The 119,801-nt window shown below is 37.0% G+C and overlaps 8 protein-coding genes across 15 annotated transcripts; 4 read left to right on the forward strand and 4 right to left on the reverse strand.

The window, feature by feature from the left end:
* Window positions 1–2,505: 2,505 nt before the first annotated feature.
* On the forward strand, window positions 2,506–20,470 carry LOC134674917 (glucose dehydrogenase [FAD, quinone]-like). 3 transcript variants are annotated; one of them, XR_010099662.1, is made up of 15 exons: window positions 2,506–2,544; window positions 5,694–5,939; window positions 8,995–9,166; window positions 11,346–11,545; window positions 12,082–12,206; window positions 12,826–13,006; window positions 13,503–13,763; window positions 14,158–14,309; window positions 14,712–14,877; window positions 15,190–15,391; window positions 15,470–15,514; window positions 17,211–17,379; window positions 17,972–18,076; window positions 19,356–19,700; window positions 19,845–20,470. XR_010099662.1 is itself a non-coding variant. In XM_063533077.1 (14 exons), exons 1-14 carry the CDS (start codon window positions 2,527–2,529, stop codon window positions 19,570–19,572), a joined length of 2,259 nt encoding a protein of 752 aa, XP_063389147.1. In that variant the 5' UTR covers window positions 2,506–2,526; the 3' UTR covers window positions 19,573–20,470. The 3 variants fall into 3 exon arrangements, 2 of the variants coding, with proteins under 2 accessions (XP_063389147.1, XP_063389148.1); XM_063533077.1 differs by having other exon boundaries at window positions 19,356–20,470; XM_063533078.1 differs by lacking the exon at window positions 17,972–18,076 and having other exon boundaries at window positions 19,356–20,470.
* Window positions 20,288–53,034, reverse strand: LOC134674915 (condensin complex subunit 3). 2 transcript variants are annotated; one of them, XM_063533071.1, is made up of 29 exons: window positions 52,766–53,034; window positions 51,481–51,651; window positions 51,153–51,278; window positions 48,180–48,328; window positions 46,454–46,613; window positions 45,476–45,657; window positions 42,085–42,279; window positions 40,840–40,997; window positions 39,930–40,120; window positions 39,102–39,200; window positions 38,223–38,294; window positions 37,496–37,624; window positions 36,861–36,974; window positions 35,328–35,493; window positions 34,374–34,456; window positions 33,265–33,382; window positions 32,701–32,786; window positions 31,998–32,117; window positions 30,677–30,844; window positions 28,846–28,942; window positions 28,152–28,226; window positions 27,748–27,861; window positions 26,085–26,225; window positions 24,390–24,462; window positions 24,166–24,287; window positions 22,935–23,192; window positions 21,920–22,050; window positions 20,920–21,017; window positions 20,288–20,543 (listed from the first exon to the last, which is right to left on the reverse strand). In XM_063533071.1, exons 1-29 carry the CDS (start codon window positions 52,925–52,927, stop codon window positions 20,489–20,491), a joined length of 3,813 nt encoding a protein of 1,270 aa, XP_063389141.1. In that variant the 5' UTR covers window positions 52,928–53,034; the 3' UTR covers window positions 20,288–20,488. The 2 variants fall into 2 exon arrangements, with proteins under 2 accessions (XP_063389141.1, XP_063389142.1); XM_063533072.1 differs by lacking the exons at window positions 24,166–24,287; window positions 24,390–24,462 and adding an exon at window positions 36,164–36,235.
* Window positions 53,035–56,315: 3,281 nt separating this feature from the next.
* Window positions 56,316–61,954, reverse strand: LOC134674867 (uncharacterized). The gene is made up of 2 exons (XM_063533021.1): window positions 60,691–61,954; window positions 56,316–60,619 (listed from the first exon to the last, which is right to left on the reverse strand). The coding sequence occupies exons 1-2, from the start codon at window positions 61,952–61,954 to the stop codon at window positions 56,316–56,318; spliced, it is 5,568 nt and encodes a 1,855-aa protein (XP_063389091.1).
* Window positions 61,955–66,524: 4,570 nt separating this feature from the next.
* LOC134674921 (peptidoglycan-recognition protein LB-like) lies at window positions 66,525–103,872 on the forward strand. Its single transcript, XM_063533082.1, has 5 exons — window positions 66,525–66,876; window positions 101,193–101,298; window positions 101,391–101,604; window positions 103,022–103,140; window positions 103,646–103,872. The coding sequence occupies exons 2-5, from the start codon at window positions 101,199–101,201 to the stop codon at window positions 103,840–103,842; spliced, it is 630 nt and encodes a 209-aa protein (XP_063389152.1). The 5' UTR covers window positions 66,525–66,876; window positions 101,193–101,198; the 3' UTR covers window positions 103,843–103,872.
* LOC134674916 (nucleolar protein dao-5-like) lies at window positions 67,695–89,865 on the reverse strand. Of its 3 annotated transcripts, none has more exons than XM_063533075.1 (12): window positions 89,736–89,865; window positions 86,514–86,718; window positions 82,344–82,846; window positions 81,566–81,725; window positions 71,839–72,049; window positions 71,469–71,751; window positions 71,277–71,377; window positions 70,737–71,049; window positions 70,252–70,362; window positions 69,890–70,041; window positions 69,297–69,498; window positions 67,695–69,078 (listed from the first exon to the last, which is right to left on the reverse strand). In XM_063533075.1, exons 2-12 carry the CDS (start codon window positions 86,710–86,712, stop codon window positions 68,881–68,883), a joined length of 2,433 nt encoding a protein of 810 aa, XP_063389145.1. In that variant the 5' UTR covers window positions 86,713–86,718; window positions 89,736–89,865; the 3' UTR covers window positions 67,695–68,880. The 3 variants fall into 3 exon arrangements, with proteins under 3 accessions (XP_063389145.1, XP_063389144.1, XP_063389146.1); XM_063533074.1 differs by having other exon boundaries at window positions 89,694–89,856; XM_063533076.1 differs by lacking the exons at window positions 67,695–69,078; window positions 69,297–69,498; window positions 69,890–70,041; window positions 70,252–70,362 and adding an exon at window positions 70,380–70,644 and having other exon boundaries at window positions 89,694–89,859.
* On the reverse strand, window positions 93,290–94,144 carry LOC134674868 (uncharacterized). The gene has a single exon (XM_063533023.1). The coding sequence runs from the start codon at window positions 94,142–94,144 to the stop codon at window positions 93,290–93,292; it is 855 nt and encodes a 284-aa protein (XP_063389093.1).
* A 536-nt stretch (window positions 103,873–104,408) lies between the features above and the next one.
* On the forward strand, window positions 104,409–107,871 carry LOC134674919 (peptidoglycan-recognition protein LB-like). Its single transcript, XM_063533081.1, has 4 exons — window positions 104,409–104,544; window positions 105,064–105,265; window positions 106,898–107,016; window positions 107,555–107,871. The coding sequence occupies exons 1-4, from the start codon at window positions 104,466–104,468 to the stop codon at window positions 107,788–107,790; spliced, it is 636 nt and encodes a 211-aa protein (XP_063389151.1). The 5' UTR covers window positions 104,409–104,465; the 3' UTR covers window positions 107,791–107,871.
* Window positions 107,872–110,985: 3,114 nt separating this feature from the next.
* Window positions 110,986–118,033, forward strand: LOC134674421 (peptidoglycan-recognition protein LB-like). 3 transcript variants are annotated; one of them, XM_063532485.1, is made up of 5 exons: window positions 110,986–111,032; window positions 112,037–112,183; window positions 115,954–116,203; window positions 116,653–116,771; window positions 117,317–118,033. In XM_063532485.1, the coding sequence occupies exons 2-5, from the start codon at window positions 112,039–112,041 to the stop codon at window positions 117,592–117,594; spliced, it is 792 nt and encodes a 263-aa protein (XP_063388555.1). In that variant the 5' UTR covers window positions 110,986–111,032; window positions 112,037–112,038; the 3' UTR covers window positions 117,595–118,033. The 3 variants fall into 3 exon arrangements, with proteins under 3 accessions (XP_063388555.1, XP_063388556.1, XP_063388554.1); XM_063532486.1 differs by having other exon boundaries at window positions 111,011–111,126; XM_063532484.1 differs by lacking the exon at window positions 110,986–111,032 and having other exon boundaries at window positions 111,980–112,183.
* Window positions 118,034–119,801: the final 1,768 nt, after the last annotated feature.

Raw genomic sequence — 119,801 nt, forward strand, 5'->3', positions numbered from 1 at the left:
TTTGCAATCCTTGTGATATTTTTTCCTACAAATGTATTATATTTGTAGGAAAAAATAACACAGTTGAAACCTTAATGACGACGAAGCGTTAGCGGTAATGTGGTTAGATTAAAATAAAAACACGTCGTTAAAAGTTAATTAGTGAATAAAGTTGTGCTGTAGTTAAATTTAAATACTATTAAATTTGAATGCACGCCGAGATAAGATCTTGTTCAAATCGGGCAGTTTTATTTAACTTTACAATAAAAAAATAATGATAATAGGTAGGTAAAAGTTTAAGTTCCACCTTGCTCTAAATTTAATATCTTTACCTTTTAGTTTTATTAAAAATATTAATTAGTGAATCTAAATATCTAAGCGAACTAAGTAGGTACCTAAACATAAAGTTGATTTTAACCCTTTCGCCGCCATTGACTTAATATGAAGTCCGAACATTTCGTGGCCCACACACTACGACTTGATATCAAGTCGTAGTTTTGGTCAGGTTTGTATACTAGCAATTTCTGACATGGCGCTGATGACACTTTATTACTTCATTGACGTGGCGGCGAAAATGTTAAACTTTATATTTACTTACTTTTTACGTACTTCAATTAACTGAGAACTACCTAATTTTAAACCCGTGGATACCTGAAATCGTGTAACAAAAACCATATCAAACGCGACATTTCCTCAATGGGAATGAATAGACACTTAGTCAAAGTAGAATACAATTGCATGCTATCTTTAAATCTACATCATTGCCGGATCTTATGATAATTGTCAACCTTTTGCTTAGGACGGTAAATTAGAACTAATTACGAGTACGTAATCCTCATCTTAGTAAGATAATGTATAATTAGTAAGTATTTTATTTAAATAAAAACCCATGCACAAAAAAATCAATTTAATGGCAAAAATGTTTTACATCATTTTGGAAAGGAGCTGATACTCTTCAAACTGCTGGATCGATTTTTCTCAAACATAGCTTAGAACCACCGCAATGAAACTCGCTTTCACGTAAAGAAAACCGCATCGAAATCATGTTCATTCGTTGGAGGCTACGATGCCACAGACATACAGACATTGGCGTCTAATATTCACCCTTCTTTTTGCGTCGGGGGTTAAAAACGGTAGGTATTAGATCGGCCCTTTGTTCCTCGTTTTTTTCCAAATAACAAATATTTAAATATATATACCGTCTTTGGCAGACCGTGTAATAATAGGCCAGGACAAAACCACCGTTACGGAAACGGTGAGTCGATGCGAAGTGAATCGGTAACATAAAGCGACTCCGTTACTTTCCAGCGACACAGCCCATCAGCTTCTGCGCTTTACAATAAAATTTGCATTTATGCAAATGTCTGGGTTAGAAATTTACGCACAATACTGGATTGGAGTGTTATGAAGATTTTATAGCTTGTTATGAAGGTTAACGGTTACGATCTTGCGAATTGCCTAGGTACCTATATAAGGGTTTGTTCAATCCAGCCTCGTGCATTAGGTATTTTCACTGTATGTTCATAATCATAATCATAAAAATTCATTTTCAATGAATAAGTAGACCAATAAAGAGATTTTTACGTCACATCGACTAACTTGATTAAAAACAATTACGACTAAAAAATAATTTTACATTAGTTCAAGTTTAAACACTTTACAATGAATGTCTGATCAAATTAAAATTAACAATGTCTATTGTTAACTGTCTATAGGCTCAATTTTTAAACATTGTACGAATTAATTTTATCTGGATACTCGGCGAAAGCAAAACATGTTCTGAACCAGTTTTTCGAAACGGACATCAAGATAAAAATGAGGATAACTAAGGTTAGCCGTGGCTGGGAAAGTGACAACTACCATTTCCACCTGGATTAGGTTCGTTAGGTAGGTTCCCTTTGTCCCTTAGAGCAGAAAATAGAAGCCCCGTGAAGTGAATTACATATTACAAAAAACGTCAACAAAATCGGAACTTACAAATTTATCGAAGTCAATTATAGACCCACTTTTTCCAAATAAACTTCCGTTTTTATTGAAAGGATGTAAGTGCCTCGAATGTACTCCCTTTTTGAAGTGAAAACTTCTTTAGAGGCGCTGTGCACTTTTTGTGATGGGGAAAAAATTTATGGCTCCTCTACACGATGGCCCAGCGCCGGCCACTCCAAGGGACGCAGCCATGCGGTAGAATGAGATAGCAATATCACTTGCTCCCTCTAACGCATAAATGCGTCCCTTGGAGTGGCCGGCGCTGGGCCATCGTGTAGAGGAGCCATTTAACTCGCGACAGGTGTCACGTTACCGAAAGATTCGTAAGACGGACACGTGACCTGATCGAAAAACTGTTACAATTGAGTTTTCACTTCTACCGGCACTCCCGGAGTGCAACCCGTTGTTTTTTTCCTTGGATGGCTTTATGCGAGGCCCCACACGCACTTGGCCAGATTTAAAATCCGCTTCCTAATGCTCCCTACTGACTAGTTCTCTCGAAACTTACATTTGTCGTAACTGACTAATATTCCGTATTGTTTCAGTTGAATATCGGTGAAAATGATACGATCGGCAGAGGTAAGTCCCTAATCAATTTTATTTCACTTATAGGTAATCAGTTCAACCATAAAAGTATTTAAATAGGTATTGCTTAATTTGTATAACATAAATTTATATTCCGTTTCCGCTTTTAACGTCGAAATGAGTTTACATTATCTGTATCTCGTTACAACATGCTTATTAAGTTATAAGAGCATTATATTATAGGAAGACGATTAACTACCGATATTAAGCGTTATGATGAAAGCCAGAAAATGTACTGTCGGTAGCAATAAGCGAAGATTGAAAAAGTATTAAATTTCTTGAGCTACTTGGTGTTCTATTCGTTAAACATTTCTCATCCGTTGTAGTTACAAAACCGACTTGAGGTGGATAAGGCTAATTTGAGGTATTTTCGATTAAATTTTCACTAATTCGTCTGGACTAGCGACATATCTGGTGACACGATTACATAACAGGGGTCCGATTTTTGAATTTCGAGCACTCTAGCTACTGGGCATTTACTCATAGAATCGAAAACGAGTGGCCAATCCCACTAGATTCCCAAATCCCAATATCTATCGCTTGTATTAAAAAAAAAACATTTCGCCGTCTTGCACAAATTTTCAAGTGATGAAATCGAGCGGTCGAATTTCAGAAATCGGCCCCCAGGTCGCTAAACAGCAAATTAAATTAAACATACTACATATATTAATCAGCCTCGGTCTATCTTACTTTAATCCCAAACCTTAATGTAGATCTCTAGTATCTCTACCTAGAGACCAGAGACGCATTAAATTTATTAAATTAGTTTTTGTGGTCATACGATAATTACTCGCTTATAACTTCTGTATCCGTGACTAATTGTTTTATGCTTGCCCATTTACCGTGACCACGTTAGCGATTTTATGTAATTTAGGGGTATGTCAGTAACTGCAGTACAGTGGATACTATATGTATATAGTATAGTGGTGGATGAACTAATGCTGTTCTCCTGGAATTATTTTTATTAGAGATATATCTGTACAGTTCGCTTTCTAAAGTACCTACCTGCCACAGTCTAATTGTTCTACATATATTTTTTGTTAAGCTATTGGAAAATGGTAGACACTTGACGCGTAGTCTGAACCGTTACTTTTGAAGTTGACTGTGCTGTGATGAGCTGATGAGAGATCAGTGGGAAATCGAAAGACATGTAATAAGTAACTATTTGAAAGACATGTACTTAGTAATATTTTAGAGCGTCACGCTAACCGTGAAAATTGAAATATGTACATACATACATATATTGAAACAGCTAAAAAGCGCCCAGATATTTGGAAGTCAGTGGTAAGGTTATTATTAGGTTGAATATTAATAAAATAAGTATTTATATTAAACATATGTCATTATGTTGCCACGCAAACCCTGACCGTTACCGACCGGATATTCAAGGTCATGGTCAGACTGCTGAATTGAGATTAATTTTGGTTAATGTAGTTCTTTAAATTTTGCATTATTTAAGAAATTGCCTTATCTATTCATGGTTTGTTTTTGTAGCAAACAAATGAATTGCGTATAAGATAGCAGCCAGCTTATAAATGCAAAAAATAATATATTTTAATACTCTTCAACAAAATGGACAGATTAACAAAAAAACAGATTTTTATCATTTGATATACCACTGATATACTAAATACGGGATTTAAGAGCGATATACATTTTGAATGTCGATGTGTTTGTTTTTTATTTTATTTTGCATGTTATGCTCAACTAGACAATACTTATATAGGTAAATAGGAATACTGAATAGGTATATATTTTAAAATTTTGAATACGCCATAGTCACGATGAATTGTAGATCCCGCATCTACAACATACCTACGAGAATCAATGGAAAATCCAAGTTTTTACTTTACATAATCATGTGAAGCCTTGTTATCTTTGATTAATCGTGTACATGTTTAATTTAAAATGCCGTGTGTATACCACAATTGTAGTATACTTAAGTCATTCTACAACATTGTATGACGATCATGAATGACGGCTAGTTGCCAACGCACGACAAAAACAGTCTTTGTATCCTCAATCATTGGAATTGGTACATGATCTCGTAGTTATAACAATTAGATGAACTGTATTGATGAAATCGTGGAGGAAAAAATAATAACAATCGTAGATATAATTGTAGAACGTGAGTCCCGCGGAATCATTATTGAATTATGTCTTTATCTGATGATTAGAGGAACTGATTTAGCAATGACAATGAATTGATTTGTTGACATGATGGATGAGGCAGCAAAAAACTAAGACATACCAGTGTTGTGTTAAGAACATTTAAGAATGATGACTACACAAAAAATATGATTTGTAAAAATTAGCATGCCAGTGTTAGTTAAAATTACTTTAAATGTTTTTTTGTTTCTTTCCGTTCGCACTTTAATATTAAAGGAACTAATACCAACTAATAACATTTAACAACTTTGATAATAAAAATTTGATATAATAACTTTGATATCGGAATGTAAGTAGGGGAAATATTTATTACAACACTATTAAATAAATATAAACATTAAACTATGCTACTGATTACAAATTTATTTGCACGCGTGAACATATAAGTAATAAAAACTGCCAATACGAGTATAATGATGTACTTAGACCGGTACACTACCTAGGTACGTTACTTAGGTTATGTTAGCTACTAGGTATAGATAGAGAGTAGACCTTTATATTAACTTGTTATATACACGATGAAATTTAATCGGTGATCAGGAAATATTTTTTTTGTAATTCAGTCATCCGATGGCGATCACATTTTAACTATGGGACCAAACCCGAATCCGCGAAAAAAAATTGAGTCTTTCATAGAAAATATCAACATCGGATCAGCCGAAATGTACGAAACAGCCAATATTTATTGTTATTTCGGGTTTGGTCCATAGTTAAAATGTGATCGCCATCGATGACTGAGTTAGAAAAATTGGGCCCTGATCACCGATTAAATTATATAGGCGAGTGTAAGGACTTGTTTTGTCTTAAAGTTATCTATAGGCATTATTATTGGCGCAATCGCACTAGGTCGTTCAGGGAATATTAAAAGATAAGACCGCCAGGCAACCGGTGCGATTGCACCATACATTGTTGGTGCTTATCTTATGAAATTATTACTTTTTTAACTCAATATCCTGTTATCCTTGTTTTTTTAGCCATGCTCCTGCCCCATTCAGGAGGTCGGGCCATCCATGGCCGCCTCCTGCGGGGGGCAGTTCATGCTCTTCATGACCGTCCTGGAGGCCTTCATCAACGGCCGCTGCGACCTCGCGGACCCCTGCAACAGGGTCACCAGTGAAACCCCCGACAGTCTGTTGGACAGCTACGACTTTATAGTCGTGGGTGGCGGGACTGCGGGCCCGGTGGTTGCTGCGAGGTTGTCGGAGAATCCACAGTGGAAGGTATGTTTTAAATTAACTGCCGGCCTAGCCAAGGTTACCATCGCTACCGCTTCGACAACGAAAACTTTGTCTCTCTATCACTCTTCCGTATTAGTGCGACAGTGACATTTGCGTTTCGACCGCTACGGAGCGTAAGCGATTGTCATCTTGGCTACGCGGCCAGAACCTTTACTTTACCACATTATTTGTCTATATCTTCATACAACCCATAATACGTATGGTTAACGTACGAATATAGAGATTAGAGCGTGACATATTTTCGTTCATGGGTAGAAATACATTCGTTCAAGCATTCTCACTACTGTACTCCTTCTCCAAGCGCCCCAATGACGTTAGAGTTATAAGTAATGTCTTCATACAGATTTTTCACTATAAGGATTCAACAAACATCATTTCATTAAACATCGAGACGTGGAAGCATAGCCAAAGTGCTTCATTCACTAATTGATACATCTTCAGCGGCCTCCCATTCACAATGTCTGTCCATCCGTGTCTCATTAACGTGAAAATCCGTGCATTGTCCATGTCTGCAGAATACAAGATTCTAAGTACATTGTTTTGTTAATTGATGCACTATGGGTAAATACAGCAGCAATGATTTGTTATTGAACACGTTTAGCCATTTTTCGACAAAAAGGGTTAGGGTGATAATTATAGAATGTTAAAATAACGCTTGTGTGTCTACATTATGTTTTAACGATCCTTTGTTACACATGGTCCGACACTAACTATTTCTACAGTGTTATTTTTTAATTCAATCTTAAAGGAATGTAAATGGATATAAAAAAACTAACTTAGACATGATATAAAAAATAAGATAGACATACCTACCTGCCTCTGCTGCAGTCGAATTCATAATTTCATTTATATTGATATCAGGCTAAAAGAACCTGATTAAACGCAGGTATTCGGATAAATTAAGAATAAATAAATAAACATTTAACGGTCCGCCAAACGAGTTTAAAAACCTTACGCCCTGTCACCTCATGGATGTTTGATGCAAAATGTTGAACCAAATAAGACACGTGATATTTTGTCACATATCGCTTCGGTTAGCTTGCTAGTTCGATTTATAATCTATATAGTTATAAAATAAAGAAATGCACATGACAAATTATAAAATTACTTATACTTTTTAATTATCATTTGATTAAGACAAATAAACAATCTAATAAAGCAATTGGAATGGCAATTAATAGAACAATACTTACCTGAACTACTTATTACAAAAAAAGAGAAAAAAAATATAGAAATATTGTAAACAAAGAAACAATCATGAAAAAATTGTATAAATAGGAATATTTATTATTCATTTGTTTTGCTGTAGCTCTTTAGAAACTACTTTGACTGTTACCTACAAAATTATATATGTATGTCTTTTATTACATTTTCAAACGTAACAAAAAATAACACTCGTATTAGAGGATCTCAAAATAGCTCGCTAATATCATGCTTTAGTTTATAAAACAGGTATGTTTTGTACTAGTTCGTTTTTTATCATTAGAAAATGACTACGCCATCTTGAGATGTCTTTTAATTAAAAAATGCTTTTTATAAATCACTAACTATTAGCAGGCGTGGCTCACTCCGCGATTTCGTCGCTTTGCTACAGGTAGCTAAAAGTAAATCCGTTCGACCCCAATTTTGGGGTTTGCCATAAGCCGCGCGTGGCGCTGTCGCCACCTAGCGGCCATATCTGTGCTGATCGTGACAGACGCGTTTTGTTAGAGAGTGAGTCTTCTCTACCTAGTACTATTATTTATTTTGTGTTATTAGGTTAAAAATCAGTAACTATTTAACTACTTATGAAAGCAAAAGAATGTAAATAATCGTATATGATACATAATTGTTACTTAATTGCCGTGACTTATTTATTATTCAATAAAAAGATTCGTTCAACACGTCAAGTTTGATTACCTCTTTTCTAATACTAAAAAGAGAACTATAAATTCGCATTCAATTAGTTCCTACCGAGTCTAAATTATGACATTAAATGTTTTCTCAATCTATGTAAACACGTGAAGATACTCTAAATCTAATGACATCATCATACATCAAGAATATTAGATAAAAAGGTACAAAACTAGTTTTTAATCAAGTTAATCGTTTAGCCTTTTTATACATATTTTTTATATGAAAACCGCAATCACGATGTGTGACTATTAAAAGCAAAAAGTTGCGTGTTACGAGTAGGTAATATCATTAATATTATTATTTTAGGGATTCTTATGTAACGTGCAAAACGTTCGGTATCTATATATAATGGGTACTTGATTTTATTAGTGTAAAAATATTGAATAGCTGCCTTAATATTTTAAATATAATCTGCAATTTAGTGTGTTAAATAGGAATTAAAAATATAACAATAGGTTAGAGCCGCAAAAATAGGGATTATAGTATAGATAGACGAATTATTATGACATATACGTACTCGTAAATAACAGTTGCACTGCGAATTCATGCTATCGAGATCGTTGTACACTTTTCTTGGTCTAATTCTACTTGTAGTATACCACTAATACATACATGTATAGTATATAGTGGTGATAAAAGCATTTCTATAAGGAATCTGACATAACGAATCCTTGCCATCACCTAAATAGGTAATAAAAAATATACACACAGCTAAAAACTCCTTTGGAAACATACAAAAAATAATTATGAAGAACCTCCACGTGGGTCGCGGTTTTTGTATTGCATTTTATGGCACTAAATCATGTTGTGTGTTTATTTCAAATATGCATTTTAGACCATTACATATTTTCGGCGCTTGCAGTCGAAACCTTTGGGCCATGGTCATTAGACACCAGACGAGTTGTGAAAGAAATTTCACATAAACTTGTCTGGGTGTCTGGTCACTTTCGAGCGGGCGAATATTTTGCTCAGCGGATAAGTGTGGCAATACAGCGGGGAAACGCAGCAAGCGTCCTGGGGACGATGCCCCAGGCAACTTTAGATTTTTAATCTTTTTGCTTGTCATCTTGTAAATTTACTTTTGTACGTAATAAAAATATCCTAATACCTTACTCAGTTCCTTAAACCTATTTTATTTCAGGTACTTTTAATAGAGGCGGGTGGGGACGAACCGACACAATCTTCAGTGCCAGCATGGGTGACCGCTTACTGGGGTCGACCGGACACGGATTGGCTGTACAAGACAGAAGCTCAAGAGAAAGCTTGCCTATCTGAAGGCTCGTATTGCAGTTGGCCCAGGGCCAAGATGTTGGGTAAGTCTGGCTTAGTGTCCCTTTAGTTCTTAAATCTCAAGACGGAGTTTGCTCCGCAGGAAAGGAGAAATTAACGATTAAGTATGTAAATGTAGACATTGACGTCTATCGTGCTATTCAACTAGATACATTTTAGCCCGCATTAGTTTACAACATTCTAGCCGAGACAGGGGTAATTGCCCACCTCAATGGCTTCATAACTTACCAATTCATTATTATCATAATCATAATATTTATAAAGTTTGTAAGGATGAACGTCGATACAGCCCACGCTAGTCTACTACGGAAAATATTTTATATATAGTATCATTACGAGCAGTGGAAGCGTGCTGGGCCCCTAACCTGTTAGATCTAGGCGTAAAAGGAAATTATGAGAAGTTCATACGAAGATATATATTGTCTAGGGAATAAAAACTGATACAAATTTAGTCTATTCAGCAGTAAGGTCAAAATAATGTGACGGCATCACGCACGCGAACTAAAGCTGTATATTATTCAAACATTTAAATTTGTTCTAAGGTTGCCTCCAGAAACTCGCGAACTAAATTGACAGGTCAATGTGCACAAATGATACCACAGTTTGGCCAGTGCTGTTCATATCGATATTTTCAAAAAAGTTTGGATTAGAGAATATCGCGAGAATTCACCGCTAGCGGAGCTACTGTTGCGCGGTCAGTTAAAAAGTATCTTTAAGTAATTTAAAAAAATATTTTACAAATATTACTTGGTATTTCGATAATTGTGCAATTTTATAGTAATAGATACAAGGATATTGGATAAACATATATATTTTAGTTAATTATATAAATATTTTATTATATTTATTTTATTTTATTTGTTAGGAAAACTTACAGCTAGAGTAACAAAGTTGTAGGTGATAACATAAAAACCGTGATCTTGGCTCAAAATACAAATAGCCTTATTTACATATTCGCCCAGACGGCGAAATAAGATAAGATTTCTCATTTATTTTGTGTGGTGTGGACGTAAAAATTAAAACGTTAGGGACGTTGGAAACTGGACATTCATGTTGACAATTAGGTCAGAATTTAAATACAATTAGACCAAAAAAAGTCTGCAGCGATTTTAATAGCCCACGCAGTGCAAGTATTATTTTAAACGTCAAAATTCTATGAAATTATGAGGTATAAATAACAGTTGCACTGCGTGGGCTATCAAAATCGCTGCAGACTTTTCTTGGTCTAACTTTAATTATCGTTCAATCTCATCTACCGGTCACATTGTATAAAATTAAATCACCAATTTTAGATTTATGGCGACAACCGCGAGCTCTTGATATAAACAACTTGCCCCCAAACCTGCATATTAAGAGCCAACAGGAGTGGTCATATCTCCATACAAACGTACTTGACTGTTTTCTCCGTGGGTTTTGATGCTAGAGCAATGATTTTTTCAACAGATTAATATTGTCAATATCTATCGGACCGTTTTGCTTTTTTGATATTTTTGTTTTTTTAAAGGCGCTAGAGCCTTTCAAAAATGGCCAAAATGGGCTCATTGACTATGCCGCAATGAGAGACGTAGTATTCAAAACTGATATCAATTAGCCAAAAAAGCAAAACGGTCCGGCACAGATAATTTCATAATCATTTAGATTTCCAAATTTGGTTATGACTGGTTAAGTTTTGGAGGAAACAGTCGAGTACGAAACCTCGATTTTTGAGATTTTTACGCAGGATTTTTCGCCTTGTCCTTATCGCACTAGTTTAGGAGCCGCTTCCGTTAGCGAGATGGGTATATTTACCTAAAATATTTAAAACTCAGGTCCTGTTTCGTCTTAACATTGAAATTTGTTAGTTTCACATCCGCACCTCTTGATTTGATTGGTAACGTCACAATCCTACAATCGAATCAACCACTTTTCTCGTCACATTCATACAAATCGAAATCGTTTGTGACCCCTTTATAATTATCACATGGGTAGTAGGTGCATCTTACTTATCGATATCATTTTATCGACAAATACCCCTGACTATTTTTTCTTTGCTATTCCTGGTATCATTTTATTTGTCAAACTCATGTCAATTTAGTTCGCGAGTTTCTGGAGGCAACTGTACGCGCGTTTATGCAGTTACCTATAAAACAAGATTCTTTCAGTTTACGGAGACACCCGCGACACTTTCCAACAGTTATTACAATATTTATTCCTTTACTCCAGGCGGATGTTCAGTAATCAACGGCATGATGTACATGCGAGGGCACGCGGCAGACTATGACGGGTGGGCAATAGAGGGCGCGACCGGCTGGTCCTGGTACGACGTGCTACCTTTCTTCCTGAAGAGCGAGGACAATAGGGAGATCGGAGACGGGGTGTCCAGCCAGTATCACAATACTGGTGGGCCGTTGCCGGTTCAGAAGGTGAGAATACATGAGTGTCAAGTCTTAAATTTAGCAATTTTAACCAGAAAATTGAGGCTCGCGTGCGATTCTATGTGCGATGTAAAGAGGATGAGCAAATCATGTACCAATTAGCAATGCCAGTCTATCATGGTAAGAGCTAAGATGTGCTAAGAATTTACTTGATATTCATAAAATAACGAAAAAAAATCAGGCCGGTATTTGTTGCCTCCTACACAAGGACCTATTAATTATTTGTTAACACGGAAGTATTAAATTTGGTAGGTGAAAAGAGATCTCTGCTGAAAACAATTGAAGAGAAGGGGAAACATGTTAGGGCACCTGATACGTCACGATTCTTACATAATGTCTATATAATTGAAGACAGAATAGAAAAACAGAGAAGAGGAAGACCGAGACGTGCGTATTTGGACCAGGCCAAAGAGAAAATTAACGTAATGACGTATCAGGAGCTCAAAACAGTGGCAAAGAGAACGGAATGGCGATTACTCCACCAACAAGGCTCTTAAGAATTATGATGATGTATTTGTTAACAGTTCCGACACGCACCAAAGTTCGCGCACGACGTGGTGTCCGCGGCGATCGAGCTGGGCTATCCACCCACCAGCGACCTCAATGGGGAGACGATCACTGGCTTCACTATCGCACAAACCCTCAACGAGTTAGTATACCACTTACTTTTTTCTACAGATTGTATTACAATAAATGCACGACTAGAATAACTTGTGCCACTCACTGTAAAACACCCCACCTGATGGAACCTCACAGTTTTATCGCTCGAGTTAAGTTAATGCCTACAATACAGAACTATTCAATTCATATTTCAAACCTGGGCTTTTATCATTCTAAATTTTAGACTTCAAGGCCGATTTTTGGCTGAGCTAATATGGAGCCTAATTATTTCATACTACTACCTAGTATTCATCATCAAATCATCATCAACATCATCATCATATCAGCCTTTTATCGCCCACTGCTGAGCATAGGCCTCTCTTCCGGTCCTGAGCCAGTCTCATCCAGAACTGACCCGCAATCTTCCGAATGTCGTCCACCCAACGAGCCAACGGACGTCAGGCTCTCCTAGTATTTGAATACGTTATATTGATGATTAAATTATGAATCTGCTAACAATCGTTGAATACACAGGTGCTCGTCCCAAACTGAACACCAGGAGTGAGTAGTGTAGGTACCTAATACCGAATTCAGCAGTCTTTTATCATCGGGGTATAATATCGGCTTCATAATGTCTGTACAATATACCTTTAAACATTTCTTTGCAGCAACGGCTCCCGGTTCAGCACCGCCCGCGCCTTCCTCAGACCCGCGTCCAAACGCGAGAACCTTCATGTCCTGCTCAATGCCCACGTTGCCAAAGTACGCATAGACCCCAACACGAAGAAGGTCATGGGAGTCGAGTACATCAAGGACAAGCAGACGAATTTTGTCAAAGCCAGCAAGGAGGTATTAATAATAATGTTTATAGGCTAAGAGACCGTTCTTGGCCAAGTAAAGGGGCTCACTGATTAACAGTTCGCCGGACGATATCGGCCTGTCAGTTGTTCGGAACTGTCAAAATTTTGTTCTAACTAGCAGGCCGATATCGTCCGGCGGACTGTTCATCAGTGGGCCCCTTAACTTTCATGTTGAATTATTCATGATCTATCCAGCATAATTAAGTAATGTTTCCTCAGTCCTAGGAATGGACATGTTAATATTGGTTATCATTACTTGATCGGAACAACTACGAGACTCTTTTGAAGATCTAAAATATTTCGAGTGATTCACCTGCTTTTGACTACTCCGAAGGATAGATACGATGTTAATATTTTTTTTTTTAGTTACGGAGTACCTATCGATAAATAAACAAAGAATTTGTATCGTATTGTAACTCTAAAATTCACCATATTGCATGCCCTAACAGAACTAGTACTCAAAAAATAAACCGTCCTTGTTTTAGGTGGTCCTATCAGCCGGCACTCTGAACTCCCCCCAAATCCTCATGCTCTCCGGCGTGGGTCCCAAAGAGATGCTCCAGAAAGTCAACATCCCCGTGGTCAAGGACCTGCCTGGCGTAGGCCAGAACCTTCACAACCACGTGGGCGTGGGTCTCGATTTTACCTTAACCAAGGAGCCTCAGATTGCCGACGTGGACTGGGCCAGCGCAACTCAGTATCTGTTGAATAGAGATGGGCCCTTGTCTTCTACTGGTTTGTCTCAGGTAAATAAATTATTAGTTTAGGCAGGCGTGGGTCACTCCGCGATTTCGTCGCGTCGCTACAAGTACGAGTACATGCGTCCACACCAGTTTTGGTGTCTAGCAATAGTAGTTGCCGCGTACCGTTACGGAACGAACGCCTGCTCGCGGTTGAGCCATTTAATCCAAAACAATTGTAAGATGAGGAATTTTATGCCCTTTCCAAAATATTCATTTTTGTTTTCGAATCATTTTATCACGTACTTATAAATATGTTTACTCGTAATGTCTATCTGTAGATTGCTTTAGTTAGGATGGACGAACTTTAGCGGGGGATTTTTTAATTGAAATATTTTTTATGATAGTTCTTAGCTAGCTTTGGTTTTGAATTTTGATTAATGTTTTATATATTGTGTAGCTCACAGGCATAGTGAACTCGAAGTACGCAGCGAGAGGCGGCCGTCACCCCGACATACAGTTCTTCTTCGGTGGCTACTACGCGTCCTGTAGTGATGGCGTCGCGACTGATCCCGAGAAAGTAAAGGACATCGACGAGAGAAGAAGTGTATCGTAAGTTTTCAAAGAATAGGAGGTACTTAAGTATTACGAAGAGGCGGAAATGACGATATAAGTATTACGTATATTGTATTACGGGCAGTAAAACAAAGCAGTTTCAAAGATCTTATACTTAGGTCAGTCGGGGCAACTTCAGAAAAAACGCAGCTGCCTATGGGCCGCCCTGACCTGTCTAACATAAGTCCAAATTTCCGTATTCAGAATCTTAGGTATCATTTAAGTGTTAAATTAGATAAATTACGAAATAGTTTCTCTATAGTACTTTCGTTCTCTATACTTTACAGCATGTACTTCCTAGTCTTGTCGACACTACCTTCATGTCTGTGACCCTTTTCGTCTTACTGGTTATCTCCTCACTTCATTTATCAGTTCTAAACACAATCCCTTTATTTCCAGCATATCGGCCATAGCCTTGCAGCCACGCAGCCGAGGTTACCTCGCCCTGCGTTCAGCCGACCCGCTACAGCCACCGCTCATGCAGCCCAACTATTTCTTCCATGAACATGAGTTGGATGTCTTGGTTGATGCAGCTTGGATCGCTCATAGGCTGGCTAATACTACCGTGAGTTTTTTTATTTGTTGTTTTTATCCGACCTTGGTTATTTTTAGCATACTTCAAAATTTCGAAGTAGGTTCTCAATTCGTAGGTATTTTTTCACCGATTTTTCGAATACCGATTTTAGAAAATAGTTTTTTTTGTTTGAAAGGTATTCCCACCACATCAGAATCTAATATTGGGATCCTGGAGAAATCAATCACGTACTAATAGTAAATCGTGCATTTTCATTCGGATAAAAAACAGGGTTCACTTCACTTTATTTACTAATTCATGTCGGGCCTACATAAAACAACTAAGAACTTTTAACGTTATTAGATTATGCGAGAAAAATACGGCATGGAGCCGTCAAAACGCGAAGACTGCCAGGAATTCGAGCAACCTTCTGACGAGTACTTCAGATGCCTAGCCAAGCACTACACGGCGCCCGAGAACCACCAAGTAGGCACGTGCAAGATTGGGGCCAAGACTGACCTGATGGCTGTTGTGGATCCGGAGCTTAAGGTGTATGGAATTCAAGGTAGGAATTGTGAATTTATGTGCGAAAAAGTACATGCTAGGATTTAATCAATTGCTAAGTTATTTGTTTGCTTTCCAGGTCTGCGCGTTGCTGACGCGTCTGTGATGCCTGTGGTGCCATCGGGTAAGTGAATGAAGCATATCATCATATAAAAGATATATTAAACCGAACAGAATCGGACAACACGACTTCGGTAACCGAAGACACCTATCAAAATAATGAAACGTTTGCGATGATGACAGTGACATGTACATATACTTACAGTGTGGAAAGATAAGTTGGGCCCTGGAGGGAAACTACCTTAAATCCTTAAGCTGGCCACAAAACAGATAGGTACAGAAATCAACCTACATACAAAGCGCGCTCGAGCAACGCACACATAGACACTGCTCACGGACACGATATCTCGGACCAGTTGGGACCAGTGCGAGCTCGAGTGCCATCCGCTTGAGACACGCGTCTGTGAATTTTTTTGTGCAATAATGGAGAAACAAAACAAAAAGTTATTATAACTGTACAGTGGACGGTTGTTTAAATTCAACATTAAACGGTGAATTGTCGTTTTTTAAGCTACCAGTGGTTTCAGAGAGAATGCGTATGCGAATTTATTACATTGTACATGAGAATGCGAGTTTATTACACTTAAAAATATAATAATCGTGTATTTCGCCAATCTCGGAATCATCGCAAGATATTTTCTGTGGCAAATTTGTAATATAAAAATGACATTAAAATTAAAATACCTATTTGAGTTATTAATGTTATTATTAATTTATATTTCCATTCTTCCCGTTTCATCCTCAACAATAAATCGAACACCTAAATACGAGATACGATATGATAGATAGTGCCACTACCACGATAGTTTTTTGTGCATAAGTCATAGTTCGCAACAATCGCAACCCTAGAGCGACCGCCGAGCGTAGGTATGAAAAGTAAAGTACTTACATGTGATTGACTTCTGTACTTATCTATTTTGTGAGCTGGCTCATTTTACTTAAAGGAGACATTCCTTTATTTTTTAAAAGAAACAAAACTGCATTCAAAGAATTTTTCTTTTTTTCTTCAATTTGGCTTGTCTAAAAAATCTTGAGTACTAAATTTTAGATTTTATGGATATTTTGTACGACAGACGAGTGTAAGACCTAATGTTTCTTGGAGAAATGTTATCATTAACATTAACTGTATTATCATGCCGCGATCAGAAAGGGATTAGAAATAACAGATTTCCATACACTTACGTCAAAATCAATATGGATTGACAGCTATCTCAATCCCTTTCTAATCGCGATTCAGTAATATCGACTAGCAGGATAAAATTGCGAGTTTTTATTTTTTGGAATTTTTAGTCGTTTCGAGTCCCGGGCGAGGCAAGCGAGTTTTATAAAATCTTTGAATGCAGTTCTGTTGCTTTTTAAAAATAAAGGAATGTCTCCTTTAAGTAAAATAAGCCAGCTTAAGGATTTAAGGTAGTTTCCCTCCAGGGCCCGACTTATCTTTCCACACTGTATACATCATTAGTTTAATACGTTCCATCTAACTGTATGTCATGACAAGGCAAGCAAATAACATCACACCCATATTATTTCAGTCAAAGATCGAGAGGTAAAACCTAAGAAAAAACGAAATCCTAATAGTTTGACAGCCGAAACATAGCGCTGTACTGCACCATATGTCTTTTGGTCACTGAATTTTCAAACTTTCGGCAAAGTTACCGCATAATTTACGTAGCCAGCGCCATCTCGTTTACCTGTCAAATTCGAAGAACGAATACGTCTTAGATTTTCCACATCTTACACTATCAACTAACTTATTTCAGGTAACACAGCAGCCCCTACCATCATGATAGCCGAGCGAGCGGCCCAGTTCATAATGTCGCGGTACTCCCGCCTCAAGAACAAATTCGGCAACGCTGCCACCACTGACAGCCTCAACAACCGGTTCGGCAGCGATGCTAGCTCTACTGATAGGGCGACCACTGATAAAAGGTATTTATTTATTTTATTTATATGAGCCTAGAGTGTCCCACTGCTGGGCAAAGGCCTCCCTCCTCCCTTTCCACGTATCCCTGTCTTGACCCGTCTCCCACCAGTTCCTATCAAAGGCGTCAAGGTCAGCATGAGCATTAACATGAACACGTCACCAGCCTTTCTTAACTTCGTTCCAACCGAGTGTTCCACGACACTCACCATTTTTTGGTAAAGGAAGAACGATAACGTTGGTACATTTTGAATCGTTTTACTTGCAGCGTCGCGTCGTGGAGCTAAAGATCGTTATAGGGAAATTAAATTTAAGTGGGCGAGATGATCAAGTCAATAAATGCTGGTTTCTGAACCAAATTCTATAAGTAAATACTATGTTATGGATATTTTCTATGTATCTAAGTATGTATTTATCTATTTACGTACTCTTGTACTACTAAAAAATAGATTGGTAATGAATTACAAAAAAAAAATTGAATTGAATGAATTGAGGGAAGACTGTACTTTAGTTAAATCTGTTAAATTCAAAATTAACGGTAAAGGTCGACCCACATCGACCACTATTGGCTTCGAGTTCAGATTGGACTGTGTATTTCAGCTTTGGAGAGTCGTCCAAAACGGCGCAGTCGATTTATTTCCAACCCAAATGGAGGTACAATCCCAATGAGAAATACGATTACGATAATCACTATAATCCGGACAGGTAAGGTCTTAAAGTGTAGGTAGCTGGTATAGTTCGTAGGTTCGTAACTGAGCCCGAGCTAATCCTATTGTCTATTGTTAAGTAAAACCGCTCGTGCCACGTGCCACCACCACATGCATAAAAACCTGCGTACTTCGGTTACTGAGTGCCGGCGAGTCGAACGCTACAGAACCAGTCTAAAATGTGTCATCGAGATGCGTAACAAAGGCGCGTTATCGGAGAGCGCAACTACACTGGTTTTTTGAGCGTTGGACTAGCCTGCGCTCAGGTGCCAAATAGAATAAGGATGACCCTTTTTTGCAGGTAAGTAGTACGTGCGGTTTTACTGAACAATAGACAATAGGATTAGCCGCCGGACTCAGTTACGAATCTACGAACTATAGAAGCACTGAATTGTAGAGTAGTATTTGCACTATTGCCTCGCACCACGCCCTCACGATCACATTTCTTTTTCTTCACCTTCGCCATCGAATCGCTTTGTGTCTCTCTATCACTCTTCCATATTAGTGCACAGACAAAACATGCTCCAGACTGAGCATGCCCTCAGCCACGCATACGGTAATTTTACTCCATGTTCGAGTCGAAAGTGTCTTTGTGTGACGACCGTGTCTTTGAACGGACCAATCACGGCACAGAACTTCACTCACCTCGTCCCGCGCACCCCTGCATTTTTGGCAGCATCGGTTGCATGAAATAATTGCTCTAAACTTGGTCTAGAGGATTCCTAGTCTATGTATTAGTGTGACAGTACCATTTGCGTTTCGTACGCCACGTAGCGTTAGCAATTGGCATGTTCATCATCAGATATATAATTTTTTGCAACTAAACATAGTGTCAGTAAACATAGATTATAACACCTTAAGTTGAGGTGACCAGTCGAGCCCACAGCGCCAGCACAGCATATACTCGCATTGCTGCGACTAGCGAGACTCCATCCATATGGCAATCTCGATGTATGAAGCGCGCGACTTTTGTCAAGATAAGCCATAACTGCCATAAGTGACGATATCCTTCAGCTATCACATCGAGGCACGAATTTTTTATCACATGAAACTTACGACCGTCTTGTTTCGCTGATAAAAATCCGATCTATGCTAGTCATGCTTCCTTTGGCGGTATTTAACAACCACTAAAGCCCACTTGCATTATTACTAACCCGGGGTTAAGCGGTTAAAGCTGGAGTTACCATGGTTACCAGTACACTTTGATACCGCTTAACCCCGGGTTAGTGCATGGTAAGTAGCGCTAACAGGTCCTAATAAGAATGTTCTGTTCCCAGATGGTACGGTCACAAAGACTGGAAGATACCCTCCTGGCAGGACGCCGACTGGAAGCAAGGCTACCACGGCTACCACGACGAGCAGAAATATAAGGAGAAGTTTGTGGACGGCAGCTACAGGGACAAGTATGATGATCACTACCCTGACAAGTACACGGGATCCAATCTAGATTGGACCACGGTTGGATATCCAAACGATTATACGCACGGCCATTAAAAGTAACTTTTGAGGTCCCTTTGACATAATTATTGAAAGTCATAATGTAATGATTGTCAGATTATCATTAGTCTTAATTCTGAAACCGTTAACTTTTCAGGATTTTCGTAAGGTTATCTTATAGATAGGTCATCTGGCGTATTATGGCTAGCTTTATCCATCTTTATCCACGTGATAACTGTCACTGTTTAACACCGTGGGATAGAAAGTGACGGACACAGTTTTATCACGCTGTCACATAGACAAGAACGACCATCATATCCGTACATTAGGTTAGGTTTGTTTTATGGCAATCCTGAAAAGTTACGCGTTTCTGAGAAAAAACAAATTATGATTAACGAAAATGTGGAGAAACAATACATTATCAATAGAGACCCGTAACGTTTATTTAGTAACTAATTAAATTAGCCAAGACTTCGTAGAAAAACATAGATTCAATCCTCCAGTCCAGTCTATGAATTTTTATAACAGAAAACTTTTGTTAATGATTTTGAATGACCCCGTAAGGTATTTTTTTAACTTTTTCCGTTTATAATTATTATAGTTCATACTACAAAAAAAAAATGGCCAAAACAGCAGAATAGTAAATATCAAATTGAAACTCAATTTTGAGTTTCTAAAGGTATTTGTGTATTTTTCGATGGCTTACACAGTATAAGTATGTGTGTGTAACTGTGTGTATGTGTGGTTCATAAAAAAAAGAGTGTACCCATGTTTGTGTAAAGGCATTTAATTATAGTACAAACTTACAAATTAAGCGTAAATTCATGAACACTACTGAATATGCTAGAAAAAAGATCTTAGTTATTTCTTCATTTCTATTACCCGTTTTTTCTAGCCCATTCGTACTGTATCTAGTTAATTACTGTAGAAACAATTAATAAATTGTTAATTCATTTTGACTTGTTTTGATTGCCTACTTCCGTTTGCCTTTTGGTTTTGTTATCACTTCTTCTGGTTCGGAATCAGACCTGCAAAAATATGTTTTTGTTGGATTTTTTTATAACCAATTTAATAAGAATAAGAATAATAAGAATAAGATTTATTTCAAATAACCTTGTTGACAATATTTATATATCCTGTGGCCCCACACTAGGCTACGCCTGTGATGTGGCAGCCGGAGGAACACAGTTAAAGAAGCATGAAGAAAACCGTTACCGTTAAATTTTTTTTATATTGAGAATAAGCGGTGTTATTTTTAAATTATTTGCATGTGTGTGTTAGTTTTTCAAAAGGTATTTAACGAAGTTAGTTTTAAAGTTTTTAAGCCAACTGTTTTAGTAATACTCATGAGTTAGTAGCGTGACTTATACTAAAAAGTATAGACATAAAGAAGTAGGTACTTACATATCGCTTCCTTCAGGCGTCTCAGGGATGGTGACGTTTCCCTTGGAATCGCGTCTGCTATCGGCCAGTTCGCTGCTGTCGTTCAGAAGAGATTGTTGCTAAAGAAGGAATAAAAATATTATTAATAAAGTTATATATATTATTATACAGGGTCATTTTTGGACCGTTAGCCATATTGTGCGAGGTCATACTGAACAACTTTTTCTATGGGACCAACCCCGAGTTGGTCCCATAGAAAAAGTTGTTCAGTATGGCCTGCCTAATCACCTAGCACAATATGGCTAACGGTCCAAAAATGACTCTGTATGATTGCTGCTAGGTTGCGCCTGCCATGGACACAAGGTTAAAGCCTGACCAGGAATATACGATCACGCGCCGTGTTGCGGAATTTCACCGGAACTAATTATTTCATACTATACTGAACTGTCTATAGATGAGAATAACAGCGCCCTCTTGACAATGATCATATTTACGAGTATATTACTGGTCAGGCATTATGTAGTTTAGTGAAGTAACAAAAAAAAACCAGATCAATGGACAGTAACATCAATTCAGAGCACACTAATATCATTATGAAATTGCACAACGGCACTTAATTGCGTATTTAAGTTTTAAGATTTACCTCCGACGTTTCGAGGACGGCGTTGTCCCCGTGGTTTAATAATCGTGAATGTTTAAATCAACACTAATCAGTAAACAAATTATATTAAAAAAAATCCCTTAGTTGCCTTCAGGGTATGGCTAAGGCAACAAGCCTTTCATGATCGCTCGGGAAATGACCCTTGAGAAACTGGCCTAGGCAATGCCGCATAGAACGCGAGGTGATCGCCAGGAAATTGTCGCGCGAAGCAACTCGTTTTGGAAAGACATGACTCACATGGCTGAGCATAACGCAGGCGCGGCCTAGGAACGTCTTCACAAAGCGATCTGCTTCGCGCCGAAATTTCCTCGCAAAGCGGCTCGCCGTGTGGACCCGGCTATTAGGTTAACTTTAACTTACAAGTTCATTGTCGTAGACGATAGTGTGTAGTTCAGTCTCGTCGGCGGAGTCGTCGTCGGGCGGGAAGCTGCCCGCGCTGCTGCGAGAGCTCGTGGAAGCTCGAGTTTGACGGCTGCTGGTGGTTTTGGTTACTGTCGACAAGGAAACAATAGTTTGAACGTGTACTGTGTTGGAAGTGGGAAGGGATGTGTTACATTGGTACGAGTTAATTTAGTAGAGTAGATTAAGAACCCGTCAATAAACAGTAAGCTGTCATATGTTTTGCGCGCTTCGTTGTGCAAGATATTATAGCCAATGAACTAGAATAATGATAGAAGTGACTAGAGCTCAAAAAATGACGTGTATTGATTCGCGAGCGAGCGACTCAACTGTACAGCGCGCAGTTTGACAACGTCAAATCTGTAATGCCACATTGACATAAAGTTTTATTTTAGCTAATAATTTTTTTTTATTGAAAATTAAATCTTTTTTGAATAGCGGGAAATTGTGTATTGGGTATTAAGCAAAGCATATTTACAGAGAAGGAATAACTTGCAATGATATGGGTCAGATAAGGCGCACCCCACATCTAGCGTCCCTCGAACGTCGGCGTCAAGTCGGCGTCTACAACTCTATGGCCGCTGCTCGACACAACCTGCGCAGCGACGTCATTTTCCATAGCGCTGACCAGACGTCGACGCTCGAGGGGCGCTAGATGTGGGGTGGCCCTAAGAGTCAGTCACGTGAAGTCAAAATGTGCCGAGGGTTTCGTCTACGTATTTCATCGCTGATTATTGCAGATAAGTGTATCATTTAAACCGCGTTTACTCACCTGCTTTCTTCCCCTTCCCCTTAACCTCCTTTTTGTCCTTCCCTCTCCCCTTGGCCGGTACATTCTCACTGCTCTTCCTACTGGCAACTTTAGAATCAGAGTCCGTGCTGGAACTGGACTGGAGGCCTCTGGACTCGCGGATGGTAATGTTGGAGGTGTCGATGTCTTCAACTGTATACTTCAATAATCGACTAGTTTACTAACCTGCTTTCTTCTCCTTCGCCTTCCCCTTAATTTCCTTCTTGCCCTTCCGTCTCCCCTTGGCCGGTACATTCTCACTGCTCTTCCTACTGGCAACTTTAGAATCCGAGTCCGTGCTGGAACTAGACTGGAGGCCTCTGGACTTGCGGACGGTAATGTTGGAGGTGTCGATGTCTTTGAGAGGCGGGGTTGGGGACTTCGGCGGAGGTGAGGAAGATTTAGGAGGCGCCTTCTTCGATTTGGTTGCTTTGGCTTTTTGTGCTGCAAATAAGAATTTTGGTTATTTATATTAACAAAATCACGAGCGATTACGAGCATAGCCGATAACGTGTTTTCCGCTTTGTAACCAAAGTGAGTATAAGAAGTTTGATAGTGTAATTAGGTCACTCTAAATGAGTTTATAATGCCTGAATGACAAAATATATTGACTTAACTTGCATCGATCGAATCGATTTCCGCTTTCTTTTCGTCGACCACAACTAGAGCGAGGCAAATATCACAATTGTTTTTTCACCTCAGCAGCTCGAACAAGGGTACTTTGCTTCTTAAAAACAGTGAGCAAAATGCGATTTTGCTCACTGAGTCATTTTGTCTCACTGAGTGAGGCAAAATGTCATTCAAGTGACCTTTAAAGTCAAATGTCATTTCAACATGCGGGGTCTAATACAAGTTCGATATACTTGGGTTCTATTATCTCTGTCCCTCTAGGTATGTTCTCACTGCTTAGGGTGAAAAATTTTGTGTACTACACGAGATCAAAGTTATTTACATCTCGTGCGCTTTTGAATCCCTTACTATGCTCAAGATTCTAAATTAGATTCACTCGCTACGCTCGTGAATCTATTATAGAATCTTTCGCTTCCACGGGACTCAAAATAAGCACTCGAAGAAATATCAAACTTTGATCTCTTGTTGTACAAATAACTATTATTAAATAGATATTGGCCTTCAGAAGGTAACAACGATTCTCACTCCAAAGATAACCGCGCGGTAACCATATTTATCGCACCCATAAATCATCAGAGATCAGCTCTAAAGCTGATCTCTGATGGAGCATATTATATTTGATCTTAATAATATTCCACCTGTCTAATTTCTTTGTCCAATGTGTCTTTTGTCTCAAATTTTGCTTAATGAGAGAGTGAGATGCAATGACATTGGGCCAAGATATTTGGACATATCGAATACCACCCTAAAGCACTCCTGCTAAGGCTCATTTTGGGAACACACTTACCTCTATCAACATCCACTACTGATCTCTGAGACCTGCTTCTCTTAATGCCACCCTTTTCGGTTTCTTCTGAAGTCTCCTTACTTTTCTTGCCTTTGCCTTTTACGTTTTCTGTTTCTTCCGAACTCTCCTTATTCTTCTTGCCCTTGCCCTTTACTCTTTCTGTTTCTTCCGAACTCTCCATGCTCTGCTTGCCTTTGCCTTTTCTGTTTTCTGTGTCGTCCGACACTTCCTTGGTTTTCTTGTTTGCTTTGTTACTATCTGAGCCCTGTCTAGTAATAGAAAGTTTCTTCTTTTTGCCTAAATAGAAAATACAACTAACGTAATTTACACTAGCTAATTGCAATAATATACCTGTTCAGTCAAAAGAAAAGATGCGACTATCGGAATACACAGCAGCTGTAATAAACATCTGAAAGGATGATGATGATGACGATACCTATATACATATACCTCTATTTATCGCTATATTACCTTCAATAACTAGTGAAAATTCTATTTAAATGCAAAAACTACTAAACTATAAAGGCAGTACCTACATCTTAAGTTGCCAATACTTAAAAAAAATACTATTGAGGATTTCAAAGGTAATTTATACTAGTGTCCGACCGAAGGTTCGGTTTCGGTTTCGGTTTCGGCCAGTTTCGGCCAAAAAATCATGTTTCGGCTGTAGTTTCGGTTTCGGCCAAAAAACGGCCGAACCTTTCGGCCGGGCCGAAACTTACGAAATGGTACTTCGGAATAAGACCAAAAGTTGGGGAATAAGTAGGACAACAATATTAATACCTACATATTATACTGATTCATGTATAGGTAGAGAAATTAACTGGTTTATTTATTATAAAACACAATTCCACTAATGAGGGCGCCACTGGACGGTCGACGCAGTCTTAAGAGGCTGTCAATACCTATAACGCACACACTGTCTAATTGTTTCGGAGTGAATTTTACCTCAATTTACTATTGGTTTGTGTTCCACATGTCCTCTACTTCAGCTTAGCCTTTGGCCTCGCTGCGCCATGCTCGGCCTCCGGTCTCGTTTTTTAATACAATGGACATTGGTTGGAGTCTGTGCTCAACTACTTATCCTGAAGCACGGCTTTGACTTCGCATGAAAGTTCGCCTCACTGGGGCACTTCGGACTTTTAGGCCCAGGTGAAGATTGGTACCCGGCCTTGCGAAATTGTCAACAAAAAATTTCGCGCTCGCGTTTTTGGTTGGTTTTTTGGTTGACCCTGTGTCTACATGTTAACTTGACTGGTGAATGAATAGAGTTAGACCAAGAAAATTCTGCAATGATTTTGATAGCATACGCAGTGCAACTAGTGCAAATGTTATTTATACGTCATAATTTCATAGAAGTTTTGACGTTTAAAATAACACTTGGACTGCGTGTGCGTGTGTTATCAAAATCTTTGCAGAATTATCTTGGTCTTAAAAAACTGCTGGAAAAGGTCTCAAGGATATTGGGTGTTGACAGCCCCATAATATGAGTATAAAAGGGGTTTTATGACATTTTTTCAACGATTTTAACAAGTCTACAAAAGTTTCGGTTTCGGTTTCGGTTTCGGCCGAAACTAGAGCCAAAGCCGAACATTCGGTTTCGGTTTCGGTTTCGGCAAAAAAACATGTTTCGGTCGGATACTAATTTATACATAACCTCTGCAAAGCTTAAGGCCGAGCCACACCGGCTTACGTGTGCGTGAGGTGCGCGTGTGTGTGCGCTAAAATGTTGGACCCGCACACGTCACGCAAGCGGTGTGCCATCTCTCATAAGGATCTGTATACTACAACGCCGCACGCGCACGTGCACGTCACGCACACACAGCCGGTGTGCACAGGCCTTTAATCTACAAAAATCGACTCAATACCATTAAATACAAAGTTGAATATTAAATAACAGAATTTCAGAATCACAATACCTTTAGTAACCTTGGCCTTCTTGATTGGCGAGACTCCGCTGCTGTCGCTGTCCCCGCCGCCTGGTGTGGGCTGCGAGTCGGGAACGGAATCCGGGGAGTTGTCTTCAGCCATGGGAGTGCGTTCCGTAGTTTCCGTATTTTCTGTATCAAATATGAAGAGTGTGGTTAGTCTTATCTAAATTAACCTTTTCGACGCCATGTCAAACAGAAAAGCAGTCACTCGGCCGCCACGTCACCGAAGCACAAAATAGATAAGTACAGAAGTCAATCACATGTATGTACTTTACTTTTCATACCTACGCTCGGCGGTCGCTCTAGGGTTGCGATTGTTGCGAACTATGACTTATGCACAAAAAACTATCGTGGTAGTGGCACTCGTATCTATCGTATCGTATCTCGTATTTAGTTGTTTGATTTATTGTTGAGGATGAAACGGGAAGAATGGAAATATAAATTAATAATAACATTAATAACTCAAATAGGTATTTTAATTTTAATGTCATTTTTATATTACAAATTTGCCACAGAAAATATCTTGCGATGATTCCGAGATTGGCGAAATACACGATTATTATATTTTTAAGTGTAATAAATTCGCATTCTCATGTACAATGTAATAAAATCGCATACGCATTCTCTCTGAAACCACTGGTAGCTTAAAAAACGACAATTCACCGTTTAATGTTGAATTTAAACAACCGTCCACTGTACAGTTATAATAACTTTTTGTTTTGTTTCTCCATTATTGCACAAAAAAGTTCACAGACGCGTGTCTCAAGCGGATGGCACTCGCGCTCGCACTGGTCCCAACTGGTCCGAGATATCGTGTCCGTGAGCAGTGTCTATGTGTGCGTTGCTCGAGCGCGCTTTGTATGTAGGTTGATTTCTGTACCTATCTGTTTTGTGACCGAAGTGTCAAAACTGAAATTGAACTTTATGCATATGCACGTAGGTCTATGTTGCTCTGTGGTCTGTGACCGATTAATCCGTCTTTGGCGTTGGACCCGCGGTGCGGATATATCGGTCATTGGCGTCCAAAAGGTAAAAAAAAAACAAAAATAAAATTGTTGGCTTGGTCGGTAAAATCTGACTTTCCGAATCGAATTATGTTCGTTTTCTGACGGCGTTGACATGTCGCTATATACGCATAATTATACGATCCTACTCATATTCATATTGACTTTATCTCTTCTCTTCTTACCTATACTGCAGAACACAACTACACGAATATTTAGGCAAAGACCCTGAAAGTTGAAGACCCTAATAACAAAATAACATTCCTTTACCAAGCTGAGGGATATATATTTCCCACATACGGTACTTCAAACATGTGTTCTATTTTCGATGAGTAAGACTGACATTCGGTTGTCATTCTTGAAGTGCAAGCCTGATAAAGGGTTAAACATAGATCAGGAGTAAAGGCACAAGGCACAAGTTATTCACGTAGACGTACAGTCGCCATCAGATATATCGGAGCAGTCAAGACGCTCAAAAATATCTGAACACGCCTCTAATGTCAGGACGCTAGAGTGCATGTTCAGATATTGTGAACACCTTGGCCGCTCCGATATATCTGATGGCGACTGTACCCACAATAAATGTTATCACAATGTTCAGCACCTGCTAATCGAGTTCCCTTGGTACTGGTGTTAAGAAAACTCACCTTCAGTTATTTTTGAAACGACTTCGGTTGGAGAAGTCTCGTCTATTTCCACCTCTTCTTCGACTGTGTCGTTAACGACAACGTGGGTGCTCCTGGCCAAAGGTTGGGTTGTTGCTGTCAAAATATTGAAATGCATTAAATTGTTTTATTTATTACTAGCGACCCGCCGCGACTTTGCACGGGTTAACAAATTATACACCTAAACCTTCCCTAAGAATCGCTCTATTGATAGATGAAAACCGTATGAAAATCCGTTCAGTAGTTTTTGAGTTTATCGCGGTCAAACACACAAACAGACGCGGCTGAAGACTTTGTTTTATAAGGTGTAGTGATTTTTTTATAAAAGCAGACAACTCTGAATAAATCACTTTTTATCTAGTTTCGCACGAGTTTTCAGTACTTACGTAAAGAGGTAGTTATTCGGCCTCCTATGTTTGCAAATGTGGTGTCATCTGCTTGCATAGTTCCTTCTGTAACACCTGAAAAGGATAAATATAAAACAAAAAACCGGGCAAGTGCGAGTCGGACTCGCGCACGAAGGGTTCCGTACAATAATGAAAAAAAAAAACAAAAAAAAGCAAAAAAAAACGGTCACCCATCCAAGTACTGACCACTCCCGACGTTGCTTAACTTTGGTCAAAAATCACGTTTGTTGTATGAGAGCCCCATTTAAATCTTTATTTTATTCTGTTTTTAGTATTTGTTGTTGCCTGGTGACAGACGGACGAACGGACGGACGGATGGACAGCGAAGTCTTAGTAATAGGGTCCCGTTTTACCCTTTGGGTACGGAACCCTAAAAAGATACGGCGAAAAAATTACAACTATCATAATTTTCTAGCCTTACCGGGCGTTATGTAATATAATACATGATGTCTTTTATGTTTCATCATCATCATCATCATCTCAGCCATAAGATGTCCACTGCTGAACATAGGCCTCCCCCTTTTATGGGGGGTGAATGCCGTAATCGCCACGCTTGGCAGGCGGGTTGGCGATCGCAGTCGAGTACACCGAATTTGAGGGACGCTGCTGCCCGTCCACCGGTGGTCTTGGACGTAGTTTAAGGACATACCCGGGTACATTTATGTTTACCCACCTGTGTTAGACATTTTGTTCATCGTAAGACGTTCAGAGGCCTCTATTGCCCCGAGGTAACGGGTGAGGTTGCGAGTCGACTGTTTGTCTGGCAGTTTCTGGAAAAAGTGAAATTTAAATCATTGTTCCAATGTCTAGTCGCAAAACTGCAGAAACAGTGGAATATTAATATATTCACTGCCAGCGACCCGCCAGGCGGGTTCTCTGTTCGTAGGCGCTTTTCGCTACATACGGTTTTTCGTGTTATCGGCTACGCTCGTAGCGCGTAGCTGGCGCTGGCCCTGAATGTGTTAAAGCAGATGTTTTGTCGTCATAAAAGTATGGCCATATCGCAGGGAATATAGCTACCCAGACTTTTCGGAAGATATATGGAAGGTGTTCCGTGTTCGTGACCACAATAATTGGCCAAAGTACTTGTCATATTAATTTAAATATGTGGGTAGACTCTTTTATTACTTTCTATGATAAAAAGTAAATTAAGGTACTTCACTTATATTCCTATGTAAGTCGTCTCAATATATGTGCTCCCTAGCATATTAATAGTACATTACTACAGAGGCCGGGACGAAAGGGGTTGCCGGCCGAAGACATATAGACGGCCGAGCGAAGCGAGGCCGGATAGGTCTGAGCGCGGGCAACCCCATTTCCCGCCGAGGTATGTATAGTGCTTTTCTCAAACATGCAATGAAATAAATAAAATAAAAAATCCACGAAACCCAAGTTTTATTTATAGAAAAAACTAAAAGTAAACTACACCCAAAATATAACCAACATGTACCTATATCATTATCACGCGTATGTTTTACACGAGTCGTGTATTTTTACTACCCGTATATTTTCATGTATCTTTGATTTTTTCGCCTTGTATCCGTCTGACTGTCGTTTTCGTCACATAAGTTTACATAGTCTTTCATGTTGATATCATGTTTCACATACATCATTGCTTTATGCATGGAGTAAATAAGTATAATTTCCACAGTGTTGACGAATTTGTAGTTACATTCATTTAAAATATGTCACAAAACTGTTTCTAATAAACTGTAAGTCATTTTTCTTAGTTTCTCAAATAATAAAATTTCCATAAGCAACCATCTTCTGCTTACGCTGCCAATTCCAACACCTACGATTACAATTTATATTAATTTCATTATTTCGTCGGAACTCATATTAAAGTAAAAAAATCAACAACGCACCACAAATCCAATAAAACAGAATGAAAATTTTTCAACTTTACCTCCATAACAATTTAAAAAAAATAACTACGCGTGTTTGAGTAGACCTTTTTACCGCTAACGTTTAGATGAAATATTTTAAATGTTATTGTTTGTGTAGTTAAATTTATAATTTAAAATTATAGAATTTGATTAATAATGTATTATTTATTAAGTTCATGTTGATTTTATACAAATAAAACTGCAAATTTTAGCAAACATTGTTTTTTTTTTATAGGCGTGGTGGCAGAGTGTCATTACGAACCATAAAGCAAATACTGCCTCTAGTTTTTTTTTTAATGGATGAATGCCAAGATGCTGTGTCACAAATATCTGTGAAATGAAAATTAAAAAAGAGGACTTTGCCGGCCTAGGCCTGCAAGATTTGTATGAAATTCCATTAACTACCTTTTGTCCTAGCCGCACCTGAAACGTCATACTTCGCAGCCTATTATAAGGAACATAACATCAATATTTCATTGCATGTTTGAGAAAAAGTTATTTCCAATAGTGTTTTATCGGATATAATAGGACTCTTTCCAGCCATTTAGTCCTATCTAATGCACATGCCCGCTACAACTTTTCATAATATGAAAATTACATTATAGAATAAATACTTACGAGACAGAGTTCCTTCAGCATATTAGCCAGCACAGAAGCCTGATGAGCCTCTCTGGGAGGCGATAGTAAAGCTAGCATACGGCACGCTAGGCCCACTTCGGAGGAGGACGGACGCCGGACCAAGTAGCTGCAGAGTAACATCGCCATGGATCCTTGACTGTCAGTCAACTGAAAAAATATTGGGTACGATTAGCCAGCGAAAAAATATAGAAGTTTTATGCATTGACGTAAGGGATGTTGAAGATCTTTTGTTACTAAGGCCCTCTTGCACCATTCCACTAAACCGGGGTTAATCGGTTAAACCTGGAGTTACCATGGTTACCAGTACAATTTGACACTGGGTTGACGGTTAAACCGCTTAACCCCGGATTAGTGGGATGGTGCAAGTGGGCCTAAGTTAATCTACGTATTTTCGAATTATGAAAGCATAAATGCCAACTGAAATAATTCTATATACCAATAGCACCTAAAAAGCTGGTTAAATTCCAACAACCCGGATGATCGAAAGAGTAAACTAAATTTGATTTATGGTCCTTTAAACCAGTGACAGTGACTTTTCACAAACCATTGAAAATTCAGTTTTAATTTGGAATTTATTTCGCGAGAACTGAATTTTCCAATCGTTGTAACGCTTGCTATGCTTAGAGCATTTAATAACTCGAGTCGCCTTTAAGAGCTTACCCTTCTGCAGAAAAACTTGCACAATTGTACAAACTTTTGTGTGGACTGACATGGTTATTTGTACGTTACGTACAAATCATGTAGAAATAGCAATACATTGACGTCCCCTCCCCCGCAAAAATCGGCAGACTGTTTCGTACAGAAAATGACAGCCATGTCGTCTCCAGTTACTAAATGCTCTAAGCTGCTATGCGTTTTTGGGCAGTATGTCTCGACTACCAACGCATCAATAATAAACATGTTTCGCTAAATTAAACATTAATTTTTAGGGTTCCGTACCCAAAGGGTAAAACGGGACCCTATTACTAAGACTTCGCTGTCCGTCCGTCCGTCTGTCTGTCTGTCACCAGGCTGTATCTCACGAACCGTGATAGCTAGCCAGTTGAAATTTTCACAGATGATGTATTTCTGTTGCCGCTATAACAACAAATACTAAAAACAGAATAAAATATAGATTTAAATGGGGGTCCCATACAACAAACGTGATTTTTGACCAAAGTTAAGCAACGTCGGGCGTGGTCAGTACTTGGATGGGTGACCGTTTTTTTTCTTTTTTTCCGTTTTTTTGCATTATGGTACGGAACCCTTCGTGCGCGAGTCCGACTCGCACTGCCCGTTTTTTTATTCAATATTATCATACCTCATGGTTGATTCTTGTGAGTGACACGATGAACCTGACGACCGCTTCCTGGTCTATCTCTGATAGCGGGGAACTGGACGGAGCGTTTGCAAGAGTTCGCAACGTAGGTAGTGTCGCTTTCTGAAGAAGAAAAAAAAAACAATACGTGACTGAGAGAGTCCTGAGACCCGTTCGCGACTACACGTAGTTAATTAAGAAAACACCCAAATCACCATACATGTACCTTTAAAAATCGATCCCCTCAATTCCTCATGGATCCCACCATCAGAAGAGCACCAGATTAATGTGGGACCACCTTGGAAATACCTTCTTTCGAACAAAAAAAGAATTACTCAAATCGGCCCACGGGTCTCGGAGTAATCGGTGAACATACATAAAAAAACATAGCCACAACCGAATACAGAACCTCCTCCTTCTATGAAATTGAAGTCGGTTAAAAATACGGTGCTAATATGACTCACTGAAGTTAAAAATTTAAGTCATGTAATATATTTTTGTACGGCAGACTTGTTGTTTAATCCTATTAGAATTTTGTAATTAAAGACTAGAGTCAGACCGTGAATAGTCTGCAGCGATTTTGATAGCCCACGCAGTGCAAGTGTCATTGTAAACGTCGAACTTCTATGGAATTATGACGTATAAATAACACTTACACTGCGTGGGCTATCAAATCCGCTGCAGACTTTTCTTGGTGCGACTATACCTGTATTTGTTCTTGTGCACCGTCAACGTTCGCCGGGAAAGTTTGGAAGAAAACCCCAATCGTCTGACGCAGCAAATCCTCCTCCACTAAAAAAATGGTAAAATAATTTCTTAATAAGGGGGCTACCGCGAATCGAAAGGCGAAGTTTCGTCTATTTTCTTTTCTGTCGCATAATAGTGTGATAAAAAGGACATATGCAAAATTCTATTTTCACGGTTATAGCCCAGGTAATTTTTGAGTGTTTTGAAATGAATAAATATTTGTTTTGCAACATTATATATATAGTATTATGAACAGGGGTCCCTAAACTAGGTCTGTATCTTGGGCAACCAGTTAATTACATTTATTTCATTGTTTGTAAATAATGTATAGTATAATATACTGGTAGGCTAAAAAAAACATTATTTACATGCCTATAGATAATTGGAAATATGCTGAACTCGCAAAATACACCTTATTTTTGTACCTACTAGATTTCTGGCAAATAAATTACTATTTCTTGAGAAATTCATCTTAAATTACCTATATTAATTCATTTATAAATTATCAATATCTATAAATTACCTGTAGCAGGGTTGAACCAAAGCAACATTAACCGGCTCAGTATAGAGGGTGATTCGATTTGTCCAAGATGCAGTAGGCGACACAGGCCTTCCACTATTATCAGCCTGTATGACGCACACTATAACAAAACACACAAGTTAATAATACCATTACACTTTGTGACAAGTATAAAAACATGGCTATAGTATTGAAATTTAAAGCCTTTGAATGGGGTTGGCCGGTGGAAGTTTTTAGCAGATGGCGCCATCTTAGCTTGCCCTGTCAATCCCTAGGATTGTCTGAAATTTTTGTTTTTTTAATACCCTGGATGCAAGCTCATTAAGCCAAATCTCATAGAAAAAGGGGCAAGCTATGATGGCGCCATCTATGCAAACCTTTGACAGTTGCCAACCCCATTACGATACATTTTAAAATGTATAGGGAATATTACGCGAAACTCTGCGTAATAGGCGCCACTACCACTATCCGCCAGAATCTGGGGATCTACCGCAAAACAAGAAAATCGAAATTCCGTTATCTAGTCTCTCTATCACTCTTGCATATTCGAGCGATAAAGAGGCAGATAACTAAATGTCGATTTTCGCATTTTCCGATAGACCCTTGTTAACAAACCGCCTTGATGCCTCAATTTCATACTTTTATTGTATGAAAACTTGCCAAAGAACAGTTTAAGGCACAGTATGTATAAGTTACTCTATGGTTTACTAAAGGAACTAGTGCTGCACTCTGGCGGCAGAACATTGCAGTAATACTCCCTATTACTTTAATTTGGAATTTATCGTTTAGAGCAGCGGTCGGCAACCTTTTAGCAGCCAATGGCCACATAGTAGTTAACGGAGGTGACGCGGGCCGCACTTTGGTAATATTTGTGATTTTAGCAGACATTGTCGTTTGTCAATATTACATACAAAATAGCCAGGGAAGCTCGCGGGCCGCTTGTTGCCGACCGCTGGTTTAGTGTTTAGACTACTGTAGCGTACAATTTACCAAATAATTTCAACAAAGAAACTAATTTACGTTCATTGTGACGATGCTATCACACTGGAACGTGTCATCAGAACAGAGCCGGACAAATTTTAACTCTAATACAAACATAATAAGACACTTACTGGGCTGTCCATGATTTTCAAAAGTAGCTCGATAACCGTACTGTGCGCTGGAGACAATGATAGGATGGACTCCGAAATAGAACCTGAAATATAAAAAGAATTAAAAAACGACAAAGCGCTTCGAGTAAAGGTAGGTAGCGCCCTCTAGCGCTTTGCTTTGCTCGTCTTGGCAGGGGCACTACCGTGCCCCCCAGATGTGATGGTTGATATTTTTTAAAAATTCGTTGCTATACAGCAGCGGTCGGCAACCTTTTAGCAGCCGAGGGCCACATAAAAGTTAACAAAGATGACGCGGGCCGCACTTTGGTAATATTTGTGACTTTAGCTAACATTGTCGTTCTTCAGTATTACATACAAAATAGCCAGGGAGGTTCGCGGGCCGCAAGCGAGAGGTTGGCGGGCCGCTGCTTGCCGACCGCTGCTATACAGTGTGGAAAGATATGTCGGGCCCTGGAGGGAAACTACCTTAAATCCTTAAGTTGGCCCATTTTACTTGCAGTTGCAGTTTTGTTTCTTTTTACAAATAAAGTAATGTCTCCTTTAAGTAAAAAAAATGAGCCAGTTTAAGGATTTAAGTTAGTTACCCTCCAGGGCCTGACATATCTTTCCACACTGTATATTCTTGGTACATTGTTCGTGGTACCGATGGCCGGTTAGGGCATTAGGGTTCTTGCGTAGCGATTAGCAACAGCTAAGTAAGAGTACGCAGAAAGAAAAGAAGATGTCTACCGTCACTCGCACTCCGTGCACGCACAGCAGGTCCACTATACAGTCAGCAGCAGAAGTTGCTAAGCGGGTGAGGTGTTCAAAATTACCTTGACACGCTCTTATTCTCTTAACAATAAAGTCGCGTCAAGATCATTTTGAACGCCTAGCCCGCTTAGCAACTTCTGCTGCTGACTGTACATCGTAGTACTGTGATACTGTAGTATGCAGAAAGAGAAGATATCTTACCGTCCTCGTCTACAGCGTCCAGGTACGCCTTCCTCCTCTTAGACACGTTCTTGGAGTCGTCCTGCGACTCCTCGTCTTCGAACACTCGCACTCCGTGCACGCACAGCAGGTCCACTATACATCGTAGTACTGTGAGCACTACACTTTCGTTTGATGTGTCGATCAGCTGCAAGGAGATATCGAGTTAATACTACAAGTTGAAGGTGCATTTTTGAATAAGGTTATGTGAAATGTAAAGTGATGGCACCACTGACTGCGATGTGTCTATAGGCTCTTACGGAAAGTTAATTTAAAAAGCAATGGTTTAATATTCAAAGTACATAATAAACAATGTTAAACTATAGATATTTATTTATTTATGGTAATATAAATAATGCATTCAGTAAAATATCTTCATTGGAAGCATTTCACGGGCCGTCCCGTATTAAAATCGCCATGGCATTTTATTTAGTGCATTAGAACTTTTTTTCGGCGTTGAATGCTGATAATTATTTTTCTGGGCATATTTTTGACTGTCACAGTAAAAGAAACTTTCATACTGGCAAACTTTTCAGAAGAAATACGGGGCAACGGTAGACAACTTCGTGGAATGCTCTATTACCGGTACCAATTATGACAAAAACAAAAATAATTGATGAAAAATAGCAATAATAACAGTAACGATACGATGTGACTAACGACAATGGATAATTAATCTAATTACAATAACTTAAGGTTTATTTTTACGTGTGCGCTAGTTATTAACAATTCGTTTGATTATTTACTGTATTTATCTAAAATATTGCAACGCGTATAAAAAAACCTAAATACAACACAGGTTATTTAAATAATCGTACATTTAATCCACTATATGACGCAAGACTGTAATCAGAGGAGCATATTGTCTGCATGCTTGTAGATCTTAAGAGCTGCAAGAGAATATGAACTTAAATACCAGTGTAAGAGGGTTGTTTTCTACTCTGATAACACTTTCTTACGATGTATCTACAGATTGTATTTACCTATATATTCAGACAACAAAATATCAACAAATCCATAACATTTTAACCTCCTAAGACCTATGACCTATATACCCATATATTATATAAAGTTTTAAATTATTTAATTTGAACCTTATTCTAGAAGTAAATTAGAACTAATTTCATTTGTTATAAGAAGCAATGAAACAAAAGAAATGCTACTTTATTTGGTTCATGAAAGGGTCAAATTAGGTTGCACGAATATGTACATTCTAATGTACTTACTTACTTACTTTCTGGAGGTTAATATACGGGTACCTATATTATTCCCCTGGGCACACAAAGTAGTCTAAGTATAACATTTATGCTTTCAATATTATTTAACCCTTTAACGGGCATAAATTAGAAAGGTGTCAGAAATTATTCAAAATGGAACCCTATCACTTTGCCATAAAGTTAAAATCATGGTGGGAAATATATTCCCTCTGTCTAATAAAGGGTTTTCGGATTTTCTAAGCAAATAGGACTCATTTTGGCGCGTTATACATATTTTCATTATGTAATTAATACTTACATTAGCAAAGAAGAATGCCTTGTTGTCTTTAGCGAAACTCTTGTCCAACATTCCAAAGAGAGCCACTGTCTCTAGGGCTGGCTCTAAGATGTCTGGGTTTTGGAAGATATCCACCTAAAATAACACAATTAATATGTCCCTTTAAATATATGCATATATGTCAATTTAAAATAAATTATTTCACACCATGCACAAAATAAAGCACCAGATAATTATTAGAAAAAAATAGATAGCAGTTAATTTTAAACACAATTTCTATTTACTAAATCGGATAGAAATATAAAAAGTAGGTAAGTTGACCGTGACGTCACTATATTAGTTTTCATATCAATTCTATATCAGCAAATCGTTTTTACAGTTCTAAAGAAAGAAACTGATTTGTCTAGTAGGAGAATATCGCGAAGAGACAGAGACCTCTCGCGTCTCGGTCGCCTGTCTCTGTCTCCTCGCGAACTGTCGCTTATAATGTTGCCTATGGTCAAGTGATGGTCGCGGTCTCCGGTCGCGGTCTTTTGTCTCGGTCGCTTGTCTCTGTCGCGGCGCGAACCTCCACCTTTATACGTTATCTCTTATAGCTTACTCCATGTTAAGACATCAAAGATTAGGATGATTAGCTTAAAAATGTAAAGACTTACTTCCAACTCGTTGAATATGGTTTGCAGCATGGGTGTGACAGTTTTGAGCTGCGGTGTGTCCAGAGCAGCGTTCAGAATGGTGAGACACTTGATCAGCGTCTCCGCATCTGATACTTTTTCTTTTATGGTCTGAAACATATTTGTAAAGATTAAATTAGCCACATCATCTTCCTAGAGGGCTCCTGGCTTTTCGCCACGGCTCATGGAAACCAGGGATCCCCTCTGCAAATAACCCCAAGATTTGTCGTAGGCTCTAGTTTTTTTTATTGAGAAACAAACAGTCATTCATTAACATTGAACAATAGATTGAGCAGCAGTAAATATACCTATAGTTTCCTTAATTATCATATCAAAAATACGTAGCCAATGTACCTTTAAATATAACAAGAAAAATCGTATATAGATGCAAAATGTTTTTTACAATACTTAAACAAATTAAATACTTAAACAAATAGCTGTGGCTGTGACCTTGTCTACATGAAGTTTAAGTGATTGACATCTAGAAAGTGAAGTAATTACATTACAGTTTTTACGAAAGTCAGTCTGTCATCTAATCTTCCATCGCAGAGGGGAAACTGATGAGCCTTATAATGAGATTAGTTCGGTTTCCTGACAACGTTGTCAATGAATCATACAGTTGAAATTTTAGAAATCAAAATTAAATTTTTCGGAATGTTATGAACTACTGGCTGCTTGCTGGGTGAAATGGAGTCAATTGTGTACTTACAGGAATGTGTACCGGCGGTGGCGGCGCGGTCTGCACCTCTAGCTCCTCTAGTTGTTTCTGAATCTCTGCCACCTACACAATGTATAAGTCATAACTTAGTTTTGACACTAGTAAAAATCACCCTACCTACCATAACGTTCGCGTCCCAACGCAATCTAGTTAAAAGGTAGGTATAGATATTCCACCAATTCGCACGAAGCGCTTTGCTTCTTCTTTCCTTATGCGCACTGCCAAGGAATGTAATTCCTTGCCGGCGTCTATATTTCCGTGTTCTTATAACCCGGCAACCTTCAAATCAAGAGTGAACAGGCACCTTCTGGGCGAGCTCGCTCCATCGTAGGCCACGTCTACGCCTCGGCTAGTCTGTGGCCATGAGTAAGCCCACTCATAATAATAATAAAAAAAGGTATTTATTTAAGGGAATGATTCTTCTTTGAGTTTGCGTGTCTAGTGTAGTAGATTAATTACCTATTGTTTAAAATTAGTTATAATGATCAGAGAACCCTTGTTCAGAGCTTACATATTGTTTTATTTTAATTTAACGAAACCATTATAGAATATGTTATGAAAGTTATTTATTCGTAAGTAAAACTAAAATAAAAGTAAAACTAAAATCAAATACGGCAGTGGCAGAATAACAGCGTCCGTTGCTGCAAGTCTTTAGAGCCGCTGTGCCCCGAAGCCTTCTGGCACAGACATATGCTGAGCCACTTACCTTTTCAATTAGTTTGTAAGCATTATCGTGTACTTTTATTATGTACCTATGTTCAAACTTTTTGAATAAACGTCTTTTATTATTATTATAAAATAAAAAGTAAAATGACAAAAGAAAAGTTAAATAATATACACAAATAAATAATAAAATTAAAAGCTCTGTACCTTAGCTTTGCACTCAGCAGCGAGCGCGTAGTTTTCCTCCCTAACCGCATCCTCCTGCGCTTCTATTGCTACGTTTAGCGACACGCGTAACCTCGCTCGCTAAAATAAAACAAAATAAAAGAAGATAAGAAATTTTGAAATAAAATGAGATTACAAATCATATCAGTAAGAGATGGAGCTCGTATTTTTACGTAGTTACCATATGATTAATTTAAGCACATCTATACTTATAATTTGCGACATAGTAGTAAAGGCAGATCATTCCGTTGCCGGGCGTCAGACCGTCAACATCTGCCTCGCTGAGGCATCCTGAAGATGCCTCGTAGAGGCGAAACACGTGTCGAGTATTGTTCTTTTGGTGATAGTTTTGGTTTGTTATATTTATTTTTGCGGTGGAAGGGTGGGAACATTAATTGCATGTAAAAAATATGCAAGTAAGTATAACGGGTTAGCGCTGATTGACTACCACGTAATATTTTGGTTTTGATCCGCGTCCGCGGATGTCAAAAAATCTGCATCCGCAACATCCCTGGTGTGGTTCTAAAGGATACCCAACTATTTATAGTTCGTTTTTTTAGCATTAGAAGAACTTGAAAGAAGGTAAGCGATATTGGCATGTCTTTTATTGAAAAACGCTTTTTAAAAATCAATAACTATTACTTATGAAAGCAGAAGAATATAAATGATCGTATTAGATTCATAAATATTACATATTTGCCGTAACTTATTCACAAATGTGTTTTTCAATTAAAAGACACATCTAGATTGTTTACCTTATTTTTAACGCAAAGAAAAGTATAATAGGTACCGGTTATTGACCAACTGTACCTTCATCTTGATCTGCTGCGTGTCCGGTTGGGGCAGCGGCGCTGGCGGCGGGGCCTCCGGCTCGGGCGGGTCGCGGAGCGCCGCGATGACGCCGCACACCACCTCCATCCGCGGGGACAGCTCGGGGAAAACTAGCTCGAGGGCAGACACTAGTGGACGGATCACGTCTGCACTGAGATGTCCGTAGTCGCCTGTTGAAAATAGTGCTGTTTAGAAATGAACCTTAGTAAGACGTTTTAAGGTTGAATACAGAAGTGTTTCATCGATGACACAGTTAAGGCTGATTTAGATGGCGCGCGAACTCGCATGTGATTTTAGCTACATTACGGACTGTTGGTTACGTCCAATTCAACCGACCGGTCAAAACCCGCAATGTAATGAAGTAGTAGTAGTAGTAGTAAAACACTTTATTGTACAAAAATCAAAACAAAACAGGAAAAATAACATTGGTCATTAGTACAAAGGCGAACTTATCCCTTCAAGGGATCTCTTCCAGTTAACCTCGCATGAAACTCGCATGCGAGTTCTCGCATCGTCTAAATGAGCCCTTAACTTTCTTAAACATTGTTCAACGAAAACATACTGAAATTTCAATCTTATCATTAACAAGTTAAGGTCGAAAGTTTACTGGTGAGCACGTCGGTACAAGGTTTTGTAGTTCATTAAGAACATATTGGCGATTGCTACTTACTTTACGAGTGTCAGGGAGACTCAAAATTGAACCTTATCAATGAAACATTAAGGTCGAAAGTTTATCGATGAGTACGTCGGTTACCGTAGAGCGGTCTGGCGGATCCGTGTGATACACTCGCAACATGTAAGACATATAGCGATTGCTAATTTGTCGTACATGTGTCAGGGAAACTCAAAATTGAACCTTATCCATGAAACAATAAGGTCGAAAGTTTACCCGTGAGAACATCGGTTATAAGGTTCTGTAGCGCAGCGCGGCCTGGCGGGTCCGTGTCATACACTCGCAGCATGCATCCTAGTTCGTGTAGGACATATTGGCGTGTGCTGAAGCTCACGGGGTCGTCAGCTTCCGACGGACAAGGGGACTCCACAATACTGTAAAAAATATAAAAATTGTATTATAAATTAAGACGCAAACAAAATATAGTTTGTCAAAGGACCGTCTCATTTCAAACATAGACATAGAGAATCATACTATCTTTGTCTTACACTAGTACTAACACCAAATAGAAAAGGATGAGTATAGTTTTTTTTGTTCTTATTTACTGACAAATTTGGTTTGACCAACTATAATGTGAACAATGGGACAGGAAGGTACGATTCACAACTTTTAACACGAATTTTAAGCTAAATTCAGGATTTTATACCGACACCATATGATGTCACTGGGCACTAAAGGGTTAATCTAATCGAAAACGAGCAATTCTTATTTATATATATATATTTCGGGCATCTCGGAAACGGCTCTAACGATTTCAATGAAATTTGCTATATGGGGGTTTAATTTCGGGGGCGACAAATCGATCTAGCTAGGTCTTATCTCTGGGAAAACGTGCATTTTTGAGTTCTTATGTTTACCGAGCAAAGCTCGTTCTCCCAGATATTAGATGTTAATACGCGATAATAGATGCTAAACGAATTATAATAATAGCAAGTTATTTGTGACGTTCTCAATCAAAAGTTACCTTTGTCGCTTTCCATAAGGACGCTCTGACAGGTTATTCGCATAAAGATCCAAGCAAATTTCGTCTTTATGGTAAGCGACAAGGGGTACCTTTTGATTGAGAACGTCACATTTATAATAGAATAGATTTATTCGTAAGCACAAACAAACGAGACAATACATAATATGAAAGAAAATACAAAATAAGATTAAAGTGCCACGAAATGGCCCCATCTCAGAATGTTGCTGGTGGCAAGCGTGGCTCACTCCGCGATTTTGTCGCTTTGCTACAGGTAGCTAAAAGTGCATCCGTTCCACCCCAATTTTGGGGTTTGCCATAAGCTGCGCGTGGCGCTGTCGCCACCTAGCGGCCATATCTGTGCTGATCGTAACAGACGCGTTTTGTTAGAGAGTGAGTCTTCTGTACTATTATTTATTCTGTGCTGGTGGCTTCCAGCGCTGATCTTCCGATGAGACCATCAAGTGAGAAGAATCACGGAAGGTAACATTTATACTCACGCTCTAATATACCCGATGAGCACGACCAGATCAGGCAGCACCATCTCCAGAGTCTCATCATCGTCAGTTTTCTGCAGATGCTCGGCCAGATACCTCCAGTACCACGCTGTCTCTTTATTTAGCTTCTCCGCGGGTATTAGGCGGAGGGTCTTCTCCGTGGGCAGCCATAACAGGAGCTCGGAGATTGGTAGACGCCTGAAAATGTGTGCTTTCAATCAATTTATAGTCAATTTAGTCAGCAGAACCAAAGTAACCGATGTAGCCCTCCGAATCGCTAAACTTAAGTGGCAGCGGGCGGGGCACATTACCCGTAGGGCGGAAAGGTTCTCGAGTGGCGACCACGTACCGGAAGGCGCGGCGTGGGTAGACCCCTATACTATACTATATATAGGGTATTAAATTCTATGTTTTCTACCCTATAATAGAGCAGAAAATATTGATATTGATATTTATTGAAATCAAATTTTACAAAATATAGAAATCAACATTAGTGAAGCTGTAACTAGACGCACTAGCTGATCTAGTTAACATAAATAATGATTGACACAGCTGATCAATCGATCTATATTATTTTCATAAACTTTAAAACCTCAATTATTATATACAAATGTTAATTAAAATAAATACATGTAAGTAACTATAATATATGCATTCAGTAAATTAATTTTAAATAACAGCAAAACATTCTCACGAGAAATTCGAAACAACAAACAAAAACTTAACTGAGTCAAGTTTGTAGTGGGCCATTAATCAGAAAAACTGATTCGCTGAATCCAAAGAGAATGGAATGTGTATAGAGAATTACTGTCGGTGAATTTTGTAGTCACGAAGATTATGCTGCCATCTGTTGACGCAGTATTGAAACTAAAGATGAAAATGTATAAAAATATCAATAAAACATATATATTTACATATAGACATAAATGATTTTTATTAATTTTGGAACGCCATGTGTTTTGATCCATGTTTTTTACATTGATGTGCATTAGAATTGTTGAATATCAAGAGAGTGGCGCCATCTGTTAGAGAGTGGCTTTGTCTTGATTTCCGAGGCAAGGGGTTTCTTTTGACTTTGCTTGTCTTATGGGATTCACATCTCTTTGCTAAAACTACTCAAGATTGGAACTCGAGTTTAAAGGAAATAAATAACAAAGTTTTTATTTTGAAGTGCGCCTAACGCGTCAAATGCGTCAAACGCGTTTCGTTAATGTCTTTTATGGTTATAAATACCCCCACGCCAAGCTGGGAACGGTTGATTCTATTTTTGTCCGTCGGATTGTCACGATCTCTGGCTCGCCCGTAGACGTTAAAACAAAGGTGTTATTTTTACGGTTGAATGTTTGACATTACGTAGCTACTATGCTGCTTTTTGTCAGACTGTTCAATTGCTAGTTCAGTGTAAATACTTACGTGTGTTTTGGTGTTTTTGTGTTTTAGAGCCAGATTAGTGTCTGATTGCACGGTCAATCAACCGGAAACGCCTAACCTAGCGGTGATAAGCGGGCTTTTCCGGGAATCCAGTAGAGTGTTAGGTCCAGGTCGCGAGAGGGGCCTGGCGTCAACCTTTTTACCTACACAGGTGACGATTATACCTCTTACGTTATCTTCAAGGTCTGACAGAGGGATGTGAGGATCTCACGTGTGGATCATTAAGAGTAATCTTTACTCACTGAAATCTGTTGGTAATTGAAGAAGCGTGGTCTTGTTATATATATTTATATATTCACATTTTATATTTGGAATAGGGCGCCTTATTCGTCAGTACCCTTGGCTACGGCCTATACTGCGGAGGGAGGCAAATTACACAGACACTAGGGTTTGCAATACCTCGGTTTTGTCGGCCGAACGTTTACAGCTTAAATTAGGGTCCCTCTCACACACTTCCCCCCCCCTGTAATACTAGAGGTTCGCTTCTAGTCTTACACATTAGAATAGGTGAAATTGGGGTAGAGTTAGGGTAGAGTCATTATTTGGGTGTTAGGGTTAATTATTATTTCTTTCTTTATTATTATTTATTCTTTCACATGTATTTTGGTTACATACAGTGTTAAAATCATTAGAGTGTTAATTGTTTTAAAATACAGAATAAATTAAAGTCTAGTTTTAGTAGCATATGGATGGGTTACTGAGGCTCGTATATTAAATATGATTTAAAGGTAATACATTTTTATATTTGGTGAGATAGGGGAACAAAGTTATTTGAGGACATACTAAATAATTTTGTTATAGGGAGCTAGTGACAGGCGAAGCAGTTCACTAGTGACAATTTGAGCTTTTCTATATTGGGTATCTAAGGGTTAAAAAGTCATGTTTATTAGACGATCGCTTCAGTATTCCATACATTTATAGTATATTCAGATAAGTTTCTTGGCGTTTCTTCTTGTCTGAAAATAGGTTCCGAAACGCAGATAAAAGTAAATATTACATAGTGTTTAGGAATACCTATTAAAAACAAAACAAAATAAAATAGGTATTATTTAGTTTAGAGACCCGACTTCATCCGAGGCGTGACAGTAGATAAAGTATGTTTGTACGTATTAATTTTTGCAACATTTACATATACATATTTTCCTTTAGCTAGCTAGATTAGCGAATGGATATAAAAGGAAAATATAATTACAAACAACAAGGGCTTACACTACTGTTCATGGTAACTGGTCACGGTAGGGCTCGGTAGAAGATAAATTCTAAAAAATATAATTTATTATTTAATTTTTTTCATATGATAGTGTTATAATATAGAAATACAGTAGAAATATTTACAATTACATAGGGTATTTTAGGGGTAGTATTTTAAATCCAAATCTAATCAGTCTGCACATAAAAGACGAAGGGTACTAAGGTTCACAACGTATTAATTTCACTAGACGATCACATGGCCAAATTTATTTATTTTTATTTATTTATAATTAATTCTGGATGAGTTTTATTAAAGTAGATTAGCTAATATTGGGTTAAGGTACAAAGCGCTGGTGGCCTAGCGGTGAGAGCGTGCGACTTGCAATCTGGAGGTCGCGGGTTCAAACCCCGGCTCGTACCAATGAGTTTTTCGGAACTTATGTACGAAATATCATTTGATATTTACCAGTCGCTTTTCGGTGAAGGAAAACATCGTGAGGAAACCGGACTAATCCCAATAAGGCCTAGTTTACCCTCTGGGTTGGAAGGTCAGATGGCAGTCGCTTTCGTAAAAACTAGTGCCTACGTCAAATCATGGGATTAGTTGTCAAGCGGACCCCAGGCTCTCATGAGCCGTGGCGAAATGCCGGGATAACGCGAGGAAGAAGGAGGAGAAATCAACATTAGTCTGACCATTTTGCAACTATTATGCTGGAGCTCAATAGGGGTTTTTACTTACATATTTCAGCATATTCAATTCAAACAAACATACTTGAACAACGATTCCAGCAGCTTCCCAGCAACATACTGAGAATCCTTAGCATCCTGCGCGTTGTCCAAACGTATAGCCTTCAGTAGATCGATGATGTTGCCTTTGAACGTACTCAGCCAACCGGGGATCAGGATCTCTTCGACCACGCGGCGGACGCGGGTGCTTCGCTCAGAAAGACCAACCTGAGCGATAAAAAAAGTATTTAATATATATTAAATTAAGAATTAAATTTGATTGCCATCTAATGTAACAATTACAGTTTTATTTTTCATCAGCCGACGGCCGTCTGCAGAACATAGGCCTCTCCCAAGGAACGTCAAAACAAACAGTCGTGTGACGGCCTCGTCCAACGATTGCTCGCGATCCTGACTAGAATCCTGTCATCTTGTAGATGCACTTCTCAGGCTGCGTCCTCCGATTCTCAAAAACGTGCCCACCCCACTTGTTACTTAATTCTAGACACTTTAGGGTTGATGATGATGATGATCCTTCCGGCCGATTTCGACCAAGGCGACCACTTCGACTCCTAGTTAGCTCGGCGCTCGTGCGCCCGAATATGGCTGACGTAGCCAATCTTTAAGGTGAACCCCCGCTCACATTGAGGGCACGTGAGAACTCCAGCCATAGTGGTAGTGGATGGAAGCAGGCTGGCGTTACTTTAGGGCATAGACTAGGATCCTCTAGACCGAGTTTAGAGCAATTATTTATGCAACCGATGATGCTAAAAATGCGGGGGTGCGTGGGACGTGGTGAGCGAAGTCCCGTGCCGTGATTGGTCCGTTCAAAGACACGGACGTCAAAGACACTTTCGACTCGAACATGAAGTAAAATTACCGTATGCTTGGCAGAGGGGGTAGCGCGACTATGCTCAGTCTGGAGGATGTTTTGTCTGTGCTTTAGGGTTACCTCAACGGCGGATAAGCAATTCTAATTCGATTTAACTTCTACGTTCTATAAAAGAGATAATTCGCTAGGTACCTTGAGTGTGAACACTCTCTGCCGCACCCTGAGCTGAGTGACGTTAACGTTGGCGATGTACATGAAGGCGGCGCGCCGCACCGCCTCGTCCACGTCGCACAAGCGCTCGAGCACGTACGGCACGTTACGGGTGCATTTCGCTATTTGCGATACTATTGCTCTGCAAAAAAAGGATTAGTGAGCGTTTCTTTTATTTTTAACCGACTTCAATTTCATAGAAGGAGGAGGTTCTGTATTCGGTTGTGGCTATGTTTTTTTTTTACGTATGTTCATCGATTACTCCGAGACCCGTGGGCCGATTTGAGTAATTCTTTTTTTGTTCTAAAGAAGGTACTTCCAAGGTGGTCCCACATTAATCTGGTGCTGTTCTGATAATGTTTGGTACATCGTTTGCCAAATTAAAACGGCAGATACTTAGCTTGAGTCATTTGCTATCTTCTCATGCCTAGAAAAACAAAATTGGCCATGGTTTTTTTTACTATTACGCAAGTAAAAATTTGAAATTTACGAAAAACTGTCATAGAAGTGAAAATTTTTTTTGCACCAAATTAAAAATTTCTAGACCTGAGAAGATAGCAAATGACTCAACCTATCTGCCGTTTTAATTTGGCAATCGATGTACCAAACACCCTGTATATTGTGACCTTTTTTGCCACTTTTGTGTTATTTCTAATCAGGATCACGAGCCCTTTTCATCCTAATAGAAGAAAAAAAGTGTCCTAAAATTTCCATTAATTTTTCAGACGTTATTCCTTTTTACCGCCGTACAAAGTATATGGGGAAATGGTAATACAATAGGAAAAAAACTGTGGAACATTTTTTTTATCATGAATGATCTATGAACATTATAAAAATGGCAAAAAATAATGTAGTTAATTATGGTGTGGTTTGAGGACTAGCTGCGTGAACGAATTAACCCTTTACCAGGAGCAGGGATATATACTTCCCGCATACGGCACTTCAATGTGTTCTATTTTCGATGAGTAAGACTGACAATCGATTGCCACTTTTGAGGGTTATCCGCAGATGGTCTAGAACGCAAAATGACTAGTGTGTTGTTTTGCCTAAATCGCAATTAGTCTACATCGCAAACGGTCTAGAACTCAAAATGGCCACTTTTTATATCAACACATTTTAAATAGGTAGGTTAGGGTACGTTAGGTATCTTCAAATGGCCGAAGGCCAAACAGCACAGAATAGGCGCCCCGCGGAAGCAGGGCTCCGTCGACATTGCTATAAAGTTAAACGGAAAGAATAATGTGGGCATTTTGCGTTCTAGAACGTTTGCGATTTAGGCAAAACAACACATTAGTCATTTTGGGCCTGGTAGTCAGCCTGGTAAAGAGTTAACAATCTGCTCAGCCAATTAAAATAAAATCTGACCTATTCCCCCCCCCCCCCTGCCTGGGCAAGAGAGGAAAACACCATTACATACTGTCCCGAACGTTAGTTTACTATCATCTAGTAATCTAGTAGAAAACCAGTGCGCAACAAACTTGCCAACCGTCTATAAATTAAGTATAGCAGAGCTACTACTATTCCATGAACATTAAGGGTTACAGGGAAATGATGAATCGATACCATAAATGAGAATGTACTGTTTTGCATAAACAGTAAAGAGGTACAAGTAGGTATCTATAATACCACAAGGTATGTCCAGATCTAATGAAGACGTGTGGGAGCAGCGCATTCTCTAGATGTGGACGCACCTTTGCATGTCACATACCTCCTCACTGAAGCGCTAGGATCGCAGCTCATGTGGAATTTGTAAGCCCTTGTGACCACATCTTCTGGGTCCATCGGGTCCTGCAGACGCTGCAACGCGAGCGCCGCTCGGCATCGCACGGCACCGCGGGTGTCTTGGAGTCTTTGCATCTGATTAATGATAAACATAAAATGAAGAACTATGGTAATGACAATTTAGGGCTAATAGGGCTATCTCAATAATTTGAATGTCTTTTTGGATTTCGCAAAGCAGCTTGGTGTGTGAAGACAAGAGAGAGAGAGAGAAACAAGTCTGATAATATCTGGTATAAGAGTGTCATGATTTGGGCAGCCTGTGGGCGGTAAAGTTTGGCAATATGGTGGCGACCATGGACGGAAAAACGAAGCATAAGAAGACCTATAAAAGGTGGATGAATCTTTTGGTATGGTTAGTTCCCCAACTTTAAGTACCCAAGTTGACATACTATTGTATACAAAAACTGGATACTTATGTTAGGGAACCGACTATACCAGTAGTTACCACGGAATAAATAATTGTAGAAGATGGCCGATGGGGTCAAAAAGTGCTCGAGTGGAGACCACGGACTAGCAAGCGCAGCGTAGGACGTCCACCCACAAGATGGACAGACGACCTTGTTAAGGTCGCTGGATGCGGGTCGCCAGTGGCGTAACTAGGGGGGGGTTGGAGGGGGCACGTGCCCCGGGCGCCATCCAAGGGGGGGGCGCCAAAATGGGCAAAATACCTCCCATAGAAAATGGACCAGCCAAAATGTAGGACACAGCCAAATTTTTTTTTCGCGACTTGCTCAGTATAATCCCAAAACCTCCCTGGCAACGGAAATGCAGTTATTTTTTAGCCACCCTATATACAGGCTGGTCCAAACCTTGACGTCCAAAATATTTTTTTAGAATCGTCGTCGTGGGTTATCAGAATATACCCCATGTATGTTGGCCGATTTTTCGTAGTTTACGCGAGTTTAACTTTTAACTTTTGTCAAGAAATTCCGGGGTGAAGCTTTGCTTTGCTTTTATGTATTCTAATAATTGTTCGTGGTATTTGCACTGATAACATGAAATAGCAATGGGGAAGTGACCCCATAAAATAATAGTAGAAATAACAAAAGAGGACTTTTTTAATGAATTACTAATTTGGAAGCTTCCCACCTCAGTTCCTTTGACCGGCGACTCTAAAAAATTAGGACAATTAAGTATCACTTTTTTGATCTTTTAATAAAACTTAGGGTCTAGGAGTTTCTAAAATAACAAAAAGTCCTTTAAATTGCTTGTATTATTATTATTATTTATTTATGTAAGGGCAACATCTAAGCTTGACATGCTTGAACGTAAAAGTTTGTCTTTTTAGGGTTCCGTACCCAAAGGGTAAAACGGGACCCTATTACTAAGACTCTGCTGTCCGTCCGTATCTCACGAACCGTGCACCTGCGTCTGCACCAGGCTGTATCTCACGAACCGTGATAGCTAGACAGTTGAAATTTTCACAGATGATGTATTTCTGTTGCCGCTATAACAACAAATACTAAAAACAGAATAAAATAAAGATTTAAGTGGGGCTCCCATACAACAAACGTAATTTTTGACCGAAGTTAAGCAACGTCGGGCGGGGTCAGTATTTGGATGGGTGACCGTCTTTTTGCCTTTTTTTGCATTATGGTACGGAACCCTTCGTGTGCGAGTCCGACTAGCACTTGCCCGGTTTTTTTTCCCAAGTCAGCCAAGTGAGGATGCTGTTTTTTTTTAACAACTGTGCCGTTTATCAAGGATTATGTTACAAAAAGAAACATTCAATAAAGTTCAATAGTTTTTTTTTTTTAAATTAAATCTTCACCCCGGAATTTCTTAAAAATCATAATTCGAAAACTGCGAAACGTCGGCTAGCATACATATTCGGATAGCCCACAGCGTGAGGAATTTTGAAAAATTTTGGACGTCAAGGTTTGGACCATGTATAAGACATGCCGTGCTAACATCCCTCGTTCTGTGATACTAGAATGTCGTGAATAACCTGTGTCAGGTATTGAGATCATTCTATACAGAGTTTCGGTGTGGGATCGGGACAATTTAGTCCAATTCAATCCCACCAAGACTCAATTTTGCGCGTTTAGCGCTAAGAAAACCTCATTTTTCAAGGCACATGCCTTCCCATGTCAGGGAGTATTGGGAGCCTCGGTGTTGACATCTCCATCAGTGACGTCCAATAATTTTTAATTTCACCTTGCTGGGAAGGCTGCGCTCGTATCCAAAAAAACTCGGTGTGCTCAATAAAGGGAGGCGATACTTTACTCTGGGGTGCGATCCCAAACTCACAAGCGATATTGAACCTTTAAGTCTAAGGAGATCTCCAAAAAATAAGTGTACCTATAAGTTTTAAAATGGTCGGCGACGCGCATGTAACGCCTCTGGAGTGTAGACGTCCATAGGATGCGGTGACCGCTTACCATCAGGTGGGTCGTAAGCTTGTTAGACACCGATGTACTAAAAAAACACTTATTTGTCTCAAAGTAAAAAAGTAACCCTTTCGTTAGTTCATTTCGTTTGGGGGGGGGGAGGGGGGGGGGGGCGCAAATTTGGTTCCTGCCCCGGGCGCCATATTCTCTAGCTACGCCTCTGCGGGTCGCTTCCAACCGGTACGAATGGAGGTCCAAGGTTCTATGTTCAGCAGTGGACGTCTTATGGCTGAGATGATGATGATGATGATGAAATAATTGTACTACCGTACATAAAGGACATTTCCTACAAAACCGAAGTTTGACAGCAATTGTCTTTCTAACTTATGTTATGACACTATCCATTTCGACTATTTAGGGTTGTCAAAATTCAAGTAATTATCTTATCTGTGGTCGTGCAAGGAATGGGACGTCAAGTTGTGTCAACTTTAATAATTGCTCGGAGCAATGCTGAGCCGAACAGAGCTGAGTTTACCTGAAGTCAGGAGTGTCTCTCCACTAGTAGTTACCTGTGACTGGAGTAACTTGGTGCAGAGGTCTTCGTCCAGCGAGGCATCTTCACCGAGCGCTGACAGCACAGCCTCCAGCAGCTGGCTGGCGCGGTACCGGACTGACTGGCCAGACACGCACTGACACTGAAACAAGGATTATTTCAGGGTTTCAGTTGCACAAATCTCTGTTTTGACATATTGCTGGGACCACTTCAAGTGAAACCTGTGCCGAAACGTCAATAAATAAAGGTAAAAAAATAAATTTGCGATAGACCCATCTATAAATGTGAGTTAATATGTGTTCTAAATGCAAAAGTTTTAAATATTATACCTAACTCGTACTTACATCAAAAATAATATTGATGATAAAAAACAAGAACTCCTCTTCATCATCCAGGGTTGTGCAGAAGGTGGCCACAAACTTGATGACCCGGTCCACATTAGGACTGGTGTCTCCGAAAGTAAACAAGTACATTAAAGCATTCTTGAAACTCTCTCTGAAGACTTGCTCATCCATCTGAAAAATTTCCACCATTTATGATCAGTACAAACAGCAACACTCCTAACTGTACATCAGTGGACCTTATTATAAAAGGCATAAGGTCCACCGATGTACAGTTAACAGTGTGAGCGATGGTATACAAAATTTATTTTCATCAATATTTACAATCAATGTAGGTCTTATTATTCATTTATTTATCTTTCTTCTTAGGTTCGATCATTTATAATATGAATATAAAAGTAAAATATAAAAACACTTACAAAACAATAAAAATACATATAAACACATTATAAAAAACCTAACCTAGGGTGCCGCCGGCAGCGGGGCAGGGTCCAAGCTGCCGGTGGTCAGGGCCGCAGAGTAAGGAATCGACGTACTATACGCGCCGTGTCCAAAATTACCGCCTTCTGCATCTGACCCTTGATCCAACCACCTAGCGAGAGTCTCTCTAGGTGTTGGTCGAGTAGACAAGTAAACAAGAGTAGGTCTTATTATTATTATGATAATCAGATAAATTGTATGGGCGCAGCTTGGCAGGTTTTAAGCCCATCCGGTATTTAAAGAGGCTAAATTACAATAGTAACTTATAATATGCCTGTATTGTTACTTGTGACAAGTAAACCATTATATTTTTTTGTTATTTTTGTTTTATTACCTTTTATATTGATTTAACCTGTTGCACAGCACCTACTTTTTTATAATTTATTACTAATCAAATTATGCTTTTTATTATTCTCAAAAAGATATACCTACATACATAATGTTGTGATGCCATTATTCTTATTCTCTTCTTTATTTATTTTTCTTATTCTTATTCTTATGATTTGCAGCTGGAATTGATCATAATTTTTTTGGCTTTGTATAATGGAAATGAAAGCTCTCCTTTGAAAGCATGTCAAGCAGTTAATATTGAGATAATAATAAACCTACAACCACAAATACTTTCAAACTTAAGTAGCAGATTTCTGATATCATTTCGGGTGGCAATTAATATCGGTCGTCGTATTATAGTCGTCAGTCAATTGGAACCTTTGAAGCAAATTATGATCATGGACAAACATTACCCTGAGATGCTCTGTAGAATAACTCATTTCGCTTAAATGTCTACATAATTATTGTTTTACGTTACCTTTTTGTAGAGTTTAGTCATCTCCTTAGCATACTTTTTGTGTTGTACAATGTTGTATTGAACGTTTTGAAATATTTGAAACATCGTCGGATCATTTTTCGGATTGGGCTTCGGCTTATTCATATTAACAGTTTGTAGTACGTCTGCGTCCGTTGGCGGCATTTTTGCCAATACAATAATAGTGATGTGTTAACTAATTATAAAACCTTTAAGAAATTAATAAATAAAGGAAAGACTCAAATTTACTAAACACTCTTGAGAACGACCGTTGTTTGCTGTGATATTTTTGAAATTTGGCTTGACATTTGCTTTGTTATTGCCATGTAAAAAAAATATAAATCTTGACCACACTTGTCACGTTGTGATAGAGGGCTCTATAGATTTAACAATTTATGATTTAAGCCCGTACTACATAGGTAAAGCCTGACCAGTAATATATGATCATTGTCAAGAGGGCGCTGTTTTTCTCATGTCATTCTCATGTAAAGGATGACAATTCAGTATAGTACTTATATTGTAAAATTAGTTCCAGTGAAATTCTGCAATATGGCGCATGATCATATATTCACGGTCAGGCTTTATAATACTGTAGGTTCAAGGTCACCCTGAGCTTGATCAACGGCACTTTGCAAATTTAGTTTTCAACTACTTGTTTTCAACTACATTGTTGGAAACTATAGTTGGTCAAGCAAATCTTGTCAGTAGGAAAAGGTGGCAAATTTGAAAAATGTAGGTGCGAAAAAATATCGTCTCATAGAAAATTTGAATTTCGCGCCTTTTCCTAGTGACAAAATTTGCTTGACCATGTATACCAACGCCACGATTTGGTCTGACTCTTTTCCACTCTATAGGGATGTTTCCTGTGCTTGAAATAAATTATTTCAAACCGTGCACGAAATAAAGCACCAGATAATTATTCGAAAAACTTAGAGAGCAGCTATTTTTAAACACAATTTGTATTTAATAAATCGGATTGAAATATAAAAAGTAGGTGAGTTTACCGTGGCGTCACTACATTCGTTTTCATATAAATTCCATATAAACAAATCGTTTTGACAGTTCTAAAAAAGAAGCTGATTTGACCACGGACGTAGAGATTAACTGGATGGCGGACATTGGCCAAAAAGTGTGTCCACATGAGATAGTCAAGGTGGGCCGTTGTATCTCTTTCTAATTAGGGTGACCATACGTCTGATGTATGTGGGATATTAGGATAACATTAAAATATATAGTTTGACCAGGATCTTTCCTTAATCGTGCATAGTTATATTAGTAATAGAAATCATACTGTCTTTTCGCCTAAAAAGGGATGGATATAGTTTTTTCTGTTCTGTAAAACGCTTCACACAACCTTAGGTACTTAATTTAGTTGTTCTAAATGGTGTGTTCACATTACGGCACCTATGCAATTAAAACTGCACGAGGCCATGCGCTTGGCGAGGAAGAGAACCCTATGGAGGAACCTGGTCTTCAACAGAAGGATATGATGTCACGATCCTCAGTATTGAGGGACCAAGTGAAGAAGAAAAGCTGTTACTAGTAGGCGTAGGTACTGGATCACGAACATGGTCGATCGTCAGGAAGGTGGTCCGCCGTAACGTCTGTCAAGAACACAGGTATGAGTGAGAGAGATAGAGAGACAAATATGCTGACAGAACCAAAGGGTCTACTGTGAACCATGTTCGACGTGTTGCCTCTCTGTCACACTTACGTACGAATTTACAAGTGCGACAAAGACGCAACGGGGTAGGCTCTCAGGACAGTGGAGGAATTACATACAGTCTTTGCCGCCTTAGGCCCCAAGCCCTACATAGCAAGCTCTAGCCGCCCCCCCTTTCTCAGCACCCATCATATAGACTGCCGCCCAAAATATCTGGCCGCCCTAGGCCCGGGCCTACTCGGTCTTAGGGCAAATTCGTAACTGCCTGAGGGTCGCGTGGGTCCGCTACGCCCGCTTGCTATCGTTTTTAACTAGGACGCTTGTCACTGGACCATAGACATCGAAGTTTGCAAGTTGCGAGCATCTTTCTCTGTTACTGTAATTACTCCTTTATAGGAGTAAAAGAGAAAGATGCCCGTAATTTGCGAACTTCGGTGTTCACGGTGCTAGGCCACCTGTGCGAAAAGAGAAGAGTCGTGAAATGTAAAGAAATTAGTGATGTGCCGTTCTTAGTACATTTTCCAAAGAGGGTAAATTCCCAGTAACGTTTCTGGTATCGTCCCAAAAGTCAGTAAATTACGATAAAGTTCTATTTTTCTTTTATTATCAATGTGTTTATTATTATTATAACAATGCATAAATGTGTCTGTAATGTCTAAGGACTTTGGATTTCAATTTTGGTAATTATTTATTCTGTATTGGCTCTCATTTCACCAATTTAAACATGCCGAAATAAATACATACCTATTTATATAAACTTACTTAAGTACCTAATAAAAATTGTGTAACACTGATTCTCATCGTGTGGCCACCTCTCCCCCAGCCACCTACGGTATACAAATAAGACCGTAAAAGGGGAAAGGCCGCCACTTATTATTATTGTTTGTGGTGTGGGGGTGTAAAAGAAACAGAATGCTTGGCATACATACCTTCATCTCCTATGAAGGATTTTTTATCCTCGCTCTCTCTGATCCACTTCTCTTGGGCCAGAGGAGCCTCAGTCTGCTTCGCTTTACTTATGGTGGCTGGTTGTTTCACCCCGAGATCTGTGGGTTAGATTGCTCTATGAACATGGTTATCTCCAAACAATTAACCCCTAAACATATATCTGTACTCTATGACTAATGAGAACCATCTTACTCAGCCAGACTCAGAATATTCTAGGTCCTGTGCTCCTTGCACTGGATAATCTCCCTGTGGAGACTCCGACCCTCTTGGTCGGAGAACCCGGATGGCCTATCCGGGTCAAGGTATACTTACCTCTAAAGTACCAAGCAGCCTAACCGGCCTCGCTCATCTCTAGGGAGCAGGTACATCAGGTCGAGGCGCCTGACGGCTGAAGAATCGCATCCACCCGGTCACGGTCACCGCAGCCGCCGCCCTCTTATAAGGTTGAGGTATCCTGCCGCACGTCGGCACACCTCTGGAATCGAGGAGCCTGACGACTGTAACCACCGTACTCACCCAGTCACGGCAGCCACAGTCGCCGCCCTCTTATAAGGTCGAGGCGCCTGACTGCTGAAGTCATCGTACCGGAGCACGACGACCACAGCCGCCGCCCTCTTATAAGGTATAACCTTGTCCGTCCTACCTAAGATGGTCTTCAACATCTTCCACGACAAGGTCACATGGCAAGCCAAATCTACTAAAGAGCCAATTGAATAGAGACACCATAACACCACTGCGAGCACCAAGTAACATAAAATACTTAGCTTTAGGCGACTCAGGACAGCTGTGGGCTTCCTCACTGTATATTACACTTTTATGCACTCGCACGCTTCGCGCCATATTGGTTTTTACCTTGCAACTTGTCACATTGGAATAACTTACCACAGTTCCACTAAGAGGGCGCTGTTCAGTGTTGCCGCTAGGAAATTTTGTATTGTGACATTAGATATTCGTGCTTGTCACGACACACCCCGCCTCAGGCAGCAACACGGCGACTAGATTGCTGGTCCATTCCTTGATCTTCTCAAGGGCTCTGAGAGCTGCCGCTCTCTTAGGTCTTGCTTCGTCGTGTTGTTCTTCTGGCGTAACTTCCTCTAGGTGGTGTGACTCGGGAACAGTGTGGTCGTAAAACTCGAGGTCGACGACCGCGAGTGGTTCTGGTTCGGACATAGACTTAGGCTTAGACTTAGGCTCGTTTAACTCACTAGATATAGACTCAAATATTTGTTTAGAGGAACACGGTTCCTCTTCTGGCGAGGCATGAGGCTGTACTTCTTCTGGTTGATCTCTTACTTCTTGAGTGGATATTTGCTCAGATGGAGGCTCAGTAACGTCTTTGAGGGATTCCATCGTCACGTCATCCTTGTCTGGTGGACGTTGAAGATCAGGAATCTGCACCGGTTCTTCTACACTTTCTTCATAAGATGATGTTTGTTTACACTGTTCTTCTCCATCTTCGATCTCTAACGGGTAGAGATGTGCGATAGATCTTGTATACTCTGTATCTCCTACTCGTACCGTGGCGACCCTACATAAACCGTCGGCGCCTTCCTTTAAAGATACTATTTTCCCGACTTTCCAATTTATCCTGTTCTTCGTGTCACCTTTAATCTGCACGATTTGACCTATCTTAGGTGCTACCTTTGATGTTACTCTAGGTTCTTTAGGATGGTGGGAATATCTTTCTCTCAAATTTAGGAGATACCTGTTCTCAAACATCTCTTTAAATTCTCGTAGAATTATCCGTGCTTTCTTCCAACCTTTAATTAAATTGTCCTTAGTCACCGTCCCTTGCGACGTTGTAGGATCCTTATCTGAAGTTTCCATAATGATACACTTTCCCATAGTAAGAAAGTCTGAAGGTTTTAGTACATGATCCGGCTCTGAATCTACGTAAGTTAAGGGTCTTGTGTTAAGAACTGCTTCTATTTCTTTCACCGCTGTTACTAGTTGGGTGTCATTCAACAAATGTTTCTGTAATGTTTTCTTCATACAGTTTTTAACCAAACCAACTAATCTCTCATAGAATCCTCCATGCCATGGTGCTAACTGTGGTATAAATTTCCATCTTATCTCTTTCTCTACGCAGTATGGGTTCTGAAGAATCTCTGAGAGTAACTTGTAGTGAGCCGCATTATCAGACGTTATTAAGGTTGGTACACCTCTTGCTGAAATCATTCTACGTAAGGCCATTAAACCTTCTTCCGCAGTTAGGTCCTTTACAACTTCTAAGTGAATGGCTCTTACGGCTAAGCATGTGTAGAGGCTAATCCACCTTTTACAATTGCCATTCCCATTGTTGACTATAAGTGGTCCTAGATAGTCGGTACCAACGTATGTGAATGGTGAGCTATAATTGACCCTCTCTTTCGGTAACGCAGGAGTTTCTGGTAGTTTATATGGCCCTCCGTCATGCTTCATACATTCGGAGCACTTCTTCAAAATCTTTTGAACTTGGCTTCTTCCTTGAGGTATCCAGTAAGTTTCCCTTATCTTGTCTAACGTGTGACTTACTCCAACATGCTTATTTTCTTGATGAGTCTTCATTATAATTTCGTTGGTGAAATCTGAATCCTTTGGTATAAGTATAGGGTAGCGTTTATCAAATGACCAGTCTGCGTGTTTCATACGACCTTTACACCTCAGTAACTCATCTATGTCTTTAAATATGCCTAAATTCAAACTTAAACTAGTTACCTTTCCTTCTACCTCTAGAGGAAAGTATTCAGCTTGAATTTCTTTCAATTTTAGTAACTTATCTGGCATTTGATCATTGTCATGACTCGCTACTTCCTTTTCAGTTATACTGTCCTCCGTTTCCATCGGACTAACGTTGTGTATATCTGGATCAACTATTTCCATCAGTTCTTCGTCTTCTTGGATCCCAAGACCCTCCCCAATCAAGAGAGAACTGGTTGGTCCACTGCCAGAAGTTGTTGGCCACGTCTTCGGATCTTGAACTATAAATTGTGGACCACTCAGCCATTTCTCCCTGTCCTCTCTCGAGCAGGTGGGTCTAGTGCCGACGTCAGCTGGATTTAGCTCTGTTGGAAGGTATCTGATCTCCAGATCTTTATTTGTTTTGATCTCTTCTATCCGCCTGGCAACGAAGGGTGGCAATAGCTTGTCAGATTTGCACCATTCTTTGACGATCTGGCTGTCAGTCCATAAGACTTGCCTTACTATCTTCTGTTGGAGAAACTTAAGAACGAACTTTATCAATCTACTGCCAATCAGTACTCCTAAAAGTTCAAGACGAGGTATCTTGAGACTCTCCTGGTCCTTTATTGGTATCAGACGAGATTTACCAATAATGAAGCTTTTCTCCGAGCCGCAAACTAAAAAGACTGATGCTGCATAAGCCTGTAGAGAGGCATCGGTGAAACAGTGTAGTTGGTAGCCTTTTCCCACTGGTGTCTTCATGTAGCATCTGTCCACCGACACCTTCCTAATGGCTTCTAAATTCTGTCGGATCTTGTTCCATTCTTCCGTTAGTTTGCTCGATAATGGTGAGTCCCATGACACTCCAGCTTTCCAAAGCTCTTGTAAAAATAGTTTAGATGATAGGGTATAGGGTACTGCATAACCACATGGATCGTAGATTGATGCAATAGTCTTCAGTATTCCTCTTTTTGTGACAGCTTCTTCTTGTAAGTTAGGTTTCAACTGAAGAGTATCCTTTTTGATGTCCCATTCTAAGCCAAGTACCTTTACTTTATCTTCTTTACATGTATCAGAGACTTTCTTCATAAATTCCTTAGAATTTGAACTCCAATCCCTGAGTGACATTGAAATATCTTGAAAAGATCCTTTTAGATTTTTGTAGAGTTTCATCGCCTCATCTGTAGTGTCGGTACCCGAAACAAAGTTATCCACATATATGTCATTTGCTTTCTGTCTGACTTGCTGATCTTCTGCATTGGACAGGTGGTGCTTAATGGTCGCATTAAGCAAAAACGGTGATGAAATGACGCCAAATGGAACTCTACAAAACCTAAGGTATAGTAGGTTGTCTTGAGATACAGGTTTAGAGGTATCTTTGAGCCACAAGAATCTGGTTACATCACGATCCTTCTCGTGTAACGCCATCTGTAAAAACGCCTTTTCAATATCCGAGGTTAAACCTATCCTATGAGTTCTAAATTTTATAAGTAAGCCCGTGAGGTCTTCTAACATGAGTGGTCCTCTGTACAAACATTCGTTCAGACTCTTGGTGTCCTTGCTACTCTTAGAGCTAGCATCATAAACTATTCTCATAGGTTTTCCTCGATGACGTACTCCATGGAAAGGTAGGTAGTGAACGACGTTACCTGTTGACGTTCTTGAAGAGGGTACAACTTCTATTATACCCTTATCTAATTGCTGTTTAAACGTATCACTGTATGCTACTAACGTATCTTGATCCATACGTTTCAATAAGCTTGATAAACGACCAAAAGCCATTCCAAAATTATTAGGTAAATCCGGTGGATAAGTTATCCAAGGCCAGCTTACCGTGTAACGATTATTTAATTTTAAAGTTGTATCATTAAAATATTTGATGGCTTCTTCTTCTCTAGTTGCTCTTGGGGAATCGCTAATACCTATGCATTCTAGTTCCCAAAGGCTCTTTATGTCTCCATTACAAAGAGGTGGATCTGGCTGATGAAGCTTCGTTTCAATGCAAGTCTGAGTGTAAGTCACTACGTACGACTCGTCTCTAAGCTGTGGTTCTGCTCTACCACTAATTATCCAACCAAGTGTAGAGTCGATTAGAAACAAATTGCTATCCAGTTGTACCTTTTTCTCGTAAGTTATGTTGCAGTAATATTCGTTTCCAACCAAGATCTGTACAGGTCCGCTTAGCGACCCGTCGTCCGCTAGTGTATATGACTCGGGTAAGTTCTTCATCTTGACATTCGGTATATAACCTCTGGAGATATGCTCTACGCAGTTAGCCTGTATTACTATGTTCTTGTTTGTTCTAGATAATAGATGAAGAGTGACTATTGGGCTATGTATCTCTCTGGGAGGATCGTCGCCGAAGGTGAATACTACTAGATGACTCTCTTTTTCGACGGGAAGCTTTAGTTCCTTTGCAGTCCGGAATGTTACATAAGAGCGTTGGGAACCTGGATCTAAGAGAAGTCTATATTTAAATTGTTTGTTCTTATTATCTAGGGGGCTTGCATAAACTGTTGCCGTTTGGAGTGCAATGATTCCCTCTTCTAGAACAGTCAGGACTGTTTCTTCTCCGTTGTATCCTTCTGAAAATTTGAAGGACATAATGCTCGATTATGCAGTACTTCACTATGGCAGCGAGCGCATTTTTTCTTACTCTTACAGTCTTTTGCCAAGTGATTCTGCTTGAAACAGATGAAGCATCGTCTGAAGAGACGCTTCTTTCTTTCTCTCAACGTAGAAGCTTCTTTACATTGGTCATTATAATGATCGCCGCTGCAAAATACACACACCAATCCTTTCTTAATACCTGAAGAGCTTTGGTCTTGAAGAGATTCGGTCACACCCTTTCTTGAAGTTGGAGTTTGGTCTGGTCTGTTGTCTCTATTGTTATTTTTCTTGAAACCTTTGAACTTCTTCTGTACCGGTCTCTTATCGAAGCCTCCCTGCTGGTTTTGTTTATTCTGATTACTGTGATGTAGTTGGGACTGACTTGCGTATCTCGCGCGTTTCGCATTCACATGAAGAATCCCGACCGTACTAGCTTCCGAGTCCAGAGGGCGTTTCCTACTCGATATCCTCTCCGCATCCTCCTTGGCAGTGATTATTTTGTCCAGTTGGCTTCTCAGTTCTTGAATGGAATCATCCTTAACTTTAAGTTTTATCTCATATACTAGATCAGAAGGAAACTTCTCTAGTAGCATGAAGCGCAGGTGATTATGATTAGTGTTCTCACCTAGTGATTCCAAAATCTTAAGGTTCCTTTCAATTTCGTTGAAAGTCCTTCTGCAATCATCTGCATTGCCTTTGGCCATCTTAATTTTATATAATGTGGCATAATGCGCATCTACGAGATGTGAAGTTTTCCCGAACCTTTCCTTCAGTATTGAAACCGCAATAGCATAGTTGGTGCTAGTAGTCGCTAGACCGTCAATGGCTCTTTTGGCATCTTCCGTGACTGAAGTCTTAAGATACGAAAGCTTGTCCACTTCCGGCAGGTTCCTTGCATCGATGTTGCTTCTGAAGGCATCCCAAAATTCATACCACGCCAGCACATCCCCATTATACACCGGCAGCTGAAGCTTAGGAAGTCTGCACGAGGAGTTCGCTTCAGTCAGCTTCTCTGATGGTTTGCTTGATGTAGATATTTGGTCGATCTTCACCTTAAGTTCAGCTAAAGTCTCTTCTGCTTGAAGTTGAAGTTCACTTATCAAGCAGATTTCATCAGATGCGGGTGTCGAAGCCAGCCTAAAGTACTCCGTCAGGTCTCCGTTAAGTCTTTTCAGTGATGCTTCTAATTTACCGTAGGTAATCTGAGCCTGCGCTAAATTTTCTAAATTAACAGTAACCGGAATTACTTCTAAGTCCGTTGTGAGTTTGTCGTTAATGAGCCTAAGCCTTGCTAAAAGAATGTCGTCCATTCTGGTATTTGTCTAGACCGTAGTCTTGTCTAAGCCTGTAACGCACAGAAACAAACCCGTTTAACTTTAATTCCCTAATAATATGAACGGTCACACCAATAAAATAATTTAATATTTTAGGTTAATTAACCTTTAATAACTCCACATATTATTTATTTTAATAATCTCAAAGTATTTAAGTTTAAATCCAACTAAAGTTCTCTAAAATCCATTTAAGTTTGAAACTAAAGAAAGAAAGTTGAATTCCTTTTAATTTAAATTAATTAAAACCATTGAATTAATTATTAACCGATGTCTCTTTATTTGAAGTTATTATGAAAGGAAGTAAAATAATAAATTTATGGTAGGCAACATAACATACACACTGACATACAAATGTGTAATCTTTGTTTATCATTTATTTATAGATTACACCAGCCTAAGCCATGTCAAAATCTGCAAGTGACGTTGACGTTTATACACTGATACCACAATACAAAATCTTCTGTCACTAACTTAAGCTCACTCGCAGCATGATGAAAGTTAACGTTTTTATTTTATTCATTTGTTTGGTTTATTTATTTATTAACCTTTTATTTAGACTTCACTTGTTTGATAGTTAATTATTTAGTTTTATTTCACTCATTTGTTTGTTTAATTATTGGAACACTTCAACGAAACACTTATTTTATATCTAAAAACACATAAATGTCACCACAATATCCTGTAAAGAAGATGTTAGCTTATATATATATACACAGCACAATTACTATTTTTATAAACTGCAAACCCAATCAGAAAGAAAGCAAGTTGTATTTCTAAACTTCCAATAAGATGCATGATGAAATAAAAATATACCTATTTACATATCTTAAGAACCCTAGAAAATGTTCAAAAAGGTTCTTTATAACTTGTGAAAATATTAAAATCGGCCATGTACGTCCGATGTTCCAGAAGTTTCTACTACGACTCTAAACTAAACCAGACTAATACGAACCGCATTGGCATAATGATAGGGTCTATTTTCCTTTACCATATCTCACTTCGTAAATTTCTAGAAAGTTAAAATATTTTAATAAAAGAACGTAATAGACCCGTATTTCCCTGGTGATTTGCATAAATATCGAAAGAAACTTCGCTAAATTAGATGATTTTCCTTATTTGGCTGGACATCCAAAGTTAGTCCAAACTAAATAATCATGGCTGCCGTCGCACGCCGAAGCAAATGACGATCGCATTTTCTTGTTTTATTTAATAATTAAGTCGTATTGCTGTAAAGTAGATGCTTAAAAACTTACCGATAAGTAGTCTATTCCAGGTATTAAGCAGTCTTATCCGGGGTTTTCGTCAAATCCGATGAAAATCTGTCTCGTCCGGTGTGGTTGACGGAGGCGAGTTCACTGTACCTATGAACGTAAATGAAGACATTTTTGATGATCCTACTTATTTACACGCTAAACACTTCGTCGGTGCACTTTATATTACAATATTTGTCAAAATTACCTGTGTAATTTAAGGAACCTTCCTGGGGAACTCGCAACTGTTCGGTGACCTTCCGCCAACAATTTAAAATGGTGGGACGAGTACTGTACAACTTTCAATGTTGCCAAAGTCAACATAAATTCCCCCAAAATTTCTATAAACTGTGAAACGAATTTCGGACTCTTATCGGTAATTTTCGCAATATTTATGTTTATTCCTTATAAATAGCCATACACTTGAATTTTTAAAACTAAATTTATAATTCTAAAGTAAAAAGAAACATGCGAGGTAAATTATAGAGTGTATAAACCCGTCTTTACTACGCGCATATTTCCTATAAGATACTTATTAGGTTATTACGATTAGTATTTCTCTTCTTATTATATTCCTATAAATCAGCCAATCTTTCAACAAGTTAACAGTTAATATGTCACAAAATTAAATAAATTACCTACTTATATCTAGGCACAGCTTGTTATAACTTAATTATCTAACCGTCTAATTGGAAAATCAGTTCTCGCATAAATTTTCCAAGTCGAATCCGTTTAGTAACCGATTTCTTCATCTTCTTTAGTTATCTTGATAATCCCGACAATCCGTACTCTTCCGTTGATTTTGTGGGTAACCTTCTTAGTGTAGCAACACCTACTCTCATCTTGCCGCCATTACTAGACACCTTGCGTAGCCTATTCTTGCTATTATGTTGGTAACTCGAAGGCACTATTACACAATGGTATTTCTCTTAATAATAAATTAATAAATATCATACTTGATAAATACAGACAAATGCTGCAATAATTTTTATTTTTATCTCTCAATATTCTTCTTGATTATTTACAACTATACTCTAATTGTAAAATAAATCATAAATACAACCTCGACGGAAACGTAGTTGTCCTGTTTCCGGTCACCATATGCAATTTCTTCAAGTTGGTACTCCGTACATTCCGTACAATTGATATTCCGCTTGTTACGTGAAATAAAAATGTGACTTATTTACTCAAATTATCTTCAATTAATAAATACAAATGCCAGCCTCTTTATTTAAACGAGCCTAAATGAATGCCGAACCAGACTTCGTAAGAAAACACTTCAAACATATATTCGTAAAAAAGAATATCTCGCAGCTTCTGATACCAGTAGCGCCATCTATGATTTCTGTTAGTAAAGATGTCTGATTATATTGAAATGTATGCCTTGCATTCTTTATTAATATTATAAGCCTTAATTCCTTTTCTACTGGATCCCAGCATTAACCACCATTGTGGCCACCTCTCCCCCAGCCACCTACGGTATACAAATAAGACCGTAAAAGGGGAAAGGCCGCCACTTATTATTATTGTTTGTGGTGTGGGGGTGTAAAAGAAACAGAATGCTTGGCATACATACCTTCATCTCCTATGAAGGATTTTTTATCCTCGCTCTCTCTGATCCACTTCTCTTGGGCCAGAGGAGCCTCAGTCTGCTTCGCTTTACTTATGGTGGCTGGTTGTTTCACCCCGAGATCTGTGGGTTAGATTGCTCTATGAACATGGTTATCTCCAAACAATTAACCCCTAAACATATATCTGTACTCTATGACTAATGAGAACCATCTTACTCAGCCAGACTCAGAATATTCTAGGTCCTGTGCTCCTTGCACTGGATAATCTCCCTGTGGAGACTCCGACCCTCTTGGTCGGAGAACCCGGATGGCCTATCCGGGTCAAGGTATACTTACCTCTAAAGTACCAAGCAGCCTAACCGGCCTCGCTCATCTCTAGGGAGCAGGTACATCAGGTCGAGGCGCCTGACGGCTGAAGAATCGCATCCACCCGGTCACGGTCACCGCAGCCGCCGCCCTCTTATAAGGTTGAGGTATCCTGCCGCACGTCGGCACACCTCTGGAATCGAGGAGCCTGACGACTGTAACCACCGTACTCACCCAGTCACGGCAGCCACAGTCGCCGCCCTCTTATAAGGTCGAGGCGCCTGACTGCTGAAGTCATCGTACCGGAGCACGACGACCACAGCCGCCGCCCTCTTATAAGGTATAACCTTGTCCGTCCTACCTAAGATGGTCTTCAACATCTTCCACGACAAGGTCACATGGCAAGCCAAATCTACTAAAGAGCCAATTGAATAGAGACACCATAACACCACTGCGAGCACCAAGTAACATAAAATACTTAGCTTTAGGCGACTCAGGACAGCTGTGGGCTTCCTCACTGTATATTACACTTTTATGCACTCGCACGCTTCGCGCCATATTGGTTTTTACCTTGCAACTTGTCACATTGGAATAACTTACCACAGTTCCACTAAGAGGGCGCTGTTCAGTGTTGCCGCTAGGAAATTTTGTATTGTGACATTAGATATTCGTGCTTGTCACGACACATCGTGCCGACATCATAGTCACCCTAATGAGTTTGACAATGTTGTCTTGTATTTTTATCGCAAAATGTAATAATTGTGGCTTCCTGGTGAAACAATATTCCACAGTTAGAAATTCTTTCACTCCCACAACCTTTAACGCAACATATTTTCACCATTTTTAGGAAATTTTGCATTCACGTGTTTTGATAACATGTCATGACGATAGGGATACCAATTAACATTCAAAGTTTCTACAATGTCTACCACACCAAAATTAATGTTTTTTTTTGTTGTCCACATGCTTGGTTAAATCAGTTAATAATATTGACATCATACTTATTTACAAATTTCTTAAAAGATATCAGAACCTTACTCTGAATATAGCATTTAAATAATATAAGAAGTTATTTAATTTGAGTAGTATATTGATATAAATACTACCACAATGGTATATTTTTAACATTGGCAACACGTGCGAGTGAGACACCGCGACCCACCTTTGCTATCTCAAGTGGACCGTTTTTTCTAGTCTGGTACGAACGTCTTTCTAGCTCGGTGATAAAGTTCAATTTAGTATGGCAAAAAAAGTGACAGTGCAGTCCATCTTATAAGTCCATGGATTTGACTAGTAGGAATGTAGCCTATTCTAGAAAAGATAAATTGACACGTTTGCAGAGCCCTTTGGCATGTTGATGTTGGCAACACCTCATGAATGTCAAAATTTAAAATATGATTATTTTTTATTAACAACTTTATAATGCTTTATAATGTGAAATAAAACGAGAAACTTGTGGTTTTCGAGTAATTATAGACATAAATATGGAAAATTACATAATATTATACACTACAGTATTATATATTTGTCTACTTACTTTATCCGTTTTGTTAAGAATCATAAAATATGAAGTGGCTCATGGATCATTGGAAAACTTTGTCAACATAAATTAATAACGAATATTCTGTTAATAAGATCGCGAAGTTAACGACAAATTTATGTTTGACCTTCCTGTCTATTACCAATGACTTAAATCTCAAGTGTTCCTCTGCAAATAGCCGAAACATGTCTTCAGAAGAAGTTACTAACCTTCATCGGGACTTGTACATGTGTAAGTAATATTTTACTTATTTTTGGACTTCACGGGCCTATAAATCCTGGTCTTTGGAGAGGCTTGCGTGGGGATGCAGAGCAGATGCAATCCTCTACATGGCCCTTTGGAGAGCTTTAATGTCACTCAGATTTATTACTCATGGAATATTTATTATTCGTAAAAACATGACCTTGAACGGAAAGTTACATTGCAAGCAACAATTTTTTTTATGGTGAGATCTACTTAAAGATACTTTTACTGCACCCTTCTGAGCGGCTTCCTAATAACGTCTTGTCTCCTGTATCCATACCTATACATGGTGTAACATGAGTAAACCGAATAATTTTAACAGCGTATTCCTGATCATATTTAGAGACAAAAATGTCCTATAAGCTTTTTTTGAAATTCGCCTAGTTTCAGAGACATTATTTATTTAAAAAAAAAACAAGTTTTTATTGTTACATAGTGTAAAAGGCCTTTTTGATGGTGATGTTGCTGCTATGGGACGTAGTCTAAATATCCTTATTGATAGAAGTCAAAAAGTGACAAGTTACACTTTGCAAAAAGTAGGTTCTACGAAAAAAAAATATGTAAAAATCAATTTTAAGTGACAAGTTTACCAATAACATTTATTTTTTATGTGCAAATACATTCAAAAAATTTAAAAAATAAAACCCAAAAAAATTTTTTTTGGCGAAATTGACCTAAACTCATATTACATTTTTTACTTCTTTTGACCTCAGAAATGCGTGGTTAAAATTATTCGGTTTCCTCATGTTACACCGTGTATAATTAAATGAAAGAGTAAATTATAAACAAACAGCTACATAAGTTAAAAAAAAGTTTATTATTTTCCTTCGGCAATACAAATTAGGCATTATATTAAAGATTATCTTATATGTATGTGTCAATATTATATACAAATCACATAATATTTATCCAATTAGTGTAGGTATACCTGCATAAAAATAGATGCAATAATAATGTGGTCAATCTGACACATTATACTAGTAGTTTTGCAGTTTAATTCATAAAAATACTGATAATACATATTCTTAACATGTAAAATAGATAAAAAGGTTTTATATAAGTTTGCACCCTAAAAGGGTTAAAACAATAAGCATTTAAATTAGTAATTATAAGTATTATATATTTCAAGCAATTATAATTTTTGTGAGACATAATTTCTAGTTATATGTATTTATTTCAATAATCATAGAATAAATTATGTTCTACAATATATATGGTACATAAAAAACTAACTTATCTATATAATAAAACTAAAAACTAATACTATATTAGCATCGCAATATAGTGGGGAAATGCTGCCAGCATCCTCGGCACCATGCCAAAATGGAAAATTTTTATTCGTATTATTTAGTATTAGTTTTTAGTTTAACTCCTGGTTATTTATTAATTTGCGGCATGATATGTTCAACATTTCAATTGTTATTCTTATTCCATTTAAGTAATGGAATAAATACATAAATAGCTGGCAATTGAGATTTAGTTACTTTATGGTAACATAATTATACTAGTTATATTTTACCATATTCTTTGTTATTTCTAGAAAAAGTATTACCTACTTTATCAGCAGCCAAAAATGTAATGTTTAAAAATGATCACACAACATAATCTCAATTTATTGAATATTTGCTTATAACACCAATGGAAACCAATTAAGAGATATTTAATTTAGACACCGCATAAGGTCACATGAGAGTAGGTTAGAACCTTATAATTCAAGCTTTATGAAAAATAAAAATCCAACGAAACATGCATGACCTTTTATCTGTATAGTTACCTACTTCATAACTTCATAACATGTCATAAGTCAATTTCTGTAGTTATTATTATTTTAGACGAATTAAATTAATAGGGTTGGCCAGGTGAAGCTTTACACAGATGGTAGGTATATCAAAAGTATTAAATAGTTATATTTTATGGCCTTAATGAGTTTATACCCAAATCCCATATAACAAATCTAAAAAAAGATGAAACCTTTGGCAGTTGCCTTAGCTATTACTCAAGTTCGCAAATAAGAGAATCTAGTTCATTCTTGAGTGTCAGGGACTCTTCTCTCTGCTTCAGCACGTCATCCTTCAGTCTGTCTACATTAGCCATCAGTAGAGCGTTGCCTTTCTTTAGAGCGGTCACTCTGGCCTCGTGCCGCTTCAGCCTTGTCGTGAGGTTGTCCTTCTTTTTCGGCAATGGAGCGTCCTGAAATGGATATACAAAAACTTAGTGTCTAGATCTAGGTTATATTTTTTTTATAGTAGTGTGTTTGTAACTTTATTGCTGACGAAAGTTAAATTCACTTTAAATAGTACTGCAATAATTAGTCCGATAGCAAATTTTGTTTACTCTTAATATGTACAGGAAGTTCGTAAGCCAGTTGTAAAATAACTTAAAAGAAAAGTAACTAAGGTATTATTTACCTCAGGTTCACTTTCACTCTCCGTTTCGCTCTCCGTCTCCTGCTCGGTCTCAGTTTCAGTTTCCTCTTCGGTTTCACTCTTCTCCTCCTCCTCTTCCTCTGATTCTTCTTCCTCCTCTTCCTCATCTGAGCCCACTTCTTTCATCATAGTTGCCATTTTGTCTACTTCGCGCTTTAATTCTTTGTATTTCTTCTTCTCGTCTCTGCAAAGATAATCAAGTATTTACCTACCCGTCTGTTTTTGGGTAGCATTATGTTTTTTGTGCCTAGAGCGCTATATATTATGTTCATATCGTAAACTAAAATAAATAAACTAGAGGTACAAAATGAAAATAAAGAAAAAAACTAAAATTAATATATTCAAAAGACCCTATTGCATATAAGTAGGTAACAACCAAATATCTAATAACCAACACAAAGAATTTCGGTTAGTTTCGGCGATTAACCTGTCTCGCTTTATAATTTAGTAGTAAAACAATTTACTTTTTTGTACCGTAGTCGGTTTTTTAGGGTGTGTCATTATTGTCATTAATGCATCTCATTTACATAATTAACATGCATCGAAAGATGTAACTTATAAGTAATTCTACGTACTTCAACGCCAATTGTTGGTTTTTGAGTGACATTTTGAAGGCCATTCTTTCGCGCTTCATAAGGTCTTGTTTTTCTTTTAGGTGTCGGATTTTGTTTTTCATATTGCGTACTTCTTTTTCCATTCGCTTTTGTTTCTTTTCTTCACTCTCCTCCTAAAAGAAAGACACTTTTATTAGATAAGTACTTGAGTTGTACCGTCATCTTTATTTCAGCTTTTTACCCCCACTGCTGAGCATAGACCTCTCTTAGCGTATGAAATTGTTTTATAAAATTTATCTGAAATTATTTGAACTACCTACCAAAATGCTTATAAATCAATGCAATCATAAAAAATATAATATTTATTATATACAGATACACACCTCTTCAGGCTCCGATTCCTCTTCCTCTTCGAAACTGTCGTCTTTGGTAACCGAAAGCTGTTTGATTGCGTGACTTGATCTCCTTGAACCCATGCTTGTAGGCATTATACCCTAGAATGGTAAAATATGTGTCTTAAATTAATCCTTTTGTATACGTATATAAAGTAAAGAGCAAACGTCTCGTGATTTAAAAAAAGCAACCCATACCTCGTTGTCGCTATTAGTATCAGCGTTAGTAGTAGCAATAATGTTAGTTGATTTAGCGCTTTTCCTTAACTCCTGTGCAGCAGTTGAGTTTACATCAATGTTTAATAACCTACACTCTTTTTCGAAATCCAGCTGTCTCTTCTGGTAAAATGACAGTGGTTCTTCTGACTTATATACCTCTTCAACCTGTAAATGTGTTAGTTAAGCTAAGCTGAAGCACTTTTATTAACAAAGCATCATTTCTTTAAAACATAGGTACAACTATAGTTAAATTTTACCTGTAGTGCTTGTTCTAATTTCTTTTCTAATTCTGCATTCTTTCGTTTTACTTCCTCCAGTTCTGTCAGTGCCGTGTCTCTGTCTTCTGCGGCTTCCAGATATTGCTTTTCCAAGTTATCTGCTGTGTCTTTAGCCCTATCTACTTCCATTTTAAGGCTGTTCACCAGTCTCTCATCGTATGCATCTGTAACTGATATAACCGTCTTATGTTGTTCTTGCCTTATAATTGCACGTTCTCTTGCCAATTCAGCTTCGAGATTTTGTATCCTCGTTAGCAGTCGTTTATTTTCTCTTTCTTGAGCTTCCTTATTCCTGCAAAGATGAAAAGCATTTTTTGGAAATTTAGTAAAGAAAAACAATATATTTCTGGATTTTCTATCTTAGAAGAATTTAATGTTAATTCTTGTTAATTTAAGGAAAAACACACTTACATAATATTTTAGAATATCTTTGAGGAGGTCTATGATCAAATAAATTAAGTTTTCGCAAGCAACAAATTTGCTTTGTACATTAATAAATGTATATATTGTTGATTTTACCTAAGTTCAATTGCCAGCAATTGTTTTGTTGATTGAAGGTCGTCTCTGACTTTATCAATATCATCCATCTCATCGATATCTTCTTCTTCTGCACCAGGGACCTTAAATGTAAAAAATATATAAATAATAAGATTTCTAGTAGGAATCCCGCGGTGTTGCATCAACTTTGCCGAACACTGTAAATATTATTACCTCTGCTACTCCTCCTGCTATTGAGACTCCCGAAGGAGACGCAGATAATAGATTAGCTTGAGACATTGACTTTTGAACCTGTTCTTCAATAGTCATTTGCCTTCTAAACTTCCTTAAACCTTCCAAGTTAGGTTTGCTCCTGTCATTTGTTTTAGTTTTCTTTAGCTTAATGCCCTGATTGATTTCTTTTAATAGAGCGTTGTGTGAGTTTGGTTTCTCTGATTCAAATATAAATTGGTCTTTATTTTTTACTACTGCTGTTTTTGTAATAATTGGGCTTGATCTGCAAAATAAAATCGTTACTTTAATTTCTGAACTTTTCACAATCTACTGAAAAAAGAGAAGGTATTCATATACAAAAAAAATAAACCTGTCATTGCAAACGACTTTTTTCAATTTTTTGCCTTGTTCTACTTCTTTCATCATGTCACTCCAGTCAGGCCGCCTTCTAGGTCTGCTTCGAAGGCTTTCCAACTTTTTCAACTTTTCTGGATCTAATGGACTTTTTTTGAATTCGGGTGGAGGAGGCATTTTCGGTGGCAGTGGTGGCGGCATTGGTGGTGGCGTTGGTTTCAACAAGCCTGTTGTAAATAATCTTTGTTATAAGTTAAGAAAAGTGATTACAAAAATAATGAACTTTTATTTTTCTTTTTGTATAATAATTATTTACGATACAAGTGCGAAATTCGCAACGAGTGGCGAATTTTGAAACACGACCGAAGGGAGTATTTTAAATCGACACGAGTTGTGAATCACACATTCGCACGTGTATCGTACCGTATAACGTTTTACAGTACATATAACCCTTTTAATTTTCGATGTAGTTACGTAATGCGATTATTATAGCACAGGGTGTCGTAATGAAGCACCAGATGTATTGTAAAACATTATAATTTTATAGTTTATTAAAAGAATGAAGTATATATAATTTATATACTTTATGAATTACTTCTTTGGCTTTAATTTGCCTAGAGATATCCTCTGTAGAAGACCAATTGTCTGTCAATTCATACAATTGTCTGAGAGTTGTAAACTTATCGCCTGTTGCCTTTTAATACTATCAAACTAACCTTATTTTTAAATATACCTTTTATAAAAATATTTGTAACATATTTCTGACTATAATTTGTTCCTATGAAAGCGAATAAATATCAATCTAGCTAGAGTTTATTATACTAAATACACTTTTCTCTATCTTCTTTGACACTATGAAACTGCACAACGGGACTTAATCGCGCAGCTTCATAATGTAATTGATGTGCAGTTTCATAATGTTAAATAATGGCTGCTATTTAACTGATCACCAGATTTAATAAAATTTAATACCAAAAAAATGTACTTTACCACCCTAAAATAATGAATGATCACCAAAATTATAACACCATTTTAATGTGAAATGATTACCAATTTTATTACATTTTACTATCCTATTAAAGGAAATGACACCAAACTAATCATTATTAACCCAAAAATTGTAAATGATTACCAAATTTCAAACCCCATTTTAATGTCAATTGATAACCAAATGTTCACATCGTGATATCCTATTAAATAAAATGACACCAAAATAATCATTGTAAACCCAAAAATAGTAAATGACCGCCAAAATTAGAACTCCATTTTAATATAAAATTATAACCAAATTTTTAAATCTTGCTATCCTATTAAAGCAAATGACTCCAAAATAATCATTCTACACCCGAATATAGTAAATGACCACCAAAATTGTAACCACAATTGTTTCTGTATGGGTCACAGATCAAACCTAACCTGGGTTACCTTTTCTAGTAGAATTTCGTTTCTGTAAGGGTCGCAGTTCAAACCTAACCTAACCCACTTTTCTAGTAGCATTTCGATTCTGTATGGGTCGCAGTTCAAACCTAACCTAACCCACTTTTCTAGTAGCATTTCGTTTCTGTAAGGGTCACAGTTCAAACCTAACCTAACCCACTTTTCTAGTAGCATTTCGTTTCTGTAAGGGTCGCAGTTCAAACCTAACCTAACCCACTTTTCTAGTAGCATTTCGATTCTGTATGGGTCGCAGTTCAAACCTAACCTAACCCACTTTTCTAGTAGCATTTCGTTTCTGTAAGGGTCACAGTTCAAATCTAACCTAACCCACTTTTCTAGTAGCATTTCGTTTCTGTAAGGGTCGCAGTTCAAACCTAACCTAACCCACTTTTCTAGTAGCATTTCTTTTCTGTAAGGGTCGCAGTTTAAACCTAACCTAACCCACTTTTCTAGTAGCAATTCATTTCTGTAAGGGTCGCAGTGCTAACCTGGCCCACTTAACTGATAGCAGTACAAACCTAACCTACTTTTCTAGTAGCATTTCAGTATGCTCCTAGAAAAGTAGGTTAGGTTAGATAGGTATGCGGTGCGGGGTACGGGGGGTAGAGCGGGAGGGGCTAATAATTTTGGCAGCATTTTACTTTATTTGGTAATATGTATACATTTTTTGGTAATCATAGTGTTTATTTAGGTGAAAATATCGCATTAATTTGGTCTTCAAGATTTGGTGATCATTAATGATTTTTGGTAATCATTCAATATATTTGGTATTCGAATACAATTTGAAGTGCAGTCGTAATTAAAACGGTGGTACTTTTGTAATTTTAGGCCTTATTTTTTTGGTGTTCAGTCATTTTTAGAGCACCGTACAAAACTTTGTTCACGGTGCTCTTATGGGATCACTTCGGTCTTGCAAATCGGTTAAATGCGTTTTTCTCAAAGACCGTTTGATGTAGGTACCTGAAATTTGGAATAGTTATGGCAAGTACCATCACTAACACTGTGAATAAGTCGAAACTGCTTATTTCTGATTTTAGGGGGAAATTTAGGGGTTAAGAGGGGTAGGCTGAATTTTATTTTCAATTGTAAGAATCGTGTGAGGTACCATTAGAAAGCTTGCAAAAAATTGAGTCGATGGACTGATTTTGACTTCATTTTAGAATGCAATAGTTTCGATAAAAAATGCATTTAAAGTTGCAAGTTTTCATACAAAAATTTTCACCTCTGTCCTGGCGATTTTCGGGAAAACTATAGCTAACAGGCAGCTGACCAGTCAATAACCAACTAAAACGAGTATGGAGACGGCGGGAAAATTATCAGGTTAACTCTAACTTTATTAGTTTTTAAACTGCAGCCTGATCTTTGGTTGCTTAGGGCTAGCTAACTGATGCTTACACTGGTCATTCATATTAAGAAGTAATTTAGTATGAAAGAACCTTACTTAAAACATTGACATTGAAATTTATGACTTATGTCTTTGATACAAAGTTTAATTCTACTTACTTACTTTTGTGAGATATTTAATTTTTTTCCGGAATAGCCTACTATAAGTATGAGAGAGTAAAAGATCTGCAAAATGCAACCTTATTATAAAGCAAATAAGTTTAAATTTCGAACAGGCTTTCCAACCAATGGACTATCGCAGTGTGCTCAGTAAGAATCATATTTATTATTGGAGTTTATCAGTTCAAATTTAAATTAAGAATTCCGTTCTTCACTCTCGTTGTGTTTTTTTTTTTCACATTAGAGCACATAGAGTTAGTAAACCGATAGAATAGAGATAATAAAGTCATTCAATATTTATTAACAGCTATGGCGTCATCTACCTATAGATTTAACTGAGAGTATCTGATTCGTAAAAACAGTACCTATTCCTTTTCATTAAGTACCATTACATTTATGTATTAATTGTATAAAGTATGTATATTTTTGAACCGATCGGTGAGAGCAGCAACTAGATACTGTATTGTTACGAAAAAAAAATTAAAATTCACAATTCACAGTTTTTGGAAACAAAGGTAAAGTTGACGAAATATAAAGTAAGCCGATCTTGATCAAACTTGTTTGAGTGACAAAAATGTCAGTTAAGATTTGGTACTCATGAATTCCAGTTCTACTAAAATATTTTTGCTTTTAAAAACTCATGTACAATAAGTCCAAAATTGTCCGGTAAGTTAGGTTTATATTCAAATTATACGCAATTCTTTGTAGCAACTCCGCCAAGTGGACGGAAACAGGTACTGGATGGCAACCTGACGCAGTTACCCTACTTGTACTAAAACTTAGACATTTATTATTAGGTACTTATTTCTGTGACTTATATGAAACATGAGCAAATTGATTAATACTTTACGTTAATTATATTTTGAGTCAGAAACAAGCCTAACGTAAAAACCGAGAAATGCCGAATCACAGACTTAATTGTAATATTACTCCTTTTTGAGTCGTGCCTGCCCAGTCTACAAGTTTAAAATACAACAATTGCGACTAGAGTCTGGCTAGCCAAAAATTGGTGACAGATATTTCGTTGTTGTATCACCAATTGTCTATGATTAAAAAAAAGCTAAAAGTCAGTTGTCAATTTATGTCATTCATTCAAATTGTTTGCGGTTTATAAGGGGTTTATTTTAAATAATATTAATAATTTCTATACTGAGTGAGGTTTGCAAACTATTATTTAAGCTCGTAAATTATTACGACAATGTGCGATGTCGACGTGTAGCGTTGTATAACGAAAAACTGCAATGTTTACAAGTCCTAACCAAATGTAAACAAATTAGGAGGTTGGTGCTCTATAAATATTTTGATACTTTAAGTACTAGTTCTAACATTTGCCTATTACTTTGATTAAGGACGTGAATTTATTAATGCCTGAATCTCATAAACAGGACAAGTGTATAAAGAAACGGATAAATTAAAATTTCTGAAAAATATCCATAAAATCTAAATATTGGAACGTAAACATATGTGTTTGTCGTTGACTGTACTTTATATAGTGGTAGAATTTATGTGAGCTGACTTTGAGTGCACGTAAACGTTTATTTAACTTATTTCCTTAGGTACCTTATTTGTGCACAGAAAATCAAAAATATTGTCTAGTATCAAAACAATTATTCCTACTACACAAAGTGTGACCAGCCCAAGATTTTTTGAATTTCCCGCCAAACATTTGTGTATAATTTCAGTAGCCAGACTCTATATCAAAGATTATGAGGTTGTATGTATACCCAGTATTTTTGACGGATTTAGTTTTTCATGTTCGAAGTTGCCTGTCAACTCTGACGTATATTAAATTGTCAACTATTTTGGTGTTTGAAAGAATCAATAATTGGCAAAGTGCCGTGGCAGAAAAAGCCATTCTCACAAAAAAGAATCAATAATAATGAAAATGTTCAGACAAGTGGAAGAATATCATACTTCAATATGTTATGTATGCTAGTAAGATGTAAAAACAACAGTTTAGCGGAATGTCAGTTTACGAAATGGTTTGTACAAATTACAGAGAAATTCATAATAATTTGTTTCTAGTTTCTACTAGAAATGTGCCTTCACCAAACGTTTTAGATAAACGGTATTAGGCCTATATTATATAAACGTTCTTGATTTCGGTTGGCCGAAATGGGACTTACGATTTTTCCTCTTTTCACCTCCCAAGATGAGGTTGATTGTTAGTGTTAGAAAGCTGTAATTTGGTATGGATATACAATCAACCCGACAAGGTGGTAAACAAAATCTTTAATCTCTAAAAAATATATCTAAGGTAGAAGCTTTGTAACTTCTACATTACCTATACTAGCCCAGAGGACTTTAATAAAAGTCCAAACTCCAAGGTCCCAGAGCTCCCAGGCATTACGTTCTTATTTCCTAGTCAATAAAATGTACTTATGGGATAAATTAGTATTAGTATCCAAACTTAAAACCACCTAGGGATGTGTCGTACGGTGCTCTGAACACCGTAGTCTTGACTTCGTGCTTGGCCAATTATTTTTGATAAGCATGATTTTTTTTATTTAGGGTGCCAAAGTATTTTTTGGTGGTCATTATATTTGTAGCCTTAAATAATCGTGAAAGTTTAAATCAGTGTTCTTTGACACTCTCTATAGTTCGTTTTTTTAGCATTCGAAAGAAGGTAAACGATCTTGACATGTCTTTTAATTGAAAAACGCTTTTTAAAAGTCAGTAACTATTACTTATGAAAGCAGAAAAATATAAATGATCGTATTACATTCATAATTGTTACATATTTGCTGTGACTTATTTTTAAAACGGGTTTTTCAATTAAAAGACACATCTAGATTGTTTACCTTTTTTCTAATGCTAATTAAAACGAACTTTAGATGGACTCAGCAAGTTAGACAAAGTTGCGCATTTTTATGTTTTTGTCAAAATTGTGTTAAATAATAGATACACTGAAAGAGTCTTAATGTGATTAGCGTACTAGGCGCACCAATCACTACAGAAAAATACTAGTACTACTTAGGGGTAAAATATACAATAATTTATTTTTACGAACCCTTAAAAAGATTAACTCGATCATCTGTGTAGTCATCCATGTTCACTTTAATCTCAGGTTTTTTTACACAACATAAAATTCTATGAATCGAAATTATTTTTAAAGCACCGCTCCTTTTTTCATTATAACTATTATAAGTAACACTTTAATTCTATTACACTTTTTCAAATTAATATGAAGTGGTTAAACTTAACAGTTATGAGTGAAATACACCGCTAATAATCAAATTTTGCACCTGATTCATGCACGCGACGTACGCGGAACTATCTGTGACTATTTTGGTTGGATTTAGACTACTACCTAGGCAGTCTGGCGCACATGAGATGAGTAAGTTAATACTTCAGGTGCGTCGTCGCCTGTAATTATATTATTTATACGATACGTTTGTAGTTAATAATATTCTTATTTATTGCTGATCTTTTTGCGAATTAAAGTATTTATCTACATATTATATATTGTTTAATGTCTTTATGTATATGTTATTACATATATGTATATTAATTTAGACGTGCAGAAAAGAGGATTTGTATCTGTATATTTTATATCCCATCAAAAACATAAATGTAAAAAAGGAGAGCCAAGTTCAATACAAAAATTATGCTTGGCTGTGGGGTTCGCCGCAAAAAGAATAGAGATCTAAATGAGTACCAAGTTCTATGCAAAATCCAAATATGTATTTATAGGAACAAAATAACATTATAAACAAGTATTAAACTCTATTTCTTTGCTTTATTGGATACCTATAACAATTGCTGTTATTTTAAAAAAATGCGAGATCTTAAAGCAGGTTAGATTTGACTAGGCCAGTTTTCATTACATCAGTCATTTTATAAAGTTATTCAACATATATATATTTTGTAATTCTGATAAAAACTGGCCAAGCCAAATCTAACCTACTTTACGATCTCACATTTTTTTTAAATAACAGCAATTGTTATAGGTATCCAATAAAGCAAAGAAATAGAGTTTAATACTTGTTTATAGAAAACTAGGCAGGTATTGAGATTTAATGTTTTTTCTTGTGTTTCCGCTGCATGTTTTTTACTTCTGTTCTTTGTATTAATTATGTGGTGCCGCGCGCCGCCAACGACACACCGTTGGCCGGTTGTTTAGCGCGTATTACAGGTTTTTTGTATGGGGACCCCCCCTATTTTTTCACTTGTTTTATTTTTAGATTTTTCCTACGCTTACACACAATTACCGAGCTGGTTTCCAAATTTCATCCTTCTAGGTCATCTGGAAGTAGGTTAGGTTTAGGTACTATATGTCAGTCACAATAAAAAAGAAATTTGTATGGGGACCCCCCCTATTTATTAATTTTTTTTTGTTTTTAGATTTTTTCCTACGCTTACACACAATAACCGAGCTGGATTCCAAATTTCATCCTTCTAGGTCATCTGGAAGTAGGTTAGGTTTAGGTACTTATATGTCAGTCACAATAAAAAATGGTTTTTTTGTATGGGGACCCCCCCTATTGTATAACTTTTTTTAATTTTTAGATTTTTTCCTACGCTTTCACACAATAACTGAGCTGGATTCCAAATTTCATCCTTCTAGGTCATCTGGAAGTAGGTTAGGTTTAGGTACTATAGGTATGTCAGTCAGTCTTAAAATTTACGACTTTTTGACCTTCATATCTTTATAACCGTTTGAGCTAGCTTCATGAAATTTGGGCTTCTAGATGTCCTTATGGATATAATTAAACACACGTAGTTTTATGTGTTTACGTTAAAGATGTTTTGAGTTATAGAAGGGTCAAAAGTGGCACCAAGTGGTTCGTGTAATATTACACTTGGCGCTGGCTAGCCAGTTCCTTTGCTTGAACTTGGCTTGACACGCTGCCGCGTGTCTAGATATTGTCTTCTAGTAGCTACTTAAATTAAGGAGTTTAAGGACTTTTAAATCGTTTTTTTAACCTGGTTTTTTATTTATGTCATTTGAATATTTACATATTTTTCAATTACTAGTCTTATTATTTATTTTTGTTATAAACTTACCGAAAAACACATTTTTTTTATGGTAAAATAAAGTAGGTAGACATGGTAAGTAATTATATGAAAAATTTTAGTAAGAATTTTACCTTATTATCACAATCGATTATATTGGCGACACTTGCCGCTGCAGAAGAGTCGTCACAATTATATCAATCTTATTAAGTTTCTATTTAACTAAGTACAGTACTATAGGTACTAATTATACACGGTGTAACATGAGTAAACCGAATAATTTTAACAGCGTATTCCTGATCATATTTAGAGACAAAAATGTCCTATAAACTTTTTTGAAATTCGCCTAGTTTCAGATATATTATTATTTAAAAAAAAACAAGTTTTTATTGTTACATAGTGTAAAAGGCCTTTTTGATGGTGATGTTGCTGCTATGGGACGTAGTCTAAATATCCTTATTGATAGATGTCAAAAAGTGACAAGTAACACTATGCAAAAAGTAGGTTCTACGAAAAAAAAATGTAAAAATCAATTTTAAGTGACAAGTTTACCAATAACATTTATTTTTTATGTACAAATACATTCAAAAAATTAAAAAAAAAAAACAAAACAAAAAAAACTTTTTTTGGCGAAATTGACCTAAACTCATATTACATTTTTTACTTCTTTTGACCTCAGAAATGCGTGGTTAAAATTATTCGGTTTCCTCATGTTACACCGTGTACATAAGTACTGATGTTTTTTTGACAAAAACTTAGTTTGATACTCTTTACATAATTAGGTGAAAACAGGCCTTAATTTACAATCCTATTATAGGACAAAGGCTTTTATTGTATTATAAATAACAGCTATAGTTAGGCCAAGCTAATTCTGCAGAGGATTTGATAGCACAGAGCGTGGAAGTGTTGTCAAATGCCTACGAAATCATGAAGATAACACTTCCACAGTCTATGGTATCAAATTCACTGCAGAGTCAACTTGTTCTAACTCTACCTAGTTCGTTTTTTAGCATTAGAAAGAAGGTAAGCGATCTTGACACGCCTTTTAATTGAAAAACGCTTTTTAAAAATCGGTAATTTATGAAAGCAAAAGAATATAAAAGATCGTAAGTATTAGATTCATACTTGTTACATAATTGCCGTGAGTTATTTTTAAAACATGTTTTTCAATAAAAATACACATCAAGATTGTTTACCTTATTTCTAATGCTAAAAAAAACGAACTATATTTCATACAATACAACATAGTGATCGCAAATCGCAACAATGTGATAGAGTAGGGTAGGTGTAGGCCTGTAGGCATACGTAGGTTGAGATTTTAGGTTAGAGGTTCAGGATGTTTTAAATTACACAAAAACCTTTAACATAAAATTGCCGCATCTAATCCTATCAATGTCATCAAATTTCTCGTGCCAATATCGATGACGATTGATCTTGCGCCTGCGCCGATTGAGCGCACTATCTGTCACACACTCTAATTATAATGTAGCGAAAGTGCCACTGTGTCAATGTTGTGCTGCTACGGTACAAACAAAACGAAGCTTTTGGATTATCATCAAAGGATTGTTCACTATTGGACCACGACACGTATGCATCGAATTAAATTTATATTTGAAATTTTCCATGAAACACGTTCTGTCCAAACATAATTCTGATGATCAAATTAAACATAATTTAAGAAAGGTAAATAAAATCTATTTTTTACGTGCTGTATAATTAGAAATCTATTAGTATCAATATCAAGTACTGTATAATTTAGAAGTAAGTAAATCTGCTGGCAGAGAATCAGTTTGTACTGTTAAATGTATTCTATACATTATTAGTACTTCAATATCTCTAAAACTTACTTCTTAAACTTTCATTCTTTGTCAGCGTATGTCCTTTAGGAACTTCATTAAGTGTCTTATCGATGTTTTCCTTGACCCGCTCGTGTAGGGGATCCCTCCATTTCTTGACTGGTTCATCCTTTGATGCTTGTTTTGCAAGGGATGGCTTGCGCGGAGGCAACTGTAAAAATCAATGTTTTCTCATGTACAAAAACAAATGAAACTGACAAAAAATATTAACATATCTATCATAAGATTAATAAGGATTAGATCACTTCTGTTTATTAGCTATTAATTGTTAAAATATGTAACATTGCATTGTAATTGACTTGCGGTATGCCGTTAGTAATTTACAATTCAAGTTGATTGTGTTTATTCAAAACATATCCTTCCGATGTTTTTAATAATCCCGATAGTTACGGAAATGTGCTCTTTTCTATTTATAAACTCGGTAGTTGCGTATGTTTTACGTGTGAGCTATAATGTAATAATAATAATGACGCTCACCAAAAAATAGATCATAGAAGCCGAGCACAAATCAAACATCCGTGATGACATCGTGGGCGAAATCAGTTATTTTTGAATATGGTTTTATGTTTTGTTTATTCATAAAAGTTGATATCGTTAAATAGTAAATACCAACTTAAATAATCATACGCGAAAGCTCTTGTTCTAATGTTACATACAAATAATTTATCAATTACATATAAGTGGTTAGTGATTGAGATCTAACGTTGAAAGTTATTTAAGATATATTGATTTATTTTATGATTAAAGAACACCAAAAGATCATACACACCTTTGTAGTAGGTTTTTCGATCGGTGGCTTTGTCGCCATTTTTGAGTCTTCCTTCTCTTCTACTTTTGTTGTATTAGTTTTCTTAAGAAGTGGCTTTGTCTCTGAAGTTTTGCTTGTTGAGTTTGTAACACTTTTGTCATTTGGACTTTTATCATTTGCTACAGTATTATTTGTTTTTGATGTACTATTTTTCTCCAAAGGTTTCTTATCTACGATTGTTACTGACTTATCTTTCGTTTTATCACCATCAATTGTTCTTACACTCCTGAGTGTAGGTTTTTCTGGAGCTTTCTCATTTGAGTTTTTTTCTTCAGTTTTAGGTGACTTATCGACTGGTCTTAATGAAGATTTTGTAAATCTAGGTTTTTCATCGGCTGGTCTTGACGCCTTGTCAGCGGATTTCGCTGCTGACGGTTTCACAAGTTTTTCTTCGACTGTCTCGGATACACCATTTTCTGGTTTGTCAGATTTTTCCTTTACTGTCGACTGTTTCTTTAAAACGGCTGAAAAAATAAGAATTATTCTTAGGGAGCAGCATATCGGGATTCAGCGAATATTCGTGATGGCGTCTTTCGCTACCCAAAGGAAAATGAAAGAGACACCATCACAAATATTCACCGAATCCCTGTATATGACACTACAAATAACAACGGAGCCACGCCGTATTGTCACCTTAATACTGTTTAGTTTTTCAAGTTTATATTAATGCATATATGTGTTAGTCTGTAAGGTGTTTGTAATATGTCCTTGTTGCCTGATTTAAAATGTTAAATAAATTAAATTAAATGCATCTTGCGTAACTTTATATACCAAAATATAAGAGCGTAATATATATTTGAGTGCTATAAAGTGTAAAATATTATTGTATTTGTAGGTGCTTTTAAATGATTTTGAGGTGCTGCATTTGAATAGATTGACTATGTAAAAGTAAGTTACTTAGAATATAAGCGATTTTGGTATTTAATATAATAATTTTGGGTATTTAAGAATATTTAGTTAAATTGATGGAAGCACGTGTTACGACCCCGATGTGGTGCATTTTGATGGCATTCACGTACGTAAATAAACATACTGGCTGCCAAGATGGCCGACCTTCGCTATTTTAGCGCGGTTACTTGTCAAACTTTCCTATTTGATGACCGTCGGGATACATTTTTGTAACCATGAAAGCATCATCATCAAAATTTGTTATAATATAGGTACATTCAATATGTGGCTAGGCTTGCATACTTGGCGCCTGTTAAAGGTTTATTACACGACTCAAAATTCGTAGCAAGAAATATCTATCTACGACATCGAATTCAACAACACGAGTTAGTTAAGTATATCTATGATTGTAATATGTTTGAAATTATAATACAATCGTTCACATTAATGAATCCTCTCTACTTTTACCTAGTAACAGTCACATTACTAGATATATAGGTATATTTAATGAATTTCTGCCAGCAAAGTGAATTTATATATTATAATGTTTCATTTAATTCTCATTCTTAATTCAACTACATATTGTCTAATTCAAATCTTTAGCCGTAACCCCAACACGTTCATTTGTTTTCAAAAAGTCTGTCGCGCCTAAAAATATCTCGAATCGTTGGCGTCGGCCAGCTGAAAATATCTCCTCTTAACATCTTCAACGTTTATTCAAACAGAAAATACGGGACAAAATGCGATCAGTTTTGCATTGCTATGAAATGCATTTTACAGGACAATGAACTTAGCTGGTACTAAATAGATAGATAAAATATAAGCAAATCTACAAATTACAATATTAGTCGATCGACTCAGAAGAACACGTAGACATGAATATTTTCAGGATTTGATGAATTCCAATGTTACGATCATATTTTTATACATTTGGCTGTGGCTCTTAACAATCATTTTTAGTTCAAATTTAGATACCTACATTATATGTAGATTTTAGTTAAAGATATGAAAACTCATAGTTTTAAAATCTGTATTGGGGATTATTAAGGGTACAATGATTTGAGCAGTTGTTTTCTCCAATAGGCCTACCTGCATTATTACAGTAAAGCCACGGAAAGTTTTACTTCATGTAGCACATGCACTTATACGTATGTCACTTGATATACAAAACCGAATCACGAAATTTAGCAAAATGTGACTGAATTCACCGGTCGTGGACACAAGAACGTCACTCGGTTCCAAACTCCAGACTACCAACTTATGAACACTTTGGGAGAGTCAATTATTTAGAACTCGTGTCTCCTGCCAAAGTTTCGGGCAGGTGTTGACGTCACTATGCTGTATACATCAACACCTATATACAATCATACAGTCTCTAAATATTATGTATGTATGTTAAACAGCCCACTCACGGAGCACGAGAAAAGTGGCAAATTTGACGAGTCATTTTATTGTGAGTCGCACAATTTCAATTTAAAAAGTAAGTGTTATATAAATTACATTAATTATGATTCTTTGATAATGTTAGTATATTGTTAGTTAACCGTTTCGATTTTCGTGACCCAAAATGGGTTGAATTGAGTAATTTTGTTTGGGTTCGAAACACTTCATAAAGTCTTATACAATGTCTTGTAGAATGCAAATTTTAAATCTTCAAACTTACTTTTGTTTTTGTTTTGTGGAAAAGGCTCTTTATTCTATATTTAAAAAATAAATCCCTATTTCTCACGAGAATTACAGGGTACAATTAATATAACAAACAAAACTTTTGAAGACGGCGTATTATTTTTTGGCAACTGACGAGGACAGGCTTAAAATTAACCATAAGTCCCAGACTTTAATCTAATCCCGGAATTTAATCCCGGTTATGGCATGGCCAATAATACTTTTAACAAATGTTTGTTCGGGCCAAATCTTGCGAGCTACATAAATTAGACCCACTTCCCATTATTCGATTGAGCTGAAACTTCACAAATATATGTAAGTTAAGCGACAGAGCTGATCTGATGATGGACACAGGAGGTGGCCATAGGAACTCTATGATAAAACAACGCAACCTAGTTGGGTTGGGTTTGAGCTTGTTAGAATTCACTCGACGAGTATTGGTTGCCTATTGAAAGAAAAGTACCTACAGTCAGCGAAAAAAGCTTATATTAAAAATATTTTTTTTGCCAAATATCTTTTTTAAATATACTAACTACGTTGGTGACAAACAAGCCGCGGTCCGCCTGATGGTAAGCAATCTCCGTAGACTATGCACGTCTGCAACTCCAGAGAAGTTACATGTACGTTGCTGACCCTAACATTCGACACCCTCGCTGAGCTCTGGCAACCTTGCTCACCGGCAGGAACACAACACTTATATAAATTTTTTGGTCAAGTCGAAAATGACTCCTACTTAATAATTGCTGCAAAGTTTCCAATCGTCCAAATCATTTCCGTTCCCGAAAGGTCCGCGTGGGACAGGCGCCGGTTCAAATGTACGTCACAATGACGTTGGTGGTCGGTCGTAAACAAACAGAACTAAAGTGACAAGTATCCAGTCTAATTGGAGCACTATGATGTTCTATACCTTGTTTTAGAACGTGACTATTTTAATTACGCACGGAATCGCGTCCAAGTGACACGTATGCAAAAATGGGGATCAATTTGGTTTCATACAAAGCTTCGTATGAAATAAAACTATGGAAACGGATTATGTCATCGCGTATAATGAACAAATATCCGTTCTCTTCACACAATTAAATGCATGTACCAGGATTTTGACCCAGAACCACCGGCTTCATAGGCAGGGTCACTGTCACTACCCACTCGTCCAAACCGGTCGCCAAGAAATAAATATTAAGTACTGAGATTTTAAAATACTTATACATAATATTTTACCATATTTTAGGTTACTGAGCAAACCAAAGGCTGCTTTAAAATGCAAGCAAGGCGTTCAATGGGAGTTTTACTTGATGGTAATTAACAATTATGAATGAATTTAAAAGTGGAAAAATGACTGTCTTGGGTGGTCTGGTAATTTCTCCACTTTTAAATTTATTCTAAGCTTAATAGCATCGTTCGCAGACGTTACTGCTTGTTAAAAATTAAAATTATGAATGATTCCTTCAACAAGTATCGTTTACAATTAAAGCCTTGACAGACATTATATTATTCGTTCTGTATACGAAACTACTTCAATTACCACTATTCTACATTAATAGAATCTTATATGAAACCGGACGAGTTAAAGATACTTACGCTTCAATGGTTTTCCCGCTGGAGCTGGTGCCGGTTGCTCTTTAGCCTCAGGCTTGTCAGCCTTTGCTGGTGTCTCCACTGGTTTCAATTTCCTCTGAGTCCATGGTGGCGGAGCTGCTGCGTCCTTATCCTTCACCCACGGCGGTCTGAAGGTCTCCCGCTTGACTGCCGGTTCCTTGTTTACGCTGCCTATCGGCATTGTGTACTGCAGTCAACAAAATGTTTCCATCATTTCTACACAAATACCTACTCTCTAGGAAATGAACACATGGATGTTTAGTGTGATGAAATGTGTGTAGCGCAAAGTCCATTTGGCTAGTAGCTATCTAATGAAATTACGACTTCCAATGTAAAGTAAAATAAATATTCCAGAAGAAAAATACTCTGATTGTCTGATAATTAAAAAATATACCACTTTCAACGCAATTACGGTAACGTACGAGTACAAATATCAACTTGTATAATGATAAAGAAACTAAGGATTATGCTTTTGGTTGGCAACAATTAATTTAGAACAGTATGAATCGTATGATTTATAAATTCGGTGGGCGGTCTATAAATTTGTCCATGAGTATAGTGAACCATAATGTGTCGCATATAATATTGGTCAAAAAGCAGAATTTATAATTCAAAATTAAGTTACTTTTTACTAATACTGTACATGTACTTAGTAATGAGTGTAATGACAATGACATAAACATGATTTCGTCACGTAAAGATAATCACTAATAAGTAATTCGTCAATAGTAAGTGACTTTCATCCTGAACTACTCTACTTCCCGTCCACGTCCATTCATTCAGTATGTATTATTTTTAACGAGGGCGTCATATGCTCTACTAGTCTTATTATAAACACTCAAAGACGATGAAATAATGTTTTCCAACGATTAGACGTAATCATGCTCGTTTTAAAGAGGAAAAATATATTTTACGTTATCCTCTAGTAGTCACACATCCGCTCCACGGCTCAGCCATGCAGGTGATGCAGGATACGGAATTTTCAACGGTTTTTTATTCTGGAAATGAAAATCGTACAGACTATGCTCAGATCTTCTTCTTCGTCCTGGCGTTATCCCGGCATTTTGCCACGGCTCATGGGAGCCTGGGGTCCGCTTGACAACTAATCCCACGATTTGACGTAGGCACTAGTTTTTCCGAAAGCGACTGCCATCTGACCTTCCAACCCAGAGGGGAAACTAGGCCTTATTGGGATTAGTCCGGTTTCCTCACGATGTTTGCCTTCACCGAAAAGCGACTGGAAAATATCAAATGATATTTCGTACATAAGTTCCGAAAAACTCATTGGTACGAGCCGGGGTTTGAACCCGCGACCTTCGGATTGAAAGTCGCACGCTCTTACCGCTAGGCCACCAGCGCTTCGAGAATTATTATAAATATTATGCTCAGATAATTGCAGTATTTTCCATTTTGCGAAAAAAAAATGGTAGCTTCTTTATTACTTGACATAAGCTAATAGAAAATAGACACCTGCCGGGCTAGCACAATCATGACTGGCGCGACAGTATCTCGCGGCGAGATAGAGTACCCGTCTTTTGTAAACATAGTTAGAAAAAGACGGGTAGTCTATCTCGCCGCGAGATACTGTCGCGCCAATCATGTGCTTGCCCTACTGTCTGTTGTATAGGGACAACAAAACACAATCAACAAAAGAGACATACGCCCCCGCGTTTTACTAATGATGACAAGAAGGCGACCTAAAACTGTCTAATAAAAATGAAGATGTTTTAGCATATTGCGGCTATATCTTAGTTTAGTTTATTCACCAAATCGGTTTAGAGAAAAAAAAATATTTTCATAAAAATTTACTGACTAGTATAAAAAAAAACCCGTTATACTGCCTCATTTTTTCTATGTATTTAAGTACATGTTTATATATTATATATATCGTTGTCTGAGTACCCACAACACAAGCCTTCTTGAGCTTACTGTGGTACTTAGTCAATCTGTGTAAGAATGTCCTATAATATTTTTTTTTTTCTACATTATTAAATGGCGACTACGACCAGTGAAACCTGTGTCGAAATGTCGGTAAATCAAGGTAATTGAATAAAATTCGCGTTGACCCGTCTATAATGTGAGTTAATATTATCAAATGGTTTATACAGCGCTGTTATTTTTTAATATTAGTTGGCCTCTAGTATTATAATTTTATTGTGTAATGATCATATTATAAAAACAATCTAATCAGATCAGTGTAGAATCCATTGAGCTAGAACAGAAAATAAATATACATGCCGATATTTTGAATTTTAGATATAATTAGGAATTACTAAGATTCGTGCCTAGAAATTCAAATGAATCAACATTATCATGTGACCTGAAAAATACTTGGCTGATATTCTGCTTCATTAAGCATTTTGATCTATTGAGCTCATGCTCATGTCACCATGACTTATCCCAAACAACAAACAAAAGTGATTTTGGAAAGCTCTCAAAAAGTCCAAGGTTGAGAAGAAGAGGTCTGAGAAGGTCTTTACATCCGGGTATACTATAATACCCAGTTACTTGTTTCAATAGTATCATTACTAAAATGCAATATCTAACATTATTTTCTAAAATTATTATAATGCAATATCTAAATAACTTTGTGAACTATGATTAAAAATAGTAAATGAACCCGAGGCTAATTAAAAAACTAATACTGACGGTTAATGATAGAGGGTACGATGCCTAGTAGCCGTTATTATTTGATTGTTTGAGTTTATGTATAAACTTTTTAGGTAAATTATTTATTCTAAGAAATCATTCATTTCACCTCCAAGTCCTCCAACTAACTTTTTTTACTTTTTTTTTTTAATTTATTGAACAATAAGCTAAATAACGTACATTATTATTACAAGACCCATCGTGGGCAAAACCTTGAGGAGGTTTGTATGCCGATGGGGAGTTCGAGAAAATAACATGACAATATACATATCTATCTTATACTAATTAAAATTCTACCAGCTACCCAGTCTAAACCTTTTGATTAACCGGCTTTATATGATAGGAATTTCTGCAAGTGGCGGCAACACCCCTTCAATTACGATATACCACAACTGTTCACATTCCGTATCGCATGTTTACACAAAATTTGAAATAAACCCAGATATTTCTTAGCAGCTGCTTATAGAAACAGACGTTTACAGGATTCTTGTGATATTAAGAGCTATCTCTTACGTAGTTTTGGATGTGTAGAGTGTTGATGAGTTAATTACGCACTTATTGAAGACACACGTGACACGACACTTAATTTAACTGATCATATTTTTGGTAACCCGGAAGAGGAACCAGGAGGAACCGTCTGTTTGGGAAGCGGCCACGAGCGCGCTCCGCACTCGACTAGCGCCGGAATTTCATGACTGAACAATCCTCTGGAACTTATAAATAGGCGCGTCAAGACGGCGTGAACCGTGAAAACTTTTGGGATATTATATACATTATCTTATAAATTTCACTAATAGTTTTTAGCAGAACTCTTATCTTAATAGTTGATAATGCTAGTCATTTACATAATTTCAAATAAATATGTTGAAAATAAATAACGTGTCTTAAATAAAATAAAATAAAAATAGCCTTTATTCCACCATAATTACATTTTTTTTTTTTTACATTTCCTTTGCATGCATAATTACATTTTTAGTTGCATAATTATTATATTATTTCATTTTGTTGTATTTAAAATATAGAATTGTATAAGATACTAGTATAGGTATTATTCATAAAATATAAAAGATTAAATTTGACATTCAATTTCGATTCCATTTCCATTATCTATTTTTATCACAGTCATTTACATTTAAAGCTATTTTTACTATTATATCTATGAAATATATCATATTAATATTGTAAATTTATTAATTACCAGTACCTACTAAACATAAATTTCAAAAACTTAATTTAACTATCCTTCATTAATTATGGAAGTCGCCTCTTTGGCGTAGGCCTCCCCCAGTGTTCTCCATGTGTCTCTATCTTGAGCTACTCTTCTCCATACTGTTCCACAACGTTTTTTGAATATGTCTGCCCATCGTGTCTTTGGGTGACCTTGCTTTCGTGTTCCTTTTTCTTTTGGTGGGGTCCATTCTATGATTTTCCTTGTCCATCTATTGTCGTTTATTCTACTAATATGTCCAGCCCACTTCCATTTCAATCTTCGTATTCTCTCTATGATGTCAGTTACTTTAGTTTTCTTTCTTATATAATCGTTTCTTACTCGGTCTGATATTCTAATTCCTAGCATACTGCGTTCCATCTTTCTCTGTTCTATAGCTAGTTTTGATTCATGTTCTTGTCGTAGAGCCCATGTCTGGCAGCCATATGTTAGACAAGGCAGAACTGCAATTTCGTATAATTTTCTTTTTGTATTAATACATATCTCCTTATTTTTCATGATTTCTCGTAAGCTCCAGTACTTTCCCCAAGACAGGGCAATTCTACGTTTTATGTCTTTATCAGTCTGTTCTTCAAAAGATATTAGCTGGCCTAAATATATATATTCTTTGACATATTCTATTTCCTTGTCATCTACGTAGATTCTTCTCTTTGGACCATTAGACATAATTTTTGTTTTCGAAGTATTTATCGATAAGCCCACTTTTTTACTTTCCTTCACTACGTCTTGTAACATTTCTTCTAGTTGGTTAGGATCTTCCGCAAAAATTACAATATCATCCGCGAAACGTAAGTTGTTTAGGTATTCTCCATCAATTTTTAGTCCTTTGTTGTCCCAGTTAAGATTTCTAAAGATCATTTCCAGCACTGAACAAAATATTTTTGGGGATATTGGATCGCCTTGACGAACACCTTTTTTAATGGGGAAAGCTCTTCCTTCCCTTTCTAGTTTGATCTTTGCTGTAAGGTTTGCGTACATGTTATACAGTAGTTCTATGTAATGCTCTTCTATTCCTTGCTGTGCTAGTGCTTCCCAGATTGCGACATGTTCTAATGAATCAAATGCTTTCGTAAAGTCAATAAAGCATAGATATATAATTCTTCTATATTCATTTGATTTTTCCACAATCTGTGTGACAACCTGTATGTGGTCTGTGGTTGAGAACCGTTTACGAAACCCGGCTTGTTCTCGGGGTTGATTTTCATCCAATTTCTTCGTAAGGCGGTTCAATATGATTTTTGAGAATATTTTATACATATTGGACATTAGACTTATCGGCCTATAGTTCCCTAGATCGCCTCTGTCACCTTTTTTATGTAACAAGGTTATTGTAGACTGTGACCATTGTACAGGAATTTCTTTGCTAAATAAGATGTTGTTAAACAGTACCTGAAGCGGACGTCTTAGGGGTTCAACCATTGATTTTAGTAGTTCGTTGGTAATGTTGTCTTCTCCCGGTGTCTTGTCCTTTTTTTGAGTTTTAATGGCATGCTCAATTTCTGTAACAAGTATCGCTGGAACATCTTGTATTTTTATAGAGGGACGCTGTACATAATCTTCTTGTGATGCATATAGGTCTTGATAAAAAAGAGTAGCTTTATGTAATATTTCAGCTCTGCTGGAGATAGGTTTCCCATGCTTGTCTTTCATGCTTGTTGCCCATTGTGAAGTTCTTTGCAGCTCTCTGTATGCTTGCTTAATTGCACCGGATTTATTTATATGATGTTCAAATATAATTTGTCTTTTCTGTTTCTTATTTTTATCCATTAGTCTGTTGATTTGTTTACTGATTTCTGTGATCTCTCTTTTTGCTTTTTTCGACCTTTTTTCTTTATATAGTTCCTTTCTTTTTTCTAATAAAGTGTATATGGTATGGTTTATCATATCTTTCTCCGCCTTCCTTTCTAATGGTATTTGTTTTAGTAGATTGTTAATAACCTTCTCTATGTTGTTATATTGTTTTTGAATATCTGATGAACTCTGAATAGCTTTGGTAAATTCTTCTTCCCAGTACTGTCCACTATCTCCGGTTACAATGGGTAAGTCTCTAGTAATTCTGTTATTGTGTGTAATCAATCTCCTTGTTTTTCTGTTCTTTATATTTATTTTACTTCTTATCATCCGATGGTCAGTATAAAAGTTTAGGTTATGTATGATGTCAAAAGAGTGTATATCTTGCTGTCTGTTTGTGAGAATATAATCAATCTCGTTGTGGTACAAACCATTTGGTGATTCCCAGGTCCATTTATTTTTCTCTTTTATTTTGAATATACTGTTTATAATTTTTAATTTATTTTCCAGTGCAAACTCAACCAGTCGCTGTCCATGATTAGATCTATTCCCACATGAGTATTGGCCGAAAATTGTTTGCTCGCCTTGCCTTGCGCTACCTACTTGCGCATTGAAGTCGCCCATTAATATTATCTTCTTCCGTTTGTTATTCTTTATCACAGTGTCTAGGGTTTCATAGAAGTTTTCTAGCTCTTCTTCTTTACATGATTCGGTAGGTGCATATGCTTGAATCACTATCCATGTATTGTTCGGGGCAAAATTAATTTCTAGAATAGCTATTCTAAAAGAGTAGCTACTGAAACCAATTATATTATTTTTCAGCTGTTTTTTAACTAAAAATCCGACACCATAGTTGCCATTTTTTCCTTGACTATGATACAGAATGAAGTCTGGGTATTCTGTTATCATTTCATTTTCTCTTCTGGTTTCTGAAAGTCCAATGACATCCCAGTTTATATTTTTTATCGCATAATTCAGTTCTGTTATTCTATTATCGTTAAGTAATGTTCTGACATTTAAAGTAGCTATATAGAGATCACTGCCTTCATCGACTTGTTTGTTGTTGTGGTTTCTGGTTGGGGGGTGTTGGTCATACTCCTCCACGGGGACCAGCCGGCTTGGAGGAGGTGTTGTTTGTGGGGAGGCGCTCGTTAGTTTTTTGGTCGTCGTTGTTATTGTCGTTGGTGGATAGGTTTAGTTGGGGTGGGCGTAAGTAGTTTGTGATGCTTTGGGGCCTCGTTTTCTTGGCTTGTTGTTTTGTTTTCTCTTCATTGGATTTGACTACCTCAACAGCGTCGGGAGATTCAGACAGCATCCGTTTTTTTGACTGGTTGTCATTAGGTGTACGATTTCCTGCTGGGTGTGATTTTAAAGTAATAATCTTGTTATGTCGCAGTGCTACGTTTTTTCCCGCTTGCCGTTCCCTTTTAAGCTCTTCCTGGAGTTCTCTCCGTTTTTGTAAGACAGCCGGGGAGTAATCTTCTTTAATATATATCCCTGTATCTTCCAACTTCTTTTTACATCTAATCAGTTCCAATTTTCTACCTATTGTTGTAATAGTGACTATCACCGGCCTAACCTTATCACTTTTTTTGCCAATTCTACTTACGTTTTCTATTTCCCACCATTGACACTTTATTTCCATTTTATTGTTTATAATGTCTAATATTAATTTGACCAAGGCATCGTAGTTCCTTTCTACTTCCTGCACCCCGAAAAATACTAAATTTTTCTTCCTCAGTTTGTTGTCTAGCTGGTCTATAATTATTTGTTGTTTTTCAATTTTTTCTTTCAGCTGGCTTGTTCTGGTTTCAATTAAGGAAAATTTTTGGTCTATGTTTTTGTTTATTGACTCCTTAATGTTTTCTTCCATTTCTTTCATGTCTTGCTTCTGTTTTTGAATGTCATCTTGTATATTTTGTAACATTTTTTTAATTTCATCCATGATTCCGTGCTACTCAAACTTATCCTCAGTACTCCTGCGTGAAACGGAGCGTATCTCACAATTTCCGAACGTAACTTATCTGTCAGCTGGTTGTCAATGTCATGAACTTAGCGGTTACCGTTATGACGTTTACAAATGATAACCTCTGTTGTCTGAGCTGTTCATAACTTTCGCGATGTGATTTTTGCGCAATCCACTTATTTCCACAAATAACGTGTCTTATCTATATTATATACTTATTTTATTAAGATGAATATAGGTTATTTAGCTGAAACTTCATTTTAGTAACCGTAGATAAAGCGATTTAACGCCATTGTCTAACGGAAATGGATTTTCAAAAACAAGTTTCAAATAAAATAGACCGTCTAGTTGTTCTATTTTTGAAGCTTTCGTGTTGCGTCCACGTCTCCTCTACATTACAGCGCGTACTCTATGTGCATATAATATATATGTATATATAATACTCAGTTAAGGTCTAACTAAACTTTCTTGATTGAAAATTAGTTAAACAGATGACGGAGCTACTCAATTGTTATCGAGCATATTTGTCAGTGTTATGTCTGAATTCGATTAACTTTATTTTCTATTGATAAGTTTATTTTCAAAGTTACATTGTGTGTAGTAGTGGATAATAAAGTGGTAGTGATGGTGGTGGTGGTGGTGGTATAAGTCTAGTAAGATTATCAATTATTTGTCTGAATAATCGACATAACATACGTATTAGCTGAATATATGCAGAAATCTTTCAGTATAATCACCTCCTCTTCCTGCCAATTTATAAGATGTGGCTGATCGTTTCCGGCGGGACTATGCCGCGCCTGCGCGTAGACAGCTTCGTTGCGCTTGAATATTTTGCCACTCCTTTGATGACCGCTGGACTGTGAACAGTATGTCATTTAATTTTGAGAAGTCGATTGTTCTACAAGGTATCTATAAATAATTATGTTTATTAGCTAGAGCTGCGTACCTACAATAAGTATTATTTCTATAAGCTAAATGGTACTTTGCGGGTTGCATCGAGAGTTTAGAGCACCATCATCAGACTGATTTTAGTTCCATTAGTTTAGCAGTTGCTATAGAGAATTATTAAAAATTCTTTACAAATATGTAGTTTGAATGTACATTACAGTCTTTACGGTTAAATCTAATTGCATAGGAACCAAACGCAAAACAATCAGACTAAAACTTCTGTAATTTGCGATCTTCTATCTCTATAGTCTATATCAGCGGTCGGCAACCAGCGGCCCGCGGGCCGCATGCGGCCCGCCAACCTCTCGCTTGCGGCCCGCGAGCCTCCCTGGCTATTTTGTATGTAGTACTGACGACCGACAATGTCTGCTAAAGTCGCAAATATTACCAAAGTGCGGCCCGCGTCATCTTCGTTAACTACTATGTGGCCCTTGGCTGCTAAAAGGTTGCCGACCGCTGGTCTATATCATGTTTATTTATCGGTATAACGTCCACGTGTATTTAGATACTGACATAGAACGCTCATCTTAAACCGAATGAAAGAATTTTTTTTCTGGTGTCGTTGCTCACTTAAGCGGAGGTTACTGAATTTCATCTCGAGAGGGTGTCTATTATAATATTTGAAGAATGAAGAGTTCTCTCGATTTCTCCAAGATTCCATCATCAGATCTTGATTAGGTACCTTGGGATTACCTATACTCGTACATAAAAAAAATAAAGATCCCGACGTATTAAGATCGTCGATTAAAAAAGCTTGGGAAACTTGTACCTATTACTTTTTTCTGGCTTCGTGTTTGTAAACGCAGATACCAGTTTTTGGTGCATGAGATGAAAAGGATAGAGCCGTAATAATCCCACTAAGGACTGTATCGTTTATTATAAATACAGATAAAACCTGGTCTAACTGTTGACGTGTGTATTATTTTGTATTACTATGTTCTTAAGGTATAATCTGGGGGTATTTTTAAGACATATCTGATATAAGAATGTTTTACATTTATTTTATTTTAGGGACTTTATGATGATTTTAATACCTTCTAGCAAATGTAATTCGGACAAGCCTATCGAGCTTAATTTGAGACTATTTCACCGATTCCTTAGTACGATTTAAAGAAACAAAAGGTTAATATGCTGCCAAAATATGCCATCTAAGTGTCCTTTTCATGATTGCTCAATTGAACATCCACAGAATAAATGTGGTGTATTTTATCTTTACATGAAAACGACTTTTTATGCAACATTTTGGATTCCCGTCAATTTCTGACGCCAGGGAAATGACGGAAACAGCTAAAAGAATCTACCGAAATCCAAAGCCTAACGGACATTCATGGCGTTGAACCATGGCTAGAACAGGTCGATAGAAACGCTCCATGATGGTTATATTGTATACCAAAGTCGGGGTTGTCGTAAGTAACATGCCATATTTTCAAAAAGGCCACCAAGCACAGATCCAAAACTTTTTTTCCAACTAAAAGAAATGATTAGACTATGCCCAGATGTTTCGCTTTACGAATCATATGTAATTGCTGTTTACATAGTACGATTTTTTTTGTGTAATACTTATCTTGTTCGCAAACCGTAAATTTTCTTGTAGTATTTGTCCGAAATCGTTGTAGTTACTCGGGAGGATTGGGTAAATATTGTCCAAACCATATGCTTTACGTGATCTCCCAGGACGAAATGTTACTTATTATTAAAGCACTAATTAAACTATATGTGTAATTTTTTAATAAAAACATAATACCAGAAAAAACGGCTAAGTAAAGTTGTATTTATAATAAACGATACAGTCCTTATTTACAATGTTACATATTTCCCCAAACCAAATTTTCTCCCTATTGTTTTGGTCAGTTATCTTTGTCTGTAGTGAGTCAAGTTCTCTTGTTATCATCATTCGGTGCTAGTAGAATGTTTTACTTAGACAGGTATATTGTGGAAGACAATAGTGAATTTACTAAGAATAAAAATCCTAACGTACGAGTAGCTCATAATATTTGTGATTTAATCATGGCAAAAAAAACCTAAGCATACGTGGATAATAGTGTTAATAGTACATAACGATACAAGTATACAAGTGCGAAAAAAAGAGGAATTCAAAAAGAGTACATATATGGCCCTTTAAATTTTCGATATAGTTACGTAATGTGCTCATTATCGCACTAGTGCAGTAAAGTAGCACCATATGTACTGTAAAACTTATTATAACAATCAAATCTTAAGTGAAAAAATTGTGAAATTACTCAATGCATTAAAACCGGGAAGTCCCTTATAAAAATTGTGATGACTTGAAATATTACTGTTAATTTAACACTGATTTATTTTACTTAGGTACTATAATATGAAAGTTATATTAGGTACCTACTCATTGATTATAATCATTACTACGTTATTACCTACTCATATGCCATGATTACTGACATTTTAATAGCAGACCGCAAATAACTCCACCAGGGAACAATAAGTACTGTCAGCAATGCTCTGCACTGACCATTGGTTGTCGTTAGGAATAAGGTTTACGAATCGACATCAAGCATTGTGCACGATGATACTAACTAGGTCTGGGACGTTGAAGATCTTTACAATCAATAAGGCTTAAAGCCGATAAGATTGAAGCATATGATTAGCAGGAAAGATACGATTTTCAAACTTGACTGATAAGGGAAAACACCTTCAGAACTTCAATGTTCCCATTACTGTAACTTAACCAAAAAATAGAGATTAAAATATTGATTTCCTGTTTAGTAGTAGGTAGAGGTATACAGTCAACGGTAAAAATATGGGTGTAGACAACTTACTCAAAAATATGTCCCATAGTTCTTAATTCACTGACATAAGAGTTATGGGACATATTTTTTAAATGATTTGTACACCCATATTTTTACCGTTGACTGTACCTATGTATTCGAAAGTAAGTAGAAATTATAATAAACAAAATTCTACATGGAGCTTACCTACTGCTAGTTCACCGCTTATTTGTGGGAGTAACAGAGCACCATAAAGTAAGTACCTAAGTAATCATCATTGTCAGATTGTGCATGTCAGTTTACCTGTTTACCTAAGATGCTTATTTCGTTTGCTTGTCAATAATTCTGAACTAGACGTAGAAACTAAACTAAACAGAACATTTAATTGAACTATATCAAGAGGTAAGGACTGTTCAGTTTACTAAGCGGACACTCTTACACCTCTTTTAATCGGCGAATTTAAAATCAATTGACGTACAGCTCATAACAATATAATTAACAATCCCTTATTTATCAATTGCTACATATTTGTTCCCATAATAGTCAAATATTTTTCCCGAAGGACCGAACAAATTTGGAACATAGCAAGTTAGTTCTGCAATTAGGATGCACAGGCTAGTATTCACTGCGAAAAATCGTAAATATGTACAAATTTTCCAAGTTAAACGTGAATAAAATAATCAAAACATTTGGAGAGCATCATATGCTTGAAGATTTTACAAAATCCCGGCACAGAAGCGGCCCGGCCAATCCAGAAACAAAAGTATTGTCATGCGGCTGTTAAAATCAATAAATTACTTATCGGTTCGCGAAATTCCTAAGACAGCAGGCGTTACAGTAGGCACAGATTAAAATATAAGAAGTATGTACAATAAATGGACCCATAAAAAGAAAAAAATGGACAAAAGAATTACAGAGCAGCGAAAGCAATCGAAAAAAAGAAGCGTCAAACTGTACTACATTTTACATTAAGATAAATTTCGTAGCATTTTAATGGACAACGGAAACTGCGTAAAATGTTGCTGTAGTACGTTACCAATGGCCCTGATGCTACCATGCCGTTGTAGAAGATCATATATTCGACGAGGAGAGTAACATCAAAATTGCCCAATTCATGAAGAAAGTCCTTGTCTGGAAGGCAATTGGTTCCTGTGGCCTTAAAAAGTTTGTTCTATTTTGCGACATGAACTTTGGTTGCGACATTTACAGAAAATAATGCATCTAATAACGAGTACTTTCCGTCTATCAGACGCATAATGTCACCTCTTCATTTCGGCCTGATTTGGCAAGTGCCCACTATGCTGGTCAGAAAGTGAAGCTACTGAATTTGAAAAACATTGATTTCGTTCAAAAACAAGTCAACTCATCTAATTGCCCGGAGCTCCACTCCATCGAGTGGCACTAGACCAATGTGAAGATGCACTTAAAAAAGGGTAGATGAGAAGCTAAAACATTGAAAGAACTCAAACGAATGTTGTTTACAACTTGTCAAAAAGTGTCAAAAATTGTTGTGCAGGCACTTGAACGGCGCAACCGTGTAAAAGTACGAAAATCTTACCGATGTTATTATATTATACTATATTTACATTAAAATGTTTTGCGTTGGTTTCCGTTTTTATTATATTTATCTAAATAAAGCGATTCCAGAATTAGAAAAATGTAATATATACTTTTTTGTTTGTCCGCTTAATAAAATGAACAGTCCTTAGGGCTACGGCTAGTTGAGGGATCCAATTTGTGTGTGAAGTAAAAAGAAATAACTAAAGGCATAAACTCAAAAATTTACTCATCAGTATTACCAATAAGCCTTTAATACATAAATCAATCGATTTCGAAAGTCCCGCCTGAAACAGCACAGTTCATATGTAAGTCCCCTAGTTTGTTTATTGTGGCAGTTTTCCTTTACCTAGTAGACTTCTTGACACTAATAACGATGACTGATACCTACTGTTTACAACATTTTCACTTTTGACATGTCTATAAATATTATTTCGATCCCACGTGGATCCCATTTTGACTTTGGCTAAATCATCGACAGCATCGATAGAACCTTATTGCCCAAAGATTGATTGAAAACCTACCCTCGAAGTAATCTAACTTTTGTATGGAAGGATTTACCAAAATGCATGAATATACAGTTGTCAAGCCAAACTGATTTGTCTTTCTTATATCTTACAGGTATACATTAAATAAAATTAATTTCGTAACCTAAATACAACTTTTAACCAGGATGGTTGAATTGCATTGACACATTGTATTCACAAAAAAGGCTTCTGTTTTCAAAAAATAAACGACATGCTTTTCCTTTTTTTTTACAAAATTAATGAAGCGTGGTTATCCAAGGTTCCGGCTGGAGAGTATAATCTGCAGCCGGACCGCGCCTGGACCAGCTGATATCCGGGACACGTATATATGCCAAACTATGGAGGTAAATTCAATTTCCGACGTGGTATATAAAGAAATATTAGAGGTATATTTCGCCACTGTAATGTGAGCATCAGGTAAGGTGGTCTGGCTGTGGAGGATCATGCATGGATTAAATATTTGTCTAACGTCTCTTGGCCCAATGGTTAACTATCCCGCTTTAGAGGGTTGCTTACATTATTTATTTAGGGATCTTCCCAGCCTCGAATGACTAATCAATACGTCACTAAAGTCCACGACGCGCCGAATTATCTCAAGTAATTCATCATATCGCATAATGTGCTACATATAAAAACACGATTGCTTTGCATAGATATCATTAAGAGGGTGATCAGCGTCGAGGTCGGAAAATATATTAACTATTTGAAGGGTAAGTAGTCGGTATATTACATCTATTATTTGTGTATTTTGTTATTAAATTTGTAACTTAACTTTATGTTAGTAAAAAAAGCCATAATTTCCAATCGCAATAACCTGATTTATCCGGATCACAAATACCTACGTTAGGTATTTAAGGAACTCGTAAGAAGACCGGTTTTCTAAACATATGACACAAAATATCAAACAAGTTTTTTCCCTTCCTCCTTATACCTATATTAAATGTATGCAATGATCTTCAATGTATTCTGATTAACTATTTTGAATGAAAAAGAGATGCCATTACGCACGACGCATCATTTAAACCCGGAAGTCTTTTTTTAAATAGTTTTTATCATGCAAAATTTTTTTTTTATTGAGCTAAATTATGATTGATTATATTTGATTCCTTGAATATCAGAAAAATTGGTCATTCAGAGCGATATTTTGATTTTTAAATCGGGTACACTAATAAAAAGGTAACGTAATAGGTAGTAATCACACAGTATTATCCGAATGTATAGAGAGCTTAACATATATGCTTTATTTTTCAGTAAACAATGGCTGGATGTGGATACATTGTCATATTTGCCTGTTTGGCTGCCAGCGTTTTAAGTTTGCCGGCTAACCAAAAAAAAATCAGTATCAGAAATTTTAGAGGTAAGAATTTAATCAATTAAAGCTATAAATATGTATTTACTAATACACGCTTAATGATGATGATTAATCAAAAAAACTTTACGTTATTGAAGGTTACCGTCTGCCCTTCCCGTACTATTCAAGAGAAGATTGGGGAGCGAAACCAGCCATTTCCGTTGACCGCCTAAGTTTGCCCGTTCCTTACGTGACCATCCACCACACATACATTCCAGCTGCATGCTTTACCGCCGAGAAATGTAAGAGTGCCATGCGGGGTGTACAGACTTACCATCAGGACGACCAGGGATGGAATGACATTGGGTACAAGTACGTACATTAATACATACCCAAGTACATTAAGTGCAGTTCTAACTACATGTGCAGTAATCGCAGTTGAAAAGTCATGCAATTGTTTATCTTGTTCTCTTTGAATAAGTTCATATTTTAAACGATGATTTTCATGTAAGTACTGCACATACAGTAGGCAGGGCATTAATGTAATTGATAGATATCTTCAGATAATCAATCAATCTGGAATCAATAAAGATAAGGTTTACGTCTATTTACAATAAACTGGCTTAGTAAAATACATTTATCTGCTTTCGCTAAATGTCAATTAAAGTTTTTTTTGCAATCTTACGTATGGATCAAGCGATTTAATAATATAATGAGACGCATATATTATATAAAAAAACATTATAAACTAGTGTCAAAAATCAAAACTTAAATAGTTATATGTTTTACAAGGGGCAAAGTTGTTGTTTAACCACTGGTGCTAATATTGATACCCGATAAAGCGAAGATACCAAAATTGAACCACGAGCGTAGCGAGTCGAAAAATGGAATCTTGAGCGTTGCGAGGGTTTCAAAGCACGAGGGTTAAACAAAATTTGCCCCCGAGTGAAACACATAATTTTTCACCCCACCAACCCGAAGCAAATATTAAATGTAAAATATTGAACAAAATCAAATACAAATGAATGTTATTAAATATTTATCATTCAAAAACATAATTTAAAAGTGAATTCTACCATCAAACATAAGAAAACAATTCAAAATTTGCATTTGATCACTTTGCCTCACATGTGAATAAAATGCAACTTTGCTATCAGTTTTTGAAAGGCTTTCCGAGCTGGTGTGGTGAAAAAGAATAAATTATGTCACTCCTTGAGGCAATAAGATGTCAGGCTAACACGTAACAAGTACGATTTACGTCATTTTAGATACTTATAACATCTCTTAATGCAAATTTTGTTGGAGTCATTAACTTATATATCACTTCGTGGAGACGGACCTTTTACGCAGATAGTATATTTACAACAGATGGCACTGTTTTGCTTAACGAGAATGATCGGTCGGAATTATGCATGGGCCTATCTGGGCATATTCATTTTAACTTGTTGTACTATAAATCGCGACTTACAGACGACATATAAGTCATGTTTTAGTAACGTCTAACCGTCACATTCCTGGCAAAATGTATGGGGTTTTGACATTGACCATCAGTTTTGTGACTATTGTTAAGCGGGCGTTAATGGTAACTCTTGCCGGTGGAGTAATCGCCACTCATTTCTGTCTTGTGCCAGTCTTTTAATTTCTTCATAGGACGCATTATTCTTTATTTGGCTGAGATTAGTAATTCTAGGTCTCCTTGTCTTGTTTTTCCAATCCTGCCTTCCAGGATATTTAGGAATTCTACACAATTAAGTGAAAATGCCCATCTTTACTTTTTAAATCATTGCAGCTTCGCAATAGGCAGTGATGGCGCGGTGTACGAAGGGCGCGGCTGGTCGGCTGTCGGCGCACACGCCGTAGGCGTCAACAGCCGGAGTATAGGCATCGTCTTCATAGGAGATTATGTTTGTAAGTATTAGACAGATTAGAAACAGTGTAATAAAATTATCACATACCTAGTTAAGTATATGATCTCACTGTCAATGATCTCACCTTAATAAAATTATAAGATTCTTAAATTAATTGTTCAGTATTATATTATACTTTCTAATGAATGTTATGCTTGGTAGTTATTGAAATGTAAATTTAGTACTATAAGTTTAATATAATATTAAGACGCATGGATCCAATTTACATTTGGTTACCTCCCTTTGAAATAAATAAATAAAAAGTCCTTATGACACTTACTGCATGAAACCAGAAACCATCGGTCCGATGTGGGTCCGATCTTTTAATAACAGATGATAAACAAAATTCAAAGTCATAAAAGTAATGTTTTTAAACTTTAAAGAACAATGTGCATTATATAATTAATATACCATCACAAGTTATATAACGGCGCTGGAGTAACTGAGCTACTATGCTTTAATTTGAAACAATATTTCGATAATGCATGTCACCTTTTCTATTTCAGCTGATCTGCCGCCCCCAAAGAGCCTGCAAGCTGCCAAAGACCTGATTGCTATTGGAGTGAAGGCGGGCTTCATATCTCCATCCTACCATCTAATAGCCCACCGCCAGGTGGCCGCGACTGAGTGCCCTGGACAGAGTCTCTACACTGAGATCACCAGTTGGGATCGATTTTTACCTGACTTTGACGTAAATACGTAGACCAATATAGAATTTATTTAGTGCAATTTACTTCGTCTTTTTATTTACCTTTGCTAATTATTAAAACAAGAAACATATAATTTATGTCCTATATTGTATAGTGTGTAAATCCAGTAAAGCAATAAATCAAACCAGGTATAAAATTTACCCGTGTTAGAAGTTTTTTGAAGTTACACTTAATTATGACCTCGTAATTAATTTTAAAATTATGTTGTCTTTCCGATTCAGTGATATTTAGAAAAGCAATAAAATTAAGTGCTTACGTTTAAAATGTCCCACGTGAGTAGAATACTTACTAAGATTTTCTCTGCTGTTTTGCAGAAAAACATTAAACCGAGTTAATTTATTTTCCTTTAATTTAGTGTCCACTACATATATTTTTTTAGTTTATGCCCTAGCCGTTTTGGTTTTAGAGCATCTGATAAATAATCTATTGTTTACCGCTATCTTGTACATTTTGTGGTAAAGTCCGACACTTCAGAGCCGTCGGTAAAGTACCCTGATCGGAGAGTTTAGTATAAAACGTAGAAAGCAACTGTTTATAATTCAGTTGGGCATGCAATCATTCGACATCTACACTCGCTTGTTTTAGCAAAATATATTAATATTGTATTAAGATAAACATGGTGATATTGGGCGTCAACTATTGTTTAATGTTGATAGTGTTATGTTATGTCAACGCTCATCCTCTTGCTAGTGATGGTAAATAAATACTCTTAAATTTGCAGTGTGTTATAACATAAGTATGGTAAAATATTATGCTGATTAATGAACACTATTGAAAAAACTAAAGCATCGTTATTTACGTGTAGCTTATGGACCGATGTTCAATACCCAGCACGGCTGCTACAAATATAATAATATTAAATTGAGAGCTCTGTTGTGGCATTTTCTAAATCGTTTTCAGTGTTTTTGGCTTGCCAAAATTAATTACCTGCCTTTAATGTTTTTATATTTTGACAAAACTAATGAAATATTGGAAAAAGTGGCTGTGACATACGGACGGACAGACAGACAGACAGACAGACAGACAGACAGAAATGACGAATCTATAAGGGTTCCGTTTTTTGCCATTTGGCTAAGGAACCCTAAAAATTATAATAAACAAGATATTATTAAAATGTCTTTCACTCTTCAGTAGGTATTTAGAATAAATTTAGATTTTTTTTTTATGTGATCAGTGTTAAAAAACTTCCTTCCAACGAAATTCTCTTTTTAAAGAACCCTACCCATATTACACGCGAGCGGATTGGGTCGCAGCTCCAGCCACTGACGTCGAGCCGCTCTCCGCACCAGTGCCATACGTGGTCATCCACCACACATACATTCCCGGCGCATGCAACACCACTGCCCAATGCGCCGCGTCCATGAGGTCTATGCAGGAATACCACCAAAGCCTGGGCTGGGGCGACATTGGATACAAGTGAGAACTTACCTACTTCTAAATGTACCCTGCCTCTTTTGATGGTGTCTCTATCGAAAAAAACAACCGTTATCGACAGCTCATAATTAGATCAAAGCATACATTCTAGTTATTATCAAGAAAAGGAGCGCATATATCTGACTATTATACGTATTTAAACACGTCTCATATTTTAGTCGCAGCATAATGCACAACAATTGTGGCCTTTACTTCAATGTAATAATATGCTGATAGAAGCACATGCAAGCAACATAGTTGAACGTGTGTAAACATTTTTCCCTAATTGCTCGCAATACACAGTCAACTATAGTGTAACAATTTTCCTGCGTTTAAGGTAAACAGCTGTATATAGTCGGAAGTGGGAAATTATCACTAAATCATTAGTCTTTGGCGACCTCTGAATTGCAGATTTACCTGGCCATTACCTTAGTCAAGCGTATCGTACACATTTGCAATTATTGTATGTCTTTTCCCGCATACCGACTTCGTAATAATTTAGAAAATGCATTTTTTTCTTCTAGTCAGGGTCACCTCATATATATCTACTACAATGGAACTACGTTTTTTTCTTAGTGTGTTTTTTTTTCTAAAATACGTAAATGCTGATTGTCTTATATTAAATCTTAGGGAAAGGGCCTGAAAGGACTTATTGCGTAGATATATGGGGGTCTAAAGGAGATGCCCTTGCTAACTCTTTTTAACATTGAATATGTTTGTTTAACCGGATTAGATTGATATACTTAGGTATAAGTATGTAGGTATATAGGCCCAACAACGTATGAAAGCCGTAACAGACACTGAAAAATTAATTTGGAATCGGTAAACAATTATCTTGAATTGTTAAGGGGCCCACTGATTAACAGTCCGCCGGACGGTATCGGCCTGTCAGTTGTTCGGAACTGTAAAAATTTTGTTCTAACTGACAGGCCGATACCGTCCGGCGGCGGACTGTTAATCAGTGGGCCCCTTTATGGGCGGTATGTTTTATTGTAATTGGTATTTGTTTATAAACTTTTACAAATCGGTTTAGGTTTGAAGTGTTCAATCACTTCATAAATGTAGGCACATTATTAACGACAAGATGATGAGTAGCGTAACTAGCGTACCCAATTAGTAAGACATCACGAAGAGTAATATTCTGCTATCGATCATTATACTAAGGAAGGTCATCTACCTGTCATTTTTTTAACAACTTTGGTTTGTTAGACAGAATATTTACGATTTTTAAAGTTTTTCCTTCATTTCGTTAGCCTGACCTTGATTTGCCTTTATCCCATACCCCGTTATTCATAAAAATAACAATGTTTCATTCCTTTCAAACATACACAATATGTATAAGTAAGCCAAAAGTGACAATAAACAAGTACTAACATATTTTAACTAAAACTAGCGACCCGCTCCGGCTTCGCACGGGTTAACAAATTATACATCTAAACCTTCCTCATGAATTACTCTATTGATAGGTGAAAACGGCATGAAAATCCGTTCAGTAGTTTTAGAGTTTATCGCGAACATACAAACACACAAACAGACACGTGGTGGGAGAGTTTCTTTTATAAGGTGTAGGTATATAGTTGATCGTATATGAATAAAGTAATTCGATCTATCTGCCAATCAATAATTTTATTTCAGCTTTGCAGTCGGAAGTGAAGGAGGCGCCTATGAAGGCAGAGGTTGGGACACCGTCGGCATCCATGCCGGGAGAGCCAATAACTACAGTATCGGAATCGTTCTGATCGGCGATTGGCGAGGTAAGCTGCGGATAAATAGCTTATATGTGTGGCAGATTTTCAATGAACCCCTAATTCGTCACAAACAAGGAAGGTCGTAAGTTTACATAGTTAAGTTGGAATAATGCTAAAGTTAAAGCTTATGTTCAGGTTATGTACAGCCAGCAATACTATTCGCTTAGCATCTTTGCATAAAAACTTATATGCAGGGGGGAGACATATCTCTGCAGCTGACTACATAGTCTTGAACGTTTTGAATAAAATATTGTAGCCAAATCTTTCCAGAAGGTAGATAAAACATGACACGTATTTATACTTTATTTACCAGGTACACGACTGATTCATACATAACTAGAACAAAATCAAGAAATAGGGACCTAATGTAGAGGTTTAATTGAATATTCATCCTTTACATTAGCTCTATCATATCACTGTCACCGAAAGTAGGTACTCAATGCAAATTTAACAAACTGCGCATGTTGTGAACTTTTTTATCGGGTCGTTTAATTAATGGGGTTTTTCTTAAGAGGCATATAATTAACATATATTTTCTCCGCAGTAAATCTCCCGCCCACAAAACAGCTGACCACAACAAAGGCGCTCATTGCCAAAGGAGTGAAAGATGGCGTGATCAGTCCTCAGTACCGCCTGATAGGCCACAGCCAAGTCATGTCCACGGAGTGCCCAGGGGGAGCGCTGCTTTCCCACATAGCCACGTGGGACCACTACTGGCCCGGCCATGTGGAATTTAGGGGGGCAACTACCAGTCCCAGTCTTATTTACAGTACTTTGTGAGATGGATGGAGCTGGAGTTAGTTATTTAATTAGCATTTATATTTTAAATGAATGACTGTTCCAAGTAACTCAGTGTTACTTAAAAATGTTTAAATGAGGATATTATGAATTTAATCTCTTAGTAGTTCATTGTTATTTACCTGCAAATAAAAACACGAACAAACATTAGTACCTAACTCTACTCCTTTAAAGATTCCCTTTATTTTAATTTTATTTACAGCTTTATCATGTGGCATATTTTATGGCTAGAATATTTAGCCCTCTAGTAAGTCCTATGATAGCTTATTTAAAAAAATCCTTAAATTTTGCCTTTTCTCTATCTAATGAGATGAAGGCAGGTATCTACGGCGAAGTCCATATGAACTACGAACCTTTATGATCACAAAGAAATTAATTAATGTTAGACAGATAAAGAAAAGGAAACGTATTGTCCATTACTAGGAAACAAGCCAATTACGAGCAGGAAATGAAAAGCATCATTGATTTAGTTATTCCCCTATTGCGAGTACTGTCTTGTCAGCGTTACCCATGACTTTTGTAACTAACGCCATAACATGGGCCGTGAGTAAGCCTTAGTTTTTCAATAGGTATAAATTTAACTACTAGTAAAATTTAAAAATCCCAGTTTTGCATTTGCAAATCAGCACCTATTCGAATATGGCACAGATGCCGACTTGCTGATCCTACCTTACCACGAGGCATATTCAGATTTTATAAATATGATACCAATTTTATTTAAGTGTACTATCCGCGCGTAGGTGATAGCTTGCGATTGCATTAACCCTTTGACCGCCGTTGTCCGGTATACAAGACAACGAGAAAACGATACGCTGGCGCCGTCGTCTTGTATACAAGACACAAATTCAACCACTCCGTTAATGTGAAAATAATAACAATTGCAAATTCTTTTACACTCTTGTTCATATTTTAGGTCTTTGTTTTTTCATTTATTTGCATTTTAAACAAATATGTAAATCCATTCTTTTATAATAAGGCATTTAAAAAAATTGCTCCAAATTTCAACGTTTTTTATGTCCCTCGACGCCGCTGTCTTGTATACAAGACAGCTAGGGATGGGAATGTTAACTCGATATGGGAATTTTCAAAGTAAAATAAAGTCAGAAATATGTTTTTATTTAAGTATTTGAAACCTTGTTAATCGCCAATTGTTGGTAAAGAGTAGGTAATAAACGAGAGACAGATAGGCATAATAACTATATGTAAAGTTCAGGCAGCTTCTTTAGCTGTAAAAACTAGGGTCAGACAAGTAAATTTCCCCTTGTGGATTGTTGACTAATTGCAGAAAAGATAAATAAAAAAATAAAATAAATAATTGATTTTATTTTGAGCTGATAGCGTCGTAGTGGGAAGGGATAAACCGCAGCGACCGCTTCGTATAAGACTAGTACAGATGGACATACCTATTTATAGACTTTAGTTTTTTGTTAAAAGTAAGTACCTATCTAACATTGACATCAATGTGTTATTTTATTATAACAATTCGTCGTTAATTTGGTAAGATTTTAGTAGATTAATGTATACCAAACTGAAATTATAATGAATGATTCTAATTCCGGAATAATTTCTTCACTCATTGAAAATTCAACCCACGTGTAATTTTCACCAAAACAGTTCCGGTATATTTACGTTATCGACACATGATGCGCGGCTTTAACGTTACGCTAATAAAGTTTACGTACCGACAAGCGCTTACGCCGTTGACCTAGAGGCTATTATTACTTAATCCGCGCGGAAACAGTCCTTGTCGGTGTGCACTGCGGACAGTCCATGCGCGCCGTTGTCTTGTATAAAAGACTTCTCGTACAGCCTAGTGCGGCGATATTACGTCTTGAATCGACATTGTTTAGTGGTTGTTTTTGATTATAAATCCCTATGTTTTAAACATTTTCGGGTGTAAAACATATGTTTAATTTTGGCAATTTGGAAATAAATTAAAGCTGGATAAGAACGAAGCTAAATTGAAAAGATTTTTACCATAAATTGTAAATATCGATAACACTATTTGCAATCCCTAAACTTTTTATTAGTTGTTTACTTAAAATTTGCTCTGGCGTGTGAGTGAGCGTCTTTGCGGACTAGGTCCGGCGGCCAAAAGGTTAAGATTTAATTCAAATAGACGATAATGAATATTAGCTTTACCTATACAACATCAGATCATTGAGGTTTATTAACAGTGCACCATACAACAGATTCTACGCTAATGGGTTACCTAACTATAACTACTCGTCACGATGGATGTGTATATTGCGACTTATATTTATATCAAAGTAATTTGAACTCCACAGCTTGACTAGTGTGCTAGTACTTACGTCACAGATCTTTATCAAAGCAATAGCTAGCAACAATTTCAATTTCTGCGAACATGTACCTATATGTACTATTATAGTACCTAGATAATAAGGTACACGTTTGACTATGACCAATAAATTTTTTCCATTATTTTACATGTTTAAATTTAGTAGGATTTAATATGAAACTAAGATAAGTATGTACCTATTCGTACAAAATTGATTGAAATAGATTTACTTATTTAAACAGTAAATTTTTGAGTTATGTCTTTTTTGGTTAAAACAAGTCAAAATTTTAATAAATAACGTTCCTCCATATACGGGATTAACGGTTTAAGAATCTCAATCTCAAACGTTGCAGTTATTATGTAGGTACTAGTGTTAGTTGTATTGCTAAATAATTAAAGTATTCGCATTGCTACTGCACTTAATTTCGTAACTATTCTAGTTCATTTATCATGATAAATATACATGTAAGTAACTAATTACAACAATACATGATGCTCTCATGTACAGTAAATAATTATAACACAGTATACTTAAGACATCAATAATTGAGCAAGTAGGCATTATTTAAAGCAAAGGTAGTAATAGTTTAAGTGTGTACCTACTTATAAACTCATTTTAACTGAAAACCTTATGCCTAAAATAGCTTTTGAAAGCATCTTTTAAACACTATTTGGTATGCTCCTATTTTCTCTAAACAAAGTAATGTTATTCTTAATCGGAAAACTTATCGGATATCTTATAAATATATCTAAATCTTATCCCATTTTTCATTTCGCGGATTCAGTCCATCTGATCAAGAATGTCGGTCGGGGAATCACCCCGATTGCCAAAGCAGTACCTATATATATAAATGTATAAAGCAAGTTCAACCATACACCAAGTTTCTATAGTCACCGCCAGTCCACCACGCTGCTAGCTCAAATTGTGAGTACAGTTGTCCAAATTCTTTAGTCTCAATTTATCAAGATATTGGACAAGTGTGTAATACGGATACCTGTGATCAGTTGTTGATTAAAGTGTAGGTTTTTTTCACTTTCTTCCTTTCAATATTTTAGTGACTCGATCGATTATAAATAAATTTAGAAAATATGACTATCACTATCATTGCTAATTTTTTTTACGGTAAATATGGCAATGTTAATTGTTTTATTCTTCTAAGTTTTACCAGTAGTTCACTCAAACTATAAAATTTTGTAAAAAAAAATACGTTGTTTGAAAAAATAACAGTTGCGTTTTATTGAATAAAACAAAAAATATTGAGGGAATGAACTATACTTCGGTGTTGATTACATTCTTAGGTTTTTTGTAAAATAATAATGATAATATGTACATAGGTACCATTGACGTGGGCTCTATTGGAATCGGACAGTCATAAAGTATTTAAGATTTGTATTTTATTGCCTGTATATTAATGGAAACAGATAGATTTAGTTTTGAATAGATTAGTTAACTGAAATTTTGCGATGTCATGTGATATCAGTAGCAACTTTTTATTTATTAAAATGATTTCCTACATTAATCATTTATTAATGATTTAATGAATGACGTTGCAAAGTTGTTAAGTCTACTTTAAATTATAGATTATCAGGTACGAGTATTATCTGAAAATATTTAGCATCCGCGTGAGGTTGGTAAGTAAATGCAGTAGCTTTAAAATTGCAGATAGAGATCCTTTGTGTAAATAAAATCCATTATCAATCAAAATTATACTTTATTTCGAAGGTGGCAGTGTTTATGTTTTCCAACTTTTTCTGTTTGCATATTTGTGATCCGACTCGTAAAAACTTATCTCCCCACGAGTACGCGTCCGATAAAACTCGATATCTTTAAAAGATAAAATTATCACACGGAAATTATGTAAACAGTTCCCAACAACTTTTCAAAGGATTCGCTTGTTTTTTCATCGTTCATGTATAATTTGGTTGCAGATATGCCAGATGCGTACGACAGTGATTGTGAAGAATCGCATCCTGTGAAAACTGTAAAGGAGTCGAATAGAATGAGAATTGTAATTGCGCTTTTATTGATTGGATTAGTTGGACTGGCTGTGGCCATTCCAACTGTGATGTTAACTCGTAAGTAGAATTTCGTACATATACCTAGCAAGCTGGTGCGCTAGACCGAAAAGACCAAATGAGTTGATGCCAGGAAAATCACCCATTTTGAAACCCTTGGGATTATTAGACACTATTAAACTACTATTACAGAGTTCAGTGCCCTGTTTATCAAAATCTTGTAAATTGTATTACGAGTGTGGAAGTCCCTTTCTAACAAAAGTTGTCAAAAAGCGACTGCCACATGTATTACAAGTTACAAACTTTTGATAAACAGGACACTGGTAACTGGTACCTATTTAATTGAAAATAAATAAAATAATTAGTGTCCGACCGAAACATGTTTTTTTGCCGAAACCGAAACCGAAACCGAATGTTCGGCTTTGGCTCTAGTTTCGGCCGAAACCGAAACCGAAACTTTTGTAGACTTGTTAAAATCGTTAAAAAAATGTCATAAAACCACTTTTTTACACATATTATGGGGCTGTCAACACCCAATATCCTTGAAGTGGATGTTACTTAAGCAGTTTTTTTAAGAAAATTATTAGAGTTAGACCAAGATAAATCTGCAACGATTTTGATAACACACGCAGTGCAAGTGTTATTTTAAACGTCAAAACATCTATGAAACTATGACGTATAAATAAACTTTGCACTAGTTGCACAGCGTATGCTATCAAAATCATTGCAGAATTTTCTTGGTCTAACTCTATTCAATCACCAGTCAAGTTAACATGTAGATACAGGGTCATCCAAAAAACCAACTAAAAAAGCGAGCGCGAAATTTTTTGTTGACAATATCGCAAGGCCGGGTACCAATCTTCATCTGGGCCTAAAAGTCCGAAGTACCCCAGTGAGGCGAACTTTCATACGAAGTCAAAGCCGTGCTTCAGGCTTCAGGATAAGTAGTTAGCACAGACTCCAACCAATGTCCATTGTATTAAAAAGAGAGACCGCAGGCCGAGCATGGCGCAGCGAGGCCAAAGGCTAAGCTGACGTAGAGGACATGTGGAACACAAACTATTGGTTTGTGTACCACATGTCCTCTAAATCGAGGTAAAATCACTCATTCGTTCCGATACAATTAGACAGTGTGCGCGTTATAGGTATTGACAGCCTCTTAAGACTGCCTCGACGGTCCAGTGGCGCCCTCATTAGTGGAATTGTGTTTTATGATAAACCAATTAATTTCTGTACCTATACATGAATCAGTATAATATGTAAGTATTAATATTGTTGTCCTACTTATTCCCCAACTTTTGGTCTTAGTCCGAAGTACCATTTCGTAACGTATTCCCCAACTTTTGGTCTTATTCCGAAGTACCATTTCGCAAGTTTCGGCCCGGCCGAAAGGTTCGGCCGTTTTTTGGCCGAAACCGAAACTACAGCCGAAACATGATTTTTTTGGCCGAAACTGGCCGAAACCGAAACCGAAACCGAACCTTCGGTCGGACACTAAAAATAATTGATGTCTTAAAAATATAATAAGGTAATTAGTCGTGGCTAGGAAGTATTTATTATTACTTAGATACAAAGAAAATATGATACAGCTTGTAGACGACTTGCACAGGTATAGTTCGTTTTTTTTAGCATTAGAAAGAACTTCGCAGAAGTAAGCTTGTGGTTCCAAATCCGGCACTTTTAGCGGTAATAATTTGAAGTAAATTATATGTATTGACCATGCTACATTAGATAATTCAATAATTATTAACAATTAAAGAGCCTGATAAAAACTGCACGCTTGCTTCTGTGGAGTTCTTTCTAATGCTAAAAAAAACGAACTATAGGTAGGTAGGCACCTGCAATCAATACGTTACAATATTTGGGGACAATCTTACACAGATCGGCCTAGCCCCAAACTAAGCAAAACTTGTACTATGGGTACCTACCACTTATGGGTAGGCGACGCGATATACGTATATAGATAAATACATACTTATATACCTACATAAAAAACACCCATGACTCAGGAACAAATATCTGTGTTCATCATACAAATAAATGCCCTTATCGGGATTCGAACCCGAGACCATCGGCTTCATAAGCAGGGTCACTACCCACTAAGCCAGACCGGTCGTCAAAAACATGTGACACGCTAATACCTATTCCCTGTATTAGACGGAATCTGGCAATATTTCTATACTTTAAGCATGGGCTTATGAAATTAAGCATTTTATTGATTTATACACAATAAAACATCGATTTAACATACTCGTAATAAAAATTAACAAGCAGGAATATTTTATATTGACGTATTTTGAGGAACTTTATTACATTATATTTACGGTTGCTTTTTAACTATACTTACCAATATAATAATTAATGTTCAGTAAATATTTCATAGATGTTAATTAATGTATATTTGCTCATTAAAAGCTATGCATATATAATCAGGATTATCATGCAAATTTATAATAAAAAAATGAATGTAGGTATGCAATAGTTATTTATGATACAAGTGCGTAAAAGAGAAAATTCGAAACGAGTGGCGATAAATTAAAACACGACCGAAGGGAGTGTTTTAAATCGACACGAGTTGCGAATTATCTATTCGCACGTGTATCGTACAACGTTTTACAGTACATATGGCCCTTTAAACTTTTGACATCGCACGAAAAGTGCTATTTTACGCACTAGTGCGGAAAAATAGGACCATATGTACTGTAAAGTATATTTTAAATTTTTAATAAGTTAAAGTTTGATAAAACAGTTTAACCTGGTATTATTCAAAATAGTTTTTGTGATAGATGACTCATTTTAAAAAGTGTAAATTCACACAAAATGAAGAATTAAAGAAATCCCCTAATTTTTATTACTTTAATTATGTTATCAAGGCCATTAATCGGCTTTACCTTTACGCTTAAAGTAAACGAAGTTAGAGAGAGACATATTCAACATGACGTGTTGAGTCCATCTCTCTCCAACTTCGTCATGTCTTTTATTTATAAAAAATATTTGTTTACTCAGTTGAAACTCTAATCTCGTAGTGTTAAGACGTGTTATTGGCGTATCGGATAAAAAATATTTAAACTTTATCTGGATACTTGCGTTTTAATTATTAATAAATAGGTATTATCTAACAAGGTTGTAATACCGAAGACAGGTCAGTCGTTGTTATATTTTGATTTAAGTTACTGATTTTTTTTAGAAATGCAATAAGTATAATGTGAATTCTCATTCCTACTTATTAGAATGTAAATAATGTATCATTGTTCTTAAGTAACTTAATGTAAACTTCTACATTGTACATGTATTGAAGTCGAATTTGTAAATCCTCTGCCTTTGTTGTAGATTCCTATCTCTACTCTACCTACAATTTATTAATTGTTTTAATTTTGAATAATACAAAAGAGGTGAATTATCACGCGGATATAGTTCGTTCTTCAAAAACTACTTTCCTTGTATGAGTGTGCAATACAGTGTAATACATATATGAATTCTTTATTGACTTGACTACGAATACTGTATAAGAGTACCTAGTCTTATACAAACATAGTAGGTAGTCGAAAATAATATACGGTAATTCGCCAGTAACTGGCCACTTTTAGTAACTGGCCGCCCTGAACTAAAAATTAATACTGTTCACCTAGAGACAGAATTCATTTTAGTATAAGGTTTCAATAACTGGCCGCCTTATGCTACAATGAATTCTATTTATAGGTGAATAGAATTCATTTTTGGTTTGCCGTGGCCAGTTACTGGCGATTTTCCCACTTAATTTAAAAAGTTTATTTTTAAACACAGTTTAAAAGACAAGCGAAACTTTAAATAGATTTTATAATTAATTACAGGAATGTCGTCTAGTTCCGACCCAGCAGAAAACGAGGTACCCACCTACGACTTCCCATATGTGAGTAGATCAGAATGGGGGGCAAGGACGCCGGTACAAACGCTGAAACTACGCACGCCCGTGCCCTACGTGGTCATCCACCACTCATATACCCCGCCAGCTTGCTACAATAGAGATGATTGTATAAAGGCTATGAAGAGCATGCAGAATTTCCATATCGATGAACGACATTGGTGGGATATTGGATATCAGTAAGTAAAAATTGCATGTCTTGAGGAAAACACGGTATTAGGTTTTCCGATTCCGATATCGATTAAAAATTATTGGTGCTTATACATATTTGTACCTAAAGTAACACCTAGGTATGCGCACGTGTGCTATGTGTTTTGAAAATATGCATTTTATGAGTATTTATTTACTGTTTGTTATGTATCACATAGCCGATAACTGATATTAGCACATCGCTGCCGTGTAACGGTAAATAAAATGTTAATTTACATATTTTATACCTACCTATTTGTAACTATTCGCGTACAAGTAGCGTAACTAACATAGTATCATATACGAGGTATGTAGTTGAAAATAGCGCTGTTTATCTTTTTGCGAGAAAATTGTGATATTTTTAGTTACAGTGAGTTTTTATTTTCAACTTTGTCTTGCCAAGGTTTTTTGTATAAAAGGTATTTTATGCTTCTTTTAGTTTTGGAGTGGGCAGCGATGGAGTGGCGTATGAAGGCAGAGGATGGTCCATTCTTGGAGCGCATGCGCTGCATTTCAACAATGTGAGCATTGGTATCTGCGTCATCGGCGATTGGACAAGTAAGCAAATTACAAAATTAAGTATCTTGAATCAGCACGACATAAGGTCATGCCACCCCCTCCCGTTTGGGAGGATATCGATGGGGGGATATCGATGGTTTCATCGATAAACCTACCCTCCATAGGTTCAAGCGCTCCCAAGCAAAAATCTTGATACTACTGACTGACAAGCTTTTGGTTGTAATGAAGTAGACCCATTATCATAGATTCATGTTGAGTAGTACCGTCTAAGCGTGGTCTAAGCTAACTCTTCGCCGATTTAGCAGCGATAAAGTTTTAGGATAATACTATAAACGTCACATTTTCATAGGAATTTGACGTTTATGGTACACTACCACACACACACTATGGCACACTAGCATAAAGCGTTTTCTTTGATAAAAAAAAACAAAGTAAGGATAAGCCAGTTCATTTTCTGTTAAGATTTAAAGACGTTTCTGAAATTATGCCCCTTAGTACGGTGTCGATAGGTATGTTAAGTCTTAATTATGTTGTTCTCTATCCTTTTTATCGATTGTGACATTACCTTTTTTATTTACTTTCAGAGTCCACCCCGCCAGCAGAGCAGGTCAAAACCGTGAAATCATTAATAGCAGCGGGCGTCGATCTCGGCTACATCCAACCTAACTACAAGCTGGTTGGACATCGACAGGTCAGAGATACCGAGTGCCCGGGGCAAACCTTCTTCGAAGCTATCAAGAGCTGGGACCACTGGTCGGCTTTCCCTGCATCGCACGTGGACCTTGTCAACGTGCCTGAGCTTAGCGAGGATTTTAGAAAGGAATATAATAAAACACTTAACACAGTTTCAGGAAAACTTTAGTAATAACTAGTCCCACCATATAGACAGCCGGAAAAACCACTTAAAAACCAGTTTTAATTTGGAAAATACGGTAAATAAATAAAGGAGCTTTCTAGTGGGTCAGAATAGCAAAATAGATTTAAGTAGTTAAAATATAATTTAAAAAATATGTAAAGACTGGCACTCTGTTTATTGACACGTTAAGTGTCTAATCACTATAGTTACTGAAAAACGTGTTTTTGCCATTCATTATATGGTACTGCATTATAATTTGGCAATATAGTTTTATTTATTGATATTTAATGTAGGTGATTATAATGTCATCTGTTTTGATCTGATTTCGTATTTCCGATAAGTTAATCTTATACTGTATCGAAGTAAGTATTCAATGAGTCTTGAAATGTATTTTTGATAAGGTCTTATAGCTCGTAATAAATTAATTCAATTGTACATATCTAGACGTTTGCTTTTTTGTTTTAACTCACCCAAATTTATGACTAAGAACTTATTAAATAGGAACGCACAAAATGCGATCAAAATGTTGTATAAAGAATTTAATTTCCGTACCTTTTCGTACCTTGTCACAATGACAATCAATTTGAAAGTCGCTAGGGACTTCATACAATTGTCACTGTGACAAGGTATGAAATGATATTGAAATTAAATACCATGTCCACACTTACAGACCACGGGCGCAATGTCGTTAACACATTCACTGCCCCCGACGCACATGTGCTTTCACCGCCATACAAGTTTGTTCCTAGGCCACGCCCCCTGTCAGTGAATGCGTTAACAAAATATCGGACGTAATTATAATTATTTTTCAATTCATTTCCGCTACGGAAAAGGACAAAACATTAAACAATAATTAGCGTCCCATTGGCACAATTGCCAAATATCTCAACTGAAATGTCTGTCTTAGAATTCTCTGTTAAAAATATTTGTATCCGTAACTAAATATATAGTAAAACTAAATATTTGCACATAAATTGTTAGCTTATTGGCAAATAGGCGCTCAAGTGCTAGGTAACAGTGGCGTAGCTAGAGGATATGGCGCCTGGGGCAGACACCAAATTTGGGCCACCAAATTCGAGTTCGAGGCAAAAAGAGTACCTAAAAGATCGGCTTTCTCTTTTGCGCTGTAGGCCAGAATACCATCCACATTTCACACTTCACAGTGGTGGTAAATACGACTGACAAAAGTTTCCCTGCTGCCTTTTGGCAAGACGGAGAGGTAGTCTTTTGAGCATTTTGGCGCCCCCCTTTGGACGGCGCCCGGGGCACGTGCCCACTTCACCCCCCCCCCTAGTTACGCCACTGCTAGGTAATCGTTAAACGGGCTTAAAAAAATATTCATAATTTTCCCTTTAAATTAGGTGAATGTAAACAATGAGTCAAACTATAGTTCGTTTTTTTTAGCATTAGAAAGAAGTTGCAAGAAGGTAAGCGATCTTAACATGTCTTTTAATTGAAAAACGCTTTTTAAAAATCAAAAACTATTACTTATGAGAGCAGAAGAATATAAATGATCGTATTAGATTCAAAATTGTTACATATTTTCCGTAACTTATTTTTAAAATGTGTTTTTCAATTAAAAGACACATCAAGATTGTTTACCTTATTTCTAATTCTAAAAAAAACGTACTATAGAAACACGCGAATACGATTAATGAAATCATCGTGGTTGAACGATCGGTTGTGACGTCATATATTACGATGAAGCTACTACGGATGCTGCGGGGCATCACCGTATTACCTGTCTTTCACTGAGGTCAAATACTTATTTAGAGTTAATTGACACTAGGCTAAAATTATTCTTGTTATGCAAATTACTCTTGGATTTTTTTTTCTTTAGCGCGTAGTATGTTTTTTTATTGTGTCATTAAAGCAAATATTACCCAATCGTTAATTAATCACCTAGGCTTAACCTAAGGTCCCCAAGCTATGCACGTTTTTTATAATATGTATAAACTGAAGTGGACTGAGTAGCCGCGTCATGAGTCAAATAGGCCACTACAGAAGACAAGACAACTGCATGTATTCTGTGTAAAAATTTTGATGATAATCATTGGGTTCAACTGTTTTTGACCGATGATAGGAAGAGATAATAGTCTGTCCAAGCTAACTTTGAACCGACTTTAACAGAACCAAGTGAGGGAATGTCATTCTAAACGTCAAATCAGCGCCGTTGGCAATGCTTAGTCGTGCCAACTGCATTACTGAGTGGA

Source organism: Cydia fagiglandana, chromosome 20, assembly GCF_963556715.1.
Source record: "Cydia fagiglandana chromosome 20, ilCydFagi1.1, whole genome shotgun sequence".
NCBI classification, from domain to species: domain Eukaryota; kingdom Metazoa; phylum Arthropoda; class Insecta; order Lepidoptera; family Tortricidae; genus Cydia; species Cydia fagiglandana.

Excerpts from the sequence above, each read along its gene's own strand:
- LOC134674917 (XM_063533077.1), top strand. Across the intron at positions 11,546-12,081 it reads GGCCGTTGCCGGTTCAGAAG|TTCCGACACGCACCAAAGTT; the intron begins GTGAGAATACAT and ends ATTTGTTAACAG. Across the intron at positions 12,207-12,825 it reads ATCGCACAAACCCTCAACGA|CAACGGCTCCCGGTTCAGCA; the intron begins GTTAGTATACCA and ends ATTTCTTTGCAG.
- LOC134674915 (XM_063533071.1), bottom strand. The coding sequence starts at position 52,927 with ATGCCGCCAACGGACGCAGACGTACTACAAACTGTTAATATGAATAAG. Across the intron at positions 51,279-51,480 it reads TCATCAATATTATTTTTGAT|TGTCAGTGCGTGTCTGGCCA; the intron begins GTAAGTACGAGT and ends TCCTTGTTTCAG. Across the intron at positions 28,227-28,845 it reads GAACAAAATGTCTAACACAG|GTGTTACAGAAGGAACTATG; the intron begins GTGGGTAAACAT and ends TATCCTTTTCAG.
- LOC134674867 (XM_063533021.1), bottom strand. The coding sequence starts at position 61,954 with ATGGACGACATTCTTTTAGCAAGGCTTAGGCTCATTAACGACAAACTC. Across the intron at positions 60,620-60,690 it reads CTTGGCAAAAGACTGTAAGA|AAGGATACAACGGAGAAGAA; the intron begins GTAAGAAAAAAT and ends TCAAATTTTCAG.
- LOC134674916 (XM_063533075.1), bottom strand. The coding sequence starts at position 86,712 with ATGCCGATAGGCAGCGTAAACAAGGAACCGGCAGTCAAGCGGGAGACC. Across the intron at positions 72,050-81,565 it reads AAAGAATGAAAGTTTAAGAA|GCTTGTTGAAACCAACGCCA; the intron begins GTAAGTTTTAGA and ends TATTTACAACAG. Across the intron at positions 70,042-70,251 it reads AGGAATCGGAGCCTGAAGAG|GAGGAGAGTGAAGAAAAGAA; the intron begins GTGTGTATCTGT and ends TCTTTCTTTTAG.
- LOC134674868 (XM_063533023.1), bottom strand. The coding sequence starts at position 94,144 with ATGGATGAAATTAAAAAAATGTTACAAAATATACAAGATGACATTCAA.
- LOC134674921 (XM_063533082.1), top strand. The coding sequence starts at position 101,199 with ATGGCTGGATGTGGATACATTGTCATATTTGCCTGTTTGGCTGCCAGC. Across the intron at positions 101,299-101,390 it reads CAGTATCAGAAATTTTAGAG|GTTACCGTCTGCCCTTCCCG; the intron begins GTAAGAATTTAA and ends ACGTTATTGAAG. Across the intron at positions 103,141-103,645 it reads CTTCATAGGAGATTATGTTT|CTGATCTGCCGCCCCCAAAG; the intron begins GTAAGTATTAGA and ends TTTCTATTTCAG.
- LOC134674919 (XM_063533081.1), top strand. The coding sequence starts at position 104,466 with ATGGTGATATTGGGCGTCAACTATTGTTTAATGTTGATAGTGTTATGT. Across the intron at positions 104,545-105,063 it reads TCATCCTCTTGCTAGTGATG|AACCCTACCCATATTACACG; the intron begins GTAAATAAATAC and ends CTCTTTTTAAAG. Across the intron at positions 105,266-106,897 it reads TGGGGCGACATTGGATACAA|CTTTGCAGTCGGAAGTGAAG; the intron begins GTGAGAACTTAC and ends ATTTTATTTCAG.
- LOC134674421 (XM_063532484.1), top strand. The coding sequence starts at position 112,018 with ATGTATAATTTGGTTGCAGATATGCCAGATGCGTACGACAGTGATTGT. Across the intron at positions 112,184-115,953 it reads TCCAACTGTGATGTTAACTC|GAATGTCGTCTAGTTCCGAC; the intron begins GTAAGTAGAATT and ends AATTAATTACAG. Across the intron at positions 116,204-116,652 it reads TGGTGGGATATTGGATATCA|TTTTGGAGTGGGCAGCGATG; the intron begins GTAAGTAAAAAT and ends TGCTTCTTTTAG.